This window comes from Myxocyprinus asiaticus, chromosome 3 (genome assembly GCF_019703515.2).
Source record: "Myxocyprinus asiaticus isolate MX2 ecotype Aquarium Trade chromosome 3, UBuf_Myxa_2, whole genome shotgun sequence".
NCBI classification, from domain to species: Eukaryota; Metazoa; Chordata; class Actinopteri; order Cypriniformes; family Catostomidae; genus Myxocyprinus; species Myxocyprinus asiaticus.
In genome coordinates this window covers 10956268-11100446 of record NC_059346.1, presented here as the reverse complement: position 1 = coordinate 11100446, position 144179 = coordinate 10956268, and the positions used below count along the sequence as shown (strand labels likewise).

The 144179-nt window shown below is 37.4% G+C and overlaps 3 protein-coding genes across 3 annotated transcripts; 1 reads left to right on the top strand and 2 right to left on the bottom strand.

The window, feature by feature from the left end:
• Positions 1-12987: 12987 nt before the first annotated feature.
• Positions 12988-21718, top strand: si:dkey-1k23.3 (heat shock protein 67B1). The gene is made up of 4 exons (XM_051681629.1): positions 12988-13372; positions 16766-16829; positions 16970-17090; positions 20117-21718. Exons 1-4 carry the CDS (start codon positions 12988-12990, stop codon positions 20699-20701), a joined length of 1155 nt encoding a protein of 384 aa, XP_051537589.1. The 3' UTR covers positions 20702-21718.
• A 958-nt stretch (positions 21719-22676) lies between these two features.
• LOC127425467 (heat shock protein beta-8-like) lies at positions 22677-33595 on the bottom strand. The gene is made up of 3 exons (XM_051671510.1): positions 32894-33595; positions 30063-30126; positions 22677-25108 (listed from the first exon to the last, which is right to left on the bottom strand). Exons 1-3 carry the CDS (start codon positions 33282-33284, stop codon positions 24940-24942), a joined length of 624 nt encoding a protein of 207 aa, XP_051527470.1. The 5' UTR covers positions 33285-33595; the 3' UTR covers positions 22677-24939.
• Positions 33596-34931: 1336 nt separating this feature from the next.
• LOC127425373 (serine/arginine repetitive matrix protein 4-like) lies at positions 34932-115192 on the bottom strand. The gene is made up of 13 exons (XM_051671304.1): positions 114572-115192; positions 73960-74103; positions 68107-68196; positions 61834-61908; positions 61689-61715; positions 61432-61482; positions 57358-57432; positions 54047-54185; positions 48646-48974; positions 47818-48003; positions 43323-43427; positions 43076-43204; positions 34932-38660 (listed from the first exon to the last, which is right to left on the bottom strand). The coding sequence occupies exons 1-13, from the start codon at positions 114700-114702 to the stop codon at positions 38405-38407; spliced, it is 1737 nt and encodes a 578-aa protein (XP_051527264.1). The 5' UTR covers positions 114703-115192; the 3' UTR covers positions 34932-38404.
• Positions 115193-144179: the final 28987 nt, after the last annotated feature.

The window sequence follows — 144179 nt, the reverse complement described above, 5'->3', positions numbered from 1 at the left end:
AATGTAAACATGAACACAAAACAATGCACAAATCAGCAAAAATGGAGAAGGTAAAAAAAAATAAAAATAATATATATATATATATATATATATATATATATATATATATATATATATATATATATATATCAAACCATTGTTTCGGCAAAAGAAATTGTAATTTATTAAAGGAATGTTCTGGGTTCAAAAAATATAAACTCAATTAACTGCATTTGTGGCATAATATTGATTACCACAAATAAATAAATAAAAAAAAAACATTTTTTTTTTTTTTTATTAGTACCTAATAAAAAAAAAGAAGAAAAAGAAGGGAAATTTGTGGTTACAGTAAGGCACCTGGCAATGGAGGTGAAAGGGGGACAGTTCATAAACATTCAAATACTCATTGTTTCAAAGTATAGCCACAAGATGTAAACATTATACATATTAAAGTGATTTAAAGTGTAGTTACAGTGTTTAACCAGATTACAGGGGTTACAAGCGTTGCGTCGCCATGACAATAAAGTTGTAATATTGGACATAACTTTACACAGATCAGATTAGTTAGCGATTTTGTCACACTAAAATCATGCTAACACACATAAAGTTTACATCTTGTGGCTATACTTTTGAAACTATGTGCATTTTAATGTGTATAAACTGGCCCCCTTTCACTTTCATTGTTAGTGCCTTACTACAACAGAAATGCTCACTTCTTTCTTTAATAAACAGGGGACGAATTTAAATTATTTTTTGTGGTAATCAACATTATGCCACAAATGCTGTCAGTTGAGCTTAAATTGTATTGAACCCGAAACATTCCTTTAATGAATTAAATTACATATAAAACACATGTGACAACTTGCCCCAACATGGCATCAATGAAAAATATTATTGTGTTCACTTGTATACACAACATATACAAAAATATGACAATATTATAATTTTGGTTTGGAGGGTAGAATTCTCAAAACGTATTATAATTTAAGAGGTGATTGAAACCAACATATAAAACCACTGCTAGAGAAAACAAGCAATTATGCAATTCTAGCTCTGACTCAAAACCTTATTAAGACATTGTAGTGACAACTTGCCCCCATACCCCCTATAAGTAAAATATGCAGCAAAAATGGTTAAGACAACCCTATGGTGTGGTGCTGCAAATGAAGGCAGCCTTTCCTTACAAGCTCAGATCTTATTGGCCTACACCACCACTACAGGCCACTAGAGGTAACTACAGTGTAAAGAAACCCCATCAAAATGTTCCCTTTATCAAGTGCAGCGAGAAAGCGCAAGTATGTTATTAAAGGAGTAATGATGCAACCAAGATGTACTTTGACTCCAGCCTGACATTCCATTCCATCAAGAGACACTGTAAATGAGCTGTGTGTATTTTTTTCTTTTCATTTTGCTGCATTAGATCCTTCTAGTCAGAGGGTAATCGCTCTCTCCTGCTGGGCAAGGCTGATGCTTGAATGAATTTTGTTTTTCTTGGAAGCTGAGACCCTCACAGTGAAAACTCTCTGATTGCTGTGAATCATTTCAGCAGAGACAGGCATTATTTTCCTGTTTTCCATCTTGTTTAGTATATTTTCAATTCTGTGCGAAATGTTCGTGTCAGGGAAAATTTGAGGAGGAGGCGTGTGCTTATCTAACTGTTAATTAAGAAAAACAAGCTGAAATGTGCCAGTTTTCCGTTTTTTAGTTGTGAAACCACTACTTTGTCATTACTCACCCTCATGACAGCCCCAGGCACCATCTACTTTCATTGCAGCACTCTGCCTAACTTCTCATTTTTGTTACCCTGAAGAAAAAAAAAAAAGAAAAAAAATCATACAAGTTTGGAACAACATGAGGGTGAGTAAATCAATTTTTCATACTTTTTTGGATTAACTAACCTTTTAAATTCTCTATATAGCAGAAGAAAGAAAGTCATACACATCTGGGATGGCATGAGGATGAGTAAATGATGAGAGAATTTTCATTTTTGGGTGAACTATCTCACCCTCATGCCATCTCAAAGACTTTTTTTTTTTTTTTTTTTTTTTCACAAATGAAGATATTTTGAAGGATGAATGATGTGTTTTTGTCCATATGGATATGAGTCCACTTTATGTCCTTTTTGGAGCTTGAAAGTTTTGGACCCCATTGACTTGTATGGACAAAAACACACAAAATTCATCCTTCAAAATATCTTTGTTTGTGTACCACAGAAGAAAGAAAGCCATATGAGTTTGAGATGCCATGAAGGTGAGTATATGATGAGATCATTTTCATTTTTAGGTGATCTATTCCTTTAATTTTGGGGAGAACATGGAAAGGTGTCCCTTTGGGGCTATTGTCCCCATGTTGGTCTCTCAATGCTATTTTTATTTAAAAAAAGTGCATTGTTATTGGGTAGGTGTAAGTGCCACCACGTAGCCTTATTGTGGTAACATATGTGCCTTTCCAGTGGCACTGTAAGCTACGATAACCTTTATTTTTTTATTTTTTATTTTTTTATATATACATCAGTTGCATATTTAATCAAGGCTCAAAGTAAAGGTAAAAAAATTTTTTTTTAAAAAGGGCAAAAAGCTCATGTACACGACAACAATAGTTGTCTCAGCCCCTTGGCAGCAGCAGTGATTGCATTTTTCCTTTCAAAAATGCCAGTCTTCATGAGCCAGGGTATGAATATTTCAGCACACTTGGCTATTGCTATGTCTGTCATAAATGTCAACCATTTTGTGGCGCACAGAAAGAGAAAGTGCGAAAGAGGAAGAGAAAGTGCCCTCTTGCCTGTGGTGACACTATGTTAAATTCCCCCACAAACAAAATGTCATCGTTGATGCCTGCCAGGTTTTAAAACCATAGCCACTGGGCAGGACACAAAAAGGGAGGGTGGGGTTGGGGAAGACAGAGAAAAAGAGAGACAGAGAAAGACAACAGATAATAACAGTTCCTGCAGCAAAAATATGCAGTTTATGAACATTTAAATGATTAGTTACATACACATAAATTTAATCAGCACTGTGATGGTATCTACAGGGTGCGCGGTCAGAAAAAGGAATTCAAATATTACACTAAAATGCCAGGACTGGTATTATTATCTTAGCCTAAGATGACACATCGACAGTCCGTTTACTGACCGTCTGATGCATACAACACACAAAATTGACTAGAGCTGGCTGAAATCAGCAGTTCCAATCTGATTGGCTGGCTTTACACAATTTCTGGGGGTGGAGTGCACAGGTTTGAAACAGTCTGTCTGGAATTAAATTTGTGTTTACAAAGGTTGATACAGTGAGCGCTTTTGAGTAAAATCTGTTCTGGATTTGGCAAAGTTTGTGAGGTTTTTTTGGCATCTAATATTTAACAGATATTTATGAGTTTTGCTTGAGGCACTTAAGTGCAAGTAAACTAGATATCCAAAAGCAAAATATTCAGCTTTGTTTTCTGAGATATATCAGTGCATTGATTGGTATGTATTACTCCTGGGCAGACTGAGTTTTTGCCACATCAGTCTTTTATTGTGAAATCTATGTGGTAACATTTCAGATTAATGCACCCCTATTTAGCACTTAAAAAAAAAAAAAAACTGTGTTTAGTTGTGTGATAGGGACCGGTTTTAATCCATTAGAGGTGCAAAATGTGCAAATAAATAGTTTAAAAGCAATCATAAAAACAAGGTCGCATAAAAATAAAATAAAAAAACAGGCTAAAAAGTAGCCCTGTTTTTGGTACTAACAGCAATACCTACTCACCTCCCTAAACAATTAAGGCCAGAGTATATTTGGAGACTTATATCTCTGCAGAACAAAAATGGGCATTTCCAAATCAGTGGGTGTTTTCAAACCATTGATATTCCCTACTTTCATTGGTTAGTTTAGAAACGCCCATCCTGGTTTGGAAACACTCATTGATTTCTACACTGAGATTCCCTACTTTCTTTGGATAGTTTAGAAACGCCCACCCCGGTTCGAAAATGTCCACAGATTTGAAAACACCCATTACTGTTCTGCAGAGACCTATACTTCTATATTTGCACTCAAGCACACTTGTCGTCCATCTTTCTTCCCTCTCCCCTAGTGGCGGCTGGTTTAAACACACAATTTCCCCGCCTTTGCTAATTGGAACAAACCATTATTTTAAATCAAATTAACCCTCACCTCCCCATTCTTAAATTCAAAATCTTTGAATAAATACAAAAGAATGAGTTAAAATTAGAGTTAAAAACAAAACCAATAAATATGACAGGTAAACATTTGCACAATAAATCCTCAATAAATATTGAACATTGGCGAGTAAAACAATAAATAAGTTCTTTGAACACAACGAAATTTGGTGATGGAGACCGACTCGCAGGCTCTGCATCACAAGTTGCTTTAAATGTCAGTCAGTTGGTTTCTGTCAAACCAAAGTAAGTGCTCTAGGTCAGAATAAGCTGCAAAGAATTTATGCTGATAATCAAAAGTGTGGCTACAGGAGACTACTGGCATTATAACTGTTAGTACTGTATCTTTTCTTGGCTCTCTATTGTGCAGGTTTGAATTTCCAAATTTCTGTTGATTAACTGATCGATGGTTTTAAGGTTGCACACACAACATTAAATGCAAACTTAAAGGAATATTCCGGGTTCAATACAAGTTAAGCTCAATCGACAGCATTTGTGGCAAATTAGCCCCATTCACTTCCATTGTAAGTGCCTGAATGTAACCTTGATTTTTGCTTCATTTTTTTTTCAAAGAAATGGAAGGACGAGTCGAAATTACTTTTTATGGTATTTGATATTTATGTGGTTAGTTCCTTAGCTGTAAACTGCCTATAGTTAGGCTAATGAACTATATTACTTGGTGGAAGAATTGTTCATTGTGATTATTATCAATAATTCATTTCATAAACATCGGTGTCTTATTATATTGCTGTCACTGCCGTTTTATAAAAGCAATTTTACCATGTTAAGAGGTTTTAGGTAAAAAGACTCCACTGGTGTCAGACCTTACCAACAACCCATAAAGCCTGCTTACCATGGTAAAAATCACAGTAATGCATTGCTTATTGCTCTATTTAAACATTATCTTCTGTATCTCACTAATGTATTTCAAATCATGTAAAACATCTTATGTGTTGCAAGATTTAAGCAAAAAACATGAATATTATTTGGGGATTTACAAAGTTATTAAACAAACAAAAAACAAAAAAACATACTGTAAACATGCATATCCTTACTGTGTATTGCAAGCAATCCACTGATTTTGTAGTGCTTAACTACAGCATCTATGAATGTAGGCAAATTGCACCAGCATCCTGAAGCAGTCATTAACAATAATGGCAACACAGTAGGAAACCTAACCTTGTGCAGCACAAATGTTTGTGAAGAACTGTGTCCTCTCTTTTCTGAAACTGTGGACACTAAGTGGCAATTTCTGAGAAATAAAATTAAGAAAGATCTTTCAGTAAAGGGTATAGAATCATCTCAACCCATGACCATGAGTTAATGCAACCTTACTGGCTAGAGATGGGCCTAATTCTCTGAATGTGACATTCCACACAGAACTTGCACCTATTCACAATGAATCCGCTGACTTTAATTAACACGTTTGTTTGCACCTATGCTGTGCATTGCCTCATACTTTTCACTCAGCTGCCAAAAAGGACCAGTGTGTGGAGATATTACATTGGGAACATGTCAGAGCTCATTTTCCCATGAAGAATGTTGAGGGGTTTCGCGAACAACATCGTCATCAGCTTCAGAGATCTCCTCCTTTGGTGCCTATTAAAAAAAACAAAACAAAAAACATCCACAAGTCATTTCAGGATAATTCTACTGCAGTCACAGTTACATGGGAGTGAGAATTAAAGAGTCATGAGGCAACCCACAAAATTTTAAAAGTAAAGCCACAGATTCTTCCATTACAGCACAAAAGAAAGCTTTCATTGCAAAGTTTTTGTACTTATTGGATATGAAAATTCACCCAGAAATTAAAATTCTGCTGTTTCAAGGTCATATGACTTTCTTTCTTCTGTGGAACACAAAAAGGTGACATTCTGAAGACTGTGCTGGGCGCTCTTTTTCAAGCAATGATAACGAATGGGGTGTGAAGCTTTCAAGCTTCAAAAATTGCAATGCAAAATCATCATAAAAGTATCATAAAAGTGGTCCATATAACTAGTGTGATATATTCCAAATCTTTTGAAGCCATAAGGTAGCTTTGTTTGAGTAGCAGATTCAAATTTAAGACATTATTCACAGAATAATCTTCACATCCGCGCTAGCTGTCCTTGGCGAGTTAGCGATGTCCAATTCGTGAATTAATAGTTTTTTTGAGTCAGCTCCTTTAAAGGGGTAATGACATGCCTTTTCTGATTATTTTAATATTTTCCTTGAGGTTCACTTATTACACACCGATGAGCCAAAACATTATGACCACTCACAGGTGAAGCGAATAATGTTGATCATCTCCTAACAAGGCCACATGTCAAGATCTGAGTGGATTAGATGGTAAGCGAACAATCAGTTCTCAAAGTCAATGTGTTTAATGCAGGAGAAATGGGCAGGAGTAAAGATATGAGCGACTTTGATAAGGGCCAAATTGTTATGGCCAGAAGACTGGGCCAGAGCATTTCTGAAACGGCAAGGCTTTTGGAGTTCTCCCGGGCAGCAGTGGTGAGTTCCTACCGACAGTGGTCTGAGGTGGGACAAACCATAAACTGGTGACAGGGTGTTGAGTGTCCAAGGCTCATCAATGCGTGAGGGCAACGAAGGCTATCCTGTCTGGTCTGAACTGACAGAAGGCCAACTGTGGCACAAATCACTGAAAAGTTTTATGATGGTTATGGGAGGAATGTGTCACAACACACAGTGCATCGCACCCTGCTGCGTATGGGGCTGCGTAGCCGCAGACCAGTCAGAGTGCCCAAGATGACCCCGTCCACCGTTGAAAGTACCTACAATGGGCACGCGATCATCGGAACTGGACCTTGGAGCAGTGGAAGAAGGTCGCCTGGTCCAATGAGTCCTGTTTTCTTTTAAATCATGTGGACGGCCATGTACGCGTGTGCCATTTACCTCTGGAAGTGATGGCACCAGGATGCACTTTGGGAAGACGATGCTCTGGGCAATGTTCTGCTGGGAAACCCTGGGTCCGGCCATTCATGTGGATGTCAATTTCACACATGCCACCTACCTAAACATCGTTGCAGACCAGGTACACCCCTTCATGGCAATGGTATTCCCTGATGGCAGTGGCCTCTTTCAGCAGGATAATTCACCCTGCCACACTGCACACATTGTTCGGGAATGGTTTTAGGAACATGATGAAGAGTTCAAGGTGTTGCCCTGGCCTCCAAATTCCCCAGATCTCAATCTGATTGTGCATCTGTGGGATGTGCTGAACCAACAAGTCTGATCCATGGCGACTCCACTTCACAACTTACAGGATCTGCTGCTAATGTCTTGGTGCCAGATACCACAGGACGCCTTCAGGGGTCTCGTAGAGTCCATGCCTCGGCGGATCGGTGCTGTTGTGGTGGCAAACAGTGGACCAACAGAATATTAGGCAGGAAGTCAAAAGGTTTTGGCTCATCAGTGTATATTAGTAAAGTGTTATGCACACAAAACAGTCATATATTTGTTAAACATGATCATTTTCTACTCTAGTTCTGACCCCTTATCAGAAATGCTCGGTTTTGGTGCTGCTTCTCCTATAAGACTTAACAGTAAACGCCCACTGTTATATTATAGGCTCTCTGCTCTTGACTGACCTGCCCTCTCCTTGCCATCTCACTGCTTACCACTGCTGGGTGAGGCTACAGAAGTGATTAAAGATAAAGTATGCATTCATATGTTGTTGTGGAGGTGGTCAGATGCACATGTCTACCACTGTGTGACATCACAATGTGGAGGCTTGATTTCAACAAATGCTCTTTTTGCAGTAAGGAGGAAGTTTTGAATTCTGAAACGTACAGTATGTGACCTCAAAATATCAAGGAAAATTTGATTCTTCATTTCATGACCCCTTTAAATGAATCGGTTGATTTGGTTCACAAAACTGTCTAAATGATTTGTTCACAAATCAGTTTTGTTCACAATTATCTTTTCCACTTGGATCATTGTGATTTATTCACAAATACAAATACTGCTCTTAAGTTTTACTTATTGACTCAACGATTCAGTTGCAGCAGTTAACAGCCTTTTTCGTACACAAAACTTTTGTCTGCCCAGCATCATGTCCTGACCCCCTTCCCTCTTCTATCTCTCTCTACTTTTGGTCTCTATTATTCTGTCAAATAACAGCAAAAAGTAAAAAAAATACTATAAAAATATATCACCACAAGCTTCAATTCACTGTAAAAACGCATGGATCTCTAAAAGCCATCTTCCTTGCCATATGAAATACCATAGGTCGGTTCCATCCCATAATTTTGGAACAGAGGTAGACAGAGAGAGAAAGCCTAGAGTCAGAGGCTGAAAGAATGTGTCCTTTCGTGGGCGGAGGTCCCTGCTCCAGTCGCCCCCTCACTCCACTCCTCCATGCCCTTGTTCACATCCTACCTCTCCCCTGCTGATAGATGATCTCATTTGCAGTAAATCTGTTTGTGTTGGAGACAGAAATGCCAGAGCTCTCTCTCTCCACTGACTGCACACTGCTTCACCCCTACTGAGCCTAAAGCCATAAAATATGAACCGCATTTAAACACAGTTTAAGGAACCATTACTATAATGCACAAAAGAACTGCACATTGACCTTACAATCATACTAAAATCTAAAAATATGACAAACCGTTCCTCAACTGGACCATAATGACAATCCACAAAAATACTATTGGGTGAATATTTCATGAAAACATGTGCAGGTTACAAATTAATTAAAAATAATGCTTCATTGTCTTAAAGCAAAATATAATTTCTAACTTTCTAAAGATTTTGGACTAAAGTATGAATTTGAAATATATTCTTGAGAGGTCTCCCAATAATGCATAAAACAAATGCCCATAAATGTTTTAATTTAATGTGAAGTTCCTCTTGTAACTAAGAATTGCATCATGTAAAATTATAATGATTAATAATTCCTTACATTTATATAGTGCTTTTCTAGGCACTCAAAGCACTTTACATAGTATAGGGGGAACCTCCTCAACTACCACCAGTGTGCAGCATCCACGTGGATGATGCGACGGCAGCCATAGTGCGCCAGAACACCCACCACACACGAGCTATTGGTGGAGAGTAGAGTAGAGTGATGTAGCCAATTCAGGGATGGAGATTATTAGGAGGCCATGATAGATAGTGGCCAATGGGGGGAATTTGGCCAAGACACCAGGGTTATACCCCTACTCTTTACAAGAAGTGCCCAGAGATTTTGAATGACCACAGAGGTTCAGGACCTCGGTTTAACATCTCATCCAAAAGACAGTGCTTTTTTTTTTTTTTTTTTACAGTATAGCCCCATCACTAAACTGGGGCATTAGGACCCACACAGACTGCGCTCCCCCTGCTGGCTTCCCTATTACCACTTCCAACAGCAACCAATGCTTTGCCCAAGAGGTCTCCCATCCAGGTACTGACCAGGCTCAACCCTGCTTAGCTTTAATGGGCAATCAAGCAAGAGCTGCAGGGTGATATGGCTGCTAGATAAAAATCTTGTTCTTCACTGGGACTTTTGGGGCCATTCGCAATGGCTTAAACTGGAAGTGCGTCAAAACTAAATGATACACCCATTTTTAAGTATTACTCTTACATGTATTGTTTTTATTAATAAAATATGCCTTGTATGTGCCTTTTAATAACAATAGCCTAATAATAATAATATTATACATTTATCATTTAAAAAAATGTTATTTTATTCTTTTTTTTTCTAACCAGATGAAGATGAATTTGTAGGCTACATTAACTGTGGAATATGTTGTAGTCTCTCCTGGTATTACAGATATTAATATCTGCATGAAACAGAATTTTCGTTTGTCTGTGCATGTATAACAACATTATTCTGGAGGCAAGAGGTGTCAAGCAAAATGTGAAATGTCAAGCATTACCAGAGTTAAAGAACACTTAACATTTTCAAATTTAGCACAGTTTAAAGAAAAAGAAGAAGAAGAAGAAGAAGAAACGTATGTTTCAGTTTCTTCATTTTACATAAGGAGGAATATTCCTAATAGATGTATACTCTATGGAACATTTAAACCTTTATGGAGCATAAACCAGTTAATAACCTTAATCGCTAATGTGAATATAAATGTAGTCAACTTTAAGAGACGGATAGACGAGCTCCGATGTGAAATCATCTCTTCAGGTCAGGAATTTAACATCGCGCTCAGGTTTAGGCTATAAATGAATAAATGGGAATCATGTGTGAATCGTGTGATACATTAACAAAAACATTTCAAGAAGTGGAAAGTGTATATGATGTCGTATCTTAGTTAATGTTACACTTGACTAGCTCCAGACGTGCACAATTTACAGAGACAACACACAGAGTTGAGATCGCGCCCATCCGATCTGAAATCACAATGTGCGCATTTTCATTCATAAGGTTTACACTTTAGAAATATTGGCTGCACAGATTCATAAATTTGTTGTAATTTTAAAATTTAAAATGTCGCTTTATCCTTGTGCTTTTTGGATAATCAGTCAAATGAATATTTTTTTTATATTATTCGGATGAATCTGTTATTTGTATATAAGTCATTATCCATGCCTTTCCGAATAAGGTATTCAGCCTCTCCAAACAAATGAAACATAATAATTGTACATAAGAAATAATTGCACAACAACTAAAGGTATGCTCTCTCTCCAAAGCATGCAGGAATGAGATCTCATTCAGTTCCATTCTGAGTCATTCGAGCCATCATTGAGTCTGTATTATGTACTGGGCGCCATCTCCTGGTAGCCATATGAACGATACTCTCTGCCCATATACGGATGACTCCCACCTCTGGTTGCAACGCTCTGAATCCTAATACGGTTGGTTTAGCGTTCCATGATGCTGGACAACGTACTACATAACTTCAGATGAAGTCATCTGATCCAGGAAAGCAAACGTGTTTTTAGCCAGATAGCACATTATGTGCTATGTGCACATTGTGCTACATGTGGATTATCTAATGATCTCTGCATCCAATTAAATTGTGTGTGGGAATGTTTTAACAGGAATCCCCTCCTCTAAGTAATAGTATGTGATATTTTATGTTCTGTTTACTTTTCGTGAAGTTATAAGTGGAAATGAGGCTTATAAGCAACACCTGTTTACATATGACATGTACTGTATGTCAAAGACATTTACTTAGCTATTTCTTGCTACATTTTTGTCTGTGAGAAAAACAAATAGGCTCGTTGTATTCTACTCTTTGAGAGCTTTCCAAAAACATATGACACATAGATATTTGATCAGTTTGATGTTTTTATCGATTACAAAAATAGGTACAGTGCAAAGTTTTTAATAAATTATCAAAACAGAACACTTCTGATTTGTCTGCAATTTTCAAAGCACTTGTTCAGTTTTAGTCATAATGCCTATATGCATTGTAAAGTACAGCTTCCAAGCTTTAAAACGATACATATTTTGTGTTGGTCAAGACTGTAGTTTTTTCTTGGTGGGCCCACTTAAAGGGATAATGAAACCTCATTACAATAATCTTAATGTGTTTGTAATGTCAAAATGTATAAATGGCAGACTGTTACTGTATATACTCTACCTTTTCTAGTCCCAAATAATTCATGATGAGTCCCTCTGGTTCCGGGTGAAGTGGTTCCAACACATCTTCAGTGTAGCTTTGGGTGAGTGAACTGTAGCCTCTACAGGTCAGTGACTTCTGTCATCGGCGAAATCTCACCCAAAACATCTCAGATACATACGCTTTTCTTACAGGAAGAGGCTTAACAGCCATGCATATTCTGGGATCTAAAGAGACATGGCTTTGAACTGCCACTTTCACTGCTTTATGTTAAGAGTAATGAATTCAGTTCATTGAAACGGCAATACATATATGAAATAAAAATCTACTGTTGTGTGCTCACAATAATCTATTGATCATCAAGTATCTTTTTTGCTTCTTATTTAGATATTATATTCAAAACTGCAACACAAAGTCTTGTAGTGCAACTTACATGCCTAATGTTAGGCATCTGGTGTCCAGTGGTAACAAGACCAATAAAAAACCAGTCAGAACCTGCCTTAGGACTAAAGTACTTAAAACAATGCTGGATGGATTGTTAGCTCAGCGCAGTATCACATATATTCCTAAAGCCATAGGTTTCAATAAACAAGCATCTTGATGAGTTAAGTCAAATAGTATTCCATTATATGTATATTTTTTAAATTATAGGGCACACCAGGTGCATATTCCAATATTCAGAATATGAAATAGAATCTGAAAGGAATACAAAGTAATTGTGCAATCAGCAGTACGTTTCTACAATTGGTGTTGTAATTAATAAGGGTGAGTTGGCTATACTTGGCCCATTTCAAAGAAGTCCCCCATGCACACTTTTATTCTGATTCCTGGAAATAAAGTTAACAAGCACTTAAAGCCTGTATAGATGCTTCGACACAATGGAAGTTTCTACAACATCATTAACGATCACTTCAATGAAACAAAGTTCTCTTTGCCTTTCAGAGTCTGAGCAGAACTTCACCCAGGGCTGTCCATTCTCATCATTCTTATTTGTCATTAGTTGCTTCCCTTTTAGAACTATAAATATCCTTAATTAGCATCTCCCATAGAGCCCCCCTCCCCATCACCAGCAGACTAAACCACCAAGCCATCACTTCATCCCTACATTCTCTTCTTGTAGCATCATGGTTACTGCTTAGTAAGTGCTAAAACACAAGGCGCTATATAAACTGAGGCTCGGATGTCTACTAGCCACATTCTACCTTTTTGCAGTGGTTTCTACAGCATCTTATCTGTCTTTTGTAGTTTGTGCATTTCTAATTCTGTAATTGGCTGGAACGTTCAATACCTACCAAATACTCTTCAGAGGTTATTCTTTTCCATCTTTAGATTTTATTTTTCAATTTTCTCGCAATGGCAGATGCTATCAAGTCCTCATCTAGGCCTCAATATTGTCAAGAAGTTTCCTGGTATCCTCTGAGCTACAGATGGCCTAGTGTAATCTTTAACCAACACTTTGGCCTAGCTCCCTTATTGGACCCCAGAGACCTTAGCTGGATTGAAGACATCATCAGAAGGTTGGGGACATCTGCCTGGCCTGGGTACTTGCGAACAACTGTGCTCAGTCCCTTTACTCAGGCCCCAGGACAGCAAATCTCCAAGCTGCACAGAGAAATGAGTGGAGGCATTTCGGAAGTGGCTGGTGAGACGTGCAAGTGGAAAATAAGTTTGGATGTCAATCACTTTGCTCCCTCCGAGATTACGGCAAAAATACAGGGTGGATTCTTGGAAATTGCAGGTATGAGTGAGATTTTTTTTTTTTTTTGGGTGACTACTAATAAATAGTATGCATTAATAAGGGCATGCATTTATAATTGTAATTATTAAATGTTATATATTTTAATTTATATATATATATATATATATATAATGTTATATACTAATATTTTATATTTAAAAATAATTTATAATAAATATAAAATATATATTTTAATCATACCATTTTACTTTATAAGTTAAACTAAATAAAATTAAATATCCAACACTCTCCTTTGAGTTATTGATCTAAATACATATACACTCTATATATATGTATATTAAAGACGTGTAAAAAAATATCGGCCACTATACAATACTATATGTATTGTACAATACATAAACACATTATAGTGTAATTAAAACCAAGCAACAGAGGCGAGAAGATCGATGGCAAACGCCAAGTAGATTGTAGTGGTACAGCTTGTCGATTTATCTTATTCAAAAATCTGAGAACGTAAGAAACCCGCAATTACATGAGACTTATTATTCTCTGGGTTTGACATCGAAATGTAAACAGGTATGAGTAAAACACTTGCACACATGCTATAAGCCGGTAATAATGGCAGTAAAGTTTAAATGCAAAGTGAAACAGGGGGAAGAGGGTAAAAAATGACATGTGCTGATCGGTTTTTGCTAAAGCCACTAAATAATATTGGATTATGTACATATATCGTAAAACCAGAGGTCAGGTTCCTCTCTAGTTTTATTTTTTTTCACTACTAAATAACATTGAAAGGAGTTTTTCTTGCTTCAGTCACTTCAGCTCGCTCTCTGGGGGCTTTAAGACATTAAGGTACTCAGGTGACATTTCACCCCACGCTTCCTGCAGCACATGCCATAGATGTGGCTGTCTTGTCGGGCACTTTTCACGCACCTTGCAGTCTAGCTGATCCCACAAAAGCTCAATGGGGTTAAGATCCATAACACTCTTTTTCAATTATCTGTTGTCCAATGTCTGTTTCTTTGCCCACTCTAACCTTTTCTTTTTGATTTTCTGTTTCAAAAGTGGCTTTTTCTTTGCAATTTTTCCCATAAGGCCTGCACCCCTGAGTCTTCTCTTTACTGTTGTACATGAAACTGGTGTTGAGCGGGTAGAATTCAATGAAGCTGTCAGCTGAGGACATGTGAGGTGTCTACTTCTCAAACTAGAGACTCTGATGTACTTATCCTCTTGTTTAGTTGTACATCTGGCCTTCCACATCTCTTTCTGTCCTTGTTAGAGCCAGTTGTCTTTTGTCTTTGAAGACTGTAGTGTACACCTTTGTATGAAATCTTCAGGTTTTTGGCAATTCCAAGCATTTTATAGCCTTCATTCCTCAAAACAATGATTGACTGACGAGTTTCTAGAGAAAGCTGCTTCTTTTTTTTTTTTTTTTTTTTTTGCCATTTATGACCTAATATTGACCTTAAGACATGCCATACTGTGGCTCAAAAACAAAAACTCAAAAACAAACACAAAGACAATGTTAAGCTTCATTTAATGAACCAAATAGCTTTCAGCTGTTTTTGATATAATGTGTTTGATATAAAAGTGATTTTCTAGTACCAAATAAGCAATTTAGCAGTTTTAAAAATTAAGTGTTAGAGTGATGGCTACTGGAAATGGGGCCTGTCTAGATTTGATCAAAAATGACTTTTTCATTGGTGCTGTTTTTACATCAGTAATGTATACTTTGTGATCAGCTGAATGCCACTTTGGTGAATTAAAGTACCAATTTCCTTCTGAAACAGCAAAATCTGTACATTATTCCAAACTTTTGGCTGCCAGTGTGTATATATATATATATATATATATATATATATATACTTATATTTATTATACTTATACTTATATATATATATATACTTATACTTATATATTCTTCTCACCACAATTGTACAGAGCGGTTATCTGATTTACCGTTGACTTTGTCAGTTCGAACCAGTCTGGCCATTCTCTGTTGACCTCTCATCAATAAGGCATTTCCATCCACAGAATGGCCGCTCACTGGATGTTTTTGGAACATTCTGAGTAAATTCTAGGGAATGTTGTGCATGAAAATCCCAGGAGATCAGCAGTTACAGAAATACTCAAATCAGCCCATCTGTGACTCCAGCCAAGTCTCCTAAGCAACCAAATTGACCCAGTTGCTAGGGAGGGTAGAGTCACATGGGGTAACCTCCTCGTGGTCGCGATTAGTGGTTCTCGCTCTCAATGGGGTGTGTGGTAATTTGTGCGTGGATCACGGAGAGTAGCATGAGCCTCCACATGCGGAGTCTCTGCGGTGTCATGCACAACGAGCCACGTGATAAAATGTGTGGATTGACAGTCTCAGAAGCAGAGGCAACTAAGACTTGTCCTCTGCCACCCGGATTGAGGTGAGTAACCGTGCCACCACGAGGACCTAATAAGTAGTGGGAATTAGGCATTCCAAATTGGGAGAAAAAAAAATCAGCCCGTCTTGCACCAACAATCATCCTTGCTATTATCCAATCAGCCAATCGTGTGGCAGCTGTGCAGTGCATAAAATCATGCAGACACACACACACACACACACACACACACACACACACACACATATATATATATATATATATATATATATATATATATATATATATATATATATACACATATACATACATATTGTTAAAGGAATAGTTCACCCAAAAATAAAATTGCCATAATTTATTTACCCTAGCCACACATTTCCTGAGCAACCACTGGGCGGTGCCATGATGATTTAATTGCCTGTTTCTGGTCTCGAGACGCAACGTAAAACTAACCAAAATGAGTGATTCAGAGATATTTAAGTATTATTTGGAGTAAAAATGAATTTCACGCTCAACTTGTGCAGTTGTTGGCTGTCATAACAACTCAACAAAGTTAATGATATCAGTGTAACAAACCTCGGACCATCGCTTCATGTCATATACATACTCAGGTGAGACACTGTAAAAAAAACGGTCAACTCAACTCTGTGAAGTATTGGCACTCTAGAGCCACATGTTTTTTCTTGTTTTTTTTTGACAGTTTCTACAAGTACAATACTTCACCCGCTAATAATAAATGCAGATGCGTGTGAAAACACTGGAGACCGGAAATTGAAAACACGTGAATCGTGGAACACTTCTGCGTTCAGGGAAAAGGTGGATTGTTGTTCCAATTCTCTTTCTTCCACACAAAGGGTGATTTTAGGCAGAATGTTAGGGATTGACAGCCTGAGTCACCATTTACTTACAACGAAAGTTACAAAGTTGTAAATGTACTTATAACGAAAGTAATAAAAGTGAAGGTGACATTCTGCCTGGTTTGGAACAACATGCAGGAGAGCAAATGATGACAGAATGTTCATTTTGAGGTGAACTATCCTTTTAATGTTTTGATCCATAGGAAAGCATGAGGAGAGACAAGATGAGCATGGCTACATTGCTAGATGTTTTACAAGAAAATACAGGTAAGTGTACGTACGTAATTCAATGTTTTTTTTTTTTTTTAGTTGTTTGTTACATTTAGCAGCATAGAATAGTGACAAATTGTCATGCAGTTGCTGTTCAATAAAACCATGATTATATATGTTTTTTGCCATTTCCTAAGGCTTCCAGTTGGTGTAGACTCTGAAAATGTCCAGTCGCTAGTTTCTGTGGATGGCATTCTTACTGTGGAAGCACCATTAACCAGCATTCCCCTCCCTGCTGATGTCATTATCCCCATCCAGGTATTGACTGGTCCTGGCAGCTGTTTAATTTTTAAACACAGACTAAACTTATTAAGAAAAAGAGCTCAAAATGATAGGCACTATAGGCATTTAGGGTTCCAAGGCCCTCCGTAAAATAAATAGAAGAGGGCGGCATTGATTGCACTTGCTTATTGTTTATTAAAGGACATGTTAGAGGGATTTTCATAGTTATAGTTAAAGGGCTGGACAATATATTGAATATTAACAATATAGTCATGATGATTTTGCTGACGATATAAAATTCAACAATATTGTGTATATCGCGATGATTTTAATATTATGCAATAGAGCGCAAAAGTGACCGCCCACTTTTTCGGTCGTCAGAGTTCTTGAAATATTTTCCCCATTCATTTCTTCCACAGACTTTTAATAAAATCCTTCATAAAAGAGTTGTGAGCCATGAACCAATCCAACCAGCTCCGAAGTGAATCACAACATTAAAAACTTTGTTTTTAGGCAAAAAATTATTTGAAAATCGGACATAAAGACAAAAGCTGTGTCCCAAACGATACACTATACACTCTGCACTTACAAATTGTACTATGCACTCTGCCATGTAGTGTATGAATTTTCAAAGTGTAGTTTTGTCCCAAATGGAACACTTAACGTTTTTGTACTGCACGGAAGCATTTGCCATTTAAAAACTATTTGCTGATATAAAACTATTGCTTTTAGGTTGTTGAATATAAGTATAGAAACAATATAGTTTAAGTATATTGCAAAATATCCTGAAATGTACAAATATATAAGTAGTTTATGGGTGAAGGAAGACCAACTCAATTACATCATTCACAGTGTGTCTTGGGAGCGCGTGGTCGCTCCGAGTCACGTTTAACGGGTTTTGTTGGACGCCGTTCTCTGACTGGTCGATCTTTCTCTGTTGTACCATGGGTAATGTAGTTGTTTACCATGAATTCCGCTATCAAACACGATTTTAAACAATGAAGTTGAGATAACGCAGATTGGATGGTTTCATCTGAAGCATATACCATTGATGAACGACCTCAGAGCTCATGGTAGGTCTGTCTTTAAAGATTTATAAGTTATTGTTGAAAATCAATTTGTCTATGGGATAAATGAATGGGATTTTTACTTCCGGAACCAGACTGTTGCACTCTATTCCAAACATTAGTAACCGCTACAAGTTATTATTTGAATCTACAAACATGGCACAATGTAACAGAAATAACGGAGGAGATGAAACCTTTTCACGGAACATTGTGAAGGACACACAACACTTGCCGAGTCAAAATAAAAGCTCCAGATGAAAGTGACGTGTCAAAATAAAAGCTCCACCTTGTTCACTCACAAAAAGGTTTCAGTATAAAATACTTTTTATTAAGCAACATTGTATCATTGTGTATAAAATATTAGATCTCATTCTCCCTTGTGTTAATTTAGTGAAACACTGTAAGAAAATATGCCTTTATTTTTAAATAGATTTTTATTCATTGCCTTTAATAAATTTAATTTACTTGACTACAGTGGCTGTTTGGATGAAATTATGGTTCCTCTGATTAAAAGAAAAAATCACTTTTGAGCTATTTCAGAGCAAATACATAATTATCGAGATATATATCGAATATTGTCAATAGGTTGAAAAATATCGAGAAATGATTTTTTTTAGCCATGTCACCCAGCCCTACTTATGAAAATGGTGCTTACTGTCAGTTATAGCGAAATATAACAATTATTATCATTATTTAAAACAGATGCTTATCCAATGGTAAACACTGTCCATTAAAGTCAAACGTCACTCTGGTGCATGTTTACAATGGAAAACAATTTAAAATTAAAAACAACATGGATGTAAATCCACGTTCAGCGTGAACGCCCCCTTCTTCACATGACACAGCACTAGTTGAAGTTTAGTTAGCTCTCAAAATTTTTTCTTTTTTTCAGTTCATTGTAGGCAAATATCAACTTCATCCAGCACTTTGTTTGTTCTCTGTGTTCTAATGTATCCCGATACTGATTTACTGAGGGAGAAACCACTCCAGATGGTGCAGTGAGTCGGATTGGACGAATCGGACTGAATTGTTTGTCATTTCAGACTGTTTTGCTAATCTGTTTGGCCAAATTCACTAAACAAAAGGGCTAAATCAAAAGAATAATTTATTCGCGAATCGGGCATCTGCACTTCTAATTTAACACAGCTGACAAAAAATATGTGACACACGACTTAATTTAAGATGTACGCACGGTGTGTACAGTTGCACAGCTGCTGGCGCCACTGATTAAAATATAAATATGTGATGCTTACTGTCAGTCATAGCAAAATGGCACCATTATTATCATTATTGAAATAGATAAATAGATACTTTTGTAGGAAAATCCAAAGGTAAACACTGCCCATCCATCCAGCAGTTCCTAATTGGTTTTCCGTTAAATACGAGCTAGCTATCAAAGGGAACTTTCTCACAAGAACTGCAAAATTGGCCAGAGCTATGACAAAATGTTGACAGGTATTTGCTTGTGCAGGGTAAAAGAGACATGAGAGCTAGGGCAGGAAAATCTCAAAACCCATTATTCCAATTATTTTAATATTGGGGTATATTATTGCATGGGAGGTGGTCATTCAAATTAATTTGTCTTGCTTTAGAAATGCCAACAAGATTGTTTACTAGTTGCAAGTCTTTTTCAACTTGTGTCAATTTGCAGCACTGTTGAGCTGTGCATTCATAATAGGCAAATGCTTTTTATTACAGCCAAAAGGATTTCAAAAATAATTAAAGGTATACAATTCTACAATGCCCTGTAAACGCCAGATGCCGAAGTCAGTTTATAAATTAATCACCCTGCAGTTCCAATTACTAGGCTCATAATTGTTCAAATAACCAACAGAGATTAAGTACATGCACTTATTCTCCCTCAGGGGATGTGTGGCCTTTTCTCACAACCCAGAAAATGTATAATTTTGTTATAGTGGCCCTGGCATTTTAGGGTCTTGATGTGGCATTTTAAGCTCTTGACTTCTTTTGAAAATAGTTTCACATTTGCCACAGGTGGAGGCACACACCATTGGTGGAAAACAACAGAATGGTGACAAGCCCCAAGACAGTGTTGAAGCCGAGGAGAAACCAGAGTCATTTGAGACCTCAGCTGTACCTGCAGAACATCTTGAAGTTGCTCAGGAACCTGAGGGATATCCTGCAGACCAGCAAATTGTATCTGATTCTACCCATCCTGAAGTAGGCCCATCTGGAGAATCACCAGCTCAGTCCATCACAGAGCCAGCACCAGGTACATTGGAGTCTGGAAGAGTTGAGGTTGAAGAATCCAGAGATGTCATTGAAGAAGGAGTATTTCAAGAGGCAGTTGAAGACATTGAGAAAGCCAGAGAGGAAGTCCATGAGTTTGCAGACAAGCCCCAGGCTCAAGAGACTCCAGACACAGTCATCTCAGAGCAAGTAGAGCAGGCAGAGATCATCCAGAATGAGCAGCCCCTGGAGCTGGAGGGTGAAGGTTATACAGACCCTGCTGTGACAGAAGATGAGCAGTCAACCTTTGGGCAAACCCAAGAGGTGTTTGACCCTCAGCTGGTGCTCCAAAAGGAAATGGATGTAGCGCAAACGAAAGTGACCAAGTAGGATTTTGGCCACAAAACAACAACATCCCCTGCTTATTTTTTAGCCAATTAAAGGTGAAGTATGTCATTTTTTCGATTGTTTTATTTAAAATACTTTCTCCTATCCCAGCTTAATATGCAGAGACTATAAGTCTATACTATAAGTAAGCCATTTGAAGGTTAATTCCCCTGAAATGTGTAAACACTATGGCTCCATAGCTGGGTTTCCATCTAAATGTTTTTAATTTTTTAAGCGCATTTCTAAAAATTAGACTAAAGACGAATTGTTGCTCGTTTTCATCCACTACGTCAAATGCATTGTCTTGATGGAGCAGCTGAATGACCTCCTTGCTTCGGGAAGAGTTTTATTTGCAGGATTAGGGCAATTGTACCTAATTTTATTAAATGCTTCCAGGAGACACCGCAGAATGAGTGTAATATCTCAAATAATAAGGGCTGAAATGGCTACGATGCCCACACATAACCAGCCATGCTCAAAACTGCTCTGGTGAAATTGTGAGGAACCACTTTAACAATCAGCTGTGGGTTAAACTCTTCCAAATGTCCAGGGCTATGTTAGAAGAATTGTGTGCCAAGATCTGACCTTTTTTTGGCCAGTCACATCAAGCTTTCGCGCACTCACAAGACGTGCACAAATGATCAAAACATCACGTCATCGTTTTACGAATAAACTGTTTTCATCAACTTAATGTGCATTTTAACTAATGCGAAACTCTTGAAAATCCTCCTCCTCCTTGCGCATTAAATTTTAGGAGAGTTTTGAGAGTTTATTCGCATGTCAAGCGTTTCCATTCAGGATTTCTTATGCACAATTTCAAAATGAGCATAAAAATAATTAGATGGAAACACAGCTTATGATGCTATCGATCGAGGCTATCTGTTTTTCCAACCAATGGCAGATGTAGGGTGTGTTCAGGAAACCTGTTTAAAAACTATTTGAAAATTCCAAATGGTGATGATGGTTGTGCAAAAATGAGAGACTTCACCTTTAATTTTCATAGTTTGTTTTTGAATTTACTGTAATATGCATTCTTTAAGCACTAATAAAAACCTGAGCAAGATTTTGTGAAGCTGCATTGTGTGTTGTTTTACATAGATGAGTTAATCAGTAAAAGCTGATAAATGTTCTAATTTATGCATAATTTATTCCAGACAGGCATCTGTCACATTGGCACCTACTTGTTATTATGCTAGATATCTACAAAGAGTTTTAAATGGAAGTTTTATGCAGTGCATATGGTTGCACATTATATGCCTTGAATTGTAGTAAATATTGTCTAATTCTAGTCTAACTCGAATGGTTATAATTCCAGTTCCCTTTAGGTCTGGTTCTATTCACAATTCATTAACCCCGAAACTTGAAAATTAGATGAGAAATGTAGAGCTTTGATCGATTTGATGAGAAAAAATCCAATGGGCAAACAGGCCAGTTAATCAGTTGTGGAAGGCCATTTTCTTCAATATATTCTCTCCACATCCACGTTGAGGAGATTGAAAGTGAGCCAAACCGCTCAGAATAATCTCCACACTAATCTGTCACCCAATTACTGCCACCGTGCAGAGACAACTCCCAATGGAGTCACTCCCATAAGGAGCCCGATCGCTTCTAAACACAACCAATCTGCCAAGCGAACACCCAGATGTGATCGAGGACAGAAGATTGGGAAAAAGAGAGAGGGGGAGAGCCCAATGCATGATTTATTACCAGGCCCATACTGAATCTGTTTACTTTTTTCACATTTTCTGTTCCGATTTTGGGGGGGGGGGGGAAATCTCTGGAATTCTGTGGTACAGATTTAAACATGGTAATAGTTAAACAGAGCTCAGAGTACTACACTTTTATTGGTAGCTGAAAAAATAATGATATTAGAGAAAATATTTATTAATTAAACACACAAGGGTTGCGGGATGTAGTTGTTCCAATTCTGCGTAAATTTCTACAGGCACAGATTCCGTGTGGAATTAAAAATATTTTATATGGGTGAATAGAAACACACAGGTATGACAGTAGAGAAAATGACATCCTCTATGTGTAATGCATTTAATTTACTAACTGCAGAGAAAATAAAAGGCTTGCATTTGTAAATGTCATTTATTATAAAAATGCATAGCATACATACCTACACAAAAAGAAAAAAGAGAACACGCAAAAAAGAAAACAGAAAAGAGACAATCCATAACCCTTGAGAAAGAGCTCCAGTATTCAGGCCCAGTTTTCAGAGAAGACCTTTAAGTCCAGCATGACAAATATTTAGATGACTTAAATAGAGTTTTCTAAATTTGTACATTACATTTGTACTTAGGGGCCGAAACAAGTTTATTTTAACTGAAAAACTTCAGAAGAAGGCCTTAGGCCTGAAACATAACCTACGCAAGTATGTGATCTCTAACGTTTATATCTATGATAGCTTGATTTCATGTGTTGTTGTTGTGTCAGAAAGCAATTCATAACACAAATTTGTGTTGCATTCACAGTGTTTCAACAATACCAGGCAATTGCATACAGTAAATTGTCTTGTTTTACGGTCAGTTTTCTCCTTCAGGCCAGCTACTGTCATGGCAGAGCAACAATTGTGAGAATTTTGCTGAGCAAGTTAAAGTTAGATAAACTGTCAACAAGTTACCTAAATAATAATGCACCTAGTTTAATGACACAGACACTTGAAGTCTATTACCTCCCCCTTGAGTACTGAGGTATGTTAACGGCACAATAATGCACATATGTACAAAATGCATGCACTCTGGCAATGTGTTGTCCAAGCATTTGTGCCTACATTCAGGTACTTCTACAGAGTATGTTCGTGCCTAATTTTGGGCCTTAAAGGGATAGTTCACAAAAAAAAAAAAAAATGAAAATTCTCTCATCATTTACTCACCCTAATGCCATCCAAGATATGTGTTACTTTCTTTCTTTTGCTGCACACAAACAAATATTTTTAGAATAATATCTCAGCTCTGTAGGTCCATACAATGCAAGTAAATGGTGGCCAGAACTTTGAAGGTCCAAAAAGCAAAGGCAGCATAAAAATAATCCATTTGACTCCAGTGGTTAAATCCATGTTTTATTAAGCTATATAATCAAATAATATGGGTGAGAAACAGATCAATATTTAAGTCTATTTTTTACTATAAATTCTCCTCCTTGCACAGTAGGTGGCGATATGCACAAAGAATGCGAATTGCCAAAAACAAAAGAAGAAGAAATTGAAAGTGGAGATTTACAGTAAAAATGACTTTAGTGATTTGCTGCCTTCATACGATTCACTTGCATTGTATGGACCTACAGAGCTGAGATATTTTTCTAAAAATCTTCTAAAAATTTCTGTTCAGCAGAAGAAAGAAAGTCATATCAGATGTGTCATTCCAGGATGGCATGAGGGTGAGTAAATGATAAGAGAATTTTCATTTTTGGGTGAATTATCCTTTTAAACTCCTAAATTAAAATTGAAATAATGGGACTGTGGCAACATTTTTAAATGAGCAAAACCTACCCCCTCCCTTTAACCTAACCGATAGTGTAATAATAAGCAAATGTGACATGAAAAATTTAATTGCTGAAGCAACCATGTAATTTTGTGGTTCTTCTATGACACTTTTGATTAAAGTGTTGACTCGCGTGCTCTTCAGGACTCGTACTCCAGTTCTTTACTTCGCAAGTGCATCACACTATCAGTTGAGCTATGACACTATTTGATCACTCTCCAACAATCTTGTAAATGCAGTTGGTAATGTAATGCATACGTTAAAATGTATCACCTTACATCATCATGTAGTTCAGTAAAAGTGTCTGTGTGAGGAACAGGGCAAAAAGCAAGTATTTATGAACTGCTAATTTGCAGTTTTACTTGTGATTTGTGTTTTTGGGAATAAAAGTAATAAAAGTGCGCCTCTAGCGTTGATTTCACCAGGAAAATGCTGTGATGCGTAAAACGAGCCTCGTAGCAATCATTTTGCAAAAATGTAGGTATAGTAATGTGTTTTTATGAGACCTGGTTGTATTTAACACCTGACTGGTAGCTCTATTACATTTGTTTTTCAGTTCTAATTACATTTCTATTACATAACACCTGATATATGGACTGTGGAGCTCATTTAACTAGTTTTGGAGCAAATTAATGACTTTTTGTTTAAGAAAATGTATGAAACTGATCAAACTATGGCACTTGCTTGGAACAAATAACCATGGGCATGCGAGGCACTGTTTGCTCCCTGACAGTGCTGTGATTCAAAGAATGGGGTTTAGGCCATGCTGGGTTCCTGAGGTTTAGCCTCTGGTTCTTCCATGGATTCTGCGGGTGTTTCATTGCTATAGAGGTAGTATGGAGGGGTCTGTCGTGCTTCAATGATGAGAACTCCCTCCGGAGACAGAGAGGCAAACACAGTCATAGGGTCTACGTCAGTTGGGATCCTGAGAAGATGAGGAGGAGTTAAAAACTATGAGAATGGGGACCTCAAATTAAAAAGATTTTGGATTACGTTCTGCAGTTACACTAAAAAACAAAACAAAACATGAAACAAATTCTGACAGAAATCAGAAAAGGTCAGTGAGATGTTAAAATTAATTTTCTGGATCAATACAGGTTAAGCTCTATGGGCAGCATTATCGACAGCTGTTGTTTATCATAGAAAATTATTTTGACTTATCCCTAAATTTGTAAAAACAAACAAAAATCATGTTCACAGTAAAGCACTGACAATGGAAATCTATGGGGCAAAACATTGCATACATTTAAATACAAACTGTTTTGAAAATATACTGTAGCCACAAAACTTAAAACATAATGGGACCAATTTTAAGAGCGCTAGGGCTAAGCACAGCGCTAAGACAAGTCATACATGCAAAGTCAATGGACATGGCCATTAACTTTTAGTATTTTCGTGCAAGCGTGCGCTAAGTCTAGGCGCAAGTGGGTTTGGTGAAATTGCACGCTCAAAGCAACAATGGGCTGGGTCATGTGAAATTTAATTCGGAGGTTCTTCTCCGGCACCATCTGTGTCCTATTATATAGTCCATTTCCTGTCAAGCACCAGTGATATAAACAAATACAGCACATTTATAAGAAGTTGGTAGTGTTAATGGACTGTATGCAATAAACTAAAAGAATGGAAATATGGACTTCTTTTCTGCATTAACTGCATCCCTGTTGAATGTCAGGCATATTTCTAAGACAGTAACTCACTCCTTTTATATGCATGAAAAGTCTGGTTCTCGTCAAGATTTGGATTTATGCTCCGTTAAGTTATAAAGAATTAATAATCATTTTCATCTACTGACGTGCAACTCATGGCTAGTATTAACAGTGATTGTTTCGGAACGCATTTCACTTCTACTGGTCGATTTTTATTTAGAAAAATTATAATCATATATATTATAATATATAAAATATAATCAAAATAATCAATAATCATACCAAATCCAAACATTTTACTCTCTCCAACTTCTTCCACTGGCCCTTTTTGCAGTGACTTAAAAATCACTCTACGACAACAGGTAGAAAATTAACAATACAAATTAGATCATAAGTATAATTGTAAATATAACCATAATAATAATAACTGGGAAAAAAATGAACTAAAGATAGTTTAACACAAATCTCATAAATATTTGTTTCATAAAATGGCTACAACAGTGATCGTCATGGGCATAATTTGATGTTCCACTTTATTTTCAGGGTTTGGACATGAACTTTATTACCATCTGCTGGTGGAATCTCCAAATACAAATGCAGGATCTGAGTTTAGATTTTGCTCCTAAAACAGTCCTGCTTTTATAACGTCTTAGCACAATTACCTATTTTACATGAAAATACCAAATTGCACTTTGCGTCACTTCATTAACATACAATACACCCACAGTTTGTGCGCATACACCCACAGATAGTGCAAACACTCATACCCACACCCACTTGTGCTATGCGCTGGCACGATAATTGCCCTTAGAATTAGCACTCTCACACAAAGTGGATAAGACGTTGCGCATAGCCATAGCGTGTAGCGCTGCGCTTTGCACACTCATGAAAATAGAGCCCAAAATGTGTTATCGTGAGACCAGTGTGATAAAATCGCTTAACAACTTTGTCTGTGTCAAGTAAAGCTGGTACCTCTGCATGGCAATTTTTGAATGATACTACTTTTTAAAGCCACCATGAAATAAGTATTGTAAAAAGTGCTATAAAAACAAAATAAAAATGAAATAAAATGGAGAGGAAAATCCACCCACAGCAATAACCTCAGTAACAAATAACTAGAAGTTAATCTGCCTAGAATAGTAGTCCCACTGCTAAAAGGACAGTTTAGACATCTTTACAGCTTAAATGCCACACATTTTTTAAGAATTTTTTTTATAAGTGTTTAAACAAAAATACAAGCTTTACATTTCTGCTTTTAAACCCATAGACTTCCTTTCTAAGTGCATACATGTTTAGTTTGTTTATAGAACTCATGAAGAAGTCAAAATTAGTCTATTTTTATTGTGTCCTTAGTACTTAACTTTTGAGCCAACAACGTTCCTTCAGGAACCACACACAGTACAGGCTACTCCAAACTAAACATGACCCAAACTGATTATGGTTACATCTAAGGTTAATTTTAACTCAGAATCATGGGAACTGCACACACATGTTCAGTTTATTCTCATTTTGGTTTAATTTTTAACAAACTTAATTATCTCTCTGGCAGCTTGTGGCTAGTAGATAATTGTCATGCATTTTGTGGTTTTAATTTAAATGTTCTGCCTGCCATCACTTGCAATAAGAGAGAGAGAGAGAGAGAGAGAGAGAGAGAGAAGGAAAGGAAAGGGGGGTGAAGAGTAAGAGGAACCTTGCTCCAGGTGCTGGTCTCAGAAATAGAGTCTGTTGCCAATTATTACAAATCGCCTCCTGATGCAAATTTTATCACCACAAATTTCCATCCACACACCAGTCTAATCATCCAGTAGGCAGACTGTCTGCAGTATTTTTAATGATACGAGTTCTCACTTTCTTTCTCTCTCTGTTTTGAATGTGATGCCTTGAAGGCTGGATTACCATAAATTCATATCTACTCTCCAGAGAAAGGGTGGAACTTTTCTGACATGAATGAATGTGATATGATACAAAGTCACTCCCTACTGGTCTTCTATTGCAACAAAGTAGAGGTGAAGAACCTTTTAGGACTGCGTTAGATATTCAAAAGTGTTGAATCCAGTGTTTTGATGATGCTGGGGGGCTCATCAGCAATATATTACTAAATTTTACACTTTTTTTAAGCACTGGAAAATTTAGTAGAGGTAATAGATCTGCATTCACTTCAATTTTGCTTTAGTAAAATTGAAGTAAAATTAGGGTTATTAATCGATTAATTTTTTTTTAATTAATTTGAATTAATTCGGTTAATTAGTATTCAAATATATTAACCAAATTAATCCCAATTAATTGGATTTATAAATATTTGGTCAGACGGACGCTTTTGGAATATCTCCCTTTGGTTGCGTTGCATCATAAACACAGCGTTTTAAGGTTGCTGTGTCAAATTAAATGTAGTTGGAAACTTGCATTCGGTATTGCACTCTCTTCAGCTGTGTTTGGACAACAGAACGCATTCTGATCTTGTGCTATCGCGAGTGTTGTTTGTTGTCTTGTCGAGCATTTTGGGCACTTCAATATGTGGGGTTCAGTGCATTTAAGCACTTTGCCACTCCAGTGTGGGATCCAATGTTTTTAATACAAGACAGTAGGCACCCCGTATGGGATGTCTTCATTATTGCCAAAGTACTTGATGTCCCGGCTAATTCGGGATGGTTGGCAACCCTACTTAAGGCAGCATCCTAACCCAAGCCCTAATTTAGAATGCCCTGCGTAGATAGCAACTGCATGTGTCACACAAATAGTGTTCCTAACATGAAGTGCACGAGAGACTCGACTTTAGAGTTAGCACGTTAGCATGTTGCTAATTTAATGACACAATATTCTAATGGGCATAAACGAAGCACACATAGTGAGCTGCCTACCTAGACAGCATGCTGGGGTTTGGAACCAAGTTGTTTAAGAACAAATTGTACCTTGGGAAAGACAGTCAGAGGACCCAACAGAGAGGGAGAAAAAGAGAGCGAGTCCTTGAACTCTGTCTGTCATCATGGCCAAATAAGGTTGGACTTAAGGTTCCACACTTGTTGCCAAGATTCTGTGGAGTTTATATAAACCTAAGCATGTAGCCAGAGCCGACTTCAGTGGCCTGACGCTATTCAATTAGCATGGCAATGCTACAGTCCTGCGCTACCATGTGTCTTCCAGGGTGTCAAATAGGGTGTAAAAATGAGGGCTGAACCTGCGCTCCCCTCTCTGTGCAGTATTTCTGAAAGCAGTGACTCAGACTCTGCAGCTCTGTTACTGAGGAGTGAAAGGCAAAACTAGATTACAAGCAACCATGGTATTGTCATGGTTTTTAGACATGGTCCTTCGGTAATTTGAAAACATTTGAAAACAGCGTTTTCGTTTTCGAAACGCTCTCCGTCTACACTGCCATTTTCAAACGTTTTTCAAAAGTAGCTTGTCCATACTATAGCAGATCAGAACTCTTAAAACCCCTTACTGCACATGCGAAAAATTGCTGTTCCATGTAAAGTCTGAAACGCAATTGTCCTTGTGTTCTGTCACCGGACAGCAATTCCAATTAAACATTTTGGCGCCTTTGAAGGAATGCAATGTGAATGTTGTACAAAGTAACATTTATCTTGTAACAATGCAATCAAAGTGGATAGCAGGCACAACATCATCGCTACAACATGGGCAGCGATCTTGATTGTTTTTGGTTGAATGGATCACATGACTGCATCACATGACAACAAATACATCATTGTTTTCAGATATCTCCGTTTCATATCTCCAAGACAGATATGAAAGTAACATTGTATTACCATCTCATACCATAACTGTACCATTCTCTAATTCTAAGGGCATTAAACATTAATTGAAATGTGTAATATTACTCATATATTGCTATCTCTAAAGCTAGAATACTAATATGGTCCTGAATTTGTTAAATTAAACTCTCTCTCTCTATCTCTGTGTCAGAGAAGCAGCATGACAATAAAAATCAAATCACTTTGTCTCTTAATTACTGCAGATATCAGAGCCACATGAAGTCTGACTTAAGCAAGAGTTTTCTCTTTTTAACATTGATTCTTCTCCACTGCCAGACAAAATCCAATTTGATTCTCTAAAGAGCCAAAAGAATAAGCAGAGGTGGGGGTGGGCGGGTCTAGGGAACACTTTGTGCTGCTTGTAATAACTCCAAGTGACATTCATCACGAAGCTGCTTAATCATTCTGGAAGGTTACAAATCAGAAAGTTCTGCAAACTTTTGAGAAAATTTGTAATACTCACTGAATTTTCTTTGTGAAGTTTTTGGTAACAACTCCACCCTCGTCTTGCATTTCCTCATGTTTCCCTGGTGAAAAGATAATGGCAGTTGTTAACACACAGATCGATACTGATCATATCGCCAAACTACACTACATTCTGACATTCTCAGTTTTTTAATAAGATCTGCAGAGATTTTGAAAATTATTTTGCTTTAAATGCATGTCAGTATTTTAGGTGGTTGAACAGGTACAGTATGGCTTTAACTTGAAACAAAAGCAAGCCCAATTTGCTTGTGAAAAGCTATAACATTTGGCACAGAACCGTAACCCTTACCACACAGACATTAAATTAGACTTGAACAGGTTTATTGTATCAGACTTTCTGGCCCTGTAAGGGTTTTGACATTATTGGCCAATTATTGGTGTTCAAAAACAACCCAAAATTGTTAAAAAATTAATATATATAGTATTCTATACACATCATCATATACATATACTGTATTTCTGCATGTATATGTGTATCACTTTTTCTGTAATTTTATATATATATATATATATATATATATATATATATATATATATATATATATATATATATATATATATATATGTCTGTGTGTGTGTGTGTGTGTGTGTGTGTGTAATAATCCATGCATATATTTGTACTTTGCTATATGCAGTATATATATATATATATATATATAACAGTAAAATATAACAAATATATATTTATGTAATATACAGTATATAGCATGCTCTTTGTATGTGTGTGTGTGTGTGTGTGTGTGTGTGTGTGTGTGTGTGTGTGTGTGTGTGTATAAATACATGTATATATTTTTCTATCAAGAAGGCCTATATAGAAGCTTCTAGGCCTCATTCACTGCAGCTGTTGGTCACTAAATGCCAGTCATGCCATCCTGTGTCTTGGCACGGCCCACATATCTACAACAACTGGTTTTCAGAGCACACCAGGAACACACACCACCACACTCTTGATGAATTACTTACTATCAATATGTTCACAATCTGTGGTTTCAACAACAGGCATAATTCTAGCTAACAACTCGTTGCCTTAAAAAGACCTCTGACGCATGCTGTTTCCAGCATGTTCTAAGAGCAAAATAAATCCATTACCACATAAACAGCCATTTACCTACTGACATACTGTGTAACAGCCTTTCCCTATTAAACAAAAAAATGCTCAAAATTGGCTGCCCCCTTGGGTATAGAGTAAGACACCTGTGGAAGTGTCTTACATTTATTTGACTATGCTTTCCCTCAGAACAAAGATGAACTTAAAGGAATTGTTCACCCACAAATTAACTCATTTTCTCACCCTCATGTTGTTCCAAACCCACATGACTTTCTTTCTTCCATGGAACACAAAAGGAGGTGTTAGGCATAATGTTAGCCTCAGTCACCATTCACTTTCATTGCATCTTTAATCCATAAAATGAAAGTGAATGGTAACTGAGGCTGTCAGTCTGCCGAGCATCTTATTTTGTGTTCCATGGAAGAAATTGTTTTGGAAAGACATGAGGGTGAGTAAATGATGACAGAATTTTCATTTTTACTGAACTATCCCCATAATGATTTTCCAGTTGTTCCACATTTTGAAGGACGTTGAGAACTCTGTGACAAGGTCTATGGTAAAACAGAACTTAAAGTCACTTTATCTGTGTGAACACTTTTAGAATGAGGTTGTGTGACGTTACCAAAGTCGTGCTGCTCTCCTTCCCCCTCCCTCTGTGACTGAGTGACCCAGCTGGCATACCAGTGTGTGTGTGTGTGTGTATATATATATATATATATATATATATATATATATATATATATATATATATATATATATATATATAGTAACACTTTACAATAAGGTCCCATTTGTTAACATTACTTAACAACATTAGTTAACATGAACTAACAACAATACTTTAACAGCATTTATTAATCTTTGTTAATGTTCATTTTAACATATGGTAATACATTTTTAAAATCAAAAGTTGTATTTGTTAACATTATAGTTAATGCACTATGAACTAACATGAACTTACAATGAACAGCTGTATTTTTATTAACTAACAATAACAAAGATTAATCAATGCTGTAAAAAATGTGTTGTTCATTGTTAGTTCATGATACCTAAAGCATTAACTAATGTTAACGAATGGAACCTTATTGTAAAGTGTTATCAAAATATTTTGGAAAGGAAAGATGGTATAATGCAGAAAGTTGTATACTATGGGATTCTCCATTTGAAGTCTAATTTTGCAAGTTGTTAGTGATACTTAGGGCATCTCAGCAGGTGGCTGATTACATGAGCTCTGGTGGTAATGTGCAAGTCATGTCAAAGGCCTTCCGTCCTAAGAGTTTCTGAATTGTAGTAGACAGACATACACTTGTTTGAGGAGTGACTAGCTGGTATATGAGTACATTATTTAAGATATAAATCTGATACTGAATCAGTTTTGTGTGCTCTATGCTAAAAAACCATAAACATGGCCGCAGGCTGGTGGTATTAGTTGTCAGTATGGACTTACTAGCTAATGTGTATACAAAAATACTTAAGTTACTTAATTTAAAATACATTAATACTACATTTACTTCAAAGAATCCCATGGTAGTCCATGGAAATACCATGGAAATGAGTACCATGGCATAGGCTACATAAAGTGCCATGCTGTTAACCATCTGATATCACTGTGCCATGGTACTGCCACAGTACAAATGAATGTACATAACACATTTTCTGACATATGAGCATTATATAAGGTCATAATGTATAAATGTTATTAATTTAACTAATTTAAGTGTTACCAAGTTGTATTTGTGGAACAAATTTGTTTTCCTCACCTGACACCTCTACAAAGCCGTCTTTAGTTTTGATATTAAGCTCCTCTGGTTTGAAGCTCTGCACGTTCACGCACACTTTCCACGGCTCGTCTGGGTCGTTCGGGGGCGCGCTGACTCTGCGAGGGGTCTCGCTGTACATGGAGCTGAAGCTCTGCGGCGCGCCCATGCCCGTCCGCGGGAAGCCCGTGCGCAACGAGCCCGTCCACGGCGCGTCGAGCCGGGTGCTCATTCGAGGTCGAGCCCAGCCGGGCCAGTCCATGGATAAGTCGTCGGGAAAGGGTGACAGTCCAAACTCATCGTCCATAAACCGCGACGCGAGCGACTGTTCCCTAAATGGATCCCTTGGGATTCTCTGTCGGTTGCCCATAGTGTAGAAATCCCCCTCTGCCATGGTGAAACTTGGGTTCAGATAAGACTGTGGTCCAAAAACTTTTGTTGTTAGATATCCGAGTACGTTTAATTATGAAAAGGCGCGCACAACTGATTCCGTTATAATTTCACAACCAACAAAACAAAAACAAAACAAAACCCCCCCGAAATAGTTGACTAAATAAGTTTCCAGGCGCGTAATTGCGCACCAAACTATACGCGTATCACAATGGACATGTGCGTTTTCTTTAAACTTTCTGACGATGTAAGTGCTCTTTCCACTGGTTTATATGTGTTTTACCGTGGAGCTGCCGGTCTACAAAGTCCAGAAAGTGCGCGGCGGCACACAACAGCTGACTGAAGTCCCTCCCTGTCCAAGTTTAGACCCCGGGCTGTGAGTGGCTCCACCGGACAGCGATGGGTCCAATCTCACCCTCCCCCAGATGACTCATTCACTTCATAATAGAAAACTACTCACTCCTCAAGGCCGGAGAGGAGTCACACACTTCTATGTAGAACGCTAATAACGTTCTAAACAAAATATGACGAAATACACCATAGACATGCGGTATCTCCTTTCAATCTTGAGATGAGTCGGTGTATTCCATCATCTTGGGGTTAAGTAGGGTAAAATGAGAGAGGTAACCTAAAGCAACATAGTCTATTTTAGGATGACAAAATCATCAATTGAAAATAACCCGATCAATTTTAAAAGCATTTAAAATAGAGTCATTGAAATGTTTGTTGAGGCAGAATAAGCAATATTTAGCCTGAAAATTAGTGCTGTCAGTCGATTCAATTGTTTAATCGCAATTAATCGCATCATTTTTCATAGTTAATCACAGATTTTAAAAGTGCTGAAATTTGACTCCTAAAGTATTATTTTCCTGCCAAAATCCATTTATTTCTATCTAAGGAACGAAACTAAAACAATATGTAACAATATAATGTTTTATTAACATTTTCCAAACAAAGCCTTCCACAGTATAAAGATAGAAAAGCACTAAAATAGCTCCAATACAAGTAATATTAACCATTTCCCAAAGTCTAAGTGGGAGTTTGACTAATTTAAAGAACTAGTCCCCGCATAGGCTGCATTTTCATTGCAATGGGCATTAAATCTCTTAAGCTCACATCCTCCTCAGACTCTAGTTATCCACTTTGTTACAGCAATTGTGAGACTGCGTTCATGATCCGCATCAGGGCGTCAGTGCCAGCGTCAAGCGCCGCTTTGACCTCCATGTGAAAAGCTATAGTTAAGATTTGGTGTGCTTCTGTGGTTATTAAAATGTGCCTTACTTAGGCTGAAAAATACTTGATTTCTGTGTCAAGTTCCATTTAGGTTGTTTTGTACAACAAATAGCATTAAGAGGTCCTTTCTCCATCATTTTATCACTGACATGGAAGCTCTGTTGTGTGTGTGTCCCTTCCAACAAGTGTTTGTGCTGGTTTATGGTGTTTTAATGGTAAATGTATAATCGCAATTAAGAAAAATGAACGCGTTAAACTTTTTAAATTGATCACATGTTAACGCGTTAATTTTGACAGCCCTAATAAAAATATTTGGCAAATTTCCCATGTGCTAATAGTCTAGACAGCTAGAAAATTCCACTTACTGAATATCTGGTCACATAAAAATTGTGCAGTTGTCTAGATACAGGTGGTGGCTTAGCTTACCCCACTTACCCCTATTTACTCTTCAAGACACAAAGGCAATAAAATAAATTAAATAAATAAATAAATAAGGATAAATACAATTACATTTTTAAAGAAGCGAATAAGTAAATTATTAGATGAATAATTTATTTAGGATTCTTTGAATATTATTACAGATTCAGACCACAGAGAACCATTAATTTTGTAGAGCAAGGGAGACATTGATATTCTTGTACACATAGACATCATTGTATACATACACTACTGTAGAATTGGGGAATATTAGAGGATTTCACATTTGCTAAAACAAATACATTTACCTCAATTATATCTTTATCTTTCATTCTGTGCAAAAACAAGTGAATGCCTAGTCAAAACCCTGGCAGGATACTGCAACAATCCAAAGGACTTTTGCAATTGCAAGAGCTTACAGTAATTGCAACATCTGTAGCATCTTTCTTTTGGATTCATGGCAAAATGTCAACATGTTATGTAATTTATTTATTTATTTTTTAGCAGGAATGAACAGCAATGTAAATTATGTAAATCAGAAAGCCAGCTTTGTAAACCAGTCAGTACTAATACTCCATCTCAATAAATAAAGCCCATGCCTCATATTGCCGCACTAAATGTTTGCATATTTACACAACAGATTTACATAATCATTTACTAAACTCATTTATGGTTCGAAACGAGAGAACAAGATGAATTCGAGAAGATAAAACATTGTGATACACTTCAAGTTTTCCCCCCTTCATCTGCAACTAATAATCTGTACAAGTGTCAGGATTTACAACAGTCAGACAGCTAATAACGTACAGTGCATAGAGATTACCATGCCTTCAGTTAACAAGCACTCCAATAGACTATAGGACAGAAACAAAGAACTTGTCATCATCTGTCATAATGAAGGTGTGATGACTTTTACACGCAATTTCATCAAGCTGTATCACACACCAAATATACATCTTTGATCCTTTCAATAAGCCTTGATCTAACCTATTTGACTGATTTATTATGACAACCATCTTAATTTCTCTCAGTCTGTAATAGTTTCTTGATTTAGCTGCATTGATGTGCAACCAATAAAGAATAGCAATGCCTTATGAAACATTCGCATTTATAAATAGCACTGTAATTTATGTGAAGTGTGTGATTTCGAGTGTGTGTGACTTAATTAGCTTAGAACTGGATGTGTGTTTTAACTGTGGCGTTTTGAGGAAAATGAATAGAACTCATTTAAAATAATCGAAAAAACAAAATTTTCTACATAAATATCAAAGGATTCACATTATAAATAATTCAAATGATCTGAATAATAGAAAATTGCAGACCCTGCAAAAATTATAACAGATCAAAATTCTAACGACTAGACCATAAAAAGAATAAATAACTTAAAAATAAACAATTTAAGATGACTCACGGTTCATAAAATTATGAAATAGCATACTAATAGTAACAATTAGGGATGTCCAGATACCATTTTTTTGAGAACGAGTACAAGTACCGATACTTCCTTTTTGGTACTCGCCGATACCGAGTCTGATGCCTGTTTTTTGTTTTATTTTTTCTGATATTCCATATCAACATTTTATTTCAATTTTATCATCAAAATGGTGTTTAAATAAATGAATTCATTAAAACTTGAATCAAATGAAAATATAACAATTAATTTTAACCATAATATTGTATTATTTTTATCAAATGACATGCTTTTATACAGAACCTCACAGAACAATCCAAAATAAAACATTAGAGTTATATTTTGTCAGATACAGTGCTGTATAACAGAGCATCACATATGTAAGATATAAATCAATTACTATTGATTTATTATAGTATTATTATTATTATTAGTAGTAGTAGTAGTTTTACAGTGAATATTACATAGCTATACAGTAGTGATCTATTTCTGTCGTACTTTTCATTTATACTGAGCTTTTATTTTGGCAGAGATTTAATTTTTAAGTGTTTCTGTGTGTTGTTGTTTTGACCAAGGAGCTCTGATGTTATGACGGTAACTTCTTAATCCAGAAAGCCAGTCACTATGTGACTCAAAATGATTATTAAACCGCAAAAGGCAGCTATTTAATTAAATAAATATGTAATCTGTATGTGCCTTGCGCTACAAAGTGAATTAGTGCTCTGCCTGCTGTCATCTGATACAAACAAAATGTGCAATGCTCATGATGCCGTTTTCCATGTATGAGCCAAGGAGCTCTAAAAAGGTATGAGCACTTTGTGTCTTTATGTCAGCACAACACTTGCTTCACACATTCACAAGCACTCAAATTTAAGCACGCTGCACATGCAAACTATATATTTCTCTAATTAAATTGCAGCTTTTGCAGTTAAATGATCTCACTAGGACATAATGTGATTTTAATCAGTGCACTGAATGTTTACATAATAACATTTGTACATCAGTTGTTATCTATCGGTTGTTGGTATCGGAGCATTTTTTCGAGCAGGAGTTCAAGTACATGGGCATGGTATCGAACATCCCTAGTAATAATAAAAATAATATTTAATTGCCTACGAAATAATAAATACACCAGTACTGTAATCTTGGAATCAGCTGGCCAAAGTCCAAAAATGTCCACTCTTCTTTTGCTCACTCAAAAGGAACCTTGAATTCCAAGGATGAAAATCACTTCATCTTGTCTTTTGAGGTCTGCAAGATTAATATGCAGTAGAACGTATTTAGTAACACAGTATGGACAGCTGGGCCACAAAGGTCTTCCAACCTCTGGAGCACATCTGTCGCATTTTAATTTGTCCGCCATCATAGACATCCTCATCATGGCCAATGACATTTGGATTGTTTTCCAGTTCAACAGAAGATAAATAAAGCTGGCATTTTGGCTGATGGGGTGTGTATTTGCCAGTGGGACCAATTCGGACGGCACATTTTTCAAAGTGAAGGTGTGAAACGCAGAAGCGGTTGCTCTCAGTAAAAGCTGTTATGGAAGCAATAAATCTTTCTCCTCAAGCACTTTTGACATATCCTATAAACAGAAAACACTACGAAAATACAATAGATTCATACATCGGGTTTTACAGTCAAGGTTATTAGCGCCTTGTGATTGACCCTGCACACGGAGACACTTCCTTTTATTTCCCACAACTGATAAAGGAACAATATCTTCATGCCTTTGTGCAAACAAGGTATAGCAGAAACTCACTGTTTAGAATATTTCAAAAGAGCCTCTATGATACCTCAGGTTTGGTCCTTTCTACAACAGCAGGCTTTGTGATTGATAGACAAGTTTTCCTTTGAGCGGAACGGATGAAAGCACACAGTTTAGTACACAACAATATGGAAAGCTTCGGTCTTATCTGACACTGAACAGATGATCCTGTCACTGCCTGGTGTTCCATATCCCAGCACAGAATGTTCTCAGTGCTGGTCCATTTCACTTTCAGTTGCAGTAAGTCCAAGCTTGTACTGGAGCTCAGCATTCCGGCATCTGGTTCATCCATAAATTAGCGACGAGCTCTGCTATAGCTCACCATTGAGTCATAGCTTCTGCTCCGACTGCGACTGCATCTGCTATATAAAGAGTTCCATGATGAGCTGCGACTGTAGCTCCTGTATGAAGAATAAGTGCGACTGCGACTTTTACTTCGACTGCGCGAACGACTGCGACTGAGAGAAAACAGGCGCCAGGAGAGGAGGCTGGAGGATCGGCTGCTGACGGAAGGGCTGGGACGGTAGTAGGGGATAGGTCTCTTTCTGGCACTGTGCAAGAAGGAAGTAAGGCATGTAGAGAGAGAATACAAATAATGACTTATTAATGAATGGCAATAAATTAAAGGAATATTCTGAGTTCAGTACAAGTTAAGCTCAATCGACAGCATTTGTGGCATAATATTGAGTGCCACAAAAAAATTAAAAATAATATATATATATATATATATATATATATATATATATATATATATATATATATATATATATATATATATATTATAAATAGTTTATTTTAAAAAAGCAAAAAAAAAAAAAAAAAAACACAGTTACTGTACAGTAAGGCACTTAAATTGGAAATGAAAGGGGCCAGACCATAAAATATTAAAATGCACATTGTTTCAGAAGTATCCACTTTTTTGCTGTATGCGGAAGTGTTCCACAATTCACCTGTTTTCAATTTCTGGTCTCCAGTGTTTTCACTTACATCGGCCTAGATTCTTAGCGGGTAATGTGAGGACTAAAGTATAAAATATTTTTTGTTTTTTTAAAGTGCCTCACCTGAGTGTGTTGATGTCATGAAGTGAGGCTGGGATTCTATTTTAGAAATAAGTCTTGTTTTTCTTTGAATGTCAGAAAAAAAAACTTGTTGCTGCTATTTTTATTTTATTTTTTTAACCTGTATTAGATTATGGTAATATTTTATACAGAAATGCTTTCGAGTCCGAATAAATCTGTTCATGAATTTGAATTAAATTTGTAACCATAAACTCAACATCAATATTTTAATCTAATTTAACCTTCACAACCAAGAAAAACTATTTGTCAATATAAATGTAACAGAAACCTGACAAAAACAAACACAAACTAAAGAAAGTGAAAACTGTGTTAGTTATTACAAACAGGGTTATTATTGTTTTGAATTTTAATTTAGTTTTTATTTCTACTTGATTTTCAATTTGTCCTTTCAATTTAGTTTATTTTTATCTTAAATTACCCCTACCTAAAGAAATAATAGCCTATACTGAGATTTCTATCTTCCAACAGGTTTGGGAAAATATGTACAAATGAGTCAACGCAGTAGTAATTAGCACTCTCTAAAAAGTTACTTCTCACGATTTGACTGCAAATGCTACATCCAAAAACATTGGAAAAGCCCACTGCTAATATTAAGGCCATTTAACACAACCCTAATTAGTGGAAAATGGCACAATGCGGGGCAGTTCTGCGCACTGCTCGTGCACCTAAAACCCTGATGCGTCCGTGTGTGTTTCGCAGCAGCTGATGCTGAATATAAAACATATTTGATATTTGCTTGAGCGGCAGCAATCATTATGAAATTTTTAAATACCGAAGAAACTTTAAATGAGCTCTTCTTTAAGCACAAAAACATGGAGAATCATAACATTGAGTCATTTATTTAACAGAATTGTCCTTAAAAAGTGTCAGAGATATAGGCTAAAAAAAGGATGATTTATTTATATACAATAAAAATAAAAACTTTACAATAAAAATGTCATAACCAACTAAATTCAGCTCATTACGTGAAGTTTAGCTTCATACACAAATTCTGCCATTGAATAATAGATTTTATAGTCTATAATTAAATTATAAACAAAACATTTCCATATATCCTAATATTTTATTGTGCATAGTTGGATAATGTGAATGGTGGACAAATGCTGTAAAAGAACATATTTTAAGCAGCTCGTCAATGCTTTGAAAATAGTAAATCAATAATAAATAGGTGCTGTTCATCTGTTTAGAGTTGCTGTCTACTTTAGCAATAACGATTTTTTTTCGACTACTTAAAAAGTTACACAGTTAAACTTAATAGCCAAATATTAAAACTATTTTTCTGACTTTTTATTTGGATATGTTGTTTTTAGTAAACTGTGAGAGACATGATGTGGGTGACTTGACTCATTGAATTTAAGTTCTTGATTTAATGTTCTTTATCTCGATGAAACTGCAATGCGAGCACCGTCTTGGCTGCACAAATGGCGCGTGCAATTTGACTAGATGTCGGTTCCTGTGCCATGTGAAACTGCCTTGTTTAGTTTCTATTACATTGGCTACATACCTGTTTTTATGTTTTCGTAGTGCCGGCCACAAGATGAAGTTACTGTTTACAAACAAATGCTCCGCCCCTTCCGGGTTCTTTTGGTAGCCCAGATAAGAACTGCTGTCTATGAGTGCTTCACTCAAACTGCACTGAAACTGCCCAAAAAGCACTGTTTGTGGGGATGAAACACCCCGTTTTCCACAGATTATTGGAGATTAGGGCTTCTTTAAATTTCCACCAGATCGTTACATCAGAGAAAACTCAGGATTTTACATAAATGATGATATTTCACGGGTCACCGTCATTGTTATCGCATCTGCTCTACTCACAGTTGACATGCAGCAGCTGTTGGTGGATATTAACCTTTTTTTTTGCAAAGAAATCATGCAAACTCCAATTGCAAACGGCTGTTTTTAATTTCCAAAGTGCAGTCGCTGTGACAGATATGAGGTTAATTGGTGAAATATGATCTAACGATGATCTTATATAATCAAGACCACCATATACGATATAACGGGAGGGACGGGGACCCATCTCCACCACTGCAGGGCATGGACTATTGTTTGTGAAATAAGTGAATAAAAATATTGTCATTCTGCTAAAATTATGTCTTTGCATTCATTTTGAATGGAGTAAATCATATTGTTCAATCGAAAACGGCTGTTAAGTTTTGATATGGAATATTATAAAACTGAAGTAAAATATCATTATTTATTGTATGTGGGTTAATAATTTAAGCAGTTATGTCACATATTGTATGTCTGATGGTAGTTTTCATTTCTAAGTACCCACATTCTTAGGCTTTAGAAGTGTGAGGATGTGTATTCATCAACCTGTTACATGTCCGACATAATCACACAGGATCACTGAACCAAGTTTTAACTTGTTTTGCCGATATTTCAGAAAAGAACCCACATAATTTCCTCTCTGTAAACCATAGATATTCCTTTATAATAACTTTTATTAACATTAACAGACATTATTACACTCTATAAAGCTTAAAAGATGATTAAAACTGCAGCGCTGCCTATTTCCACCATTGAAATCTGCTGCTCGATAAAACCCGGAAGCATGGTTTCCTGCGGTGTGACGTCAGAGTAATTTCATCTATACAGTAGTCTCCGTAGGGACATTCAAGCGTTGACTAATGAGTGTGTGTGTGTTTGCTTAAACACGGTTAGCTACATCTACGACATCAAGGGGTGCTACAGTTGCATGCAGACAGAGATGTGTTCATTTATTTCTGTTTCATTATTTTAAAAAATGTTTTTTTAGTTGCATCACAAATGTCATAGACTCGGCTGGACTTCCCAAAAATCCCAAGTCCCAAAGGCTCAAGTTCGAGTCAAATCCGAGTAAAAAAACAGAGTCCGTGACAAGTCCAAGTCCATTAAAATTGGACTTGTGACTTGAGTACCCCAACTCTAGGAAACAGGATGGGAAAAAGTGGGTCAAAAGGCGAATTAGAACCCGGGTTGTACGCACGAGAAAAGCATTTCCACACCGTCGTTACACCCCATGCCACTGCAGCAACACTGGGGGTGCAGTTTGTCATCAATTTCTGTGTTTCCACCAGACTATTGGAGTGCATATAGCTGTGCTGTGTGACAGGTGCTATTTACACCTACTGCAAATAGTTTTTTTAATAAATGAGGGAGAAGTTGAAAATAGTTTTTGTAGTAATCAATATTATGCGACAAATGCTTATAATTGAGCTTAATTTGTATTGAACCAGGAATATTCCTTTATTACTGTGTTGATTGGAATTATCTTATTTTTCTGTTTGACTATTAGCTTCTATTGTGCAGTAAGTCACTGATTTCAGGCCCATAGAAAGAAAACAATTAATCACAAAGAAGATCTCTATAATATCTCAATTGTTTCTCTTAGACAGCAATGAGATTAAATTGAGAGCAATTGTAGACTTCTGCTAAAGTCTCCTGCTTCTCCGATTTTTCACCAGAGAAAAAGACTCCAGTAATCCTGTGCGTTTCCTCTAGAGTTTTTGAAGTCTCAAACTGCGCTCAGATTTGCAAAGATACCAAAGTTTGCAATCAAGTCTGAGATTTCAATATGAACTTTTCATAAAATTCTTCCAAGACCAAATTATCTTAAAGTTATTTAGTAAAAAGTTTGGCTAATTTGAAAATGCTTTCAGCTCAGTTTAAGACATTTTACAATATTTAAACCCATTCTGCATATTTGCCCCCACAATCAGCTCAGAAAACGTGAAAAAAGTCCACAGATTTCATTTGGGCCTTTTTATCTTAAAAAAAAAAAAGAAGAAAAAAAACATCAGCGAAGGGATCAGTTACTTCGTAAGTCTTCCCACTTTCAAAAATCATAGGTTATAGGTTGTGTGGTTTGTGCTGTAGTGCTATATAGTTCTGTAAGAACAGACCTTGTAATTCTCCGAGCTTCAAGATGGCTTGGGGAATCTCTTCTTCTCTTCCTCATTGGGGAACATGGTCTTCTCCTGCTGTGTTTTCTACTCTCACAGGAACTGCAGTCTCTTTTTCGCTCCCGGAACCTTTTCATTCACACATGAAAGAGATGTGAGCATGCATGCACTCAGTTAGAGCTTTTATGAACTTTACAGTCATTCCATGTTATTGCTGATTTAATTACACATTTCAACTGAAATTCACCTGTCTTGTGTGCACCGTGAGTAATTTAGACTGTGGCAACTGCTTGCACTTGAAAGACCATCTCTCCGTGAATCCAGCGAGTAACTGGACGAGCGGGAATATGATCTGTAAATTAATTGAGGCAGATGGTATTGTCAGAAATCAAATCAAAAGGCACCTTCAAATGAGAAGTCTGGTTTCTTTTCTTTTCTTTTTTCTTTTTTTTTTTTTGTCACTTGATTTCAATTTTGTTTTGAAGGGGTTAAAATACATTGCAAAAAGTGGTAACCTGCAATTTTTACCTTAAGCTATTTCTACTTGTTTTTACCTTAAAAAAATCAGCTTTGTTGATGTAACAATTTAGTCAGATTTATTCAGTCATGTTAATTAATATTTTGACTTCAGTAAAACCAGTTAATTTTGATGTTACCACATGAAGCACATTTTTTAGATTAACATTTTTTTCATAAAGTTGCACCACTCTCACAAATTCACAACAAAAGCACAAAAAATGTAACACCCATCTTAATCCCCCCACTACCACCCATCCCAGTCAATGTGGGACAAATAAAAGAGTCAAAACAAAATATTACCAATGTCAAGTACAGTATATCATAATACAGGCACTTAAAGGGGTCATGGCATGAGGAATCAAATTTTCCTTGATCTTTTGACATAGAAGAGGTCATTGTACTATAAAAACATACTGTTAGTTTCAGAACTGAAAACTTCCTCTTTAATAGAAAAAGAGCATTTAATTAAACCAAGCTGCAAAAACGGCTCGTTTGGAATTCGTGAAACTTGTGACTTCACAAGGACCAAATACATCTGCATATGCAACGCCTATTTTACTGTCATTGCACCCTTGGCCCCGCCCACTGGTTCTCAGTCAGTCACACAGGTGAAGAGGAGAGAGATGGGACCTGTCATGGGAGATTCATCCAAGGTGGACTTACACAGGACACCTTCATGTGCCTGTCTGGATTGAAATGTTTTTCTACATAAACATACACAGACAAATGCCTTTGACTTCTACATACATATCTCGGGCTGTGTCAACTCTGAAGAGGAAAAACTCTCTGTCATTCAGCTGCTGCCCTGCTGTTTTGAGCACAAACGCATCATGGACACTTTTTTCACCCATCTGCACTATTTTTAGTTTTTGGTAGGATTCAAGCTTTGCAAAGGAACTGTTATTGAAGGATGGGGCACAAAAAACATGAGTAAACAGTTTCTCTTATGAATATTTCATATGTCATCCTGACTGACGTGCTGACACCCTGTTTACACCGGGCGTATCCGTTGATGTGACGTGATGCAGCGGCTTGAGGCTGTCTACACCGGCGCATCGACGCAAACCTTCTAAACCATTTATTTGTGTTGTTGGCAGTAGTAGTGCCAGCGCGTGCAGTGCAAAATGGAATGGGACATCTGTTTACTGTCGGCACAATGTGAAGCACCGCAACGGACGCTTCCATGGTAGACAGCATAATTGATTATAATGGGTTCTATTACTTTTGACGCGACTCTCACGTCTGGTGTAGACAGGGTGTGAGTGTTAACAGTTTAATATATTCGGATGCAATGTGTTGGATGTGCATTATGTGTAAACCCTGACATTTAGTTTTGTAATGTTTTAGTGCTTATTCAGTTTCTTCCTATTGAATTTCAAAAATGGCTCTATTTGAGGGGCTGCACGATGAATCATAACAGTGGGCGTTTACGCTGAAGTTTTAAGGAGGCGCTTAGGCAAAACCGAGCGTTTCAGACAGAGGGCCAGAGACAGGATGCAAAATTATCATATATTACTAAATTATGATAATTAATTCCTTACATAGTATAGGGGGAATCTCCTCACCCATCACCAGTGTGCAGCATCCACCTGGATGATGCGATGGCAGCCATAGTGCGCCAGTATGCTCACCATACACCAGCTATTGGTGGAGAGGAGAGTAGAGTGATGTAGCCAATTCAGGAATGGGGATTATTAGGAGGCCATTATAAATAAGGGCCAATGAGGGGAATCTGGTCAGGATACCAGGATACATGCCTACTAGAAGTGTCCTGGGATTTTTAATGACCACAAAGAGTCAGGACCTCGGTTTATCGTCTCATCTGAAGGACAGTGCCTTTTTACAGTATAGTGTCCACATCACTATACTGGGGCATTAGGACCCACACAGACCGCAGGGTGAGCACCCCCTGCTGGCCTCCCCTTCCTGCAGCCACCTTAGTTCCCTATCTGTCACTCACTCGACGTTGTGTCGATGTAGTGACACTGATGGTCGCCCTTGGGAGCCCCAAACACCTCTGATCTTCGGAGCCGAGCGGTTGTGCTCAGCGAGCTGAATTACTCTGCCGATCCATTCACCTCGAAAAGCTGTTGGATTTACAGCGCATTACAGTGGTTTCTCCCCCTCGTGCACCGGTGGAGTGCAGAGAATGCCCCTGGGTGCTTCAGCAGCCTAAAAGAGTATATTATTCCATTAAAAGAGTATATGTTCCTTCTAAAAGAGTGGCACTTATGGAGAGCGTCTTTTTAAAGATGACTTTCCGTTTGTGTTTAATTCCTGGTTGCGGTCGTTGTCTCTCCGCTTCCGACGGCCATGATCGCTGTCTCACATGCTTGGGCGCTGCCCACGCGGAGACAGCGTTAGTGGACGGGTCATGTTCTCACTGCAAGAACATGACCATGGCAACGTTGCATTTTCCTTCCTCAGAGGGAAAGCCACCCCAGCGGCTCTCCACCGTGGTCCTTCTACCTATGCGTTTGAGGCCGCGTCGGTTAGCACTGGGGGCGATTTGGGGACCCCAATGGGAGTGGGCTGGTCCAGTCTGATGCTGAGGACTCGACTGGGCTCCCACCTTCTGGTGCGGTCACCCAGTCACAGGTCGACGCGGAGCTGGTGGCCATGCTTGCCCGGGCGACTGCAAGCGTCGTGCTGGAGTGGAACCCTCCACTCCCTCCTGAACCCTCGTGGCTTGATGATTGGTTCCTGGGCTCGGAGCGCCGCTCACGGCCACACCCTGCCCCGGTCCCTTTCTTCCCAGAGGTGCATGAGGAGCTCACGAGGTCGTGGGGGGCACCTTTCACTGCCCGGACCCGGTCTCTGAGCTCCTCCGCTCTCACTACCCTTGACAGTGGGGCTGCCAGGGGGTACTCGGTGATTCCCTAGGTGGATAAGGCGGTTACGATGCATCTGTGCCCGCAAAACGCCACCACCTGGCGGAACCACCCGAGACTCCCGCCAAGAACCCAAGGAAGGCTTCTAGCCGCCCCTGAGATGGGCGACCCATCCTGGGTCACACACCCGGTGTTTATGGCCATTGTTATTGTGATCGCCGGACACCGCACATTTATGGCAGGCATGACGCTGCGGAGGTGGGCCCCCCGCCCCTGCGTGCCCAGCTGTGGCACAACACACCCGTCCGGGCGGTTGTGATGGACTATGAGGATGGTTCCCTCCTCCCCGTCACTGACTGGTTCTATGGTGGGTACCCGGAGCCAGGTAAGTGCTTCGATGTCCCCAGACTCAGCACGGCCACGAGTTCGGGGTCTGAGCCCCCTCAACGTGGTGCCTCTGGCTCCGCCCCACCGCGAGGCCCCAACCACAGGTACATCCGACGCGATTGTCTCCTTGGTCCCCCTTTCCCAGTAGCTTGGGGGCGTGGCTTGCGCTCCCCAACCTGTCGTGATGGCTGACCGGGACCGTTCAACTCGGCTATGTGATTCGCCAGGCACCTGCAGTTGATCGATTTCCACTCTTTTTTGGGGAGAAAAAAGAAGAGAAGAGGCCACGGCTGGGGTAGCCTGTCCCCTTTTTTGGGCAGTCGACTTGTCCCCGAGGTGCAGGGGACCGTACGACGCTCTTAGGAGCATTGGGGGAGGTTACATGATGGCCAGGTGTGCTGGCTACGAGGCACGCAATGGTCTGCCCGTCTCGCACTGCCAGTCCATGTAACACAGTTCACCTGTGGAGGGATGATGGAGGGAATGAGACGTTGTGTCCCTCCTGCCACAACACTGAACTACCCGCTGAAATGGCCGGGACCTTGTCTCGTCTCCTCAGCACAAAACCTGAATGAGTGGTTGCGAGCCAGCTCCTTTTATACCCCTATGTCTGGGGGAGTGGCATGCAAATTCCACTCGCCAATTCCCACTGGCCTTTTCTGAAAGTTCAGAGGTGTTTGGGGCTCCCAAGGGTGACCCCTAGTGTCACTACATTGACACAATGTCTCGTTCCCTCCCATCCAGGTACTGACCAGGCTTAGCTTTAGTGGGCAACCAGGCAAGAGCTGCAGGGTGATATGGCTGCTGACCATAAAAAAAAAAAAAAAAAAACTTTAATGCAAAAAAAAACTTTACTAACATTATTGGTGGACCTCAGGGAAGATAATAAAACTATAAAAAAAAGAGCATTTCATGACCCCTTTAAAATAAATACAATAAAATAAACATTTAAATATTCCATGACAAAGAGTTCTGATTTCATAATAAAGCAGCTCTGTGACCCACCTCCTCCCTGAGGATAGGGATCGGCTTCTGGAAGAGCGCCCTGAGTATCTGCTTTGGGATGATGTGCTTCTGCTGCGTGGTCTTGTTCGGTTTTGATATCTATCACAAGAAAGACTCCGATTCCTATCAGTGCCAAGAAGACCCAGAGTTGTCTTCTCAAAATAAGAGTATCTGCTTGTTTCCACACTGCAGTTATAAAAGGGAAATTATGTGAGTTCTCTACTTTATAATTTTACAATGTGAGTGACAGAACTTGTCCAGGAAATATGCATATATGAAGAAATATTTGATGTAAAACATATTATCAACTCATAAAGACATTGCAGAAGATACAGTCACATAAGCCTTTTTTCGCAGAAGGAAGAAAGGAATATCAAATAAAGTGGGTTCAAAAGTCTGAGACCACTTGTTAGTGTTTTCTAATTTAATATAAGATTAACAATAAAACATTTACATGAATGTCCCCATTTTGCTTCAGTGACAGTATGCAATTGAGCTGGCATGGATTTCTCAATTTTGGGCAAAACCTGATAATCCGTGTTATCCTAGCATGACTTGAGAATGTTCCAAAGAGCATCTTTTCTGCTTCAGTTCAAAGCATGGAAATTTGATCTTTTGTACAAAGGATTTAACATGGGCAATGTCAAAAATTAGCTTACATTTGATTAGCAACCTAGACAGAATTTTGCATAAAATATGTCTTTAACATTTTTCAAAATCCTTAAAGGGTGTGTATTTCCAGATTTAACATGAAGAGCCCAGATTTCAATGTGGATTCAGACTTTTGAACCCCACTGTATGCCAAAGCATAACAATACACAGCCTCACCCTTTGAGCTTGTTGAAGATAGAACTGTGTAAGGTATTCTCTCTCAGCATCGGTTTACCCAGAGAGTCATAGCTGGTTAGCGAATTGCCTGAATCGGAGGCATTGTCCCCATAGCTTAGTCTGAGCTTCTCTGGAGATTTCAACTGTTGACATGAGACCTTTCCATTTCCAACAACCTTTGACCTTGTGATGCCAGTTTTAATTAATGGCGGAGAGGAAGTGTCATTCCCTGAATCGTAATCTGCATGTCCTTTGCCCTTATTGGACAGTGAGTCCTGGACGATCACCATTTTGTTTAAACCCTCATCCCCAGGACGTGACAGTGAGACCTGCAAGCAGAAAAAACAAAGCTGTTGTTTTTCTAAAAAAGAAACGCAACATTATTAATCTGCTTCCTGCATGATGCAATGTGAGTACTCTTTAAAAGGCACGTATGTCCCTACAGAGCACAGAGAGGAAATTAATCAAGTTTTTTTGGGACAGAAACAAAAAAGATTTAAAAAACGCCATGCAAATCTGTCACATGCGAGAAATTCTAAAAGAAAGGAGAAGAACAAAGCAAGAACTCTTACAAAGAAACTAAAGAAATAGAGGCTGAAGAAGGAAAGTAAACAATGAACCAATGCTAATGAAATAGGCAAATTAAAAAAACATCCAGATCAAAAAAGAGAGAAAAAGAGCCTACTACTTTTAAGAAGAGAGAGAGAGAGAGAGAGAGAGAGAGAGAGAGAGAGAGAGAGAGAGAGAGAGAGAAAGAGAGAGAGAGAGAGAGGAAAGAAAACAGAAACAAAATCCCCAATTTCAAAGTATTTTTCCTTTATAGAACATTGAACAAACATCACAGAATGGGCGAAGTTAAAATAATAATAGTAATATATGAAAAGGATTGCAGACAAAAGAACTATCTCCATCACTCTAACTAGGTAAAATCCTTGAGAAAAACAATAAGAACATGTTTCTGCTTTAGTCCCCTGTCGGAAGAGATTTTACAGTCCACCAGCGGCCTACAGTAAGTCCCTAAATCTGCGGATAGCATCGACTTACCAATCAAGACTTCCTCCTTAAGTAGGTAAGGTGTAAGAAAAAAGGAAGAGCGGGTGACATAAGTGCATCGTTAGAGTTGTAAAGTGCAAGAAAATGACAATAACCCTCTCTTCTTTAAATCCAAATCCACTCTGCCACATACTGGCATGTACCTTTTTTTCTTTACCTTTGTTGAGCACCTGTCATATAATTATGTCTAATTTTCTTTTGTGGGACTGAATTTAAATAAATGTTTAAATAAATCTACTTTACTATAGAACATGGAAAGTTGCTTCTATGTTTTAATACAATTATTACAATAATGGCACAAACAACAATACAATTTAGATTGTTATTTGAAATCAGTTGCTTTTCTGACTGTGGAGTATGAGATTCATATATTTATGTGAAAGGTTATATGCAGGTTATGAAGATCTTATCAGCTTTTTGCAAGCCTTTGTAAATGAAAGCAATGCAAAGCATGATTTACTTAAAATGATAGTTCACCCAAAATTGAAAATTCTCTCATCATTTACTCACCTTCATGCCATCCCAGATGTGTATGACTTCCTTGTTCTGCTGAACACAAACACTGTTTGTTCCTTCAATGCAAGTGAATGGTGGCCAGAAATCGGAAGGTCCAAAAAGCAGATAAAGGCAGCATCAAAGGAATCTATAAGACTCAAGTGGTTAAACCCATATCTTCAGAAGCGATATGATAGGTGCGGGTGAGAAACAGATCAATATTTAAGTCCTTTCTCCTTTCTCCTATTCTCCACTTTCAATTTTACATCTGAAAGTCACATGTGGCACCTGTTTAGCTTCACTTTCACATCTAAAAGTGAAAGTGAAAGTGGAGATTTATAGAAGAAAAAAAAAGGACTTAAATATTGATCTGTTTCTCACCCACACCTATCATCTGGCTTTTGAAGATATTAATTTAACCACTGGAGACTTATGGATTACTTTTATTCTGCTTTTATGGACCTTCAGATTTCTGGCCACAATTCACTTGCATTGAAACGATCAACAGAGCTGAGATATTCTTCTAAAATATTTCATTTGTGTTCTGCAGAAGAAAGAAACTCATACACATCTGGGTTGGCATGATAGTGAGTAAACGATGAGAGAATTTTCATTTTTGGGTGAACTATCACTTTAAACAGAAATAGGCTATTGTTAACCAATGTCACGGTCAACACAGAAATAAAGCATACCTCAGAAAATACATTTTTTATAGAAATATGTACAACATTATAATTGAAAGGAATCTTCCAAAAATTTAAAATCAGTAAAAGCATTGCAGAATCATGTCTAATACATATTGAGATCTTGTTTAGATGTTAAGAATTTTTTTCTTCTTCTTGTAGACAGTCTTTAGAACCTTTAGATATCCCTTAGATATGACAACAAAAGAAAAAAAGGCCAATCAGTTCTACGAATGACCCATGCATATGCTAATAGAAGCTTTGGTTTTACAACATGAAACGTGATGTTTACCTCATGCTTTGGTGGTTTATTTGGCATAATTAATATTTTATTTTTTATTTTACCAAAGAAGGTCTAAAATCATAATTTCATGTGTTTAAATTTCAAATTTTAGCACTGGAGAATGTAATTAGTACATTATTTAATTAACTTTAAAGTAGAGTTGGGGTACTCGAGTCTGAGTCACAAGTCCAATTTTAATGTACTTGGACTTGTCACGGACACGGACTTGACTCGGACTCGAGCCTTTCGTACTTGGGATTTTTTTCAGAGTCCGGCCGAGTCTATGGCATTTGTGATGCAATGAAAAACAAACAAACAAAAAATAATGTAACAGAGGGTGACCATACGTCCTCTTTTCCCCAGACATGTCCTCTTTTTCAGACCTGAAATCCCGGCCAGGATTTCAAAATTGCCTCTAAATGTCCGGGATTTGGCTTTGTCTTCATATTGTTGAGCTCTCTACAATTAGTACTCATCATACATTCTGTGTATTTGATACTGTGCATCAGTTTTCATGCATACATGTCCTTGCGTGTGATTATTCTGGCTGAGAGCAGCAGCGCGCACTCAAGTACTTTTTAACTCTCTCGCCCACGCGCCTATGCTGTATGTGTGTGCAGGAAAGAGTTCGCCATTCGCCAGACGTGCTCTCTCATTCTCATCCAGAAATATCAATAACATAAGTACACTTTAAAAAGTACGTTCCCCAACTCTGCAAATTATTAAATAAAGCACATGTTTTATCAGACTCACACTTGCTACGCAAAGTCATTTCTAACTGAAAATGTTGACTATATCGAGACAAAATTAAATTGACTACATATCAGGGACATTTAAACTAATACGACGGATGAAATAGACCATGATGGAAACTCAGTCCATCGCATATTTGTAGCGCAACCTCTGTGTTACCTGTAAAGCTAGCACTTGCGTTTCAACGGCAAAAAAGTCAGAAAATACAATGAAGAACACAAGTGAGGTGAGAAGTCTCTATTCACCTATTATCCATACTAAATATAATGTGAAAAGAATGAAACGTCAGCTCAAGGTGTGTTTGATCTTAACTTTAGAGAAGTAGTCTACACCTAGATACAGCAGGAGGACTGAAAAGTGTGAAGTGTAGTACTGTAATATATAAATATTTTTTTTAATGGTATCTGATCCCTTCTGTTTTAATTTTATGTTGTTGTATTTAATTTTATGGGCATTATTAAATGTTTAATATTACCATTTATTAAATGTATTAAACACATTCAATATATTTAATAAATTTCATTAAATGTATTTCACCCATAATTATAGATAAAACTAAACTAAATTGAATGGACAAATTGAAAATGAGGTAGAAATAAAAGCTAAATTAAAATTCGAAATAATAATAACTCTGGTTGTAATGACTAACGCAGTTTTCACTTTCTTTGGTGTATGTTTGAGTTGAGGGGAAAAGCAACAAATAATTGAAATGTCAACAGAAAGAAGTGTGTTGAAGAACAGTTTTGTCTTCATACACCTAAAGCATATGCTTTCATTCTGAAATCACTTTGAAATTAGCAGGATACTAATCATTTGTTTTTTGCATTTATTTTGACAGATTGTTTTTCTTAGTTGTGAAAGTTAAAATAAGCTTAAAATATTGATGCTGAGTTTATGGTTACAATTTTAATTCAGATTCTTGAACAGACTCATTCAGACTCGAACTCGACTCGGACTCGGCCTGTTATAGACTCGGTCTTGAGTCCAACTCGGCCCTTTTGGACTCGGACTCGACACGGACTCGATTGTTTAAGACTTGACTCGGACTCGACTAAGGTGGACTCGAACCCAACACTACTTTAAAGATTACTTGAGGGAAATTATGAGTGTTTAATATTTCAGTGACCCGGTGCTGTGCACATGGACAAGTGATTTATCTGCTGGGGCACTGTGTTACTTTGCTGAATATGAATAATCCCCAAAGACTTTGGTAATTTTATCCTTTAATTGAAAGCTATGTTACAAGAATTTCTTTACCATTCTCTCTTTTTAAGTGACAGACTGCTGGTAAATGCATTATTTAGCATATACAGTAGGAGCAGGTGGAGGTAGAGTAATTAACTGATGATATTTAAAAAAAGAATTATTAGTCTATATTATATGACATTTTTAAGACTATGCAAGATAACATTCACTCGTTATGTAGGAAAATGTCCATTAGACACTGTAAATATTGATGTTTTGAATTATGCTTGTTATATCTGAGTTGAGGTGGATGTATTTAGAGTGTAGCAGTAGGTTGCATGTCAGTTTTAACAAGTACGTGTTTATAATAACAAGTATTATAATTACTGGAAGCGGAAAGCACTTGAAAACCACGGTCACATTAAAATGTAATTAACTTAAGTTTAAATTGTGTGTTAAGCATGTGTGCAAAATGTAAATCTTATGTTATTTAAAAATGCTTCTCAAAAACAGCCTCACTCAAAGGCATTGCTACAATGATGATTCTTGTTCCTATTAAGGTGTCAATGCAATATTTACCTATTTATAAAACAAAATAAGAGACAGAAAAACATAATCGCTGAGGATTAAAAATGTTATGGCCTTACGTTTAACTATAGCTATCTTCAATCCAAATCCTACTCACAGTTATTGTAAAAGAAGAGGCTATTGTTAAAGAAAATTCAGCAACAAGCAAAATGTCATAATTCACAATAAATGTTTCTCCATGGGGGAAAAGATGTGCACTGGCTGACTTTCAAATGCATTAACCTGACAGATAAGTGTAAAATAACCCTTTTCGTCCTGACACCCATCAGTGGCAAAAAGAAATCAATGGTTTCACAAGGGCCTTTAACAGAGCAGGAGTTTGGCACTGTAAACGCATCAGATAGCCATCAAAAACACTTACGGTGCTTTCAGACAGGCGGCAGCAGCACTTAGAGGAGATTTGATTGGTCAGCTTGATTGCCGGCCTGCATGCATGGCCTTTGTTATCAGCTGATGAATGCCCACCATCGTGTAAGCCAGCTTTTTCACAATCTTCATATCTATAAACACAAAGCATGTGAAATTAAAATTATAGGCCTCTCAACCTTAGGTAGAATAAAGTCAAGGAGGAATTAATATTTTCACATTTACATTAAATATACATACTACATTAATACCATTTCACTTTATCAAGGTTCACAGCATTTTTAGAACAGTAGTAATAAAACCGCAATGCAGAACGAAAAAGTGTGACCACAAATGTAGAATCTAGAAGCGTCATGCCTCAGTTTTGCCTTTCTACAGCATTTAGGCAGTGAGCTGGAAAGGTGAGTCCTCCACAGGTTAACATATGGGAAGTGTCACCACCGGGAGTGGTCTGAATAGCAGAGTGGACACTCTGAAAGTGTGAGACTGAAGTAAAACCCTCAGGGAGAGAGGCTAGGGGTTCTGATTTAGTTTTTAAAGAATAGAGGCAGGTTTGTAATTGTTTGTGAGGGGGAATTCACTAAGAATGAAGTTATATGCACATGCTGCATACCCTGGTTTAGTGCCTGATTCACTAAAGGAATTTAAATCACAATTGCAATCTCACAGGCCAGTTCTGAGCGAGGATATGGTGGTGGATGCAGCAGACCACCACGATCTGGCACACTTTGCCGGGAGTGTACAGCATCAGTCCACTACTGTGAGCCAGACACCTGAATTATCTCTTTAACATTCCGAAAATGCACTTGATTACATAGTGCGTCTGAATATATGCCAGATTATAACGGTCTTCACCATCATTTGATCTTTATCTGATGAATTACTGCTGCCATGATGGATAAAATTTTTTACACAAACATCTCTTTTAAATAAAATTAATTTTACTCTGAAAAACAATTGGAGTGTGGTTTACTTAAAAAAAACCTAGGAAACAATTTCCACACAGAAATTGCAAATAAATTTAACAGACTATATTTTCAAGTAAAGGCTACACACAATTCTTGGTGGCTTTAATTAGAAATTCTCAAGTAGAGTTTACTTTGAAATACTTGTTTCAAGTAAATTTGACTAGCTTTTTGTTTTTACATTTTACTCAAGCAATGAAGCACTGAATTAAGCCATACTTTTAAAAGTGTACATACTTTTTTATTTTACATTTTTAACATACTTAATTATGTACCATGACACACAGAAACCTTCCACACAGAAGCTTAATGCATACTATGTAGTTTATTAGACAACAATACTTTGCTACTGGAGATAGAAACAAGATCCAAAGCAAACCTGCACACGCAGACCTCAACACTCGGTGCATAAAACACGATGACGGTAACAATTTTTTTTTCAAACAGGTAATTTTGAGTAGAAAATGAACTTAAGACTTCAAAAAACAAGAAGTTATCAAATTTAACAACAAAATCAACAATAAAATTAGTGTAAATCAACTTGCAAACAAAGAAACTATGCAAGCTCATTAATTATTCAAGCCCAGTGCATGCTGGAAACACTAGTTTCGAAAAGTTAAGTAAAATGTACTTATTTTATTTACCTGTGAAATTTACTCAAATTAGCAAATAAATATGACATGGTTTTCTTCTTTAGAATTCATACAGTACATGATGATGCATTGTAAAGATGACAAACAATCATAAATATTATTTACTTATAAGCTAGAGCATTAGTTTTTACATGTTTAAATTGAGTTCAAATGTAGCATTTCCTTTATATTTTCAAGTTCACACTTTAACTTATTCAATGAAGAAAGTACTTCATCTTTTCTGCTATATTTTCTTCACCACAAAACATTTTTTTTTTCAGTGCCGTCTGCTTTCATCTGGTGGTAATAGCGCAAAATAAATTGCAACGGTCAGTTTTTGTGAATGAAGCGCAATCTATAATAAGAAAGGAGGTGTATTTGCGCATAAAGAAATGACAATGACTTAATTTAAATACTCAAGACACAGCGCAATTCCAGCGCAGATGGTGCCTACTTAAACTAGATTGCGGGTGGTTAGTGAATAAAATGCAGCTTTTGCGCTGAAAAATGTATGGGATGATATGGAAACAATTTGTCTAAAGAATCCATTACGCAGAAAGTTTGAAAGCTTAATTTTGGTGCCTCACCCCATTCCACACACAATTTCATTCTTTGGAAAAGAGTGGCCAGGATGATCTTGAGAAAAAAAATAAAATTACTTGTCTTCCACTTAAAAGAGAAAGTCATTAGGGTTTGGACCAACATGAGAGTAAATGATGACAGCATGTCAACATCATTTCATCTTTCCCTGTCACTACTGCCTACAGTGCTACATCTCCACCTCAACCCCTTCACCCCACAACCCACTCCAAAGAGGCACTACTGTCCATGGGGGCGAGGTCTCAAATTTCATTCCCCTTCCAGTTTTCATTGATCTGCACACCAAATGTTGGGCATCAGCTGTGAGAGGCAGATAAAAGAGTTTCCTCTGTGTCACCTCTACCTTTATCAGTCATCGCCACAGCGGCACCAGGCGCTCACTGCAGATAAGATAAAAAACCTGACTGGCCAGCATGAAGCCAGAATACCCCTGACCCAAAACATTTTCGCAAAAAACGCCATCACTTTGAAGCAAGAATACAAAATCTGAGCAATGAGAAAGTTCATGTAAAGGTTCTGAATAAATAACCATATCAAAATCCATTTAAAAGCTGGTTATCTTTACAACCCAACAAACGTTGTATCTTAAACCATATCTTAAAACAGTGAATGTGTTTAAATAGTTGAAATTTGTTTTAGTGAGAAGCAAGACTTATTTGAATAAGTGATGAGCAAGCTTTCTTCTGTGTACTAGCACCTCTGTAGCGCTAATTTGAATTGCCCTGTGGGGATAAATAAAGTTGTAAACTTAACTCGATAGTTTGTTAAAAAAAAAAAAAATAAATGCTTCTCACAGAGCAGTTGAAAGAAGTAAACTAAATTATATATATCCAGTTCTTTTCTACTGAGAAACATTATTTCTAGTGAGAAACATGACTACATTAATTATTTGAATATCGTAAGCTGAATCTAAATTTGAAACTACTTGATTATTAGATGTAATTTTATAACGCCCTGAAAGGTGGTCTGAAACCTGTTTCTGTCGGTAAAACACTGCCTGTTAAGCCGCTGCTAGCAAGGCAAATGCCTTTAGTTTCGGACACAGAGATTGCGTTACACATTTACACTGGCCTTCTCCCAATTATTCAGTCATAGGATTACACCTGTACCTGTTTTCCATGCAGGAGGAACTCCTAATTTCTGCTTTCCGGTGCCGGTGTTTACGATGAGAGTGGCTCCTTGACCTGAAAGGTAACCAATAGACATTCAAGAAAAGAGTTTTCTCACCCTCCTTTTCTGCTGTTGTGCACTCAGACAGTAGCACAAGGCTTGAAATTTGTACATTAATATTACACATACTGTATCTTCTCTTAACTTACTGTATATTATAATAGAAGTGACAGAGAGATGAAGAGGGATTAAGGAGAGAGTGTAATTATGCTGCCATAAGACAATAAAAAACATGACATAACACCCCCCACAACAGTCAGAGCTTTTTATGTGAGTGTCTCTGAAGTGTAATAATTTAATGTGGCACATGATAAATTGTGTTAATTGAGTCTGACATTGAGACAGTTTAGTCACAGAGTACAGATTCACATGAGATTGCAGAGCGATTTCAATTAAAGTTCAAAACTGAATTCAGTTGCCCAACAAACTAAACAAACAGTAGAACATTTATAATGGACTGAGTTTAATTAATACACTTTATACAGCAGCTTTTTTATCTGTACATTCTCATAGAGATCAATTTATTGTGCAAGGAATTCAACATGAATTTTACACAACCCATTTAAAAAAAAAACCTTTTTCTCCCAATTTGGCATGCCCAATTCCCAATGTGCTTTTAAATCCTCGTGGTTGCGTAGTGATTCGCCTCCATCCGGGTGGCGGAGGACGAATCCCAGCTGCCTCCGCGTCTGAGACCGTCAACCCGCGCATCTTATCACGTGGCTTGTTGAGCACGTTGCCACGGAGACATAGCGCGTGTGGAGGCTTCATGCTATCCACCGCGGCATCCATGCACAACTCACCACGCACCCCACCGAGAACGTACCACATTATAGCGACCACGAGGAGGTTACCCCATGTGACTCTACCCTCCCTAGCAACCGGGCCAATTTGGTTGCTTAGGAGACCTGGCTGGAGTCACTCAGCACGCCCTGGGATTTGAACTAGCGAACTCCAGGGGTGGTAGACCCATTTTACAACATTCAATTAGAAAAAAAATTTAGGATGGGACTTTATTCATTGGGAATTGATTGGATGACAAATGGGCCTTCCAGATCAGAATAGAGCCAAACATTAATGCAAATTTACAGTTGATTGTGGAGAGGATGAAAATTTTGTCTCAGGAATTAGACCTTTTATTTACACTATATGGCCAAAAGTTTGTGGACACCATATGTGCTTGATGAACATTTGATTTCAAAACCTTAGGCATCAATTTCCCCCTTTGCTGTAATAACAGCTTCCACTCTTTTGGGAAGGCTTTCCACTATACTGTATGTAGTAACATGGCTGCAGGGACTTGCTCTCATTCAGACACAAGGCTATCAGTGAGGTCAGGAACTGATGTTGGTCGATGGGGCCTGACTCACAGTTGCTGTTCCAGTTCACCCCAAAAGTGATCAGTGGAGTTCAGGTCTGGGCTTTGTGCAGGCCAGTCAATTTCTTCCACGCCAGACACAGTAAACCATTTCTTTATGGACCTCACTTTGTTCACAGGGGCATTGTCATGCTGGAACAGAAAAGGGCTGTCCCCAAACAGTTGCCACAAATTTGGAAGCACACAAAGCCCAAGCCATTACATAAAGAAACATTAAGAATCTTCTTTACTGGATTTAACGGAGTAACCAAATTCGTTAATTAGAAGGGGGTGTCCACAAACTTTTGGCCATATAGTGTATTTGAGCCTTTTCCCCTGCTGGGAACCGAGTTGGTGTCTTAAGGGGGTCGCACACCGGATGCGTCTGGCGGATGACATGGCGCGTTCTAAAATTTGTAACAACTGTTTTCAATGAAGGTACGCACACCGCCGCCGCCACTCGCCGTCTGTCAGTAGAGCCCAGCTACGACTCCAGAGGCTGCTCAAATTTCTGCCGCACCACGGAGCATATTTTCCATTAAATTCAGCCCAAATCATTATCAAAGGACATAGATTATTTACTTTAGTGTTCTTCATTTTTGAAGAAGGGAACAACCTTGGTAACTTTTGTGTACTGTCTGCAACCTGAACCGCATCGGCGTGCCCTGTGTTTGATACCTGTGCCGTGTCATAGCCGCGACGCGACGTCTCGACGTATTTGTCATTATTTTCTTTTATCGCTGTAACCTTTATTACATTAATATTAACCGCCATTAAATTACTGCATTAACTTTACAAAGGTGATGTCAACTGAAAAGTAAAGTCATTTCAAGTTTTGAAAGATTCCGTAGACATTTTTTTCTGTAATAACATTGGTTAAGAACAAAAAAATGTGTATAAAGAAAGTAAATATGGTACATTTCTTGTTGACTTTAACTTTATTTGTGGAAGTAACTGGTTGAAAATTTGTTCTAAGAGCATTAACAGTTTTAACACTTACTCAGATGTTAAGGGAAATGAAGCATAAAGGTTTATAAGCACCACCACTCCCTATATGGATAGAATGTGGTGGAAGACAAATAACAGTATAACAGTATTATAATTAACAGTAATATCAGCTGAAATAAACTAATTTACAGCTAACATGTCCTGACTATTTCCTTATTCACCCTCAACAACAAAACCTTAGTTATCTAGCGATAGAGAATGTCAAGGTGAAGGAAAGATTAGAATTGTTTTTGATGATCAAATTTAGCATGTCCATGCTAATACTGTATTTGAAGAACTTGTTTTGTTTCCAAGCAAACCAATGTCATGGTTTACACAAAATCCACAGCAGTCGCTGTGCCAAGCTACTAAACGAATGAAGACTTATGCCATTTCATAGAGGTGGAGGTAGACGGGCCCCCCTTACTATAGCTGTGATAACAAATAAAATAAAATTACACGTTGCTTTCCAGTTGCGTTTGTAAACACTGCTGAAAACTGTCCATTACTAACATACGTTGACTACACACATAATTTGAAAGAAAGTTAGAGGGAAACTTGTATGAGTTTTCTGTAAATTCCATTGATACTATTTTAGAGAGTGGTCTAAACAATTAATAATTTCTTACCTGTCCAACAAAACAAAAAAAAGCAACATTAGCATCACTACTCAGGTTTTTCTCCATCATCAAATCTTTCCACCTTGTGTATGCCGTAGCGATGTTTACTCTAGTTTTTTTGTCTTTGCTGGTCTTTCTGTCTTTTTGCTTCAGACCTTTTTTGCTTCTTCGGCAGTACAGCTACTGAATCTCCTGTTGTCTCCGCTTCTAAAGCATGATAATAAGTATGTTCCATTGTGTTTTTTTCGCTCTTCGCGTCACCAAACAACACTGTGCTAAGCATAGACACGCGTATCTACATAGGCGGCAGTGAATGAGCACAAGGATTTTCTTCTTGAACGTTTAGTGAAACACAGTGGTCCATGTCATTTCAACATCCGCACCATGTATAACAAAAACACTTCTAATAGAAAACTACTAGAGTACAATTTTCATCTCATGTGAGTGTACACCATTCAGATCACTCTTCACAAAAACACAGTTAATTTGTTAATGTATAAAACTTTTTAAATTAGCCCCAAATTACTGAATGCACCTTTAACTGCAATTTAGTTACACGGGACAAGGAATTAAGAGCAATTTTCACCCACACATAAGAACTGCACATTCTGGATGATCAGAAGCCCAGTAAGGCTTTTCTTTTCTGGCTGTGTGTGTAGTAGATTAGCACCATGAAATTAGTTTATGTTTCTGTCTCTCTGGCTGTTTGCCTGTTTCAGTGAGGAGCTGCTCTTACAAAACACCGGCCCTCCTTCTGTCTGAGAGACCACTCGGCAAAAGCAGCCAAATAGCACGCTCTGAGAGGAGCTGAGGTACACTACAGAGTGGCTGTCAATACAAAGTAATCTAATCTATAAAATGTGATTCTTGTGCATGAGAGGTCGTGTAGGTGCTTTACGGTGTAGCATGCATTGCGCTTCTGAGAATAAAGGATAAATCACAGAGGTACAGTACCTGAATATAACTACATAAACTGTCAGTGCTTGAATACTTTCAACTGAAGTGTAAATGTGTTTTTAATTATTAAGACTCATTTTGAAATGACTGACCTCTTTTTATGTTTTTTGTCCTCCTTCCTTTTATGCCTGGGACTCGAGCCACTGTAAAGAAAAACATTTTTTTTATTGATTGTGTTTAAATTAAAGAGAGGCATACACAACATACAGTAATAGCATTTTTGGGACTTCAAATCATTAGCAATAATGTGCAGATACTGTGTGAAAAGCATTGTGGCACACTAGAAAGCCACTATATCTTTGGAAAAAGTATTCAAAACGACAAAATATTACATAAATATATAATGTACCTGTGCCTCCCCTTCCTTGAAGCAGACCTGGAGGCAAAAAAGAGCTGACTTTAGAGGCAGCAGTGACAAAACAAACACATCACAACAACAAAGCGTGCCCAAAACAAACATCTAAACATGACCTGAGGTGAAAATCAGTCACTACCTATGTCGCTTCCTTTTCTTTGAGCTCTTCTTTTTCTTTTTCTTCCTCACAGGAGATGGACTGCAGGAGGGAGACCTGTGATCAAACATAGCCACATTTAGCTAAAACACATACAGGTGCATCTCAATAAATTAGAATGTCGTGGAAAAGTGCATTTATTTCAGTAATTCAACTCAAATTGTGAAACTCGTGTATTAAATAAATTCAATGCACACAGACTGAAGTAGTTTAAGTCTTTGGTTCTTTTAATTGTGATGATTTTGGCTCACATTTAACAAAAACCCACCAATTCACTATCTCAAAAAATTAGAATATTTTGACATGCCAATCAGCTAATCAACTCAAAACACCTGCAAAGGTTTCCTGAGCCTTCAAAATGGTCTCTCAGTTTGGTTCACTAGGCTACAAAATCATGGGGAAGACTGCTGATCTGACAGTTGTCCAGAAGACAATCATTGACACCCTTCACAAGGAGGGTAAGCCACAAACATTCATTGCCAAAGAAGCTGGCTGTTCACAGAGTGCTGCATCCAAGCATGTTAACAGAAAGTTGAGTGGAAGGAAAAAGTGTTGAAGAAAAAGATGCACAACCAACCGAGAGAACCGCAGCCTTATGATTGTCAAGCAAAATCGATTCAAGAATTTGGGTGAACTTCACAAGGAATGGACTGAGGCTGGGGTCAAGGCATCAAGAGCCACCACACACAGACATGTCAAGGAATTTGGCTACAGTTGTCGTATTCCTCTTGTCAAGCCACTCCTGAACCACAGACAACGTCAGAGGCGTCTTACCTGGGCTAAGGAGAAGAAGAACTGGACTGTTGCCCAGTGGTCCAAAGTCCTCTTTTCAGATGAGAGCAAGTTTTGTATTTCATTTGGAAACCAAGGTCCTAGAGTCTGGAGGAAGGGTGGAGAAGCTCATAGCCCAAGTTGCTTGAAGTCCAGTGTTAAGTTTCCACAGTCTGTGATGATTTGGGGTGCAATGTCATCTGCTGGTGTTGGTCCATTGTGTTTTTTGAAAACCAAAGTCACTGCACCCGTTTACCAAGAAATTTTGGAGCACTTCATGCTTCCTTCTGCTGACCAGCTTTTTAAAGATGCTGATTTCATTTTCCAGCAGGATTTGGCACCTGCCCACACTGCCAAAAGCACCAAAAGTTGGTTAAATGACCATGGTGTTGGTGTGCTTGACTGGCCAGCAAACTCACCAGACCTGAACCCCATAGAGAATCTATGGGGTATTGTCAAGAGGAAAATGAGAAACAAGAGACCAAAAAATGCAGATGAGCTGAAGGCCACTGTCAAAGAAACCTGGGCTTCCATACCACCTCAGCAGTGCCACAAACTGATCACCTCCATGCCACGCCGAATTGAGGCAGTAATTAAAGCAAAAGCAGCCCCTACCAAGTATTGAGTACATATACAGTAAATGAACATACTTTCCAGAAGGCCAACAATTCACTAAAAATGTTTTTTTTATTGGTCTTATGATGTATTCTAATTTGTTGAGATAGTGAATTGGTGGGTTTTTGTTAAATGTGAGCCAAAATCATCACAATTAAAAGAACCAAAGACTTAAACTACTTCAGTCTGTGTGCATTGAATTTATTTAATACACGAGTTTCACAATTTAAGTTGAATTACTGAAATAAATGAACTTTTCCACGACATTCTAATTTATTGAGATGCACCTGTACAGCATTTTGCTTTTACAGGAACCCTTAAAGGGATAGTTCACCCATAAATTAAAATTCTGACATTTTCTTGGAATATGTTTCAAAGACAAAGAATATAGCGCATAAGTTGTATGGGTTACTTTCATGGTACTTACCACCCCCCCCCCCCCTTTTTGTTTATGTAATTATTTATCTTACAGTTAGAAATAATAATGCATGAAAATAAAGAGCTACATATATACATTTGACATACATTTTGAAAATAGGAGAGGCTTTTAAACAGAATAGAATCCTAGAATCTACCAGCATGGGAAACCCAAACACCAGCAAAAAAAACAAGTGTCTAAAATTAAAGAAATGCAAATGCATTCCCCTTGAAGCATAACGAGAGCTGAGAACAGTTCTTCTGTTCACTGGCTCTTGTCATTACATTCATCATGCACTTGGATTCTTTATGACACTAACACATTTTATATTGTTCACTAATGTACTCATGAAAATGAAAAGCTGTTGTTGGATATAAATTGTAGACACACCATAAAATAAAGTGCTTTAACCTTTTAAGCTCTGAGGGTGTTTTTAAAGATTTCCTTTTTCAGTCGCATACCCAAAATTGAAGGCTTATAACTAAAAAATAAAAAAAAATAAAAAATAAAATAAAAAATAAAATAAAAACAAGGAGGGTCAAGGGTTTTTGGTATAATTTTTTTTATGATATACATTATGATAAATTCTGAGACTCTCAGCCTAAGAAACTGTTGCAAAAAAAATAAAAAAATAAAAATAATAACCTGAGCCAAAAATGAACTTTTTGTCTTATTTTTCTGATTTGACAGTATATATCTCAGGGTATAAATAAGGTAGCTCCAAAAAACAGCTTTTGTTTTGTTACCAAACATGTCACCTGTAACTGAGTAAAAGTTTGTGTTAATACGACAAAGAAATCAAAAGTTATAGCATTAAAAATATAATTTATCCTTGTGTACAAAAACGTCTCCAAGTGTCCAAAAGCCTCTCCAAACAAATAAAACATAATAATTCAGTAGTTCGCAAGTTAATGTAATCCTTTAGTGCAGAGAGTGTAAACAAGTTTGGTTGTCCCTGGAGGAGGTAGATCTGCCTGTGGCGAGAGCAGGCCCTTGTCGACCTGATGCCACCTCCGGATGTAGCTATTGTACGCATCGGATGACCATCGGCCAAATGAATGGATTTGCTGTTCAGGTAGACCTTTTTGAGCTGCGGTGGTTGTGGCGGTGATGCAAAAAGAATGGATTGAGTATAAATTTGCTGGGATACCAGATTTGAGGAGGACCGATTTTAGGTGTTTTTGAAACCAAAATCATGATGCTGCCTGGTTGTTGTCATCCACGGAGAGCGGGTCGAGAGGGATTTTGTCTTGGGAACTTCTGTAATGCAGGTAGTGGGCGAGCGATTGAAAGGGCTGGATGGGGGTTGGCAGGTTGAAAATATAAATTGAATGCCCTCTTCTGGTTTGATCTGCTTTGCTCTGTTTAATATGGTATCTGATGGTATCGTTGTCGAGGTTGTGCAAATCAGAGATAGTGGGATGAATTCTGGAATCGAATTTAGCTGTGGTGGTGAATTCAGTGCAGCAAAGGAGACTGAAAAAAGTGAGAATAAACATGGCATCAAGGGTTTTGGAGGTGTTTTCTGAAATGCATCCCCGACGGAGTGTGGTTAGTCATCTGGTTAAGAGATCAATGGTTAGAGGCTGTCTGGTGTCGATTCTGGTGGGTTGGGCTTTTTGGATATCATTGACTAGCAGTGAGATTTGAGGGTGGTTTATTGAAGAGGAGTTTTTGCCGAAAATTTTGTGGAAAAAATGGATGCTGCTCAGGTACCCCTTGATAGTCCCAGCATAAAGACTTTTGGATTGGTTGAGATGTGAGATGAAGGATGAGACGGAAAGTAGAGAGAAATCTGGGAAGGGCAGTTTGTAGGTTTCGTGACATTTAAAAAAAAATTTCCAGGCTTTCCATTATGTTTGGAGGGTTTGTGGAGAGATGGCTTGAAGAATGGAGTCCAGAGATGCTTGATGGAGGAGTTTGAGTGGGTGGTTTAATGGAATTTTAGCTCTGAACAGGGAGAAAATGGGATTGGAGTTGACTCTGGAGCCAAGGTTCTTATTCTCTGGAAGAGAAAGCAAGAGAAAGAGTCAGCTATCAGATTTGTTGAGCCTGGAACGTGCTCAGCCTTAATTATGAATTGGTTGCGGATGGAAATCCATGTTAGATGTCTAAGAAAAGGTGCTAATTCTGGAGATCGGGATCTGCCTTTGTTGACGCACTGGATGGTGATTAGGTTGTCGCAATGGACTAAAATGCTTTTAGCAGTCTATTCCGGCCCCCATAGGGAGGCTGCTACCACGATGGGGTGAAGTTCGAACAGGGCGAAGGAAGCTGAGTGAGGAGGTAAATTAATCAGATTGGGGGGCCAGGTGGATGTGACGGCCCTGGTAGAATCCTCCGAATCCGATGGACGGGGCTGTGTCCATGTACAAATGGATGTCGTTGGGGGAGGAAATGAAATCATCGAAAAAGAAGGTGAGACCGTTCCAGTGGTTGAGAAAATTTAGCCATAGTTGCAAGTCCGCATAGCATGATTTGTCTAGGGTTACGGTTTATTGAATTGACGAATGAGGCTAATGAGAAGAGATGAGAAATGAAAGGGCAGCCTTGAGGGATTATGCACATGGTGAAATTTAAGTGACCAAGGAGGGAAAGGAGATCGCGCTTGGTATGACTTGGATTGGATAGGAAGTTGGAGATTATTGAAATTATCCTATCTTTACCAGATTTTTAGATTTTAAAAGGAGAGAAGAGAGATCTATGTCTGCACCTGCTAGGATTTGAGTGCGAAGGTGATTAGAGACTGGCGGAGGCTCTGTAGCAGCAGCATTTGAGGGAATGGCGAGAGGTATGACTGTTTGCAGTGTAAAAGTGGGAGGACGTGCTGGAAGAGCAGTGCTGGGGGTTAAGAATTTGGAAACACGGTCGCTTGCGGAGGCAGCCTCACGTTAGGATTGCTTCCAAAGAGAGGAAAGTTGGCTTGGTAGTCAGAAGGGGGGTATAGTTAGGGGGGCCTGGGTAACTCAGCGAGTATTGACACTGACTACCACCCCTAGAGTCACGAGTTCGAATCCAGGGCATGCTGAGTGACTCCAACCAGGTCTCCTAAGCAACCAAATTGGCCCGGTTGTTAGAGAGGGTAGAGTCACAAAAAGTGACCTCCTCGTGGTCGCTCTCGTGGTTCTCGCTCTCGGTGGGGCGCGCGGTGAGTTGTGCGTGGATGCCGCGGAGAATAGCGTAGGCCTCCACACATGCTACGTCTCCACGGTAACGCGCGCAACAAGCCACATGATAAGATGCACGGATTGACAGTCTCAGACGCGGAGGCAACTGAGATTGTCCTCTGCCACTCGGATTGAGGCAAGTCACTACGACACCACAAGGACTTAGAGCGCATTGGGAATTGAGCATTCCAAATTGGGGAGAAAATGGGAGAAAAAATAAAATAAATAAATAAATAAATAAAATGAAGGGGGGTATAGCATAGAGGGGAATGGGTTGGGAATGATAGTCTCTGGCAGATGTAGCCTCACGTGGGATTCCGCTCCGGTAGCCCATGGATAGGAAGGGATAGAAGAAAGAACATTGGTAGAAAGAGCAGGTTGCACAGAATGAGAGGGAAGGATGGCCGGTATGTGTGGTGAAAGATCCTGGAGACAGAGGATGATCTGATTGCGTATTGGGAGGTAAGTTTGCTGAAAGCTCTGCTGTTGAGCGAGGATTTGCGCTGGGAGGTTGGAAAGGGAGAGAGGAGGGAGGAGGTAGCTCAGTGGGGGCGGGGACAGTGACACGTGCTGGGTAATCGGACACATTGGAAGCGGCAGTCGAGGAGGTTTAAGATCTCGAGGGAGGTGGAGAAGATGTGTTTCTGCAGCGGCGCCAAGGGGTGGATGATTCCAAGCGAATAGCTTGGTGACACCCAATTCAAGTCCAGAGGTAGAGAAACAGCGTTGGGAGAAGGAGAAATGATCACGGACTCATCAATCTGCCGTGGAGAGTCAGGGACAGTTAAGAATACCTCATCGGAGGTGAAGGGTTTGAGTTCGAGGGACATCTTCAGGTTAGGGTGGGGCCAAATGCCGAAAGAATCGTCGCCACCATGGAGGAAAGCAGCTGTTTATATATGCTTACTCTGGTGATGAGATTGGTCGGATTAAATGAATATGCTCCTCCCGAACTTTGTTATGAAACTCCATTTGTACAAAAGAACTAATTACACATACAAATACAACAATGATTAAAGGTATGCTCTCCCTCCAAAGCATGCAGGCATGAGTAATGAGATCTCATTCAGTTCCATTCTGTGTCATCTGAGCCATCATTGAGTCAGTGTCATATACTTGGCACTATCTTCTGGTGGCCATATGTAATTCTATCTCTGTCTGTCTGTCTATTTATCTATCTATGTCTGTTTGTGTGTATTGCATTCTTTCTCAATTGTGTTGATGATTAAAAATAATCAACCTCAAACAACAGTCATGTAAAGATCATTTGTTTTCTGGGCTGACCTCTGTCTCCTCCTCTTCCTCTCCGACTTCTTCTTCTTCTTCTTTGCCTTAAACACTGGCCGAGGGGAAAGATCAGCATCAAAAGACAAGCTAAAAAAAAAAAAAGAGAAACAGAATACATTTGTCAGAATCTCTTTCTGTTATTCTCATTTCATACAATCCTCATACAATGACAATTATTCAATAGTAAGAGGGTGATTAATGACCACATTAGTAAAAGAGTTTTATATTGTATACAAAGGTCAGGGTTCAGTTAGAAAGACACTGTTTGATTTCTAACATAACAACCTGACAGAATATAGACTTTTCTTAAGCAATGGATGCAAAAAAGGTAGACCTTTATCTAATAGTAGGGCAATGAGTATGAAACATGACTCAAGTTCAACCTAAAGACATAACTACTGAACTACTGTAACTGAAACAATTGTTGCAAGGAAAAGTTAAAGTACCACAATCAGAATCAGTTTTTACTGTCCATGAACATGGAATCTGACTTGACGGTTGCAGACAATAAATAACAAAATATAGTAATATATATTGTAATAAGCAGCAATATTTGAACATGGTCTTACCTAAATTGGTTTAATTTAATTTAGGAAATTTCATTGTGAGTATTACTATGGTGAGTGAGAGATGAAACTGAGAGAGTAAGAAAGCTTTAGGCCACATCTTGCTTCATAGAAAGCTTTCATTTTACTGTGCTGGTGTAGCTAGTGGACCACCAAAATTTAGCTGGTGAAGCTGGTTGATCTCCAGCGTTATCTTTCTTGCAGGGTTAACCTAGTTAAGGTGCTCAACATATGCAGGTGACCAGATGGTGGTCTTTTCAAAAGGGAAAATCATGTTCACCATTCCACATAAACAATGTGTCAGTCTGAAGCATCTAAATTCGTGAACTGAAGACCAGAAATGGCACTTGAAAAAATAGGGGATGAAGATGAAGGAGATATGTGGCAGTGATAAGGATAAGAGAGAGAGAGAGAGAGAGAGAGAGAGAGAGAGAGAGAGAGAGAGAGAGAGAGAGCAACATGTTCGGACAAGTAGATGACAGGCAGCTTTTAAAAATTTAGATTTAGATTTAATTTAGCATCAGACAGAATGGACGTGATGTCCTGTTTGAGCGGGACATGTGTGCCATTTCAAAAGCACTGAGGTGTCACCTCAAAAGTGTCTTTAAAACGCATTGAGGGGAGAGCAAGCTTGAAAGGATTTGAAGCTTAACGGAGAGATACCCCACTGCATCTACAAATGAGAGCCTTGAATGTGAGCTACAGTTGGCTAGAGAGAAAATTCCTCTGACAAGCAAATCAAGTGCAATCATCAACAGGGAAATATGAACAGAAAGGATGTACACAAGAACATACACAAACATATTACACATTTTTTTTTATGTTTTCTAAAGCACAGGGTGCAACTGTTGTTATTTGATTGCAGCAATGACACACTACTCTCATTCTATCAGGGATTCACAGTCATCAAACAGATCCAATCAAAAGTGGGCGTGAAACCACCAATATTCCTGATTCAAACTGAAGGGAAAAGAGGCGAGCTATATAAAGTTAAAAACATTTTATAAACTAATTGAAGAGGTTAAAATCTCAACTCTCTGAACGAAGGCGATTTATCTTACGTAAAGGTGGGAATGAGCAAATACTATTCCCGCTGTCCCTATCTTATTTAGCCACATCAAGTAATGTCCTTCCATCACTTTTAATCCTTTGATCCCAAAAAATCCATTAGCCGCTTCAAAATCCCCCAATCTGTACCATTCAAACACTGATAAGGCCCATGAAATGGAAGAGCTGACCTCTATGATATTTTCAAAGGCAGATTTTCTGATATTTATACCAAAGGCACTCATTTTAGCTCGCTATATTAAGCTTAAAGAGCTCTGTGACCGAAAGACTTCGTCTCATAAGAATGACCACAATGTTAGGTAGGAGGAATAAAACACTAAAACTAAGCCCAACATAGAGCCATCTGTTTGTACATTAACACTTTATACAGTACAAAAGCACATAAAAACATACTGTCAGAATTACATGTATCTGATAGCAAGCAATTGCAAATATAAAACCTGGGAGAAGCAGCAATGAGATTTTCCTTCTTGTGGCACATACAGCAGGATAATATTATTTCATAGACACAGGGCAATGCTCACCGTGACAGTCGATGAATTACATACTGTCGTGTCTTTTGCTTAGCCCAGCCAGTCAGTGATTCAACATAAACACCGAGAGGAGACCATTTAGATGGATCAAATCACAGACGGTGTTCCAGGCAAGCCATGTGGATGTGGTTACGGGGGAGTGGGCCGCTTACTCTCTGAGGGTGGAAAAGGCTGTTTGGTCTGATAGAGGAAGGCAGTTCATCTAGCCCTCACCACATTAGCAAGTCTGAAATGCATTAGAAGCTGATTAAAGGCAAAGCAAGTGCCATTTCTACTTGATTAGGATCCTTCCGCCGCAGAGGTACTTACACACAAGCATTGAGACTACAATAGTCAAAGATATTTTGCAATTAATCTTAGTTCTACTGAAAGGCCATTTTTGGCAGAGTTAAGACAAATTGGCCAGTGTCACTCATCCTGACAAGCAATCACGTGACACTACAATATATACATATGTATGATGTCTTGCTTTGGCCTTCAGGGCTCAACTGTAAAATTATTTTCTGCTGGTCTGAACAGGGGTGCATTTCCCGTACAATTGCATAACTCACTGCTTAACCACCATAGTTCGATGAATCATAGGATAAATTAACAAGCTAGTCACGACAGTGCACATCCAGGGTTCGAACAACATTGGTTCAACAATATAGAGCTGTCATTAATGACATTACGCAGGGGGTGGGGTAATAACTTCTGCGGAGATTGAATTACAACAACTAATTTACACGTACTCCATAAAGATGTTTAATGTGCAACAGCTGCTGAAGACACAAAAGCTGTCACATGTAAATGTGACAGATACATTGGCTGCAATAGTAGGGTATCCCTTTACATCAGACTTTGGGGTTCCCCTGACACCCTTCAAAAACCTATAAAAAAGCCACTTATGCGTTAACATGGACACATAAGCCATGTTCTCAGACAAAAGCCATGTGAGTTAAAGCGCTCTCTTCACAGCCTTCAATCCCTTAAATGGCTGCATTCCTGTTAACGTGATGTTTGAATGCCGCTTTCTGAAAAACATGTAATAAGCAGTTTTCTTAAGTGATTGTAAACGTGGTCTAAATCTTGAAAGAATATAAAGTATATATGGAATGCATGATACAGAAGCCTCTGCCAAGTCAAATGATGTCCACACAGAAAAATATAAATGAACTATGCATCAAACCACAGGTGGAGAGCTGTAGTTCCAACCACACAACTTTGTGATGCTGTTTGTGAATGTTCATTGGAACTACGGTTTCAGGAAACACCAAATTGTTGAACTATGTTGGTAACTATGGAACTTGAGACCATAGTTGGCTAACGATGCTTTTGGGAAACGCAACCCAGGCTAGTAGTTCAGATTGCCAGTAGTTCAGATTTTTACTTGCCCTGCCAATATTTTCACTTGCCCCACCATAAAAAAAGTTTAATGTAATTTTTCATCATATATCCTGTATATGTGCCAAGAATAACATTTATAATTTTAATTAAATGTTAAGATTTCTTTAAAAAAAAACTAGTTTTGCTGGAAAATGATTAAAGATGATGCAAAAGTAGATTATTTTCCTAATTTCGCCAAAACCTCATTTGTGCTGGATAGATAATGTTTAGCTGTGTCTGAGAATGCAGTGAATGTATTAAATTCAAAGGTGATTAGATGTGGGTTAATTTATGGTTTCAGAAATACAATTTCCCACTTTATTTCAAACTGAACTGACTCTTTTTTTCACACTCATAAATGGACCTTTATGCTGGTGTTGTAACAGAACAACATGGTTCTGTCGTATGTTCCCAAACTGTAGATGGCATTAAAATATAATATCACATGCATGCTATTCAACAACTTTCATTTACAGCAGAGTGTTGGCAAGCTTATTCAGCATGTGTTTTTGTGCTCCAGCTTTAAAAGGCTTTCCGTCAGTTTCGGTTGACCTTGAAGGCACACAGGTGACGAACACACCCCTAATGGCCACCATCACTTCAGCTGTCAGAAGGAACAGTGCAGAGAGGCTCGTCTTGTGAGTTAGACAGAGCGTTGACACACTCAGGAGTATACTCAAGGTCAGAGAGTTAAAAGGCTGTCAACATTGATAATGGACATCTTACCGAGGGCTTCAGAGATGTTTACACTGGCAGCACTGCTGTATGTACCGTGCTTCTTTGACAAAAAGCAACATGATACTTTTCCAGATGACAAACGAAATCAAGATGCTTAAGGTTGTTTGTCCAGTGGTTAACTTTCTATTGCATGAGAAAATCTTGCAGAAAGTCTTGCATAGAAAAGATCATGCAGAGGGCTTTTGAGGGTGTACTGATGTCAAACCTGAACAGCAAAAGAGCTGTCAGTATTAATAACAGAATTTTAGAAAATGTAATTTAGTCCAAAGGACAGAAGCCCCCTATTTAAAATGTCACTTTATTGAGACTGAAATTGATACTAAACTATATATCTTATCATATATTAGATTTTTATTTTATTTGAATAAGCAAGCATGTCAAAACAAATGTCTATGTACATGTCTATGTCTAAGTACATGATTTAGGATTCTTCAGTGAATTTCTGAGGTTTAGCTTGATCTGACTTAATCATAATCTGCCATTGTTTTGCTACAGTTGTGTGTTTGTCTATAAAATCGCCACTGTTTGAAACTAGATGATGCCTTTGCATGTGCCTCTGTCTGGCAGAAAATCTCAGCATGAAGTCACCTAGAAATTAACATGTTTGAGATAACACTCAAGCTGGCATCCTCCCTGTTTTACATACTGATGCACAGCTTTTCCACTGTGTTATCACATACACTTTGAAGGTATCAGAGGAATTATGCTGTTAAGAATCCAGTGTTGAATCAATTTCGTGGAGAGGAGTTTGAATTTTGGTAGATACGAAGCAAGAGGACCCCATAAAAGACACACATGTTCAAATTTCAGGCAATACCTGAATGTTTACACTGTTGCAAAGAGATAAGATTGTTTGTGACTACGCCGCTTTAAAGTTTCATATTCATGCCTGTAGAGTGAGGCTGAAGCTTAGAAGTGGATTTGGTGCATCATATTTTCATTTGTTTGATCTTCTCTGGGGTTAAAATAAGATTCACATTTGAATAGATTTATCTATGCAAAGGTTCTATGGTTCAATTGTACGATGCCTTCAACAACACTTTGTTCTAAGGTGGTGAAAAAAAGCTATTTTACATTCAAAGACACGATGGCCCTTTACACCTTGCATTAACATGCTTTTCATATCCGGTTAGTATCTATTCTTTAGCTGGATTGCATTTACTCCTTGCAGTCAAATGCGTCTCCAATGTGATCAAATAGAAGTTACCAGCGCAAAATGGAAAACGCTACATATTACATCAGTGACTGTGGTAACTGAGAATTCTACATCTTTTAGCTAATTTTAAAAAACACTGATGGATAATTCAAATGCTTTCCATCAGTTTAACAGTCAGGGTTTTTTATCACAATCCAATCAAAATGCTTCTTGGGTGCATTTACACCTGCCATTTAATGTGGTCAAGGGCTATCCGATAGCGATCCGATCACCGAAAAAGCATTTAATGCAGGGTGTAAACAGGGCCTTTTGAATAGTTTCTATTCTAGAACAGTTTATAGAAATTTTGTGAAGTGCTTGCTCCAAAGCACCCAAATGTTTTTGAAGATGTATGTATGAGGCAGAGGTTTCAGAAGATACAGACCTGCAAGCTCTGCGGTGGCTGCGACGTTTGCGTCCTCTGTGTTTGATGTGTGTGTTTTTTTTCTCATGAGTTTTTGCAACTGTGTCTTTAGTTTCCACTTTCTCCTTGTCCTCTTTAGGTGCTAGGGTAACTGCTGTCTCCAACCTGGAAGAACAGAGAAACACGATAACTGTTTAGAATAAATCATTCAGGAAATCTAGTCAACATTTTGCCGAGACATTCTGAAGGGCCAATAGAAAGTCCAGGAAAAGCACTATAATGTGAAAATCATCCTGCAAAGTCCAGACAATTACAAAATTAGGGTGAATCTCACGTAAAATCTGTGAGTACATTTCTGGGTTAAGAAAATAGTGTCACAATGCAACAGAACTAAATGGTTTTAAAAATAGGCTTTATTTTCTTAATGGAAAATATACTGTAATTTCTAATCTCACATTTATTTGTGAGATTCCCCCATTATTTCCATCCCCACTTCAATTGGTAAAGTTGGGCAGTCGGGAATAGTAATAACTCAATAATTAAACTCAAATAGACTGAAAGGCATTATAAAATATGCCTATGATTTCATTGTTCAGTTTTAAGGGGCACTGATGTTTGGGCTCATTGAAGGGGTTGAACGCATTCTTGTGCTCAAACACAGCTTGATGGAGTGCAAATCTGAAAGCAGCGATCTCAAGTCGTGTTTTTCTAAGTTTAAGTAACTACGTTAAACTTGACACAGCCACCTAGAAACTGTATGTTTATGACAGGACACAACCAAAGTGATGGGCTACAAAAGTGTCCGTCTGATGCAGGTGTACATTGACGCGTCCTTAGAAAAGCCCTTATAATAGATCTACCACGGACAGATTGACGAATTCAATAGCAAAATGGATTGCTGTGAACTGTAGGCCAATAATAGGTTTATGATCAATAATGTGGAAATAAACAATATATTGGATTCTAAAGCCAATTTTTTTTTTGTCTTATCAATGTTTACTCACCTGCCACAATAATATATTGCATTTTCATTATCTGAATAATTTTTATAATATACTGTATGTATTTTATTTATATCATAATTATTTAAATATAACTATTTATTATTATTTGTTCATTATATATTGAATTATTGTTATTTGAGGGGCTTTCTCAGCAAATATTTACATATGCTATTAATTAATCGGCATACCATGTAATTAATTGGATTTAAAAAAATGTAATCCATTGACAGCCCTACTTATTAAACATTGCCATATATTTTCATGTTGTCTGATGATTCAGTGATTCCATTCAGTAATGATGAAAATGAAAAAAATCGGCTAACATGACAATTTGACAAATCTGTCTGTGCAAGCTTTTAACACATTGCTTGTAAAAGGGATATAAATGACTATATACACGTCACTTTTATTTATTATTTCATTATAAAACCACTGGTAATAAACAGACAGACGGAAAGACAGACAGATAGATTTTCATCATTTCATGGTTTAGTTTTTCCTTTTTTCCCTTATTTTTTTACATTAAAACTGCTGCTACCCTTAACTGAATGCTCTCTACTCTTGTCCACTATTCACAATAATATGTGCCTGATTGAAGCTGTACTGGAGCAGAAAGGGAGACCCAAGTGATTCAGCAAAGACTGCGACATGACACTTGAGCCTTTCTTTTCCGGTCAGTGGTGTTGCTTACAAACATTCTGAAAATAAATGCATAAATACAACTGATTGCTAGAGCAGAGTGAGTAGGCCTAACTTGATCTCCAAGCCATAATTACAGATGCTCCTCTGGAGTGTGTGTGTGTGTGTGTGTGTGTGTATGTGTGTATACGTGTCTGCATGTGCCCCGTACAATTGAGCATGAATTTGTGTGTCTGAGTGCCTGCATGTGTGTGTGTTTCTGATTGTAATGAGAAGTTAATCAGTCTTGCAGATTAAATGCTGATTGCCTCTCTCTCTCAGCAGCAGGAGGAGGCCTGCCCTCTGCCACCACTGGATAAGAGAGGGCAAAGCACAATCACATTATTAATGTCAACCTTCCGGCAGTGCAGCCCTACACGGCCCTCCAATGTGTCAGTATGTGATTGGAAAATACACAGTCCTGCTGGGCATAATAGGGGAAGGATTTCAGATGGTGAATCAATGAAAACATGTTGGTGTGAGGACATATGAATGACCCAAACATCTTCACATTCACGTCTGAGTTAGATCACATGTGTTAGTGACAGTGGCATTTCTACTTTAGGGGCAGGTGGGACCGTGCCCCACCAGATGTGGCACTGTTGAGCAAAATGTGTGGCATAAACATATTTTTCTGCATCTTAAACTTGATTAATGCCCATTATACAAGACAACAGTGGATATTCTTTTGAGAAATTGTATCATTTTTAAAGTCTCTTGCATTAAAGCCATTAAATCGTTCTCATTTGCTATGCGTGGGGCTAGCCCATCATCCTCAGTGTTAATCAACTGAGATTTGGAGATTGTCAAGCGCATGTGCAACAAGCGTTCAATGACAGCCTGAGGGGCATGTTAGCCTTTGCCCCTTAGCCATTCAAAAGCTTTTATCATATGCATGTCAAGCTGACATGTTACTCCGAAGTTACCACTCTTGAGTGAAGACCTGCATAGTGAACTTCATTGGTACGTTTTAAAAGCTCATTTTATTCTAATGTGTTGCTGGTTGGATTAGTTAAAGTGGATTAGTTTGTATTAAAATATGATAGTAGGTGGCTCAGTGGGTAGCACTGTTGCCTCATAGCAAGAAGTGTCCCTGGTTCAAGACCTGGCTCACCAAGGGCCTTTCGGTGTGGAGTTTGCATGGGTTTCCTTTAGGTGCTCTGGTCTCCCCCGCAGTCCAAAACATGCAGTGGAAAATTTAAATTGTCTGTAGGTGTGAGTGAGAATGTGTATGTCTGTGTGTTAGCCCTGTGATTGATTGGCCACCTGTCCAGGGTGTTTTCCTGCCTATGGCCCAAGACATCTGGGATAGGCTCCAGTACTACCTGTGACCCTATATAGGACAAATGGCTTTAGAAGATGGATGGAGAATACAATAATAGTAAAATATTGAGAGACTTTTGTTTTGATCAGTTTTATTATGCTGGTCATTTGAATTAAAGAGATAATATGCACAGCACTGAAGATTTGCCAATATCTGGTTTGCTTTCACGGTCGCTTGAGGTTTTTGGACGTGGATATTCACATTTTTGTGGTGTTTGTACTGAGATCAGATTATTAGGGATGTTTGTGCGTGGCATCATGTTCAGAGGTTGCACTGGAAAAAATCTTAATCCGTCACTCTAACGTTGTTAAATTTCTGTAATTATCTTTTTTGATCCATCATACTTGTTTCTACTAGGTCTGCATTAGGGGTGTAGCATCCATTATAATGGCATAAACATTACAGTGTATAGGCCTATATTATTATTTTTTATTTCTCATGCTTGAGACTGGTGAAACCAAGGAGTTCTAGGGTGAAAGTTCTACCTGTCAATCAACCGCTGCGCTAAAACAAGTTTTTTTTCTTTGCTGATTAAAGTGCATACATACATGCACAAGTTCGCTGAACTTTTTAAGTGTGCCTGATATCAACACAAAGTGTCACAGAGGAGAAGCACAAACATCTCTGAAGCTCAGTTACAGGTAGCCTACTCCATTAAAATAACTGGGAATTCTGCTCTAAACAAAGCGTCTGCCAAATGCATAACTGGATGGGTGTTAGACTGTGGTTCAATGGACCCTTTTCACATTTCCAGGATTAGAACAAAGAAGTAAACTACAGCGGTGAATGCCAGGGTAATACAACACAAAGTATTATCTTACTGAACATTGATAATAAATGTTATACATTAAATGTTATATATTAAGTAATGAATTATTAATTAATTATAGTTAACCTAAGCTTAAAATCTGATGATAGATGATGCAATGTTGTTCCATGAACAGACAAGAAAATATCTGATGTCCTACTTGACAGTAAGCTTGGTTCAAAGGTCAGAACCATAGCTCTAGCAAGGTAAAGCTCTGTATAAATCAAAGGTGGAAAAACTGCACGAATTACATTCTGAAGCATCAGGGCCAATGGTGAGTAAAAAGAATAAACGTTAGAATGCTTACAGCAACACCTCCATAAATAATGCATGCTAACGAACTCTATAGGAGGCAGTATTACAGCCTTGCAACCTAATAGAAGGTTTCTCTTAATTTTGCACTGGCTCCTTTTAACCCAGCCCCTTGACTCTTTCTTACTGGCTGTCAGCTGGAGAGGCCACTGATGAGAGCTTTAAATAAAATCGATTTCCCCATCACGGAATGACTTTCCTCTGATCGGCTCCAATTTATGGGAGAACCTTTCCGCAGGGGGTCAGATTTATGATGTGCTGTTTATATCTGTCACAAACATGCGGATGCACACAAACACTTGCTTTGGTTTGGGCTTGCTAAATTTAAAAGCGGTCTTGTGTGCTTGTAATTCATTACTGAGATAGCACATACTTTTGAAGAGTCTAAATACGACTATTCAAAGTCCACAGTGGTATAAGCTCATAAAAGGGTGAGGTGAGTTGTTTGATCTTAGCTGCAGAACATTTACTATAACACTGAAAGAGACGTGAGCCTTTGTGTTTGTTAGCATTATGGAATGGAGCAGTGACTTCAAGTTTACTTTTATTACAAAATAAATATTTTAATATTATCAAAATAACTGTGATAACATACATTACAAGTCTTCTGAAGAGATATAATCACTTTAAATAATGATGGAATTTTCAATTTGGATGACCTATTTCTTTAACGTCATGCATCCACGGTGCAAACCAATGCATTGACCTGTAACAGCAAGATTTAGGTGAGAGAAGCGGTTTCATTGCTGCCCAGAGCAGGCAAAGTTACATAGAAAAATCTAATTGCAATATCCCTAATGCATACCATTTTCTCATATTCCAAGTGCTCACTTTTTAATTATTCAATAGTAGGCTATATTAATTTCTAATAATATAAAAATATATTAAGCTTTTAATTTAAATTATTATAAGGTGTTTTTAATTTTAAATAAATAAGCTTTTAAAATGAATAAGCCTGTATGCTCTTGTTGTCGACCAACAGTATATGAATAACTTACACATTGACATATTAGCAATTTTTTCTATATCACATCCAGATTTTTTTCCAGCAGGCCTCTTGAGCTCTCGTGGCAACAGTGGTGTTTGTTCTTGCTATGTAAATGTGTTTAAATTCTTCATAATTTTTATAATGATCTTCAGCGGATTAGTGAATCATGTTGTCTATCTCCATGGTGCACGCGACTGGCACTCTCCTTTCATTATTGTCACAACTGTGATATTAAAGAGATCTTATTTGTGAGTTTTCTTGTCGATGCACACCCTGGATGTAAAAATGGACTTTAAAAAACGGAGAAAAGTTTAAATTAATATGGCCTGATTCAGTTTTATCTTGACAATAATGACACTGGCCAGCAGCATTTTCAACATGACTGAAACAGTTCAAAATAATGTGAATAACAAAAATAAAGTTATAAGACAAAAACATCTCTTTAAGTTTTCTCTCCAAAGGAATGTTTAAAGCATAATTTAAGCAACCTTGTTTCATAGAATCAAGTTACTATACCTACATTTTTGCAAAATTATTTTACATTGTTTGTTGTACCTATTTCTGAAATTTTCTGATAAATTAAACACTAGAAGCATAACAACAACAATTACTTTTATTTCCTTTCACAAATATTATGAGTAAAGGGCAGATTATCAGTTAATAAACACAATTTTCACCCTGTTTCTCATGCTATCTTATAACATTTGAACACTTTAGGGCATGAGTTAGCACATGACTAAGGCGATACATTTTAATGTTTGCATTACATAACCAAATTATTTACACATTTACAACCTTGTTTGAGCTCAATCAAATTTCTAATTGAGCGTTGCACTTGCGATACCCAGGGTATGAGTCCTGAAGAACGCTTGTTGACACATGAGCCGAAAGTCTGATAGAAGCTCCACAAATTGACGGTTGCTTCAGCAATTGCACTTTTCATGTCACATTTGCTTTTTAAGACACTATCGGTTAGGTTTAGGTTTAAAGTTTAGAATAGGGAGGTAAGTATTGTTGATTTAAAATTTTAGCTGTGTGGTGCCAAAACTGAAAATTTTAGTCACTTTTGAAAACTCCCCCCTCATTGCTTCACGGTATGCAAGAATAGCGTTCGGTTCTGTGCCTGGATTTGTGCATCATTGCAGGTACAGCATTGCCGGCCAACTTCAAGCTTTGTGGGTAAGTATCTGTGCAATTGCGTGGTCAGTTCAAGGTGCTTTTTTATGTCACATCTGACACTGTTAGAAAGATTGAGTTCATTTGCTGAAAAAACATCACGCAACAATGTAAAAACAGGTCTCTAGCATGCGAGCAAATGTGAGTGAAAATTACTGTGTGTGAATGTGGAAAATTATTTGGCCGCACCGGATGTCTGACAACTGTCATCAAAGCTTATGAACTTATACCATCGGAATCAAAACTCCCTATGCGTCTAACCTTAAATCCAAATTACATTTTAAACTGTGAAAAAACAAACAGACAAACAAAAATCATGGATGACTGACATGTGCGAGTCTGGCAAAACAGTGAAGTATCAATTTTACTTGCTATCACTAAGCTATGTCACCTAGCAGTGTGCTGGGCTGGTGAAAAAAGATACTTGTGTGATGCACAACGCATGAGTAGATGCATTTTTTTTAACCGCAAAACACAGGGTTATTTCATTGCATATTTATCTGACCTATATGACACAACCATTTTGGTGTTTCTACACTAGGGGGCACACAAAATTATTTTTGCCAGTGAGAAATACATGAACTGGGTTTGAATGTTATTTTAGACTGTGATGAAATTAAAAGAACGGTAAATCTCAGAATTTTATTCGCGTACCCCTATTGTCACCTCACATCCCCAGGGGTACGCATACCCCAGTTTGGGAAACGTTGTAGAGAAACACGTAATATTAAAAAAATCTTAATTTTCATGAGATTTGGCTGAATTTAGGATGATAGCAAAATGGAGAGTAATGAACAAATTTTTCTACAGTAAACAAATACTGAATATATGAAACAGACTGAGACTGAATATATTATGAAACTAGCCTCAATGCACAGTTGCACACACACAAACATGCATGCACGCACGCACATGCAAGCAGGAGTGACTGTGTCTTGTCTCTACTCTGTATGTGAATGAATGTTTTCTGAATCAAATTTCTTGTTGAGTACTGATAACAAATTGCTTAGTGTTTCACTTTCCATTATATAGCTCTTAAATTCTAAGGCCACTCTTAGCTCACTCTGATTCATCCTGTGAATTGTTATTTGAGGATGCTGCTAGTTACCATGGCAGCCAGATATGAACAAGTATGTTTCACACAAGCTAACTTACGACCCACAATTAAATTTTAACACTCAAACTAATTAGTGCCATTAACACTCAACAAGAGGACTTGAAGGGAAAAATATAACTTTTTTTATTATTATTTTGATTTAGATGGACATTAAAAAAAATGTTAGCTCGACTTAGTATACAGTATACCAAATGGTCCTTGTATCTTTGCATGTTTCACTTTTGTAGAAGCAGTTAAACTCTAAAATCAGAGCTATGCTTCACCTCTGGTACTAAAAGCCTCACAGTAACATCTAATCCCTAAGCTCTGGGTCTGCGAGAGGACAACAGACATAAAATGAGACACCATCCTCCCAATGCGGTCACATCTGATATGCGAGTCCCCAGTCCATTCTGTAGTGCAGTAAGGCCATTCAGTGCTATTAGCCCTGTCATATCCACAGTCAAACAACTTATGATCGCTTTCATAAAATAAGAGGATGGCAAAGATCAGATTAGTGAGAGAGAGAGACATGATTGAGCAAGTTAATTAAGGGTGAATAACGATTAACTGACTCCAAAACTCCATCTATCAAAATGGAAAGTGATGATATTGTTTGTCTAACATTTGGGGTAAAAGGTAGCCTATTTTCATCATGATATTGATACTAATGATGGTATAATAAGGTATGCTGAGGCAATACATCAGGCAATTAAACAATTTTTAGTCATTAAGACCATGCAGATCCAAAAGGAGGCAAACTGGCCTTTCTATGTGGCTTTAGATAAGGAAGATTCATATCAATTTAATTATTGAAAAAATGACAAACATTTCAATGATCTTCATTATTGACCTGAGTGTTAAAAGCTAAGGATATTTTAGATTGTGAATCTGGGATTTTAATGAGATAATACTGTTTATGCAGTGTCCTCCTTTCATTTAAAGCTTTAGGTAAACAGCAGTATCACATTGCTATTAAATCAGGAACAATGAAATGGAGCAACACAGTGCTAATTATGGAGGTTTTACTTTTTTTGAGTGATGCACACTCTCCTAACAACAGCAGATGTGCAGAACAATCCTGTGGGCACCCTGCATTCGCATGGCAAGAAACAGTACTGAAGACTGGGCAGCATTTCCTGTCTCCTTGTGAAAGTAATTCCAAATTGAAGTTTTCCAGAGGGATGTTTGTAGGATCGGCACCCCTCCTACAGTAGATGTATCTATCAGCAAAGTGAATGTCAAACTAAAACAAATCAGATTAGCAGGAAGTTTGAGCAAACACAGAAGGTTAAACATGTAATTATGTATATTTAAAACCTTGTATGTGCTAGAGAAAAATGATTTTAGTATATTCATGCCTTCGGCTGTTAATGTAGGCCAAAGATCACATCCAAAAACTGAATCCACTTTCAAATGCAATTTCGCCGGAATGTGTCTGAACATATCACTGGCTATCAAATCACTAGTAGTCCATGTGCAGCATCAAAGTTCACTAGACAAAACAGAATTGTACTTTTCGTAATAGATTTGACTTCATGCCTACTCAGTGTAAGGCTGAGCTGGTGCTTCTTATATGATAAAATGGGAAGACAATAACACCAGCCTAAATTTCTGCAACATGAGGCCTGCTGCATCTGCTAAGAAAATAACCTGCATGGTATCATAGGAGAAAGAAAATCACAGCACAAAACCTCATTATCGGCCACAGACAATGTCCTTACTAAGTCCCAAATGATCCAGGGAAGGTAATTGATTTGTAGAGACACTTTTAAAATGAGGGGAAAACGAAAAGTGAGTGAGTGAAGCAGGGGATGTAGGCAGCACAAAGAAAATCCGCAAACAGCTGAGCCAAATCGAGAATTGGCTGCCCTATTTTCAACTCTGCATGAAGGCTCCGCTGCATGATACAAGTGGACATGAAGGATTTAAGAACAATCAGACTGATTTAACAGCTTATTCCAGCCCCCCCATCTATTCCAATTTTGTTCTTCTCCGTTGGAGGCACACAAGAACGACGTAACAACAGAAAGCTACAACCTCACTGTGCATGTGAATAGTTTAGAGACAAACCTTCCAGGATTTCTTCCAACGTGAGTGAAATTGTACATACTGTAGCTTGCATTAGAGTTGGATGTTAGAGCAGCACTGAAACTGATGCTGACAAATAGACAGATATGAGGATGAACAGACAGATGGACAGATGGACAGATGGAATGATTAAAAAAGGGATAATTTCTTTTTTTTTTTTAATCCCCTTTTCTCCCCAATTTGGTATGCCCAATTCCAACTGCTTAGTAGGTCCTCGTGGTCACGTGGTTACTCACCTCAATCCAGGTGGCGGAGGACAAGTCCCAGATGCTTCCGCTTCTGAGACCGTCAATCCACGCATCTTATCACATAGCTCGTTGTGCACGACACCGCGGAGACTCCCAACATGTGGAGGCTCCTGCTACCCCCTGCGATCCACGCACAACTTACCACGCGCCCCATTGAGAGCCTCAATAACAACCGGGCCGATTTGGTTGCTTAGGAGACCTGGCTGCAGTCACTCAGCACGCCCTAGATTCAAACTCGTGACTCCAGGGGTGGTAGTCAGTGTCAATACTCACTGAGCTTCCCAGGCCCCCACAAAAGGGATAATTTCTGAATAATTTCCTCATTTATATAAAACACGAAAGGAAAATGCTTCTCCTATTAAGATGTAATGCAAACATTTCCAATCTTCTCTGCAAAAGATAGCCAGCACACGTAGAGGGGAAAGTCATTCTGAAGACAGGTGAAGTTGGTTTATTCAATTATTGATACCTGATGATAAAATGGAGCAACATAATGGTTTGATTAATTTCCTTATCACACCCAGCACAAAGAATAATTATGGCTGGTCCACTACTCTACGAACCACCCATCAATCAATTTAAGCACTCTTCGCTCCTTACCATCCCCTCTGCTCAAACAAAATAAATTACCCCTCTCTCTCTCTCTCTCTCTCTCTCTCTCACTCACTCACTCACTCACTCATTCTGGAAGACTTTTGCCCCAGGCCATGGAAATAATGCCAGGCAAAAGCCAGATGTTATCACACACACGGACACAAGCATTTACTCATGCCAAAGACCTGACAATTATTCTGTAGAGATGCATTGTGGGAAAAGGGCACTGTTCACAGTGAGTAATCAACAGCTTGCCACTCCAACTTCGCCCAGTGCAATGGCGGGTGAAACATGTTGAGGCATTTGCTAATGACTAACCGGGTATATATGGAGCGTGCCTTCTCAGTTTTTCATATTTTCTCCTGGCTGACCGAACTCAGTGTATTGACTGTAAAGATCCACTTCCAAGAGTCTTATTTTAACAAGCAAGATCAGGGGAGAAATGAGAATCTTCTGATTTTTGTTCACTTTTACATAATCATCTTATCCACTGTGCCTTTGGCTTTAATATGGTGCCTTCAAGTCATGTCAGAATGATCATATTTATGAGATGAGAGCAAAGTCACCACAAAGTTGTAATTATTGGTGAGAAATGTGAGATTTTCTTTGAGCCCTGATTTGAGAATCATGGTGGAAGCTAAGCTGTATTGATGATAAGTTTGAATGTTAATTGTACAATTTATTTTTGTGACCATTTTGTGTAGAAAATTCTACTCATTTAGCCAGTTTATGCGCTGACAGGCTTGCGTGACCAAACTACATTTCACATTACTGTCTGTGGTAGTGTTTGGTTGTTTTGTTTTCTGTCTCTCTCCCTCTCTCTCTCATTTTGTTTTGTAGCACTAGTGTTAAAAGGCTTCCTGTGTTTTTTTTTTTTGTTTGTTTCTTTTTTTTTTTTTAAATAAGAAAAGATAATTTTTAATGCATCCATTTTATTCAGACCGATATAACATCCTGGTTACTTTTGTAACCTCTGTTCCCTGATGGAGGGAACGAGACATTGTGTCCCCTAGTGTCACTACATCGACACAACGTTGAGTGAGTGACAGATAGGGAACTTTAAGGCACATCATAATTATGATTTCTGAACTCCCAAGTAGGAACTTCCCAGGATAACTGAAAGGAAACATTAATAGAACTATCATTGTCCCTAAATGGAAACAGATTTCCTCTTTCTCCTTTTCTCTCTGTGTTAAATGTAATTCTATTTTAAAAGCTCAATAATGCCTCAGGAGCTTTTCAGAATGTGTGGAGTCTGCTGGGAAAGCTTTGGTTTTTCTCTGATCAATCTCTCTATCTGACTCTGCTTGATTAAAAAGCACAAGGTCTGAACTTGAGATCTCCATAGCACTTTGTAATAATAACAAATATTATGAAACTCTCTGTAAAAGCAGGATAGAAATAAAGGAAATCCAGACTTCACAAAGAAACAGGTGTATTCATACTATATGTACACTCACTAATCACTTTATTAGGAACACCTGTACACCTACTTATTCATGCGATCATCTAATCAGCCAATCGTTTAGCAGCAGTGCAATGCATAAAATCATGATGATACGGGTCAGGAGCTTCAGTTAATGTTCACATCACAGGCTATGGTAACTCAGTTAACCCCTCTGTACAATTGTAGTGAGCAGAACAGCATCTCAGAATGCGTAAAACCTTGAGGCGGATGGGCTTCAACAGCAGAAGACCATGTTGGGCACTTTATTAGGACCACAGTGTTCCTAATAAAGTGCTAAGTGAGTGTATACTGTATATAAAAGTATGACCGTGTTTGCGTGTGGACTCTAGCTGTCTTACAGGTTCTACTATAGATGCTTCGAGATTTTTACCTGCAATGAAAGACCTGAGGAAGGTTTAAATGAGTATCTGACAATCTGGGCACCTTTTTGTCTTCTCCATGTCACCGCTGCCATGTTTTATGGCCCTCGGGACACAGACCTCAATCAATCTCCACCCCAATTCCTCATTCCCGCAGACACTCCTCAAATTCCATTAGTTTTACAGCCTCCCATGCATTACAAGCCAATTTATTTCATTTCATTAACTTCTTTCAAAAAGTCTTCATGATTGCTGGGAGACAGAAAGAGGAGAATGCGACATGGGACAGAGTTCATCTCCATGGTGAAAATAAAGGAGTTAACCTAAATAACAATTTCCAGGGTGAAAAAAGGGGTTAATCAAAGGTGTTTTTTACTCATCACCTTAAGTCGAGCAATACCAACTGTTTCTACTATGCTCTGGCTTTGTTTTGAGATAATGTTGCCTGTATTATGATGATTAGCAGTGTTGTAGAACCTCTCTTAAGGTCATGATTAACAATGCAAATCACACCCTTGTCATGAACAGATATTTTTTGATTGTGAACAACCACAAAAACACATCTTGGATATGTAAGCCACATCAGCTAGTCTGTAAATTACCCCCGAAATCAAGTTTGAGAAGATGAGGCGATCTTTGTGCTGTGACAGAGGTGAAATGTTCCTTATTTAGCATTTTGTGATAAGCCCAATCTTCATCACACTTCCTGTCTGCCTCCTGGGGAGAGAAAAGACGCCTCTTCATACACAGCTAATAGACAAAGAGAATAAGGGGCCCAATCAGTGGGCACACTGTAGCTAATTACTGTGAAAGAGATGCACGGAGGACGGAAGAACAAGAGTCAGCTGCGGTTGATGATTGGAGTGTGGCATTTCTGAGGGAGCAAAGGGTCCGCCATTAACACATCAGGCATGGTTCACTGAAACAGATTTAGCTTCTTAGCACAGAGAAACTCTATCTAGCGCCAAGCGTAGATGTGGGCCAGTTGCCACTTAGAAGTAGCGGGCCAGGGAATTTGATTGAAAAGATGATAGGGCTGATCCAAACCCATGGGCTCCATTTTATACACAAAAGAAGACAGATGGCACGACTTCAGATGAGAAACTTCTCATTTGTAATTCTTTCCTCAGTTTGATTTATTTGGGAATACTTTTTCCGTGTTCAGAAGGACAGGAACTTAGCAGGAAGTCTTCATGAAGGAGGGCAATTAATTTCAGGCATGCTGATTTTAGACAATGATATAGGGTAAAAACCAAATACAAATTAATTTAATTACTCACTTAATTCAAGTTAATTGCTTTAAATAAAAAGAACTTTACCACATTGTGCAAATACACAGTTTTTTTTTTTTTTTTTTTTTTTAGCTACTGTTCAGCAAGTTGAAATTAATGTTTATTAACAAACAAATACTCATAATTTACTGAACTGTGAATTTTTTTAATCCTACTTTTAAAGTCTATATTGCTTTTTATAAGATGGATATTTGTGGTCCTGGATGCTGATTGGTCAATACAGCGTTCCAGCCATGCTAAAATATGCAATATAGTAACAGCTATGAAGCAAAACACTTGTTCTGTAAGGCCAACTATTAACTTTAGAAGTAATATTAGTTTAGTTACTGTTTAGTTTAGTAAGGTGATTCTGATTCATTTGGTTATATTTCAGTTATAATGCCAATTTTGTTTATATAGGAAAGAAATTCTCTCTCAGCTAATGCCATTAAAGGTGCTGTAAGCGATTTAGCGCTCTGAAGCTTTCACGTGACTGAGCCGTTGAATTAGCTATGCCTCCTCATTCCAAAACCCCACCCTCCAAAGATAACTTCGAGACCAAAACCAAGCAAAAGAGCAGCATTGTTTATTGTTTGCTGTTTACAAAGTCTACAGCTGTCACAGAGACAGGTGAGATATCTCAGGACACTTATTTATTAATATCTTTAAGGGAGTAGGAATACTTTGTGCATCCTTTTCCATAAAAAAAAAAAAAAAAAAAAAAAAAATCGCTTACAGCACCTTTAATTATACAGGGGACCTTCTAACTTCTAACTCTAAATACTTATAACAAATTTTATTTTATCATTAGTTTTTCATCATTTATGTCACATTTTAGATTTTTAAATACGTAAAAACCCATCTATTCCACCAATAAATATAATGCATATATATATATATATATATATATATATATATATATATATATATACACACACACACACACACACACACACAGTATATTGTCACATGTTTATTGTTTACATGCATAATTTGTACTACTGAGAAGTATTTACATTGATTTATAGAAAAACTGCTAAAATGGAACTGTCTCTTTAAGAATAGTCGCAGTTCAGCGAGCATCTCGTCTTGTTGTGTTTTTTTTTTTTTTTTTAGCGTATCCACTTTATTTTCAGCGAAGCTAGGGTGCCGCCATTAACAACCTTGAATGTTGCCCTCTTCCAGTATAAGCCACTTCCAGCTAATTTAGCGATACATACTACATTATGCTGCTTTATATTACAGGCTGGCAATATATGTCGTCATTGTCAGGGTTGTATGTGTTTTTGTTCCATGCCATGTTTCCTGTTTCCTTGTCATGTGAACTTGTCATGTGTTTCCCATGTTCTTGTGTCTTGCCCTCATTGGTTCATTGTTTCATTAGGTTGTTAGCAGTCTTGTTATCTTGTTTAGAGTTCTAAGAGTTCATTGGTTTTCATTGTCATGTGTTCTCCCTTGTCCAAGTATTTAACCCTCATGTTTACCATTGTCCATTGTTGAGTATTGTGTGTTGTAATATTGTTTGGAAGTCAGGTCAAATGAGGTCAAGTTTAGTTCAGTTCATGTTTACTGTTCATGGTTTCTGGATTTTACGTTTATGTAAATAAACTGCACTTGGGTTCATCACATGTCATCGTCTCTTCACCTTTGTTACAGAATACTCGACCCACCAAGATGAACCCAGCGGTTCAGTTACTTTGTCTACGTCATGTAGGCCTTTTCATTGAGGAATATGTTGATGACTTTTGTGCTCAGGCCAGCAGGGTCGATGTGAATGAGATTGCCCTTTACTGTTCATGGTTTCTGGATTTCACGTTTATGTAAATAAACTGCACTTGGGTTCATCACATGTCCTCATCTCTTCGCCTTCGTTACAGTCATATTATCATTAATTGCTATTTTCATAAACACATTGTTTTTGAGTGCATATAGTTTTACCGTTTATCGCATTTTGCCATTTCATCACACACAGTTACACAGGCAGAATGAATGAGATCAGGCACTGACACAAACTTTACACAACCAGCAGAAAGCTGCTGGGCAAATGCAGCTTCAACTTTCTTGGCACCAGAAGTGTATCTTGTTTCATCTTGGCAAAATAATAAATGCATTATTCTCTCCATTCTTGTCAGAGAGCATTCTCTATTTCTTAGTGGTGTGTAGAATTCAATCTGTGTGATTAGAATTAAATAATTTTTGTTTGTGATCCACAACTGAATGTAATGAACAGAAAAGGATCTTAAAAGTTTAAAGTAAATATTTTCACCATATACATACAGTATATTTTACATAAAAAAATATATATATTTAAATATTTTTCAATGACAAATGGATTGCGTGGATCTCGTCTTTGGACACAAATTACAAAGAATGAGTCAAAACAAACTTTTACACTCAATGCGCAGTAAAAGGATCTCTGTGCTGAACTTCTACGCCACTATACTACTAAATAACTGGTGAGTAAAATCTGAACATTTGCCAGCCAGTGGCTTATCGCAGACATTTTAGCCGCAGAGTGCAAAATTTGGAAGCATATGCAAGTGATTTACTTGTGTTATCGAGTATTGCACATAGGTTGATCTTCAGATTTAAGAATCAATTACGAGAATGAAGATTGCAACGCATCAGAAAACATATGTTTACCCAGCCCTAGTTTACATGTTTACATATCTTCTAGCAGAAGTGTGGCACTTAATACATTTTCAGAATAAAATAACGTTTTCATGTACACGTCTTTAAAAATTGTAATACTTTGTAACCATTTTATAAAAGAAATGTCACTCAAGGCTGTACTATATATTGAGCAACCTCTTCAGCAATGACTATTCACAATAGATTGTGGCCTCTTGTACCTTACTGGTTAATTAATAAGTAAATGATAAAACTGTGACTTGGTTTACAATAGACCGAAAATGTTGTTCCTTTTCAAGAAGTATGCAAAAGTTATTCAAGAAAGATATTTTAAAGAAAGTAAGAAAAAATCATGTAAAAAACAATGCAAATTAAAACTGCTCTGAGTTAGTTAGCGTAGCTGAGGTGAATGAGGAGCAAACCGAGAACGCTGTACAGTCTGTGCTGTCTGATAGGGCTTGCAAATGGAAGCGTTTATTATCTTTAAATAGAGCTTATTATCTTTAAATTACACTTGACTAAAACAGAAATCACAAGCAATGGACCCTGCAAGCTCCGTCCTTATTCCAGAAACAGGTGACGAATACAAAACAGGAGTTCTAAAATAAAACAGAATGAGTGGTTTGTCGTTCTTCAAAGAGGCCATTTAATAAGGTAGTTCAGTGGCAAAAGGTTTTAGCAAATCTCTAGAATTATCAAGACAAAAGATTAAGGTTTTCTGGAAGCACTATACTTATGCCAGTGGTGTGCCAATATATTGAGCATATGTGATCATTATGAGGAAACTTCAGTGTAACCTGCTGTAGCTGTATCATGGTGACAACAAAACTCTCAAAACAGAAATATTTCTCAATCAATTATCCATCCCTAATTAGAATTTCTGTAAAAACTATTGTAGAAAAGTTATAAAATAGACTCATGTTGTGTTTAATTACAATCTATGTCTTTCTTTGGATTATCAAGAGTTTTTCTTAGATTTTTAGTGCATCCATTACTATCCTTTTGACTGTGCAACAATGTGTTTTTGAGAAATTACTCTATTTTCCTCTTGTATAGATAATCCATGACTCTGCTTCAGTAATGAGTGTGTGGTGACATCTCATAGTCAGAGAGGAAGGATGACTGCAACGGCGATTAACCAAATGGCTAACACATCGTGCAGTGGAGCAGGACTAAGCAGCTTCACAGTGCGATTCAAAATGGAAACCACAAATTATTGATTATTTCAGTCCTGACTGAGTCCCTTACTCTGAGTAGAGTGCCATTTGTGGAGCATAGATTCTGTGTCGTTAAACCAAACTCCAACAGGTCCTACTGTAACTATTCCAGCCCATCAACAATACACCATTTGTGAGGGGGGGGTAAACTTGCAGAAATAAATACAGAACAAACCCAACAGCAACCATCCTGCTTATGTCTCCTTCTGATTACATGATTAAATTATAGCATGAATAATTAAGAGAAAAACAGAAGTGTCCATGTTGAGGTGTACTGAATGACTTTAGATTACCTCTGAGTCCAGTACGTCATACACTGCTACAGGTGTGTTATATTTAAAGATGCTAAATCTCAGAAGAAAATGTTTAACTCATTTTATTCATATATGTCCTGCTCATTATTTACCCACTAATATCCTTCATAGATATTCTGGAAATCATGTTCTCAAGTCCCCAGGATTTAAATTTGAATCCCTCCATATTTAAAGTTATTTACTGATCACTATGGCAATTAGTAACTAAACACATCAATACCTCCCTGAAAAACGAAGACAAATATCCTTTCTTCCCACTAGCAAGTCGTCTTCATGTGGCTGTGACTCGAGAGGTAGTGCAGCCCTGACGAGAGCCAGATACGGTAATTAACGTGATGAGAAGCTGAGAGTAGGAACAGTGTCATTCCATGACTCAAGATTCACCCCACTTCACAACCCCCCTCCTCTCTGCCAGCCTTTGCTATGCAAAACAGCTCACTGAATAATTCACAAAGCACACTTTTTACGAGCAACCAACACACTTCACACATCACAGAAATAATGAAACCGAATAAAATATAGGGAGGGAGGGTTTTTTGTTTCAAATATACAGTCCCTCAAAAGAGAAAGTGCAGATGTAGTGATGAAACATAGTTTCACTCCATTGCCTTTCCTGGAGGAATTTCATCTATATCACTTGGAGATTAATCAGTAAATCAGTGCTCTTCGTAAATACACAATTCAATTTAGGTACCCTACAGTGCTTTTACTGTTTAATGAATGCATCATATTCTGATTTATAAATGCCAAAGAGGCAGTATCCTCTGTAAATGTCTCTCAAACTCTGGCTCAGGATATTTTTTGCATGCAACTTATTTTTTACTGTACTGCCCTACAAAGGTAAAATGCAGTAAGTATGCCTTCACGGAATCTGAAAAAATGGCTTTGTTTTTATTGAGGAGTGTGTAGTTACTGCAGTTTTCACACCCCATTTTCTTTGAATCTGAGCATTCATAGGATAGATCAATAGTCTAGGACACCAAATTTTGGACATAACTCTGGTAATAATTTTTTGACAAAATGTGTACTTACATTATTTTGTCTTTGCAGGAAAGTATGTGCTCTACCCACAAGAACACCACCTTGAGAGAAAGACAGGGACGTTATCCTACTGCTAGGGCTTGGTATCGACACATATTATCCAATTTGATTCAATTACAATTCACAAGACCTAAGTAGCTACATGGTTAGCTAGTTAGCTATAAGCTCGTTGTCACGGAGAGATAAAGACGGACGTTGTTTATTTTACTTTCCAGCACTGTGTCTCACCAACTACGTAACAACATAGCATGAAATCAACACTCACCAGACACAATCCACCACCGCACTGTTGTCTGCTGAGTTGCAAAAAGATGCTCTGATGTTTACCTTTCAATCTGCTACATTACTGACTGCACTGACAAACTATAGCTTGACACGCTTGAACTATAGCAAACTATAACAGACATGAGTGACATGGTTGTCAGGGACAAGGTTAATGTTATATTAGTTATACTGAAAAGGGAAAATGATGGGGTCATTGTTTATTAAGTTTCCAGTATGTATTTCACAAACTAGTTAACTTACCCAGACACCGCTTAACTCCGCCCTGTCTGCAGAGCCACCATCAGCTCAGAGTCAGCTCTGTAAACAATGGAGTCGGAGCACACTCTGCTGGACAAACCACGCTATTACACCAATTCTAAAGCAATGTTTTCAGCATTATATGTTCTGAAAAAAGTTTTCATATCGGCGCATATCGGTAAAATATAGATATATCGGCAAAAGGCTAATATCGGCCGATAATATCGGCCGCCGATAATATCGGCCGCCGATATATCGGTCAGGCACTACTTTAAAGTACAGTTAAAAATCAATTTTGGGATTTTTAGAATCAGTATTAAAATTGATCAAATGAAGATTGCGATTAATCTGAAAATCAATATTTTTACCCAGCACAATTGTAGTGTTAGTTGAACGTACAGCTGGGACAATCCATTTTTGTATGTTAGGCTAAATTACTTAAAGGAATATTCAGGGGGTTCAATACAAATTAAGCTCAATCGACAGCAAAAAATTTGACTCGTCCCTCTTTTTATAAAAATAAAAAAAAAAGGAAAAATCTGGGTTACAGTGAGTTACTTAATGGAAGTGAATGGGGGCCAATCTGTAAACATTTTTAAAAGTAAAGCCACAAGATGTAAATAATATGCATTTTAACATGATTTTAGAGTGATAAAATCCCTTACTAACCTTTTCAGTGTAAAGTCCTATGCAATTTTACAACTTTATTGCCATGACGACATAAACTCTAAAACGGCCATAAAAATGACGATTTAAACAACTTTACAGCAAAAATGACACTCTAGTTTTAATAGAAGAATTAATATGTGCTTTTATAAAATTATAACTTCACATTTCTGTCTTTAAACCCTCCAAAAATAGGCCCCATTCACTTCCAATCTAAGTGCCTCACTGTAACCATGATTTCTGCTTTTTTTTTCCAAAATAATTTTTTGTTGTAATGAACATTATGCCACAAATGGTGTCGATTGAGCTTAACTTGTATTGAACCCAGAACATTCCTTTTTTTGGGGGGGGGGGGGGGATTTTTTCCCCCCTTTTTCATCCAATTTGGAATGCCCAATTCCCAATGCGATTTTAAGTCCTCATGGTCAAGTAGTGATTCGCCTCATTCCGGGTGGTGGAGGACAAATCTCAGTTGCCTCTGCATCTGAGACCATCAACCCGTGCATCTTATCATGTAGCTTGTTGAATGCATTCCCACAGAGACATTCACACTCAATTCACCATGCATCCCACCAAGAACCAACCACATTATAGTGACAATGACGAGGTTACCCCATGTGACTCAATTTGGTTGCTTAGGAAACCTGGCTGGAGTCACTCAGCACACCCTGGGATTCGAACTAATGAACTAGCATACTCCAGGGGTGGTAGCCAGTGTCTTTTACCACTGAGCTACCCAGGCCCCCTCAGAACATTCCTGTTGGGTTGCTCTACTGTGCACCACTATATCAACGAGAGACGGTTACAAGTCTAACATGTGATTTTTTCACATTTTTTGCACATCTTGACTTAAGAGAACAGCTATAAATGTCTTGTATAATGATAAAGAAGTGAATTGTCCACATTCATTGGATCATAAAGATCAAATGCTGCTAATGCAAGCTGTACTCAAGAGTCTTACAGCCTGATATATTTTATACCTGCTTTTCAGCATTACTCAACAACCACCTCCAAACGCACACACATAAACTCCTTGGGCCCTGCTCATTAATTCGCAACACAAAGGTAGCTGATATGTCCTCCCCACCTGTGCTCTGTTACATGGGCAGATGGAGTGAGGGCCCCACTCTGAGCAGAACTCATCTGTCTACTTTGTGAGTTACAGTATCCAGCCCGGCCCTCTGCTCTGCCAGAGACTGAAACCGACCGTGCAAACGCTGCAAGAGGAGCTATTTTGGAGTTGGATGCTACTGACAGTGGCCCTTGTAATGGCTGCCTGCTGACACTGTTCTGCTTGAAAGGATGGGAGGCTGCTGGGAAATACACACAGACAGCATACACATGGAGACAGCTCCTTTAGTCTTTTATCTGCGGTTCCCAATTAGGAATTAATGATTTCTTTTATTTTAATCATTTCTTTATGTCTTGAAGTAAATAAAGTATTTCATGATGCCTGGGAGTACAACTTGATCATAATAAATAATTTTGTCCTCTAAAATGTCTTGCTCTGTTAAAAGCTCACCTGTTTGGGCAATAAAATGCAGAGCCTACTTCTCGTAAACTATGACAGAGTGTAATAAAAAAAAAATGTAAATTATGAAACCTGCTCAGTGGTAATTGGCCCCTGTAAGTATTCTTAATCCGTGTCTTCATTAAAGAGATGGTGAACTCCCTTCTAACAAGCAGGTGTAGGAAGGCCATTAATGCCGCAAAAAGAAAAAAAAAAGCTCTCATCATTTTCTCTAACCTTCTGTATTATTTAGCACCTCATCACAAAGAAGTTATTTTCATTTTATATGAGGGAGGTTCATTCTGTCTACAGAGTCTCCTTAAGAATACTTTATCCCAAGGACGAGTGGGTTATTCTATAGTCCTTAATATGTCACAATAAGAGACCTCAAGGTCTTGATATTTTATGTGTTTGATGGCCCATAACCAACAAGAGAGCTTAAGACAAAATGTTACATGGAAAATGGAGTTTAAATAAGTACTGCAACTTTATAACCACAATATTTCAGTCAAAATGAGCTTAAAATGAAAATATTTAAAAACTCACTTAATATCTAATTGAATTATTTTGTTGGTGTTGTTACCCGCTTTGTAGGATTAAAACCCAGCCGAGGCAATAAAAGTAAAAAAAAATTATAAACTTGCATGATCTTAATTAAACTCTGTCCATTCAATTTACAGGCAGCTCAAGGAAATGACCAAATATTGCAACACATGCTTCTGTATGCTTTAATTACATTATGTGGAGGCTAATGAGAAAAATTATGGCATTAATATTAGGATTTAATTGCAAATTATAAGAAGCTAATGAGCAGTAGCCTAAATTAACATATTTTACATTCATTTTTTGTGCAAGTTTGGACAGATTAAACAAGGTATTCTACCCTATGGTTACATTTCTGTGATAACCAAAGAAGAATGTATTATTATGGGCCCTCTAGAAAAGTCAGAGGAAAAATAAATGGATGAAATTCTAATCTAGCATTATGTGTGTTTTGTTTCCTAACCAGAAAATCGTAAACAGCATGAGCTATTTTTTTCAACCTTCCAAAATATCTTCTATGAGTATTCTAGGAAGGGAGCATCTGATTAAGATCTTGAGCACAAAATCGATGAATGTTGGTCCCAAAAGACCCCACTTGTATTTTCCAAGTTTATGACATTATTTTGCCCTGTTCTTGACAGCTATTATATGCTAAGTCATTCAAAAGTGTCAGTCGAATTTCTAACATCATACTCCCACTCATGTCAGCTCTTATACCTTTTCTCTTGTGACCCTGATACTTTAAAGTAGAGAGAGAGAGAGAGGATGAAAGGATAATGATTAGTCATACAATTTCCCTACAGATTTTGACACAAAGAGAAAATGTTATATCAAAGCACTAGAACTTTTAGCATACTGTAGATCAAGAGAACCAGTCTCCTGAATTATTCCAAAAGTATATTGTAGAGGACGTAGATATGTTTACCATAATACTTTGTAATCTATGAGAAGAAATACAGTAGAATGTCACTGAAACAGGCAAGACAGGGGAAATGCATTCAGAGCATTTAAATCATTAAATAGCATCAGATTCACACTGAAAGTCTTATTATAATGGGGATGGAAACATGAGCAAATCACTACACCTTGATCAAAGACTTAATCATTAATTTGGTCCTTTGTAATAGGCTGGTTACACTGATAGTGTTAGCACATTATTTCCTTTAAAACTTTTAACAGGAGAATGAGAGCAAAACAAGCCATTTTTATCAATTCAATGAAGCCTTTTTAATTTAAACTTGAAAAACAACTATTTAATTGCTCACCTCTCTACAGGCCTTTCATGTTTTGCACATGAATAGAAAAACTGAAATAGATATGTGAAAGTATTTCTTGCTTTTCTTTCCTATCACAATTGAAAAACAGTTCAGAAAGTGAGTTTGAAGTTAGCCTCAAAAAACTTTATTCAAAGACTGTGTAGATACAATATTTTAATAGCTTAATCTTCACTTAGGAAGAATTAGGCCTAAAATGTTTGTGGAAAGTAAAATCCTTTTTTTTCTTCATAATTTTGATTGGGTTTTTGTGAAGAGGTTTGTTGAGTGCAGAGTGGGGTTAGCAGCAGAGAGTAGTTAATGAGTTAGCGCAAGAGGAGAACACTCAAAAAAAGAAAAAAAAGAAGAAATCTTGCTGTGGGAGAAAATCTCTCTAATGCACTTCACAATGCACCACAACAGCCAGAGAACGACAGCAAACCTGTCAGCTTTGGTTTTTGTAATAACTATTCAGCTGAATCTGTCGGCTACAGAAATGTCAGTGGCAAAATTGCTCATTCCAAGAGACCATTGCAATTTATGGAGCACCTCCACAGACTGCATCCTCTTTGTGACTGCCTGACCTGTCAAATGCTACAACACTTTTGGGTTCCAATGGCTAACGTCTCTTATGATTTCTCTTTAAAATGTATAATAAATCTGACGAACAGATATGGTGGAATGTAGGAAAACACTGATTTGCTATTCTTAATTAGGTTTAAAATAGTACATTATGAACACTGAATTTACTTGAGATTTTTTTCATTTTTATTTTAATATAAAATAAACAACACAAGAAAATGAAGAGCCAAAAACATTAATACTTTAGAGAGCATATGGAAGCAAATAGAATATTCGGTGTCATCTTCTTTTCCTTTCTTAAAAGTTCTATCTTGTATATTGAATAAGTCCTTTCATGATTTGCTTTGAGGAGGCAGTGCTATCAGAATATTGCAGTCAAGCCTGAACATCTGCTCAGTCAGAGGGTGAAGGAAAGGACATGTCAACCCAAGAAACACTTGTCCTTGACTGCAAGATTGACCCCTAAATTGAGAGGTGGGAGAGTTCCATTCACTTGTTATTGCTGTCACTGCCTCACCATTGTGCAGTGACATCGCCACAGAACCAGTCCCGGCCCAAATGAAGCATCAGTTATGCAAATGGAGGCAATTTTGCATGAGTGGCAGATCGTCTTCCTGAAATGAGGATGGGCAAGGGATGGAAATTAAAAATGAAGGGGAGGCAGAGAAGAGGAAAGCCAGCCAAGCTTGAAATGATTTAATTTAAGTGATGAAGATTTGACTTTGATAAGTTTGCATTTTAATAATAGCCTTTGATCACTCCAGGGGTCCAGTGGGGAGGAAAATACCATTGAAGCACGAGTGTCAGGCTGATAGACAGTTACCTCTGAAAAATGTGAGTAATAGCTTGTAGTAAGATATGCTTGCCTACTTGTCTCATGTTCTGTTCGACACAACATAACGCAAATCTCAGAAGATTGCATGTGTTATTGAGTAAGTGGTGTTCACTTTGACGGAGCAGAGCAACACTTTGAAAATAAGGAAAAAACAATTAGAGGAGACATGTACGTTTATGGAAATCAGAAAACTTATTGAATGGCAAATTTCCTAAATTTTTCTACATGCATGTTTTGATGCCTAAATGTACTTGGACAATGTACAATTCTAGACTGAAGTTATTGGACATAATATAAAAATAAATATCTGCTATCAGTTTTGGCCATAATGTCTACACTACCGGTCAAAAGTTTTGAAAAACTTGACTGAAATGTTTCTCATTATCTTAAAAATCTTTTGATTTGAAGGCGTATGCTTAAATGTTTGAAATTAGTTTTGTAGACAAAAATATCATTGTGCCACCATATTAATTTATTTCATTATAAAACTAAAAATTAATAAAAAAAAATTATTTTGGACTTGGACCAAATAATAAAGAAAAGCAGCCAATAAGTGCCCAGCATATAGATGGGAACTCCTTCAATACTGTTTAAAAAGCATTCCAGGGTGATACCTCAAGAAGTTGGTTGAGAAAATGTCAAGAGCACATGTCTGCAAATTCTAGGCAAAGGGTGACTACTTTGAAGATGCTAAAATATAACACAGTTTTGATTTATTTTGGATTTTGTTTAGTCACAACATAATTCCCATTATTCCATAATTTTGATGACTTTACTATTATTCTAAAATGTGAAAAAAAAAAAGAAAAAAAAATTATAATAAAGAATGAGTAAGTGTTTCAAAACTTTTGACCGGTAGTGTATATTAGATCTTAATCAGGCAAAAAAGCAAAACAAACAAAAAAACAAAACAAATGCAAGCATTGTTAGGAGCACATTATTTTGCATTGCAAACAGCAATAACATACTTTTTCAATAAAATGCTAAATTTATTCATATATATATAATTTGTGTGAGCAATTGAACTATTCAGATTTCGAATAAAGTATTTTGAATGAAGTCCAAAAATCTCTACAGTCTCTTATGGATTTGAAATTACAGCGTTAGGTTACACGTCTGTCATTTTAAGAACGACTGACTGCATTTTGGCTTTTGCAGAGTTTTTTATTTCTTTAATGTTTAATGTGTGTTGTTTTGTTTTTACCTCATTATATTGAAGTTAAAGTTAACCTGCCTTTTTTCCTAAAGAAAGAAAAAAAGGCCTTGAAATAATCAGCTTTCTGCTGCCTACACATTGTGCATATGTTGCCAGTGGAAAAACTTATGTACTTGAGTAAACATTCACATTGACATTTGCCTGCTCTCTCTCTCTCTCTCTCTCTCTCTCTCTCTCTCTCTCTCTCTCTCTCTCTCTCTCTCTCTCTCTCTCTCTCTCTCTCTCAATATTTCCAACCTCCTTTCCATTTGCATATGGCAATATGAAATTGTGATAGTTAAAGGAAAGTATAAAGCAACTTGCTTATTCAGATGCAGAATGCTGTGAATTCTGTCAATGAATTCAAAGTGAATAAATCTGGATACATTAAACAAATTTTGCATGATAAGTAATAAAACAATAGCAAATGTGACCTCTTTTAGGATTATATATAAAATTATAAAGAATTCAAAATAAGACATTCTTAATTTTAATTGGCAAAGCAAGGTCACAGCACACTAAAGTCTATAGCCAAATACAAACAGAATGTGAGAATCTTTACATGGAATATTTTCACAACACACAAACAGAAATGCTATCAGTTCAGCTCATTATTTTTAACCAAATTTTCTGTAAAAGAGCTCTGTTCAAACTTAAATTGGCATAAACGTATATATTTTTGGTTTAATTCAATTAATTATCAAGGCATGACAAAAGTGTGTAAGTAGATATATTCTCATTAAATATGGCTCTTAATATTTAATGGATCGGTATTACTTCTCTAAATGTATGCAGTACTGTGCTAACACTTTATGGATTATTCATCCCAGTAAAATTACTATGACTTAACCCAGGTTGTGCCTTGTTCTCATTTTCTGTAATCTCACCAGTTTTTCAGTGATTCACTGAGGTTTCAAAGTGCCTCTGTAGGGGACACCGGGGTTGTTTGGTACACTTTTAATATTTGTTGAATATCTCTAGTAGAACAAGCATTAAGATAATGGCTTGTGTAACAGGCCTAATGATAATAATAATAATATGTATTATTATTATTATACATTATTTTATGTTATATATGTGTGTTTTAGGGGTATTAAGTTGGTAAATAGTGTGTATGAAGGTTATGAATAATATAATACAAAATATAGCTGATAACTATCACTATTAACCAAAATTAATATCTTTCTCGGTGTTATTTCAATACTATTTTTAGCAGACCTAGATAAAATGAAAAGTTGTTTTCACAATAATAGATTTTAATATTCAGATGCCATGACAGAATCAATCAGACACTTTTGTGAAAATAATTTCAAACTTTAAAATAAATCAAATTTGTGAACAAGACGAAATACACTGTTTTGCATCTTGATTTAACAATGTGCACCACAGAATTGAAAAATTCTGGAAGAGAGCACTCTATTTCATCAAGCCTTATTAACTGACATGGATGTGGCAGCTCTTATCTTGTAAACAATGTTAACCGTGCACACACAATTCATACTGTTAACATGAGTTGTGTTAAACGGTTGAATACATTATTTGATGTGTGGATCAATACTGAATTCTGGACTTGCTACATATTCCTTCCATTTTCGTTCAACACAGCTGTCAAGAGCATAAAAATATCTGCAAATATACAAACAAATGCTCTCCCATTCTTACATTAGATGACCACTTCATACTTAAAAGAAATTTGTGCAAATTGTCAACATGACCTCTCTAAAATCTTCCCTATCAAGACAGCATATTGCATTTTAAAATCTCCCTGGTGTTTCACAGCTGTGCCTTTCATCTTGCTGGACTCACTCCTGGCCAAATAAAATAAAGTACCACTTAGATGATGTGCTGGAATGTAGCAGTAGCTAGATTTAAGAGAAATTATAGCTGAACCCTGGAGGCCTGGCAACCATATCAGCATTTCTACAGCTCTGTAGCCATCTCTGAGACAGAGCTCAGCTCCAGGGGTTACAGTCCCTTCAGAGTCCCTACTCTGCCAGACTGAGTAACAGAAAGAGAGACCAAGAGAAAGCGGGACAGGAGAACAAGAGAAAGAGAGATAGTCTTCTAAAAACAAAATAAATGAAGAACTTGTAACAACTCTATTTGTGACCACAGCCACAGCTTATTTAAATCAACTGAAATGGAACTAAATGGAACTGAGAGTTCTGATTTGCTTCTACATTAGACCCTGACACACACAACCTTTGAACAATGCCATTTCCTTCTGTTTTTTGAGCAAAATCAAAAGAAAGGCAGTGTGCTCTAGACCAAAAAGATGAAGATCATTGTCCTTTCATTTTATTGCCCTAGCAGTAGCCTGTGGGGCAACTACTCAATTAGGGGAACAAATTACAGAGCAAACAATAATGACTTGAATCAACTTACATGAACACTGAAAAAAAGAAGAAAAGAAAAAAAAAAAACTGCACTTTCGGTAAAGTTTCGGTTTATTTATGATATTAAAACTTATGTTGACTGTTCAGCCGGTACCCACCCCATTACATTGGTGCCGAAACCCAGAAAGGAGGAGGGATGCGCTGTTGCGGAGTCCTCGCCGTTGCCATCCGCCAGGGGAGCAGCCGCAGCCGCCTGCCTGGGTACGGAGGGGTCGCTGCTGGCCGCCGAGAGTCGGAGGAACTACTGTCATCTGCTGAGACGTTCCATCCACCAGGGGTCGGAGGACTCACTGCCGTCCGCCAGGGGAGGAGCGAGCTGTCATCTGCCAGAGGTCGGAGGAGTGGCTGAGGACCAGGCGATGGCGTGTCTGGGGACCGGTGAGCCAGATTTCTCTCTCTCTCCTCTCTCTCTCTCTGATGCTCTGCCTCGCTCTTTCCCTCTCCCCTTTCAGCAAATAATCCAGCACTTTGAGAACAATGTTCCCCAAAGACAAATTGGAAGGATTTTGGGCATTTCACCCTCTACAGTGCACAATATGGTTAAAAGATTCAAGGAATCTGGTCAAATATTGGTGCGTAAAAGGCAAGAAGAAAACCACTTCTGAATGAGCGTGATCTCTGATCCCTCAGACATCACTGTCTTAAAAAACATCATTCATCTGTAATGGATATCATGAACATAGACTTGGGATTACTTTAGTAAACCTTTGTTAGTCAAAACCACTCGCCACTGCATCCACAGATGCAAGTTAAGACTTTACTATGCAAAGCAGAAGCCCTACATCAACACTGTCCAGAAGCGCTGCCGACGTCTCTGGTCTTGGTCTCATCTTAGATGGAAAGTAGAACAGTGGAACTGTGTTTTTTGATCCGAAGAGTCCACATTTAAAAAAGTTTTTTGAAAAACACAGCCATTGTGTTATCCGGGCCAAAGAGGAAAGGACCATCCAAGCTGTTATTAGCATCAGGTCAAAAAGCCAGTGTCTTTAGGGGCCAGGGGTGTGTCAGTGCCCATGGCATGGGTAACTCGCACATCTGTGAGAACACCATGAATGCAGACAGATATGTAAAAATTTTGGAGCAACATATACTGCCATCCAGCACTGTCTTTTCCAGGGACGTCCCTGCATTTTCCAGCAGGACAACTGTACCAAAGTAATCCAAAATCACTTGCTTAATTGACTACCGTCCTGTTGCTCTGACCCCCATCATCATCAAATGCTTTGAGAGGCTAATGCTCAGAGATTACATCTGCTCTGTGCTGCCTGCCTCACTGGACTCACTGCAGTTTGCATACCGCAACAACCACTTCACTGATGATGCCATTGCATCTACACTACTCACTGCTCTCTCCCACCTGGAAAAAAGGAACACATATGTGACAATGCTGTTTGTAGACTACAGCTCAGCATTCAACACCATAGTGCCCTCCAAGCTTGATGTGAAACTCCGGGCTCTGGGCTTAAACAGCTCGCTGTGCAGCTGGATCCTGGACTTCCTGTCAAGCAGACGCCAGGTGGTTAGAATGGGCAGCAACATCTCCTCATCACTGACTCTCAACACTGGAGCCCTGCAGGGCTGTGTTCTCAGCCCACTCCTGTATTCCCCTGTACACGCATGACTGTGTGGAGCACAGCTCCAATGCAATCATTAAGTTTGCTGATGATATGACAGTGGTAGGTCTGATCACTGACAATTATGAAACAGCCTACAGAGAGGAGGTGCACACTCTGACACGCTGGTGTCAGGAACACAACCTCTCCCTCAAGTCAGTAAGACCAAGGAGCTTGTGGTGGAAAAGACAGAGAACACAGCCCTATCACTATCAATGGAGCACTGGTGGAGAGAGTCATCAGCTTCAAGTTCCTTGGTGTCCACTTCACGTAGGAACTCACATGGTCCGTCCACACTGAGGCCGTTGTGAAGAAGGCTCACCAGCGCCTCTTCTTCCTGAGACAGCTGAGGAAATTTGGAATGAACCACCACATCCTCACACGGTTCTACACCAGCACTGTAGAGAGCATCCTGTCTGGCTGCATCACCGCCTGGTACGGCAACAGCACCGCCCTCAACCGCAAAGCCCTGCAAAGGACACATCATCGAAGGTGAGCTTCCCTCCCTCCAGGACATCTATACCAGGCGGTGTGTGAAGAAAGCTTGGAGGATCATCAGAGGCTCCAGCCATCCGAGCCATGGGCTGCTCTCACTGCTACCATCAGGCAGGTGGTATTGCAGCATCAGGACCCGCACCAGCCGACGTCATGACAGATTCTTCCCCCAAGCAATCAGACTTTTGAACTCTTGATCGCTCACGATACATATATCAGCACCGCACTTTATTAGCCTCATACTGGACCCACATTTTATGCTTCACTTAATAACACACTGGCAACTGACTATCAACTGACAGCTGAATGTCAACGCAACATTTCATATTTACTTCTACTGATTACATGGGGGTTGTCACTCAACCATGTGTATATGGTTGAGTGACAATAAAGGGATTTGATTGATTTGAGCAGAGAGTGTGGGTGCTAGATTGGCCCGCACGCAGTCCTGACCTGTCTCCAACTGAGAATGTGAATGTGAAGCACACCATACGGCAACAAAGACCCCGTACAACTGTGCAGCTAAAGACATATATAATGGATGAATGGTGGAAAATTCCACTTTCTAAACTTAATAAACTTGTGCCTTCATTGCCCAAATGCTTAATAAGTGTTATTAGAACAAATGGTGATGTGGAAAACACTCGACTGTCACAAACATTTTTGAGCGGGTTGCAATCATCTAATTTAAAGTTACTGTACATTAAAAAAAAAAAAACATCATATAATATGTAGTTGTAGTTCTTTCAATATAGCAAAGGGTGAATATAATTTACAATTTACTCATTTTTGTTTTTATTCGCATTTTTCGTACTGCCCCATTTTTTTCGGAATGTAGTAGCTTTTGAACAATGACAAGTCAACAGGTAAACAGGTCTCATGTCATTTAAATATATTATTTTCAGGATTTACCTTATCTTATCTGTGCCTTATTATCTTATGATGTGGTGTTTATTGACTAACATTATTATATACACATTAAATATATAGGACTGTATATTGACATTACAGTGCTTTTTTATTTATAACAATGTTTTAAAGTTATGACATACCTTTATAGTCTGGGTGTTATGAATTTAACATTGTCCTTTGTGCAATTCCAGTTTAATTGTATCAAACTCGATTATGTTATAAATATAATAGACGTGTACAGATAACTGACATGTCTGAATGAATGACTAAAAACCAACAAGTATTTCATCACTGCTCTACCCCTTGATTGCTGCTTGACTTTAGTGAAATGAAGCCGTCTTTCACAGTCACTTGAAAGATATAAGTTTACTGAAGAAAACATTTTGCCTCTGGCAAGTAAACAGCAGTATCACTTTTTAATGATTTCCAAATAGAAACCAAAAATTGCATCTTACAGTGCAGCACACTGAAAGTATATGGAATTTTAGTCACAAACATGGTGGTGCGGTAATACAATGACATCACATGAAACAGGTAATTAAGAATGGACCCTTTTCACATACCTGTTATGACGCATTTCTGCCTTCTTTAACAACGTAAATGTAGCAAACTTTTTTATATTTCCAATTTTTTAAATAATTAGTTTAAATTTATAACATTGTACTTTGTATTATATTACCCTAGAATAAGTTTTAAAAAATCACTTACCATAGCTGTGATGAGGCTTCTAACACAGCTGCTGAGGGAGTGACAGAAAATTCGGTCTGTTTCTCTTCTTACTGCTGTTATCCAGCACTCTATATTTGTATCTTCTTTTGCAAAGCTGTAAAAGCCTAATCATTGATTGTTCTTTTGCTGTTGGAGCAAAGGGGTAAGCAAAAATGTTATTTGCTGTGGTCCCCCATTCACTGACATTCAAATTTAGCCAACTATGAGGACATCCACTTTCGGATGTGTGAAAAGGATCCATAGGCTGTCTTAAGTATTGTACAAGCTGATTGGTTCAAGATAATAAATGACAGGAGGTAAATGTTATGTTAAAGGAATATTCCAAGTTCAACACAAGTTATGCTCAATTGACAGTATTTGTGGCAAAATGCTGAGTACCACAAACATTTATTTTGACTTGTCGCTCTTGTTTTTTAACCTGTTGATGTGCATATATATAAATGCACATATTATAAAATACTAAGCTTCACATTTCAGCCTTTAAACCTTCCAAAACTGAGCCACATTCACTTTCATTCTAAGTGCCTCACTGTAACTTTGATTTTTGCTTTTTCTTTTTTTTTTAAAGATGGGATGGGTCAAAATATTTTTTGTGGTAATCAACATTATGCCACAAATGCTGTCAACTGAGCTTAACTTGTATTGAACCTGGAATAGCCCTTTAACTTACATTTATTGTGGAACAATCAGTCTTTGAAACAAGAGAATCAATAAACTTAATTCCTTCTCAAAGCAGAAAACATGTTCACATCTTTTGTCTTTTTTCCAGGAAAATTAAACTTTCCAGAAAATAATTATAGAGAACAACTTTACAATGCTTAGAACATAATATTAAGCATTTATTATTCACACTCTTTCACTGGAACCCTACAGTTAGTCTTAATCTACTTGACCAAAACTCACCCTTGTGTATCTTCATAAGGAGTCATAGTTTTGTGTTCTCTGAATTGACCGAAGCCGATTTGGAAAGCAATTTATAGTTGGTTTAAAAATGGCAAGTGTGCTTTCAGTGAACCTTAGGACAACACTTACCAACAGTAAGAAAAAAAAAATTAAAAAAAAGCAGGAGTACAAAGTAATTTCTCTTTTCTTGCATTTAAGTGCTGTTCTCTTCCCAGGTTCCTCTAATCTCTTTATTCTTCCCCTCGTTAAACTAGCATCTGCTGGGGTAAGAGGTTCTCCCCCCTTACCCGTCTTTCCCATTGGCCATCTGCTTCCTAACCTACACACAAACACACTTACACTTAGTCCAACTAAAACCCTCTGCATTTTTAATGAGGCTTTCTACTGAGAAGGAGCTTGCGTGGCTGCAGTGGCCTGGGGCAGGACCTTCCAGCTCTCTCCAGCCACGCCAGAAAACACTAGGGATATGGAGGAGGATCAGCAACACCCCTCCTAATTGCCCTGCACTGTGGGCCTCTTTAAAGCTCAGTGACACAGAGAAAAATAACAGGGAATAAAAAAAACAATATGGTCCATTAAGTTGGGAGAAAAAGAAAGTGTAAATCAGAGCAAGCACATACATTTGAAGTAAATGCGGACAGGGCTAAATGTACGCATAGGTGACCAGCATTTTTCAGCCGACAAAACCAATAATGATGTTTCTCCAGTCATGCAGGAGAGAGCTAACTGAAGCTAATGCGTCTTATTGGGCACTACTTCTGCTCTGAGATTCATTACTGCAAACCTAAAAAAATATTTTATTTTCAGGACTATATAATGGTTTTCAGACAAACATCTTAAAAATTGTGTGTGGCTTGTTTGTGCTGCATGTGACTGTGGTAACTAAAATCAATGAAGAGCAAGCTGAATGAATTTGCAGGTGGTACCAGTTGAATCGTGACATCGGTTTGGTTGTACAAAAGAAGAAACAACCAAAACCACAACAACTGTCATAACAGTTGCTGTCATTACCTACATTATACACATCAACGTTAAAGTCAGGAGAGCCCTGAAGGCTGGGTAGCCTCATGAATATGTACGCAGTGAGATAGTTAAAGGCATAGTTCACCCAAAAATGAAAATTCTGTTTTCATTTATTTATTCTCATTTCATTCCAAACCTGTAAGACTTATTTTTCTTTTGTGTTAGAGACAGGGTCCGAAATTAACACCCACCAAATGGCAAATGTGGGTAAATGTTCTATTTGGCCGGTGAATATGACAGAATGGCCCTTATTAGCTGCTCATCGATTGTCTCAATGCTGTGTGTTCACTGGCGCATGATGAGCAAAGGTGGATTCAGTGCTTTAATCACATCATTATATTTAAGCTAAAGTTTAATAGCTCAACACTGTTTGTATACTTTGGGCATTTGAAAATGAAGTTGCCATATTTCCAACTGTAATCGTGCATATTTAAGATGATAGCGTTGCTCATGTGCTGAAAGCTAATAGACAATAGATGGCAGCTCTCTGGCATGATGAGCGGGGCTAAGCGGATATCTTCCGCATCACTTGACGTACCGTTAACAGTAAATCTTTAAGCAAGATGAAAGCAATAGGAGCGTTCATGCCATTGGGATGAAGGGAAAAAGTAAGAGTATGTTTTAGTTACCCACCACCACACATTACAAGTTCTCTGGCAATGACCACGTTATAATTTAAACCAACTGATTTTCATGACGTCCATTTTCGTTAACGGCTCTATAACGTTCACTCTTCCGGTGATGCGGAAAGAAAACCAGACTAAAATAATTTGAGTGTTTCCTGTATTACTATTAAGCACCGCAGCAACCCTCGTTGCTACTGTATCTACAGCTAGAGATGAGACATAAATCGCTACCAGTAGACAGATTCCCAACAAATGATTCTTTTGAATGGTTCATTTTATTGAATCAAAAAGAATTATGAATCAGTTGGAGCTGACTAAATTAATTTACTCATTCCAAGTAAACCAAGAACTGTTACTGTTATGTGTACTTGAGACTCACTCGTTCATATGACAAAAGTGATGTAGTTTAAAATACAAATTGAGTTTTTGTTTTAGTAAGTGAATAATCAAAAAAAATAAGACTATCAAGCTATAAATAATAAAAACATTAAAAAAAATTTTTTTTAAAGTACATTTTTAAACATGCATACACTATTGTTTATTTGTCTCTCATGTCTGTAAAATTCACTTGTAAAATGCTATTTATATATATATATATATATATATATGTAATTGGCCTGTAAAAATTTTTATTGGCCAGTAATTTTTTTAATCTACCAGCCACATTTCAGACCCTTTAAAGGGAGAGAAGCCAAGAGAGAAAGGGACTGAAAAAATGAAAGACATAATTTTATAAGCAAAATTAAGAACCTAAACCTATAACATTTAGGGATGGGTAAATATAAAGATTTTCCAATGCATCGCAGGATGTATCGTGATCTTCATTTGAACCACTTTGATAATGATTCTTAAATCCCAGTATCGATCTTTAAGTAATTTACTCACGTATGTGACTAAAAAGTCTGTGATTAACCACTGGCTGGTAAATGTTCAGATTTCACTCACCAGTGATTGAGTAGTGTAGACCATTTAAAGGACTATTCTTCTGTTAACCCTTTAACGCATACATCGGGTCTTTAGTGACCCGGGACCTTATCTGTTTTTTGTTGTGCTCACACCTCTTTAGTATTCCTCGGTCTTTCTCTTATAAGCGTTGCACCCAAAAAATGCCAATATATATATATATATATATATATATATATATATATATATATATATATATATATATATAAAATGGTTTAAGTACCAAAAGTGTATAGGGTCATCATAGACCCTATGTGTGTAATCCTATCAATTTTTGTTTTTTTGCACTTCCATAAATTATATTTTTATGATTATTTCATATCTACAGTATATCTAAGTTTATTTTCACTTGATAACTATTTCTTTGCTTATTACAAGTGAAATGAGTACTATATTCATACAAATACATAATATATCATGTTGATTGTCTGTGTGACAATGGGGAATTATCAGTATCCCATATGCGTGTACACATAAATATTGTACATGCTATGTCTTACTCAAAATGGTGCTGATGTTTCAGTGATTGACTTGATTTACATTTGACAATGCTATTTGATAAAAAAACAACATGGAAGTAAACTATAGCAAGTGTAACACATGAACAGTATGATTTGGCTATTGTCATTTGGGTGCACTATTGCATCTAATTAGACTCAAAAAGTGCCTGAGAAAATACACATGCGTAGATTAATTATAAATTAAGTATATATATAAAATCATCAAAATATCTTAAAATATATTTTATTTTATTATTTTCTAATTGTCTTGAAAATATTTTGAAACTTTTGCTAGATCCATTTGTGATAGATATATGTGCCGGGTCTCTATATGTAAGAGTGTTTGGTGGAATGCATTTAAAGGTTAAAGGAATTGACGTCTTTGTTCCTTGAAAATGACCGGTTATTTGTTAAACTTATTCAAAACAACAGCGGGAAGCTCTTCGTTCATAGTGACTTTAAAGTGATTAATGTTAGTTACATTAACACGATTGCAATAAAATGTCTTCATTAAATTTGAACCATGTTGTTCGGTCCCTGGATACCTGGAACTAATGGAAATGAAAGTTTCTGAAGATTTTTGAAAAAAGCACACACAAATGGACACATGAACCGCAACAGTGAAGGGAGATGGCTGGTTCCAAGCAGTACTAACAACTGTAGGATATGTAGCAGCACACATTTTATCTCTTGTAGGTAAAAAACATTTTTGGAACGTAATTGAAGTATGATGGGTAAAGTCTAGCTGGCTAGATAATTCAGAGTATTTCTTTATGAGCTATAAAATAACCTTATAGATTGCCCCCATTATAATGAATAACACTTGCAGAGTAACAACTTCACTGATTATAATGGGAGCATTCCAATGTTCCCAACCTTGCCACTGGGGAAATAATTGTGAGCATCTAAACTACGATACACTTTCATTCCCTCTCTCTTGTAGACACGTTTATTTTTAGATTTTGCAAATATCTTATTTGTTCTGTTTTAGATAGTCTCTAAAAGTATGCATTACTCATTTTGCTTTGAAAGTTCTGGGCTATAAACATGCCGCTACCGGAAATGCTTTTGGACCAGGCATGCGCAGTAGCGTTCTAATTCCTTTGTTATTGTTTACATTCTTTAAATGTTATACAGTGGGGAAGAAGTTCAGCATGGAGATCCTTTCACTGCGTGTTGAAAGTAAAAGTTTGGTTTGACTCGTTTCAAGTAATGTGTGTCTAAAGACGAGATCCACACAATCCATTTGTCATTGAATGTCTCTTTTAACACTTTCACACGTGAGTTTCTCCTATACTGACAGATCCCACGCGTGAGTTCATTAATATGAACTGTAATTTAAAAAATCTTACCTTACATTTCACAGCAGATGCACTGGAAGACAAATGATATATTATCAAACATAATATGTAGTTTTTAGATTTTTATAATGATTGATTATGATAGATAAAATGCGATCGCGAACGTGATTGCCGGCTATGCCCACCACCATGTTTGTTTAGATTTCAATGCAGCATGGGATTCTTAGTTCATCATAGCATAGAAGGTTCTAAAAACCTAGCCCTTCCACTTTCTCAGACCTGGTAGTGGTGAGAATGAGTGACGGACAGAATGGGAGAAGGCTCGAGTGGACTGACTCATTTATATATTCTTTGTTTGACGTCAAAAAACATCGCTGCAGCGCTGTATCAAAACAGTATGCTCCGGTAACAGCTTTATACTTATATTTGGTGGTTATTTGAATATTTGTAACATAAAAAATATTGATATTGTGATGTTGAAAAAACTATTTGAGCTACTGACATCCACTTCAGTCCCTCTTTGCTGGTAAACAGCAGCATGAATGCAGATCGCACCCCAGTTTGATTGCACGCGTCTGAGCCCAGCCTAGTGTAATCACAACGGTTTGATTGTATATGCGAAAGGTTAATATCCTGTATGTACTTTACAGTCCATTTAAAAAAAAAAAAAAAAAAAAAAAAACATTTAATGCATTAACACATAGCATGGATGAGGTAAAGAAACTCTCATGAGGCTGGCTGAAATGCTGGTTTTCTTAAAGAGACAGTACCGTTTTAGCACTTGTTAAACAAATTAATGTAAACAGGGCTGTTTCTAGGCATAGGTGAACCAGGTGGTCGCCTAGGGCTCCATCAGCTCTAAAACAAAAGCTGGTCCAAAACTCTGTGATCTGAAAATATTTGAACAAATAATCATGAATTATTATCACTCTGCCAAAATATCATCTATGGCATTTATAGACAACAAGAAAACAGCAATTTTGCTGTGGTAGATTTTGACTATTGATAGAACAGCTATGCGCTGATAGACACCATTATAATGTTTTTCCTAATGCAGTAAATGTCACAGTCACAATCCACCAATATAGATGTTCAGGGTTTGACAAACAGCTTTGTCAGGCTAGTGCCTTTATAAAGAATAATGTTGTCAAATCTGTGTGAATCTCCATAGTTTCCTTAGACTAGACTAAGCAGGATGGAAACAAATAATAAATGCACACGGGCAGGAGAATGAATCACAACTCAGTTATGCTCTCTTAACTGGGGTAACGAGTAAGGCTTGATCCTGATTAACAGGAAAAGAAGAAAAGGGAAGCAAAGCATTGGAACCCTACATAGCACCAAGTGCTCTCTATCCATCGGTTTCTCTCATCTTCTTTTTTCTTTGCTCTCTCTTTGACACACTGCCATGCCTCCTAATTCATGGGTGAGGGAGAAGGCACTGAGATCCTCTTCATGTCCAAACTTAAGGGCATGATGAAGGGCTGTACTCTGACTTGATTCATTAGGACTCCATGTAGCCTCTCGCTCTGCTGTGCACTTGTGTGTGCACAAGTGAAACTGACTGGCCTCCAGTCAAGGACAACCAATGATGAATGAAGTGAATAGACACAATTCACACTGACTGTGAGTGTGTCACATGTTTCTTATGTGACATAAAATGCCATAAAAATGTGGCTTGAATACAAGTGAAGATAACTGAACAAGAGCAAATTAGAGAAACTTGAGAAACTTTAACCCTCATGTTCTGTTGAGATTTTTATGTGTTGCTTAGGCTATGTTTGGGGTCTCATAAACCCCAATGATGTAAAAATAGTAATTTAATAATAATTTAAAAAAATACCTTCAAATTATTTTGAAATGTTCCTCTGACCTAATTAAAAAATTGATTAAACCCATCAGCACCCATCAGATTAAAACCCATCAGCAAGATGTTATTGATATCATTAACTCGCCTGTTGTATGACAAAGAAGACATGCACTTTTCAGAAAAGTGACTGTTATCCAATACAGTAAGGTTTTTTCAGTTTGGCGTCAATTGGATAACAGTGTATTAAAAACACAACAAATCCAAATGTACAACTGACAGGAGTTTACTGCTACAAAATGGTCAAAAATCAGATATTTTTACCTCATGTGAAAATTCATTGCATGTAGCCTATTCATTTTCATATCCCCTGACAGAAATGAAATATTTTCATGTAAAACATTTAGAAAAAGTCATGAAGTATTAACCTGATACTTCAATGTTATGTATGTGTTTCAAGCCATTAAAATCAAAACAGAACATGCACTGTAAACCCTAAAGTTGTCATTACCTGGAAGTATCAAGTTGTCTCAAATATTTAAGTTCCTTGAACTTGTTTATTTTAAAAATCCGTAGACTTAAGATTTTAAGTGGCTATGGGGAATATCTATAATGATTTGCGCTTTAATTATTTAATTATTCTTCCTTGGTCAAAGGGAAATTATGGGGCAATTTAAATAGATGTAATTAAGAATTTATAGAGGTTTTTGCTCTTTTATAGTATTATTCATATTGTTTTGTTGCAAATAGTTGTTTCGTGGGTGATCTGTATCCCCTTTGGTCAAGCTGGACCCTGTTGACTAATTCTCTTTGTGCATGTGCAGTTAAAGAACAGATATGTGCATTTCTTTGGAGAATTAAGATTATTTAATGGCTGACCTAGAATCAGTCATGATCTTTATGTGAGCTGTGCTATTGTTTGATCTAAAATGGCATCAATTCAATTAAAAATAACAACATTAGAAACAACAGTATTTAAATAGCAAATCTGAGTTAAGTCCACTTGCATCTAGTTAACCTAAATAGCTAAGTTCATTCTATATGAACACCAAGTTAATTGAACTTAATTACATAAGGTTTGGAGATGCCATTACTCAATTCAATTGAGGGAAGGAGTTTATTCAATCAAATGAGTAGAGTCAACTTATTAGGGTTTTCAGTGTAGGGGTAATAATTTACAATAAGGTTCCATTTGTTAAAATTAGTTAATGCATTAAGTATCATGAACTAACAATGAACTATATATATATATATATATATATATATATATATATATATATATATATATATATATATATATATATATATATCAGTATTCAGCCTATTAATCTGTGTTAATGTTAGTTAATTAAAAATACAATTGTTTATTGTTAGTTCATATTAGTTCATAATGCAATAGCCAATGTTACGTACAGCTTTTGATTTAAAAAAAATGTATGCTATATATTGAAATTAACATTAACCAAGATTAACGAATGCTGTAAAAGTATTGTTCATTGTTAGTTCATGTGAACTAATGTTAAGAAATGGAACCTCATTGTAAAGCATTACCGAAATATGATAGCTACAAAAATATTACAGTTGTCAAGATAAAGACATCTGAATAACGACTCAAGAAGCCTCAGGCTCAAGAACTCACTTTGTCACGGCTCTCCGTGCGGTTATGCTGGCCACGATGATGCTCTCGGGTCGCGGCATGGCCACGGCTTTGAACGTGCCCTTCCAGAACTTCTCAAAAAGCTGCTTCTCTCCCTGAAGTACACCGGCCATGGCGCCACGATGTTCGGGGGGAGAATCCCGAGAAGACCTTGGACCGAACCGAAGTCTCGGAAACACGGTTCTGTGCTGGAGCTTCGATGAAGCCTCAGTTGGCACTGTGTGTAGGCGGCAGCAGCACGGAGCTGTCCAAGTTCTGAAACCAACCTTTTGTTTGAGTTGCTAGACCTTCTTTTCGTTGTGTTTTCCTAGCTTTACATTACATATAAACGTTTGCGAGTCCGTTTTAAACTTCTTTTGAGAGTCCTTTTTTTAACGTCTTCTTAGCGTTCCATGACGGACGCTACGGCGACCGTAACAACGGCAGCTTCTATTTATTGACTCGGCTTCCCGTCTCGCGCTTCATTCCTCTCAACGCTCGCGCCTCCCGCCTTTAAATCAATTTGAGCGTCGTAGCTCGCGACCCAAAACCATCCTTTGTGTAAGTCGCGATGTGGCAAAGAGGAAAAAGAAGAATAGAGCGGCGAGTTGAAGTACGCAAGCCTCTGAGAGTCCTGTGCCAATGTGTGTGTTAGTATTCAGAGTTGGACGTGTGTATAAAGCTCAGCTGGAGCGATGTGAAGAGCTCAGTTGATGGTGGCTCGTTTTCTTGCACGCACCTTGTGACGTTAAAGAAAGAGGAGAATAGGGGGGCTATAGGTCACAGTGAGTGGGACCATCCCTCCCCTCTCACTCTCTTTCTCTCTCTCTCTCTCTCTCGTTCTCCGACTTGGACAAAAGACTGCGCCTGTTGCCTTAATCAGCATAACAAAAGAGCCATGGGTCGGCGCAGAGGCAGCAGACGGAGCATGTGTCAGGCACAATACCCCCGAGGCAAAGCATTTCCCCCCATCAGCCCTGGAGGCCCCAGAGCAAACCCGCCCCCGCCCCTTCCCTCTCAAACAACAACCACCTGTCACTACACACCCACCTGCACCTGCACAGTGCAACGGTGATAGTAGTACAAACAAAACAACAAGCCACGTCACAAAGCTTTGTGCCACCAATGCACACATACGTAGATTAGATTCTTCCAATGTTAAATAGCACAGTAATTCCTTTTAACCCTAGAATGCAGCTAACTTTTCCACCCTAATAGACATGTGCACGGTCAAATGATACAATTATTTATAACACATGTTTTTTCAATGAAACTATTTTTTCAAGATAATTTAGATTATGATTAATATTAAAGCGTCTTTACACAGCCGAGTTGAATAGTTCACCAAAGAATGTTAATTCTCATATAATTTACTCACCCTCATGCCGTCCCAGACGTGTATAACTTTCTTTCTTCTGCAGAACACAAACAAAGATTTTTAGAAGTACATCTCAGCTCTGAATGGTGACCAAAACTTTTAAGCACGTGAAGGCAGAATAAAAGTAATCCATATGACTCCAGTGGTTTAATCCATGTCTTCTGAAGCGATCCAATCGGTTTTGGGTGAGAACAGACTAACTCCTTTTTCGCTATACAGTACATCTTAATTATGTTTTTCAAGCTCGATTACAATTCCTAGCTCTATCTAGTGCTCTGCGCATGCTTCAAGCACTAAGAGCTGTAGTCGAGCTTGAAATCATGATTGTGCCTAGACACTGCAATGGCAAGATTTATAGTGAAAAAGAAGTTACATTTTGGTCTGTTCTCACCCAAAGATCGCTTCAGAAGACATGGAGTCAAGTGGATTACCTTTTTGAGGCCTTTATGGGTTTTTTTTAAGCTTACTCCAGTGGTTTAATCCATGCATTCATTTGCATTTTATGGACCTACAGAGATGAGGTATTCTTTTAAAAATCTTAGTTTGTGTTCTGCAGAAAAAAGATGTGAAGAGCTCATCTGGGATGGCATGAGGGTGAGTAAATGATGAGAGAAATTTTCATTTTTTGGGTGAACTGTTCCTTTAAGGCTGGTCTGTGCCTTTTCAAAATTCTGAGTAAGACGCAATGCCGCATAAATCTTGACTAAATTATGCTGGCTCTGACCCACCTCAGCCTCTAGTATCAAAGGCAGTTCTGTGTTGCTTTGGTTCAGTGTAAATGAAATGCAGCATCAGAGCAGCCAATGCATGTTGCTGGTATTACTGGGAATGATTCATATTTGCTATTTTATAAAAAATAAAAAAAATGACCTTGTATTTTAATCAGTATATTATACCATGCTCTTCCGGTGATATGACTGACTCTTTTCTGCTCACGGATGCAAGGCCGTGCTGCAGTTTAGCCAAGTTTTAACCCTGCCCCTTCAAGAGTCACGTAAACAAACCTGGCATAAAAGCAGCTTATGCAGACATGAAGAGTTGTGTTTTCGGCTGTTTTCCTCTCAAAATCCTGTTCCCTACCTCTAACTATCTTGGTTACGGACTCGCTGGCTTGAATTGACATTTTAAAGAACGAGGAATAATGTCGAATTTGCGGTTGTGTTCGAGACATTTCACACCTGAATGCTTCTAGAGGTGATCACTACTAAATTCAACGTGAGTCGGATGCATCTGGAGTTTATTAATATTTTTTAATGCAGGTATTTTGGAATGCACAGCATGAGTAAGTGTTCTTTGTTTCCCTTTATATTTAGTGTATTGTGATTCAAAACGTTGAAATATTGTGATATTTACTTGCTTGTTTCTCATTCATCTGTGCTGGGCTCCAGCCTTGTCGTAAGCAAAGACTGCGATGTGCTGTGTGCGTTTGTGGGCTGGTTTTGGATCAAATTGTCAGTTAGATCACTGTTCGGTTCTCAAGTCAGTGGAGAAGCGGTAATGAGTTTGCTTCTTAGTTTCCCTGGCTCTGGCATGAGCAGCATGATGGAAAGGGTGTGTGTATGTCTCCGTGTCAACTGCAAACTCACATTCAGATCTCCCTTCATTCCAGTATGCACCGGCCAATAAAATCAAGTCCACGGCCAACATTTTTTTCTTGTTCGATAAACCGTTTCACTCAGAAATACGTCACAATACTGAAGAAAAGTCAGTCACAACTTCCGTTTCATGCTGACTTTAAAATTTGTTTGACACATTTGAAATGTGTTTACGCCACCTCTCAGCAGCATTAAACACCTAAATGACACTTCAGATGCAGCTTCTGTGACACCTTTGCAGTGTAAAGATGGCTTTAGATTATGATTTTTAGATATCTTAAAGTGTTAACAAATTTTCAGTGTCTATAAGGAAAACAGCTTATTAACAAATTGTCAAAAGGTGATAAAGAGTGACATGAATAACGGAAACTAGTAGAACAAGAAAGAATATACAGTATACAGAAAGGAAAATTATAGATAAGCATCTGAGCTCTCATCATAAGCATATTTAAGAAATGTGAAGAGACGGATATGCTAGCTTTCATTCATTAGTTCTGCTTATTTTAACCACTAGCATGATTTTAGTGTAACACCATTTTTGTGTAAAGTTATAGCCAATTTTACTTCGTTGACATGACTATGTAATGTCAACAAACCCAAAAACCCTAAAATAACTAAAAAATAAACAACTTTACATCTCAAATAACACATGAGTTTTATCAGAAGAATTAATGTTAGTGCATTTTTAAAATCATAAGCTTCACATTTCAGCCTTTAAACCCTCCAAAAACGGGCCCCATTCACTTCCATTGTAAGTGCCTCACTGTAAACTCGCTTTTTAAAAGAAAAGGATGGACAAGCCTAAATAACTTTTTTGTGGTTATCAACATGCCACAAATGCTGTCGACTGAGCTGAACTTGTATTGAACCCAGAATATGCCTTTAAATATCTCCACACTTTTTAAAGTCCTATGGCTGTGTGCTTGTTATGTACACCTTTTAGGTGCCTTTTCTAAATTAAAATAATAAGCAAGGAATGCTAGCATACTGTGTCTAAAGAGCTTAATATCTTTAAGATGCAGATCTATCCTTCACAGAGAAGACCATTGTCCTACACTGAAAGGCTGATCTGCTTGTCCTGTTTGTTTCATCCATTTTTACAGGGTGTTTTTTTAATAAGTAGAATTACTGGAGAGTCTTTTTAACCCACTCATTAATTTATGTGCATAGATGTCACAATGTACAGTAACAGCTGTTACATTCTTGAATGGTAGCCTCTCATGCCAGTCATCAAATCATCCTGAAATATTTTATGCAATAGAAATTGTCACATTGTAATAGGAAATGCTTGAAGTAGAAGTTCAATGTATTTCTTAAATGGAACAAATATAACTGAGGTCATACAATATGAACATATTATGTTCATTTAAAAATGTCTAAAGGAAACATTTATTTTTTACCATAAAATCACATATGGTGACACAGAATATATTTTCTTTCTTATATTTATTGGCAAGGAGATAATAGAAATTTTGGGTGTCATAGCATCTCTATTTCTTCCATGCCATCATGTCCATTACTACTGAAGCCAGGCTCTATTCCTGTCACCACATGAAGCAGGATTGTGGGTAACTTCTCAATCATGTCAGCTTTTGTTTAATTCCAGTAGTCAACATGTCAAGAGACGAGATGCTCCATTCACGGCATCAAGAGGGGGAGAAAGGCTACACAAATCACTGACAAAAAAGAAGTAGCATGAAATGTCTTTCTGGATACTAACTGCCAGGGCAAGATGTTGATTTATATTTAATTTCCTTTGAGTGTATTCCTGCATGAAAAGTTGTACATGTGCAAATGCATTTCGATAACTTTATAATCATGACTAAGAGAATGCCCTGACATCGCTTCCATCTCTAAAAACACTTTTGTTAACCATTAATAATTTAATTTTGTACATTAATTTGAAATTCAAATAAAGTGGCAAGAAAAAGTATGTGAACCCCTTGGAATTACCTGCATTTATGTATAATTTTGTCTTAAAATCTGGTTTGATCTTAATCTAAGTTACATTAATGAACCACACAGTGTAAACTAATAACGCACAAATTACTGCATTGTCCTTGTACATATTGAATACGTCATACAAACATTCAAAGTGTAGGCTGGAAAAAGTAGACTAATGATGCCAACAAAAGCTAATTAGAGTCAGGAGCTGGCAAACCTGGCATCCAGTTAACGAAATTAGATTTTGAAGGTGTGGGTTGGATCTACTTTGACTTATAAAAGGCACTCAAACATTTTGAATTTGAATTCACAAGAAGCATCTGCTGACGTGGACCATGCCTCACAAAAAAAGATATTTCAGAAAATCTACGATCAAGAATTGTTGCTTTGCTCTTTGAGTTATCTCAAAGAGTTTAGATATGTATCTGTCCACAGTTAGACAAACTGTCTAAAAATGGAGACGATTTAGTACTGTGGCTACTCTCCCTAGAAGTGGCCATCCAGCCAAGATAACTCAAAGGCCATACCGCAGAATGCTCAGTGAGGTAAAAAAAACAAAAAAACAACAACCTTAGTGACAGCTGAAGACTTGAAGCAATCATTGTAATTGGTTAACATCTCTGTTCATGTGTCTACTATACGAAAAACATTAAACAGGCATGGTGTCCATGGCAGGACACCACGAAGGAAGCCGCTGCTTTCCAACAAAAACATTGCTGTGCACCTGAAGATTGCCAGAGACCACATTGACACTCCCACAATTCTACTGGGAAAATGTTTTGTGGACTGAAGGTTGAATAATTTAGGAAGAACACACAGCACTACATATGGCATAAGCGTTCCTTTTGAATGTTGTGCAGGTGCTACCGGAAATGCTTGGTTGAGGTTATTGCTGCCAAAGTAGGATTGACCAGTTACTAAATCCAAGGATTCACTTAATTTTTCCACAGCACTGTGAATGTTTAATGGGATGTGTTCAATTAAGACATGAAATATTATAATTGTTTTTGTGTTGTGAGATTAAGCACATTGTGTTTGTCTATACTTGTGACTTTGATGAAGATGAGATCACATTTTATGACCAATTAATGCCAAAAATCATATAATTCCAAAGGTTTCACATACTTTTACTTGCCACTGTATTTTATGGTATTATGGTTTGTAGAAGTAATGGAAAGTGGCTTAGCACTTTATAACATGGTTTATTTAGAGTCAAGGACTATAAGAGGATTCCATTAAAGTATATCTGGCAGACAGGATGTAGTGTCTCACTCATTCACACACGTATACACAATTGTAAATATTATACTAAAAAAAAATAAAAAAAAAATAAAAAAAAAATTATACCACATACAATAATTAATTTGCTTTGAATTAAATTGAGATGGTGCTAATTACATACATGATTAAATCAATGTTGGCAAAAGAAATCCAAACCATCTGCAGTGTTCGTATATGCTTCAATTACTACATATCACTTAGAATTATAGTCACATCTTATACACAGTACATCCTACCCCAAGCCTGCTGTATAAGGACAAATCATCTGGAATCAATAGCCCTTATCTCCGGACTACAAATGATCTCTATCAAAGTGAACAAATTAAATTGTAGCTAAAGGCAATCAGTTAATGAACCAGCAGTCTTGAAGCTCATTCGCTGTCTTTGTCTGCCTGTATGCCACTGGTAGACTTTGCACTGAAACTCCAATTAGATTCAGCATTTTTATAGAAATATTTAAGCCTAAACAGTGGGTTCAAAAAGTCTGAGACCACTGGTGTTTGCTTCCATTTTTAATTAATAATAAAAAAATTCATTACAAATTATATGTAAAAAAATGTACATTGTCAATGTCACAAATTTGCTTACTTTTGGTTAGTGACCTAAAAATAGTGCATAATCTTAAATATGTCTTCATTTTATGTCATAACTTTTTTTATTTTATTTTTATTTTTCAAAACCTTAAAACTTTGTTTATATCCAGGTTTAAATGAAAACATACATGTGGTGTCAGACTTTTGGACCCCAATGTATGTAAATTCTACAGATGGCAAATGCAGTTGGTTTTTTTAGGCAAATGCTCAATACTATCAAGTATCTTTACCATTAATAGTTCAATAGTGACAGGTACTTTACACTTTTTGATTTTAGAGTGGTATCATCAAATTCTCAGCTAATTCACTGTTCTTCTCTTCCTACATGCAAGAATGAACTTTTATGTGTTACATTTTGCCATTCTGTAAATGCTTGTTGCAGCAGTTCCATAGAGGGTCACCATTCTCTCACTCTTTGCAAAGCCAGCATTAAAGTAAAAAATGATGTCATCAAATCATAAGTGGAGGCATCGAAGCAAAACTTAACCAATGCATTTCAGCACAAGCAGGCGGAGTCAGCTTCTGGACATATTTGCAGACATCTACATCGTGCAGTTAGGAACATTGTGTTTTTGCATTTATCCAATTTCAAGCAGTTGGTGTTCTTGTAGCCCATGTCTGTAGAAAATTTAAAGATTCAATTAGTTAAGTGCTGAATGTAAAGTTACAGAGTAGTGTTTCTAATGGATTGTGCAATTTTTAAGCACACAGCTGCTGATAACAATGAAGTTCTGGATCATTGGGTTTTTGGCTTTATGTAAGGCATTTTTTTTTTTTTTTTTTTTTTTTTGATGATCAAAAGCTTTCCACTGAGACTGCGGCTGATTCCCGCTATCATGAAACAGTGTTTAATGAACCCTGTAGTTAAGAGCTAGAGATGTTTTCACAGTTTGTTTTTTGTCCTACTAAAAAGGATGAAGCTTCCTTAGAGAGTTTGTCAGCTGTTTTATTTCAGCATGTAATCAACACTTCTGTTGATTTGGTCCAGGACCTTTAAAGGTAAAGCAAAAATAGTAAATATAGCAAAAATAATGGCTGTTTTCAAAAGTTTCTTGGACACTCCCTCCATATTCTATTGGTAGGACAAACAGATAGTCCAACCCCTAACTCACGCAATTGGTTGAGCCAATGGCTAGGATGCTCAAACATACAGAGCACTGATTTGGGGGAATCAGTCTACAAATGGCTTACTTACAGTTCACCCATTTCAACTCTCTGAAAGATTTAGCATTTTAATGTGGGTATGACATATTGATAGGATATTGGTCTTGACTGACTAGATCTGCTATGCTGCTGCTAGAACATACACAGATATACTGAGTTAAGCATGTGGACATGCTGCTGCTGCACAATTAGACAAAATGCAAGACACGCTGAATCGAGCATGAAGGACATTCTGCTGCACAAACAGACATACATATAGTCCCAATTTAACATAGACTTAGCCTAGCTATGTGTGGATTTATTTAAACTAATGACAGTGATATGTGCCAGGCCAGATTTGGCTAAGGTTTACCTTGTTAAAGAGGTGCTTCTATGTGTCAATGGCCAAAAGCAGACCTTATCATGCAAGCTGGTAGAAGAAAAAGCCCCAGCAACCACCTGAGCATTTTCAGAGAAATAAAATCACAGCATACTGCAGTGAAACCGGCTTATCTTCAAAACTGAGCTATTTAAATGTTAGACAGGTAGAGAGAGAGCGACACAGCTTGATTGGCTACCCAATTACATGTCAAAGGACCAGTCAGCTTACACCATGAGAGACAAATTAGTTCAAAGAACCTGTCACCTTACGCCACATAGATTTACATGACTGAACTTCAGTTGCTTGTCTCGGCATACATTTTTCAAGATCACAGTGGTGTTAGCTCATGAATTACACCATCTGGGACCTGAAACTACAACCTTTAGCTTATCAGTCAAGATCTTTAGCCACTCATGCACTAGCTAAATATGCATTAAACAAAAGTACAATATAAACAAAACAAAAAAGAAACAAAAAAAGCCAAAGTTAAGGGGATAGATCACCCAATAATGAAAATTGTCATTATTAACTCACCCTCATGTTGTTCCAAACCCATATGGCTTACTTTCTTCCGTGGAAACCCAAGATGTTAGGCGGTTGACAGCATCTGTCCCCATTCCCTTTCATTGATTGTATGGAAAAAAAGCAGCATCAACAATCTTCAAAATGTCTACTTTTATATTCCACTAAAGAAAGAAAGTCTTACGGGTTTGTAACACATAAGATTGAGTAAATGATGACAGAATTTTCATTTTTGGGTGAACTATCCCTTTAAAGTGCAACACTCAATGAAAAAGAATGAAGACCACTGATTTAGAACATTGTATCCAGATCACTCTAGGTGACTGGATAAAATAGTTCCACTAACTCTGCCGGTAATGTGGAGGCATCCAAAAGAGCAGTCAGATAGCGCAGGGGTACAAGGGACACATCTATCCCCTCACATTAATGCACTGTCATTCTATCCTCACTTCAGGCTAGGGAGAAGAAACATTTCGAAACAGAGCTGATGAGACTTAGCCTAAGGCCAGGACGTTATTTTTATCAATAATGATAGTCGCCATTCCCAGTTAGGTTAATAGTAATAAATGGTAACTAAAGAGACAGCATCTCCCCCTTGGCTTGGTTAGGGTGCTATTTTAGGCTGTTATTCTGTCCCTTAGTCACTCCTTTGTTGGCAAGAGTGCTTATAGTAATCATTGTGGTAATGTGTGCCATTGTTACATTTTAAAGGAATAGTTCAGCCAAAAATTATGTCATTATTTATTCACCCTCAAGCTGTTCAAACTTCTATGATTTCCTTTCTTCTGTGGAGCACAAAAAAACCTCATTCACTTTTATTATATGGAAAAAAATGGCCAGGATATTCCATAACATTTCCCCATTTGTGTCCTATATGATAAAGGAAGTCATACAACATTGGTTGGGTACGTATATACGTTTTTTATTTTTGGTGGGGGGGGCATTGTTGTTTCCCTCTGTTTATTTATTCATTAATTGTTTGCAGTCCATTTGACAGCTTAAGCGTTTATCTTCCACCTTTTTTCTACTCCTGTTTAATAAAATCCCTAGTGCCCCCTTTTCTGTCACTGTTTTCTCTATCTAGAGTTATCAGCTGTATGCAGCATTTATGTATTAAGCATGGAAGAAATCACAGAATTACTGCAGTGTCTAAGTCATTTTGTGCAGTTGCTTTAATGAATTAAAGACAAATGTAAAAACTAATTTATACTCTTGATAGAAATGAAGATGATGCAATTAGCAGCATCATTAGGTACTCATGTGGAAAGTAAAACAAAAGTAAGTATCCAAACAGTGGGGCAGTGCTTGTATGTGCAGTAGTTTTTTAAAGTCTTTTTTAATTTTATTTTTTATTTTGTAACTGTCTGAATTGCTCATTCACTCTTTACCTCTGTTATTGCTCTTTAATTCCTGCAGACAATCCTGAGAAATATTGAATACATATATACAAACAAACAATGAGTCTATTTAGGACAGTATTTGTGTTCTTTCTTGGTTGTTTTGTTTTATGCTTTTTCCACCCCCAAAATTTCTGACTGGAGTCTCTATGACATGAACAGCCCATCCTTGATTAGCACCGCACTGACATTCAAGTTGCAGCTCACACATACTCTTCCTGTCCAAACCTTTAAAATTAAAATGTGGGTTCAATTTAGCAGTAGGAGTTGCATGCACACACACACACACACACACACACACACACACACACACACACACACACACACACACACACACCTCTTACAGATAACTTCAATATGTTGAAACTTGAACCAAAGCTGGAGTTAATAAGTGAGAAAATCAATACTGTGGTAAAAATACACTGGTAAACATCTGCTATAATATATTGAAATATTTGTGATTTCTATTTGGCTTGGAAAAGACTATTTTGTCAGAATACACAGTTATTGTATAGCATTTGATGTAGTTAGCCAATGCCTGACCCCTGGTTTCATACAGCCATGAACAGCACAAGGTTTGTCAGATTCACCTGGTTTTACTCTTATAGATCTTACACATATGTTATATGATTTATTTTTCTGACTTAAGAAATCCAAGGATTTCAGAACCACTGGCGAAGCCATGGGTGGACATGGATATACCGGTACCACTCATTGGGCATTCAGGCCCACAGAATCATTGTCTTATGCCCATATTCCACCAACAGTAGCGCTGCACCAATCAGGAAATTTAAGGCCGATACCGATCACCGATTTTTTAACACTAAGATCTTTTTTAAAGTGCCCTTAGCCACACTTTTGCCAGTTATATTCTGCATTTATGTTTATGCCCCACACTGTAAAATTACATTAATTGTGAATCGCTTACATTTATTTGTATTGAAAACAGTTATGAATAGTTCTGTTGTCAATATCAAAGGTCATTGTGCCATATTGGTAAACAGTAAAAACAGGAGGGCATCACACACAGCAGAGATATGTTCAAAAATAAGGAATTTGTCTATTACTAGCTCCAAAAGTGCTCCAGTGAGGGATCATTAGAATTTATGATTTGTTTACTGCATTTGGCATTTTGTTGCAATACAAATCACTAATTATTAAGCAAATGCGTGAAGACGTGATGCCGTTATTTAAGGTTAAACAGTTATATATGTTATTAGTGGCATTGCGACAAACATCAGTCTAATTTAAATTGGGATGCTCAATTAAATTGGGAATAGCGCTGAGATGAGTGACTGATGAGATACTGAGAGCACCTGGAGGCGCTTGTTTGATTGACTGAGAGTGCTCATGAGAGTGCTCATGTTGAAGGGGGAGAAGTTAATAGCGCTCATGATCGCTTAAACAGTCTCTATAGCTCCACACAACGTCTGATTGTCATGACTCACGTTACATCACGTATACTCAGATTTGTGTTTGCATGTTTATTTGTTGTTTAATTCGTTTTTATGCCCCTTTGCAGTCTCTTTATCCTGTGCAACTACCGTATTGACTCTAGAAAATGGGCAGCTTAATATTCATACACGTTATTATTACACGTTTTAAAACAAACCGGCATATTCATCTAAATTGCAGCATGTCTGAAAGTTTAAATTCGTGAATGCTTAGAACTGCAACCAACTCACTCTCCAGTGACCACACTGTATGCTTCAAGGGCTGAGCATGCGCTCATTCATTAGAGTAGCAGTGTATGTGTGCTGCAAATAGACCGGCCCTGAATCTAGGCACGATTGATCGCCGATCATGGATTTAAGATGAAAATTGGCCGATTTAGATCGGTGGCCAATCAATTGGTGCACGCCAAACCATCAGCCAAAAACTTGCTGGCCTCAAATTACGAACCGCTAACGTTAGAGCCTATTAGCATCAAAGCTTTCAAAATAACAGCAGCTCAGAAAACAAAACTAGATCGCTCTCATTATAAAGTTGCTAGTATGTACACTGTAAACATCCAATGCGGTGATAAGATGTGCGTTCATGTGACAGGCATTCCATATTGTGCAACGGCTCCAAGCACTTTATTTACACCTCCTAATAAAATATTTGTAAGAAAAAAAATTATATGTGAATTGATTGATATGAATTGTATTAATTAGGCTATATATTTAAATAACTTCTAACCTGTTCATCAAAACCAGATCGAGTTGACATAAGATGCTAAATTAAATAACTTTGGATGTTAAAACTCTCTCAAAAGTCTTAAAACTCTAAACTCCATTCACTTTCTTTTTTAACATAAAAGAATTTTAAGTACAAATTTTATATGTATGAATTGATTATGAATTTTATTTGTTATAACTTCTGTTCACTGCATCTAAAGCTGCTTGTGATGGCTAAGTAAGTAAGCTACTTTGAAATAAATTATTTTGTATGTTTAAATATGTTCTCAAAACTTTTAAACTCCAGCATCTTTTTTCCCATACAACAAAATAAAATGATGTTATTTCCAAATATCATATGCGTTAATTTATTGCTCTGAATCTTTGCTATACGTCATAACCAGTGTTAGGTGTATCCAGTGTTGGGGAGTAACGGAATACATGTAACGGGAATACGTATTTAAAATACAAAATATAAGTAACTGTATTCCACTACAGTTACAATTTAAATCATTGGTAATTAGAGTACAGTTACATTCAAAAAGTATTTTGATTACTGAAGAGATTACTTTGCATTTTATTGTCATTTGTTTCATTTAATATTTAGTCCTTTCAAATGGAAAACATTTATACATATAAATGATGCGATCCAAAGTGCATTTGAACACCGGTGAAACAATTTCAGAGAAGTAAGATTTAAGTAATTTGGAGCAGCAGAAATAGAAATAAACCTTGTGTAAATTGTCAGCTTTACGCTAAGCTAAAATGCTATTTCTAGCCATTTTACATGCATGTTACCAGGCACGATCATATTTTTTATCAAGAAAATTCACGTTAGATCATAATTTCTTTTTTTCTAGTAAGACCTTTGATATTAGGGCAAAAATCATATTCTTGATAATAACTTTTGTATTGTTTTCCTGTAAAAATATCTAAAAATCCTTAAAACAAGATAAATTTGATTTATCTTGTTTTAGAAACAAAACTGCATAAGATATTTAGGTTTTTCAGAGAATGTATTTTTAACATGTGTATTTTGTCTTACTGTACTGGCAGAGTTTTTATAGTCAAAACAAGTGAAAAAATCTACCAGTGCTGAAGAGGTAATCTAAGGTATTTAGAATACGTTACTGACCTTGAGTAATCTAACGAAATACGTTACAAATGATATTTTACAGCATGTATTCTGTAATCTGTAGTGGAATACATTTCAAAAGTAACCCTCCCAAACCTGGGTGTATCCGATTACAAAGTAATTAGTCACTGTACATTATATTTTAAATTCTTTTAATCAGATTGCAGTTACTCACTTTAAATGAATAACTTTTAAGTGCATTACTTGCAAGCAATATGTATAATACATTTTAAATATGAATTCATATGTATGTCTGTTAGTGTTTCTGTGATAGCTGAAGGGTGTGCGACAATTAATGAGGAGGAAATATAGACATTTTGTATTTGAGCGGAAAAAACCAAAACTTTTTCTAGGAATAGTGATTTAGAAAGTAACTTAAAAATAAAATAATTAGTAATGTGATTACTTTTTATTAGTAATTAGTCATTTGTAGTGGATTACTTGTTTTGAGTAACTTACCCAAAACTGGTCATAACTAATATGTCGTAAACGTGAAACAGGCATTGATATCTCAGAATATATTTTCTCTACCTCGAAGCCTGATTACTTTATTATGTTTCTCTCTTACCATGCTGTTGCAGCAGCGTTATCTCACATGCACTTAAATGACAGTAGAGTTGCGACACAGTGACATGATCAGTGGAACAAAGTCGTGGCATCTGACACCCTAATCTCCCGTCGACATTTGCAGGAGGACATGCATGTAAACACATTCAACAGGAGACGCTGATGTAAATGATCACCCCCCAACAGGACAACTTTCCCAGCAAACAACACTTGTGCTTGTACACCAGAGGTGTTTCTGCTACAGAAACTGCTGTGCTCTATACAAAAAATCAAGTTACAAAATGGTTTTCAGGAGTCAGTTATTGATAAGTTTTATAAACTTGATCATCGTGAAATATTATTTACATGATGCAGGTGTAATATAATGTAGTTTTATATAATAATTTTATGTAGTGACAACCAATACAATAAGCTCTGCTCACTTCAGTCATCATCATTCAGTGGAAGTTGGAGGGGAAGGGCGATGAGCCTGAATGTTGTTTTGCACAGAGGACGGTTTGATCACTCAGTTTGGCTTGATCACTCTTAATAATATAGCTTAATAATATAGTCAGAAATAAGTAATTATGTACAACCACTGAATACTGATATCTCTTTGTTCATACACCAGCCAAAACTTTTAAGTGTTGAGTATTATCCTTTCAAAAAAATTACACACTTTCAAAAATACGTGTTAACTGACCATCTGCACCAACAGCCGAGGTAACAGCATCCCATGCGTTTTCCTTTGTTAATTAATCCCAACATAGTCTCATAAACATTTGTCACAATACTACGAGGTGGCGAATTCGTATTCAATTTCGTATTACACATCAGGCCTTTTAACATTAATATTATGGTTATGTTTATGCTCTGGGTAGGGTAAGGTGTTACACTTTATGGTTAGGTTTAGGGATGGGTAAGTTTCGAAAACACAGTGAAAAAAAACGCCACATCGGGAACTATAAGTACACAAGGGAAGCATCTCTTATTGGTGAGTGTATAATAGGGGTGTAAAAAAATATACGCTCACCATTCAATATCATATGTATCGTACGATACATAAACAATCACATTATAGTGTAATTAAAACCAAGCAGCACATCACTGAGAGCTGCAAAACAATCTCTGCGGTGAGGGGGGCGCTGAGCGCTCACAGGAAAAACAGAGCAACATATCTACAGTACATAGGTGAGAAGATCGATGGCAAACAGCAAGTAGATTGTAGCGTTACAGCTTGTCGAATTTGCAACACAATAGCGTCATGTACCGGCGCTACAGTACATCAAACGTCATTTTATTTACACCGACATCATCACGCAAATCGGTTGATTTGCGAGGCAGAAACAGCAGCAGCAAAGTTGCATTTAACATTTAGCCACTCACAGACAACATGGAGCATGACACTGAGCAAGATGCTCGTAAGTAACAAAAACAAGCTTATTCAAAAATCCGACAACCTAAGAAACCCGCGATTACATGACACTTATTATTTTTCTGCTTGACGTTTAAATGTAAATGGATGAGCACAACACTTGCACACATGTTATATGCCAGTAATAATGGTGGTAATGTTTACATGCAAAGTGAAACCGGGGGAAGAGGCCAAAAAAATTACGTGTGCCGATCGGTTTTTGCTCAGTCCGCTAAATAATATTGGATTATGTACATATAATGTTAAACCAGAGGTCAGGTTCCTCTCGAGTTTTTTTTTTTTTTTTTTTTTTCACTACTAAATAACATTGAAAGATGTTTTTTCCTTGCTACAGTTTAGCTTGATCACTGGGGGCTTTAAGACATCAAGGCAGGATTTTCTGTAAAGCTGCTTTGAAACAACGTGTGTTGTGAAAAGTGCCATACAAATGCAAATGACTTGAATGTAGACAAACACATTTTTCTCAAGAAAAACATGAAAATTTTGAGTTTTTCTCATTACAATCAAAAAAATAAATGAAGTTACTTTATTATAGAGCTCTGCTTTTTGTTTCCAATGTCAGACATTTATTATTTAAAAGACATTTATGTTGAATCCTTGAATGAGTTTTAGCTAAACATTTGTGGGCGCTGTTTTTTATTATTTATCTTATCATATCGTGAAATTTGTGCAACGTTACATGCCTAATGTATAACTTGTACTATTTCATATGAATGAAGTTGTACAAATTGGTACGATTTCGCCATCTCTATTTCTACTATTTCTTGTGAGATCGGGTTGTTAATCCTTATAATCATTCTTATGTCATCCATCGCCAATACACTACTGAGGTAAGTTCTGAATTTACCAACCATACGCTCTTTGTACAATATGTTGTTCTCTCTGCACACATTAATTTTTTTTTATAATTAAATGATTTTATTATAATTAATATGAATAATTTTTCTTTAAATATTATAAATATTATTATAAATTAGTAAGTGGTGGTGACGTAGTGGGCTACAGCACAAAACTGGTAACAGAAGGTTGCCAGTTCAACCCCCACAGCCACCAGCATAGTGTCATTAAGCAAGTCACTTAACTCCAGGTTGCTATGGGGGTGTCCCAAATGCACAAAAAATAAATAAATAAATAAATTATAAATGTGTCTTTACAACTGTCTTTCTAAGACTGCTGAATATTATAGTATAATTATAATACAGTGTATTTTGCATCCTTGTATGCGGTTTTCTGGGTGCCTTGGTCTCTGCCAAATCAGAGTGCCATTCTAGATCAGACTCCATGTTTTTATTTGTCAATGTATTTTTTGGATTGTTTCACAACTGAAGGCATTCTTAACAATGTATTTTTTAAGCATTATGATGTCACTGGTTACTATGGGATTAATGACATAGTGACTCCAAGAAATATAATGTGATTCCTTCATGCTGTTCATTTAATTGCTTCTTGAATGCTGAGACCCTATTGTTCTTCTAAGGATTATTATTATTATTATTATTATTATTAGGGCCCAAGCACTGAATGTGCAGAGGCCCAATTGTTCTTCTAAGGAATTTTTATTATTATAATTATTTTTTCAAAGTTTCAGGAGCTTTTGGGGCACTTAACAGGCTCAAAAACACAAAAAAATTGTTGCACACGCATCAGAGTCGTCGGCCCTTAGAGCCTGGCAAAAGTTCATGCATGGGAGTGTAGAGGGGGCTCTGTAGCACCAACTAGAAGATGGGTTTGTTCGGGGGGCTGTGTAGCACATCTCTTTTGAGCTACTGTCACCAAACTTTGTGTACATAACTTTGTGTGATCTCATCAAGCTAGACAACTTTTCGACAGTCATAAGCTCCGCCCAACAGGAAGTTGACCATTTTGGATTGTTTGAAAAATGCATGCTCTGGAATTTGACAAAAATTAAAATCCTAGATATTTCATGTTACAGGTACCAAATGTGGGCGACATCATTCCAATCATTGATGATGCTAAATTGCGAATGGATTTTTTATATATCGAACGATGTTGCCATGGTGACGCGATAAAATAATGTAAAAAAATTGGGAAAAGGAAGTGTCTCACATCCTCTGCGTGCATTGTGTGATTTACATCAAAATTGAGCCAAATGTTTGGACTTGCGGGCTGATCACATTGATGTGGCTATTGTGTCACATTCGTAGCGCTACCAACTGGCAGAAGGAAGTGTGCCACTTTTAACAGATTTTGAAATATCCCTTTATTTTTATCTGAATTGCTTAAAATTTTTTTAGAATAATGTAAAGACAGTGCAGATTTAAAATTTTTGAAGGGATTCATGATATCTTAAATACTGTTGCCTTAGCAACACATTAAATGTCATTATTTCTTTTTATGTATATTCACACGTTTTTGAGGTACTTGCCATTCTTGCATTTTCATGATATTTTGCACACACATCAGAGTTGTCAGCCATTAGGCCTGGGCAAATGTTAACACATGGGCATGGCTGGGGAGCTCTGTAGCATCACCTTTTGTCAAAAGTGGTGGGGTCAGTTTCTTCTACGGTTGGCCATTTTGGATTTTTTGAATATTGCAGTCTCTGAACTTTTAAATACTCCTCCTAGGTGATTCATGAGACTATCACCACATTTAGACAACATTATGCCAAGACATTGAAGATACTATATTGCACACAGATTTTGATATATTGAATGGTGTTGTCATGGCAAAGCATTAAATTAATGGCAAAAAATGGGAAGCAGGAAGTGTCTCATATCTTCTGTGTACAATGCGTGATTTAGATTAAAATTGAGATGTATGTTTAGTCTTGGGGGCTAATCACATGGATCTGACTATTTTGGGTGATGGTCATAGTGCACCACCTGGCAGTAGGAAGTGTAGCTCTTACAACAGACAGAGTCCTCTTATATTTACCCAAATTGCTTCAGAATTGTTTAGAATAATGTTAAATGCCAAATGCATGTGTCCACCTTGCATTGTTTTCTTAAAGCCACTGGGTGGAAATGGACCAGTTGTGCTTGGGCCCATCATCACTGCTTGCAGCTATATTTATAGATTTTTTTTATCTTGATATTTATGTATATATACACTGGCAGCCAAAAGTTTGTAATAATGTACAGATTTTGCTCTTATGGAAAGAAATTGGTACTTTTATTCACCAAAGTGGCATTCAACTGATCACAATGTATTGTCAGGACATTAGTAATGTGAAAAATTACTATTACAATTCAAAAAAAAAAAAAAAAAAAAAAATCTGATCTTCTTAAACTGTTCTCATAAAAAATCCTCCATGTACAGCAATGACAGCTTTGCAGATCCTTGGCATTCTAGCTATCAGTTTGTCCAGATACTCAGGTGACATTTCACCCCACACTTCCTGTAGCACTTGCCATAGATGTGGCTGTCTTGTCGGGCACTTCTCATGCACCTTACAGTCTAGCTGATCCCAAGAAAGCTTAATGGGGTTAAGATCCATAACACTCTTTTCCAATTATCTGTTGTCCAATGTCTGTGTTTCTTTGCCCACTCTAACATTTTCTTTTTATGTTTCTGTTTCAAAAGTAGATTTTTCTTTGTAATTCTTCCCACAAGGCCTGCACCCCTGAGTCTTCTCTTTAATATTGTACATGAAACTGGTGTTGAGCGGGTAGAATTCAATGAAGCTGTCAGCTGAGGACATGTGAGGCATCTATTTCTCAAACTAGAGACTCTGATGTACTTGTCCTCTTGTTTAGTTGTACATCTGGTCTTCCACATCTCTTTCTGTCCTTGTTAGAGTCAGTTGACTTTTGTCTTTGAAGACTGTTGTGTACACCTTTGTATTGAATCTTTTTTTTTTTTTTTTGGCAATTTCAAGCATTGTATAGCCTTCATTCCTCAAAACAATGATTGACTGACAAGTTTCTAGATAAAGCTGTTTCTTTTTTGCCATTTTTGACCTAATATTTACCTTAAGACATGCAAGTCTATTGAATACTGTGGCAACTCAAAAACAAAGTAGCTTTCAACAGTGTTTGATATAATGGAAAGTGAGTTTCTAGTACCAAATTAGCAATTTAGCATGATTACTCAAGGATAAGGTGTTGGAGTGATGGCTTCTGGAAATGGGGCCTGTCTAGATTTGATCAAAAATGACTTTTTTCAAGAAGTGATGGTGCTGTTTTTAATATCAGTAATGCCCTGACTATAATCTGTGATCAGCTGAATGCCACTTTTGTGAATTAAAGTAACAATTTCCTTCCGAAACAGCTAAATCTGTACATTTTTCCCAAACTTTTGGCCACCAGTGTTTATATACTGTATAGGCCTCTGTGTGTGTGTGTGTGTGTGGGTGTGTTTACTGAATATTAACTAAAACAATAATCAATCTTGTTCAAGTACACAAATTCAGAGTAACAGGTCAGATATCAAAAACATCAAAAACGTATAACAAAAACTTTTGTATTTGTATTTGTTGTATTATTTTGTCCAGTTCTTCTTACTAATTATTTTTAGGTGTTATTTAACTAATAAATAATAATAACTTGACATAAGACATATTTGGTGCTTTACAAGTACTTTTCAAAAGGAAAAACAAAAGTTGAGTATGAGTGTATTGATCCAAAACAATTGACACTTTCGATACTTATGTTGTAAAGTTCGGATATTGATAAAGATATCGATACTAAAGGTTTTACTAAACTAGTGATTTTATTATTTATTTACCATGAAAATTATTGTGTTTCATAAGATTTAAAGTGACAAAAATTAGCTATATAAAAAGCAAACAGTTGCATATGATTGGATCTAATTCTTTTTCTGCTCATCATAAAGCTGATGTAATTTCTCCTAAACTAGTGCCACCGAACGAATTGCAAAAATAAACAATGTTTTCAAAACAGCTTTCTGAACAATGCAGTTGTTCATACAGACAGATAGTTCCGCCCCCAACTCATGCCATTGGTCGAATAATGTATTTGGGGCAGGTCAAAGCGGTTTGCTCAAAACAAACATCAAAAAAGTATAACGAAAACGATAGTATTTCTATTTGTTGTATTATTTTGTCCAGTTCTTACTAATTATTTTTAGGTGTTTAACTTTTAACTAATAAATAATAATAACTTGACATGAGACCTATTTGGTGCTTTACAAAAGGTCTCAGTGCAGCTTTAAATATTTTGACTTTATTTTATTTTTTTCCTGTCGACGTGGATAAAGTATCATGTTTTATGTTACAGAAGCCATTGTTTAATTACCCTATTTGGTGGTTTAATTACTCTATTTGGTGGACAAGTAGAGCAGGCAGCCAGTAAATCTCCCGACTGTCCACAGTAGATACATAATCTCTCCCGGAGACGGTGTCTTCATTCTTCAGAGGAGAGAGAAGAAAGACCCACTTGCATGGGCTCGTGATAACTGGTTGTAGCGATGTCAGAGTGAAGTGTCTGTAGAGGGCTGACTTGACAATGGGCTTTGATCAGGTTATCCAGGCGAATGGCTAATTTGATGAATTCATCAAGCGATCTCCCTTCATCATGATATGCTAGTTCAGCTTGAAGATCAGAATTTAACCCCTGACGAAACAACAGTTTCAAAGTGTCATCTACCCACACAGTGTGCGCTGCTAGCGTGCAAAAGGATAAAGAGTGAACTTAAATAGACAGAGATAATGTGAAACAGGTGGGTGAGTAATCAGTCTGAGCGGAGGGTTATGGGAAATGTAGTTTGTGAAGGAAGGGTTAGTACTCTGGAGATGGCGACCTCTGGCGGCATTCAGGAGAGATAGCAGGTGCTGCCGGTGTAACAGTTACATACCTAGTGTATAACTTTTACTATTTTCATACGAATGAGTACAAATTGGTACAAATTGGTACGAATTCGCCATCTCTATTTCTACTATTTCTCATGAGATCGGGTTGTTAATCCTTATAAAAAGTAAGTGAAGGGTCATAGAGCACTTTGTTTCTCCACATTCATTCTTATGTCATCCATCGCCAATACAATACTGACGTAAGTTCTGAATTTACCGACCATACGCTCTTTGTACAATATGTTGTTCTCTCCGCACACATTTATTTTTTTATAATTAAATGATTTGGTTATAATTCATACGAATTATTTTTCTTTAAATATTATAAATATTACTCTAAATTAGTGAGCGGTGGTGATGTAGTGGGCTACAGCACAAAACCGGTAAGCAGAAGGTTGTTGGTTCGATCCCCACAGCCACCAGCATAGTGTCCTTGAGCAAGGCACTTAACTCCAGGTTGCTACGGGGGTATTGTCCCAAATGCACAAAAAATAAATACATTATAAATGTGTCTTTTCAACTTTCTTTCTAAGACTGCAGAATATTATAGTATAAATATAATACAGTGTATTTTGCATCCTTATATGTGGCTTTCTGCACCTTAAACCAGAACATGAATAAGCACTAGCTGCCATTTTACTGTAAACACAATAACACATAAAGCCTGCTGTAGTTCAGCAAAAGAGTATCACTCAACGCTGTACAATATGACATTTATCCATTCTACTCAACATAACCATTTACAAACAAACAGTAAATACTCCTCAGCCTGCTCTTATACCTAGCTGTAGATCCACACCCACTTCATTGAATTGAAGTGAATTCAAGGGCTTAGATGGAGGATTTGTTATTCTTCCAAACACAAAGGCAACGATCCTAACAGAGTACTAGGCTGATTCTATTAAAGTGAGTGGCGATTAAATAAGGGAGATGTATCTTGCCCAGGTAAGTGACCATCCATGCCCAATTAAAGTAGTAGGTCTGACACAGGACTCCTAGGGTGCAAGCACAGTTCACTCAATAAATATTGACCTGTATGTTCTGGCTCTCTCCCTTTAATTTCTACTTATTCCCTCACCCCCTTTCCAACTTTCTCTTTATTTTACTCTTTCTCCGCTGCCTCACTGCCTCACTGACATTTGCACTACTCTGGCCATCTCTGGAAGATTAACCTCACCGTCTTGTGCTTGTTGCATAAAAGAAACTGCACTTCTGTTTGTCTTTGTGAAAAAGTGACTCAAAGCAACAAATCAAGAGAACAATTTCTGTTTTCATTACACCAATTTTTCTTAATTAAAAAAGGAAAGCGATACAGAGGGCCCGTTGTGTTTTCGATCACTGTCTTCATTATTTCAAGACTTTTGCTTTACTACAAAAACAATACAAAAGCACAATGTTTAATAAGAATAAAGGAATCAACACAAAGGCCTTTGTTTTTGCTATCTAAACAGGGTGTGGATTAAAAAGCAACTTCACAAATATTCAAAATCCATTTGAATTTTTCTCACGTAATTATTAAATTTATAATAATGGGTTGTCAGACAAGTGGATAAGTCCTGGTATAAAATATTTTATACTGCTTGTGGTGGCTCTGATAAATAACTGATGATGATCTCAGGCCACAAATCATTAAGGAGTCAACGCAAAAACCCACCTCCACTACTTGGGAATTGTCTTTTTTATTAATCATACACTTAGAAATGGGACCTCTGAAAACAGTAATAAAATAATGCTGCAAGCAGAAATTACTGTATTGTACCACACAACCATGCCCGTTAGTATGCTTAGAGTCAGTACACCATGTCATTGCTTAGAAAATTCTGTTGCTGCTACAGTCAAATGGTTTTGAATACAAGCAATCGATGTGAAAAACTTTTTCCAATGATGCCTACTAAGTTTTGATTCAAATCGTACAAAGAATTGCTGAGATAATGTGCTGACTTCTGTTGTTTGTTGACTTCATGAAAATCGCTACAGTATATAATTTAGCAACAGAAAAACAAAAGTTAAGTATGAGCATACTGATCCAAAAAGATTGCCACTTTCGATACCGATGCTGTAAAGATCGGATATCGATATAGATATTGATACTAAAAGTTTTACTAAACTAGTGATTTTATTATTTATTTACCATGAAAATTATTGTGTTTCATAAGACTTAAAGTGACAAAAATGAACCATATAAAAAGCAAACCGTTGCATATTATTGGATCTATTTCTTTTTCTGCTCATCATAAAGCTAAAGTATGTAATTTCTCCGACACTAGTAGCACCGAACGGAATTGCAAAACTAAACAATGTTTCAAAACAGCTTTCTGAATACGCCCCTCATCTGCAGTTATTCAAACAGTCAGATTAATACGCTGAATACGCCTCCCAACTCACGTCATTGGTCGAATAATGTTTTTGGGGCAGGTCTATGCAAGTCACTCAAAACAAACTTTTTATAGTGCCACAGAGATACGGTGTTTGCAGTTTTCCTGAAAATTAACTTATGAATGGCTTACTTATAGTTGTCTCTGCATATTAAGCTGGGATAGAAGAATGTATTTTAACACCGAAAATGTTACATACTTCAGCTTTAACAAACAGAAATGCTGAAAGATAGACAGTGCTCAGTCACAGTGCTCGTTTGTAAAGAATTTAATCTGTTAAAAGGTTTAAAATATTCTGCTGTAAATATAGATGACTGATCATTTTCAGTTCAGCACTTTAAATAAAAAAAAAATATGGCTTTTAAATATAAAGTTAAATAGCTAAATTTACCCATTGTGTCATAAGAAATAAATTATAAATAAAAAAAAGAATTCAATAGAGGTATCAGTATTGGTTTCGATATTGCTGATATTGGCCTTGATAGTAATTGATATTGGATCGGAAAAAAATAAGTGGTATCGCTGAAGAAACTTTGGCCTGAAAAAACTATTGTTGAAAATTGGAAAAGATTTGTTGTAGTGAATAAATATTTAATATTGTTTTACGATTTTAAGAAGGCAGAAAACACAAGATAAGGAAGGAAAGTATAAGAAAGAATTGTATTTCTGGACCAAAGAGTTTAAATGTTATAAGCCGCAAAATAGTCCAAATTTGAGCTAATGGTGACACTAGAGGATTTGACTGGAAGATCCCCAAATGGGTCAAGGGACTTTTATACTTCTCCCAATCAGTGTGCCAAATAGCACAGCTTTCCTCCAAACTGTTCTATGGGCTGCCATAACAATAGCAGAGGAAAAATGCGCTAACAAAAACTATAGGTGCCATGCACTTTCGGTGCTTGGCTGCTTAATGAGCAGTAAGCATGTGCAAAGATCTGTGGATAACAAATTACAACCAAATTCCTGGTGCTAGAACTTCACAATAAGGACAGCACACTTATCTGTGCATCTTAATTAACAGTTCTGTTACCGGGAGCATCTTCGCACAGTCAAAACTGGTTAGGAGGTCATATAAGGTGAGAAGTCTTTTCAATAATTGTGCAGCAACTTAATTTGTTTTCTTTCTTTTAAGTCTTCTGTGTAAAGACAAATTCTTTATCCTAAACCCATAAATGCAATAAATGATTTGTCTCTCTCTTTCTTGGAAGTTCCAGGAAAGAGTGACTTCAGCAGTTATTTGCTGCATTATGGAGCATGAAACCGAATCTGATATAAGCTGAAATAATGTAATTACCTGTAAATTAAATAATAAAATGATTTCATAGTATGTTAATGTGATGTTAGCTAGCTTGTTTCTTAATCGATGGGTATTCCTTCAATTTTCCTTCAGAGTTATTAGAAAAGGAGCATTTGAAAATGTGAGTGTGCATTTGTGTTAGCATACATTACAAATGTGATAATAAATGTCTCTTTTGGTGTCTTTTTTATTAGTCAGATTGAATTAATTTTTTAACTAACTGCACCCTCCCCCCAAATCAGAGACTGGGGAAACTTCTACTATAAAATATGCTTGCAAATAATTTAGTCAGAATACTCACCAATAGTACTTTTGAATAGCCATTGATTAACATACTTTTTGTTTGCATAATGGTGTAATATGACATCTACAAGCACAGCAGCTAACTGCGAAAGCCAACCAACCAAACCTTGACCACCAAAATATCTGCAAAAAAAAATTGCTTAATCTTTACAGACAATCCCTACAATTTGATTACAACAGTATTTATGATGAATTACGTTTAATGGTATTAAAAGGAATAAACCACAACAGACTGCTCTTTTCTCCAGGGGTCATGTTGGAGAAGGACACTGACAACAGAGCTGGCAAAGATAAAAATAAATCAATACCACAGTATGAAGTTATATTCCCCTTCCTGAATAATGCTCCAGGAGACAACTCAACCAGGCCTGCAGCTTGCCAGAAAAATAATAAAATTCAGCTGTAACGTATACTCAGACTCGAGGATGATGTTTGAACCCAAGCAGGTATTTATTGACACATAAACAAAGACAGCAGGTAAGTGATGACATGACAGTACTGGGTTGCAATGGTGATAGTTTACGTGATGAAGACTAATGCTGATAGAGATGATGACTTTCCTTGAGATGGAGGGTTTGTAACAACAAAGCTTGCGTTGAGGAGATGGACACTGGAGTCGCTGGAGAGGACTCATTAACGCTGAAGATACAGGTAAGTGAGTCTGTACACAAAGTTGAGACCAGACACAGAATGGAAGGGGAGTGAGGTTTATATGGAGGGGTTGATTGATGCAATGATTGGAGGCAGGTGTGGGTGATCAGTATTCAGGAGAGTGAGAGGGTTGAGTGAAATTGGTAGGTGGGTCAGAAGGATCCGTGACAACAGCACTATGTCTATTAATATCCAACCCAAACTCTCAGTGTGGTTTAATGTCAGGGGTTAAGTAACTATTTCTGAGAGAAAGCACATGCGTCAACAGTTTAAGTACAAAATGTCTCCGAAAATGAATTTTGTATTGTTTGTAATGTTTTGCTTAAGAACTGTTGCTATTGCAGTTATGCAACCTGCTCTATTGAAGATTGATAAAGGATACCATGTAATTTATAAATATTAACATATAAATTAATAACATACACTCACTGAGCACTTTATTAGGAACACCTAAAAGAGCACCTACTTATTCATGTGAATCAGCCAATTGTGTGGCAGCTGTGTAATGCATAAAATCCTGCAAATACGGGTCAGGAGCTTCAGTTAAAGTTCACCTCAGTGATTTCGACCGTGGCATGATTGTTGGTGCCAGGCAGGCTGGTTTGAGTATTTCTGTAACTGCTGATCTCCTTGGATTTTCACACACAACAGTCTCTAGAGTTTACTTCTAGAGTTTATTTTTATACAAAAATAAAAAAAAACATCCAGTTTAATTCAGTGATCGGCAGTTCTGCGGATGGAAACGCCTTGTTGATGAGAGAGGTCAACGGAGAATGGCCAGACTGGTTCGAGCTGACAGAAAGACTATGGTAACTCAGATAACCGCTCTGTACAATTGTAGTGAGCAGAACAGCATCTCAGAATGCAGATGGGCTACGACAGCAGAAGACCGCGTCAGGCAATTTATTAGGACCATAGTGTTCCTAATAAAGTGCTAACTGAGTGTATGTAACTAGCTTAAAAAATGCAGTATGATGATTCCATACAAAATATTGAATTATTATACTAAAATGTGTACATTTTAAAAACATTTAAAAGCATACAAAGAATATTATGTAAGCTGATGATTATTACATAGTATAGAAATTATGTGAAAACATATTCTAGGACTGCACTACAAACATCATCATCAGCATATTATTCAATTAGCAGTTGCTTTTATCCAAAGAGCCTTAAAGTGCTTTCAAGGTACCGGTATACATTTTATTGGTATGTGCATTATCTGGGAATCAGACCCATGACCTTAGCGTTGCTAGGTCCATGCTCTACTAGTTACAGGAACTCTATTAAGGAGGATTTTATAGAATATTTTTTAAAACCATCTTTATATTAATTCAAATTTAATGATATAAGGACATTCTCTTTACATTTACTTAATGACAAACACAAACTGATTAGAATTTATAGTTGGTGGACAAAGATGATGCCGTTCCTACAGTATATAAGCTCATGATTCAAATTTAGCCACTTTATTGTGGTTACTATCAGAAATCCATGCTTAAATTTTTTTTTTACAGCATAATATTATATACATTTAGGGATATCACGGTGTGAGTTTTTGATGGTTAGATTACTGTCTGAGAAAAAATAGCAGTTTACTGGTTTTACGATTATTTGCTAATTTTCTTATTATGCAACTGCACTGAGGCAAAACCAATTCATATCACAGTTGAACATGTTAGTGAATGCTAAGCACAGCCCTACAATAGGAAAATTGATAAATACAAACCAAATAAATAGGAGGTATATAAAATGCCATGCTCCAACATAGGGCACAAAACTGCCTATTAGGGCTGCACAATTAATCGAAGAAAATAAAAATCTAAATCTCAATACGACCATGTGCAATTATTAAACACACAAAGGGTGCTCCTCTGTCCTGTCTGTATTGTGTTAGTGCATTATTACAGTATTTTCAGAGCGGTTCTGTGCTCCACAACTCCATCTCGAGCTCAGAGTAACAGATGTGATCTGAGTTCGGTTCTGAGTTCGGTTCGGTTCGAGTTTTCGTGTTCCAGATTCACTTTAATTTCACTTTTGCATAGTTCCAAATATATTAGGCCACTACAAGTTAATATACAAATACAAAAAATACACCCCATGGCACCGGGTATTTGTGGACATAGGAAGAGATGTTAAAATTAAGTGCATATAAAGCTGTTGTGAATGTGAATCCACCTACACACAAACTCTTCATGCAGATGTCACCAAAATAAAAGCTTGACGGTTTTTAACTTATTGGTTTAACTGAACTGTATAGCAATGTCCGTGCAAGTTTGGACAGAAATATATTACTATTATATTATATTATTAATAATAATCAATATAATATTACAATAATATAATATTCAAGTTGATTGGATTCCAAAAATAATGATGAATAGTGGTCTGAGCCTCTTTAACAAAGTCGACAAAAACAGGTACACAGTGGACAGGTAAAATGTGAACACTTTTTTTTTAAGTGTTGTTTTTTTTTTTTTTTTTTTGGCTGAAGCAGTAGCAGCTCGTGACTATAGATATAGGTGTGGCAGGTCTTAAGAATGCTTTATCTTAAAATATTGACTTGTTGTAGATCAAAATCTAAATCAAAGTTATTTTATAATGTTAAGTGTTGTTGAAGAACCCCAGGGAGGAGAGGGAGAGAAACAGAACTATATACATGTCACACAATCACAGTAAATTAAAAACGTCCTGGTTACTTTCGTAACCTCCATTCCCTGATGGAGGGAACGAGACGTTGTGTCGATGTAGTGACACTAGGGGTCACTCTTGGGATCACGAAACACCTCTGGTCTTTGAAAAAAGGCCAATGAAAATTGGTGAGTGTGCATACCACTCCCCCGAACATACGGATATAAAAGGAGCTGGTATGCAACCACTCATTCAGGTTTTGTGCTGAGGAGCCGAGACAAGGTCCTGGCCATTTCAGCGGGTAGTCCAGCGTTGTGGCAGGAGGGACACAACGTCTCGTTCCCTCCATCAGGGAACGGAGGTTACGAAAGTAACCAGGACGTTCCCTATCTGTCACTCACTCGACGTTGTATCGATGTAGTGACACTAGGGGTCCGTATACGAAACGCAACAACTAGCTGAACTGTGTTACGTGAACTGGCGGTGTGTGACGGGCAGACCACTGTGTGCCTCGTAGTCAGCGCACCAGGCCGACACGTAACCTCCCCCAACGCTGAGTGTCGAACGGCCTTTCGGGAACAAGCTAACTGCCCAAAAGATAGAGATTCACCACCTGATCCCTAAATGGGGTCGTGGGAACCTTGGGCACATAGCCCAGTCGGGGTCTCAGGATCACGTGAGAGTAGCCCAGACCGGACTCCAGGCACGTTTCACTGACAGAGAATGCTTGAAGTCTTTAAAGAGAGTGCCTTAAGCTCAGCTGACTGCAGGGGCTCAAAGGGGGCTCCCCGTAGACCCTGAAGAACTACAGAGAGGTCCCATGAGGGAATGAGGTGAGGTCTGGAGGGATTCAACCTCCCGGTGCCTCTCAGGAACCTGATGATCAGGTCGTGCTTCCCTAAGGACTTACCATCCACTGTGTCGTGGTGTGCCACTATAGCGGCTACATACACCTTCAACGTGGAGGGGGGCAGCCGCCCTTCCAACCTCTCCTGCAGGAAGGAAAGCACCGACCCGACTGCGCATCTCCGGGGGTCTTCGCGTCGGGAAGAACACCACTTAGCGAACAGA

Coding starts and splice junctions, on each gene's coding strand:
- si:dkey-1k23.3 (XM_051681629.1), top strand. CDS start 12,988: ATGGCAGATGCTATCAAGTCCTCATCTAGGCCTCAATATTGTCAAGAA. Junction 16,830..16,969: donor TGTTTTACAAGAAAATACAG/GTAAGTGTACGT, acceptor CCATTTCCTAAG/GCTTCCAGTTGGTGTAGACT. Junction 17,091..20,116: donor ATGTCATTATCCCCATCCAG/GTATTGACTGGT, acceptor CATTTGCCACAG/GTGGAGGCACACACCATTGG.
- LOC127425467 (XM_051671510.1), bottom strand. CDS start 33,284: ATGGCAGAGGGGGATTTCTACACTATGGGCAACCGACAGAGAATCCCA. Junction 30,127..32,893: donor CGGCTTTGTAGAGGTGTCAG/GTGAGGAAAACA, acceptor TCTTTTCACCAG/GGAAACATGAGGAAATGCAA. Junction 25,109..30,062: donor AACTTCACAAAGAAAATTCA/GTGAGTATTACA, acceptor TCATCTTCTCAG/GATCCCAACTGACGTAGACC.
- LOC127425373 (XM_051671304.1), bottom strand. CDS start 114,702: ATGGCCGGTGTACTTCAGGGAGAGAAGCAGCTTTTTGAGAAGTTCTGG. Junction 74,104..114,571: donor GCACGGAGAGCCGTGACAAA/GTGAGTTCTTGA, acceptor CTGTTCTTCCAG/GTTGGAGACAGCAGTTACCC. Junction 61,483..61,688: donor TCAAGGAAGGGGAGGCACAG/GTACATTATATA, acceptor TTTTCTTTACAG/TGGCTCGAGTCCCAGGCATA.